This window comes from Mauremys mutica, chromosome 2, assembly GCF_020497125.1.
Source record: "Mauremys mutica isolate MM-2020 ecotype Southern chromosome 2, ASM2049712v1, whole genome shotgun sequence".
Lineage (NCBI taxonomy): Eukaryota > Metazoa > Chordata > Testudines > Geoemydidae > Mauremys > Mauremys mutica.
In genome coordinates this window covers 208,237,681-208,377,359 of record NC_059073.1, presented here as the reverse complement: position 1 = coordinate 208,377,359, position 139,679 = coordinate 208,237,681, and the positions used below count along the sequence as shown (strand labels likewise).

The window sequence follows — 139,679 nt, the reverse complement described above, 5'->3', positions numbered from 1 at the left end:
CACACACACACAGACACACCCCTCATCCTGGAACACACTAGCAAGAGACATGGGAGCTACTCCATCACTTGATGTCTTCAAATCAAGCCTCCACAGCCTCTGTGTGTTAGCCAAACTCAAGTTATTTGGGCTCAGTACAGGAGTAATGTGTGTGATATACAGGAGGTCAGACTAGATGATTTAATCGTTCCTTCTGGTGTTAAAAAGTCTTTAAATCTCTGGCTCGAGGCAAGAGTTAAAAATGTGCTAGATTGATGCTTCACCGGCCTAACATTAATAGCAAAAACTTTCAACTATATAAATGGTGTTCTTTAAACACCTTCTTACCCACCTATGGCTGACATAGGAGTTAAAAATGGGGGAAGAATTTAGAAAAAATTATTAGGTTGATTGAGCCCCTTAAATTAAATCCCATTCTTTTTTATAACCTCACCCCAAATCTTCTAATCCTGTTTCCCCTCACTCTTCAAACCCTTCTATGTCCACTCCTGAAAACATTATCTTCTTTTTTTTATCCTTCGCACCTAATCTGTTTCACAACGGCTGGCATTACCTACCACGCAGCCATTTGAATTTAAGGACCCACTGATTCTTCTCGTAAAGCATTCTATTTAGAAATCACTGTGTGTGATACTGCATTTTCTTAATTTCTCTTCTCGCATTGTTATTGCTTAGGGACAACTGCGTGAAAATAAAATCTACATTTTAAATTTTAATCATTCCTGATCCACTCCTGTTGCTATAATGCTTTGTTTGTGATATTACAATTGATTGCTGGGGAAATTATTTCAGAACAGGTTTATTACTGCAGACCAGGAATAAGTAACAGGAGCAGATGAACTCCTAAATCAAATATAGCTACCCCATTTGTCTTTATGTACTTTGCTTAAAATATACTACAACTGTCCCTGGATACACAATGCTGCTTTAAAGTTAATCTATTTATTTCCAGCATCTGCTGGGAATTGCCACCTGTCTTCCTGGTGCCCAGAAATCTGGCCTATAGCACTGTACAAATAAAGCTAGGAATGGGGATTCCATAACATGACAATGTTAAAATTAAACTCATCTGCGAAAATACTGGTTACTTGATTTGTATACATGTAGTAGCAGTATTCATGCAAGGCTATTTCACAACTTGCTAGGAGCCCTTGTTATGTCACATTAGGTTTCATGTTTTAACACTAGCACTATAATACAGTCTAAGGCTTGCAGGGAAAATTTGCCAATATTTTTATTACTCTTAGTTCATCATCAACAGTGGGAGTCCTAGTGCAAATACACCACTGGTTGTCACAGACATTTTAAGAATAGTGTCATGTAAGCCTGTTCAGAGCAGATATAACCAATGTGATCCTTAAAACACAAAAACGAGTGCCACCGGACTCCTCGTTGTTTTTTGGACACAGACTAATACGGCTAGACCCTGATCCTTAAAACATAGGCACCTATATTAGGGATGCTAATACTGCTACCACTGGATCTGTGGTAACAACTGTGGGAAATGTTTCCAAACTATCCCTCTTGTAGATAGAACTGCAATTAATATAGCATGGCTCAAAAGAAGCATCTCAAACCATTTTACATAAAATAACCAACAGCCAGAAAATTAACCTTTACTGAAGGCTAAAAAAAAAAAAGACTAAAATAACAAATCTTAACTGAATCCCCCAAATGCACATATTTAAAGTTCAATGAAAGTAAACTCTACAGCTTGATTGCAATTGCTATAAAGCTGAAGAAATGTAATCTGAATGTAGCTGTTTAGTACTCAAGAGGCAAAATCTTAAAACCTGTTCAGTAAGATACCAACAACCTGTATTAAAGTCTCCAAGATTATACATATTGTTCAGATCTGACTTATAGAGGAAGCCATATTAATGTATTGAGTAGATTACATTAAATTTGAAGTTTCTGAATAGATTTTAACACAAATAATGAAAGGAGGAGCATTTAATAATATCATAGACCCAAATAAACACATCTTGCAACAGATTAGCTTAACATTAGAAAATTCATTGTCATCCCGTTATTTATGTCAGAGAAGGATTTCAGTTGAAAATCACAGGTGCTGAGTCCACAGATGCTGAATGAAAAGACAAAACAGATGTGGTTATCTTATGCAGAACAGGGGTAACACAAATTGTAACAAACGCATCAAACCAAATGGAAGCAATAGAAATTGTCAAAATCAAGGTACCAACAAATTCAGGTTATAAATGCTAGATACAATGAATGGAACAATTTCCAAAGGGAAGGAAGTGGGCATGCTGCAGGTACTCTGACCTGAACTAAGAAAGAGTAGTATTGTCCCAGAATAATCCTAATACAATCCTGTAGGTAACAATATTGAGTAAATTAAAAAGATCAAAGAAAAACCAGTAAAAGAAACTACCACTACCATAGCCAGCAATATGACTCGAATTGAGAGGCAAGCTTTTGAAGAATCATTACCACCCAGGGAGTAATAATCATATCATTCTGTACCTCTTGCCAGCACAAACTTGTATTTCAAGTATGCGTTTGAAAAAACCTATACATTCTTTCCTTTTTAAATAGATTTTTAAAATCTAAAATTTTCGATACCAGGATAAAAAGAGTTTATATTACAGAGGGCCAAGGAGGCGATGTTCAGATCTGGATCCAGATACCTGCAGTTGTAGTGTTGGGTTGGACTTCTGTTTTATACTGAACCAGAGCTATAGCTTCTGTCTCAACAGTGCCAAAAGCTCATGAGCTCATAGTCTCCTCAGATTTCAGAACCCACTGGCAGAAATCTTGAGCGATCAACTGTTCTGCATCCTCCTCGCCTCAAATCTTGTCAGCTTGGAGGATGGGAGTTGTTTTTATTCATTCTTCCTAGAGCTAGATTAGCCCCCATGAAACTTGTGGACTCCTAGGAAATCAGAAAAAAAAGCCAAAGAAGTCCTAATGTAGACAGGGCTCCAGCAGCTTCCTGAATCGTTAACTCTATATTTATAAACCTAATAGGGTTGCTACTAGCACTAACACCAATTCAGCTGAACAAGTGGGAATATTTTCGTAATATTCCCCAGTGATGACAATGCTTACAGCTGCCACACCTAGGATCCTGCAAAGCTGCACAAGGCTCCAGAATCGCAGGTTGAATTTCAGTTTAGAGTAATTGTTGCATTTCAACTATTATTATAAGGTGCAGAGAAACTTGTAGTGCTTCTTGCATTCAGCAATGGTGTGTAGCTATACTGTAAAGTTTCTGAACCCACAACTATGACTCTGTCTGCTTCCCTTTTTGTTCTGGAATGGCAAGTCGTTGCATTAGCGATGACATTCACCTGGAATTTTACTTATGGGGAGGAAATACAGAGCACGGTAGTTTGGACAAATTAAGTAATGTTAGCTTCAAGTATCGTCCTCTTAACAAATTGCCTTGTTTCAGTTTTTCAGTCGCTGAGATAATTAATCAATGTCAAATCAGGATAATTAGAAGTTAAAATGTAGTGGTGCTCTTGATCGTAGAAATATTATAAATGGCAACATTTTGATGAGGCTGGAGAATTCTCTCTAATTAAGCTTTTGGAAATGACTAATACATTATTTTAATGAAGCCTCGTCAGAATAAAATGAACAGAAATTGTGACCACTTGACATTCTCTGCTCTTCCAGAATGTGCCTCACATCATGTGGCTTGTGTGTTGTACTGAAACATACTGGTTTAGGACTGCTGTCTCCCTGGGAAACTCACAGAATGAGACATCTCCCTCAGGACAGATATCTCAGTGAACAACATTTTATAATAAAATAATAATAAATTGCATACAATAATATCTTCCATTCAAGGATGTCAATGCTCATTATAAACATTCATTATTTAAGCCACACAACAACCCTGAGGTGCTCGGATACCTCGGTGATGGGTGACTTTAAAAGAAAACTCTAGATAGATAGATATTATCTCGGTTTTACAAACAATAAACTGAAGCATGAAGAGATTAAGTAACTCAGTCAAGGTCACACAGCAAGTCACTGGCAGAATTGGGAATAGAACTCAGGATTTTGACTCTCAATCCCTTTGAGCTATGAGACTCTACTTTGTTCCCAAGAGAAAGATGTAGTCCAATAAACGATGCACAGGCTTGCCACTCAGGAAGCCTTGAGTTCTAATCCTAGCTCTGAGAGAGGCTTCCACAATGATTTGGAACAAGTAGCCCAATTGCTCTGTCTCTGTTTCCCCAGCTTTAAGAAGGGGGAGGGGGAATAATGATACCTACCATCACAGTGCTCTTGGGAGACATCTTCTTAGCATATGCACAACGTGCCTCAGTGTCACGTGACCAGGATTCATTACCAAATGTGGTCCTCTGGTTGGCTCATGAGCTTCCTTGGCTTGGGCCGGGGAGTGCGACATGAACACTGATCCATGCCCCTGTGTTGGGATACTTAATGTTGTCAAAGCATTTGAAGATGAAAAGTGTTACATCAGTGCTTTTATTATATAAATCAAGAAAAACTCTCAGCAGTATTTATTGCCTTTATTTATAGGGCAAGAGTGCACAGGTCCAGGACTCTGGGCAATCATATATGAAAACGTGGTCAGTGGTCCCAGGGAATTTACAACACAACAGTGTTTTCTGGTATCAGAGACACTGATTTTGGATAACATTTTCAAAAGCATTGGTCTAGATTTGTAAAGGTGTGTGAAAATTTTACCTGCTGTGCATTCATCTAATTGCTTTGTTTACTTCATATTCTGATGTAAATTATAAAGGCGCCTTCAGGGAATTCCTTATGGGAGACAATGTTTTTCACTGGTACTAATGGCCATGGAAGTAGAGAATTTACTTGCGAGGAGCACAAAAGTGATGTTGGCAGGATCACAGTTTAAAAAATGACCATTTGTAGTGTGTGCAGGATCCCAGTCTGGAGTTACTGATCGCATGTAGGTTTTCCTGTTATGGATCCAGAGTATGATTTTAAAAAAAATAAAAACAAGAGAAAGAGAGATGGACGGGAAAACATAAATCACCAGACCAGAAATTGCAGTGCAAGAGCTACAGAGCCTTTCATCTCTACGTCATTTAATCTATTGCAGTTCAATACTGATGAAGGGTTCTGACTCCTGCCAGCTGGTGCCTGATGAGGTAGTTAGGTACCAGCAACAGGCCAGAGGGGGAAACACTTTCCTTGTTTCCTGGGCATCTCCTCAGCAGCAGCAGCTTCTTTCTATTACCTCAGCTCTGCCTTGTAGCTGCCATTGTCCTTCCCATCCCCCTGTTACATAATGCGTTCTCACTCACCTCATGCACAGAAGTCAGACATTGTGGGAAATCCAATTCCCTGTCTCCCCCAGAGTAGGCTCCCTAAGGGAAGGAGATGGGGCAGGGAGTTCATTTTTATTTACACAGGCAAGTGGGCTGCGATCCTACTTGCCAACCCTCTGAGGTTGCTCTGATGACTTCTGCCACAGATTGTCATGAGACCAATGCCTCCAGCCACATCTCCAACCAGGAAGTAGAGAAAGGGCTACAAAGTTGCAGATTCAATTTGAGAAACACTCCAACTATTAAAATCATTTTTTATTGTAACAAATACGCCCTGGTTGGGGATTTTCTGTACCTTCTTTAGCAACATTTGAATTTTGTGTTTTGGGGCAAGATCTATTCTCATTAATACTACTTATGTCATATATAGTGTCTTTTATCTGTAGATCTCAAAGCACTTTATAAAAGATGGATAAGCAACGCTATCCTCATTTTCCTCCCCTCTCCTAACTGACCCCTCCTCCCCCCGTCGTCCACTCCCTCCCCCGCAAATCATTTATCACCATCACATTGTTCATTCTCTGTGTTATATGCCTTTCCCCTATCCTTTGTCTTGCCTGCTTATATCACAAGCTGTTTAGGGAAGAGACTATTATTCTGTTTGTATAATGCCTGGCACAAGTAGGGCCTCATTTTTTGTTGGCCCCCTAAGTACTAACATAATAAACATGTTACAATTTTACACATGGGGAAGCTGAGGAACACAGAGATTGTGGGTCTAATTGCCCCTCCCACAGGAAAATCTATGGGCTATGACAAAGGGGGTAGAATTTTCCTGGATGCAAGCCTTGCAGAGTTTTCTCCCAATCATAATAAAAGGCAAGAGCAACACAAAGAGCGAGATTTGCCCCTATAAACATTTAGAGTTTGTTTAGGTTAGAAAAAGAGGTTGAGGTTAGGCCAGGGTTACCTCATACGTGTTAGCTAACCTGGACCTTTACCTTAATGTAGACCCAGATTACTGCTTAGATTCCATATGGACCAGCTAACCCAAGGTAACCTGCACATACACTACAGAAAAGACTGGTTAGGTCAGTGTTTGGTAACCTGGTTTAGTTAACCCCAGCCAAACATGGGCCTCTTTTCCTAATTTAGACAAACCCTTAGGAACCCCTTTGATAAATGTATATTATATTATTTTGTTCTATGTGCTATACGGTGTTATCTAAGAAAATATACTGTAGGCTTTTGCCTTTGTTTCAGCCTCAGGCATGTGAACAGGAAATATGTGGGCTGTTTCGGTTTGAATCCATTACAGTATGGAACATTAGGTTTCATGTCATTGCAGTCTGGAGGAGAAAAGGCTGCTTTTAAAAACAGATCTTCTCTAACAAATTACAATTAGCACAAAGAGATTTTTTTTTTATTGTGTCATTGACATCATCATTCCATAGCCAAAGTAACTTGTATTCAGCTATGTACTTAGGAAGAAATTGGATGTGGAGGGGGCAGGTATTAATTTGCAAATTACATCATATGACAAAGAGAGACAAATCCTCCAATAAAATTACATTGTAGTGATGAATGTGACAGAACCAAAGATATTTGTATTATACTGACCAGGGCCAGAAACCCAGAATTTGCATAAGTGTTATAATATATATTTTTTAAAAGATAACTGGAGTACAATTCTTTTGAGAGGTCATATTAGCAAGAGAGCTTAAGAAGAATCATGTGATGACACAGAATCCTTGAGATGTAACTACATTTTTCATGTTTGCCTTGGCAAAGATTTAAACACACACACGTGAAATTGGACAAATGCTGCCCTCAGTTATACCCTGGGGTACACTATATTTAGAATGTTTCAGATATTTTTATATCTTTTGACCCGTAATGCTGCATCAATAACATCTGATTCATTAAAGAAACCAAATCATTCCAGTATATGGTGAGAGGCAGCACAGCCTGGGGGAAGGTGTTCTGAATTCAGAAGGTATGTCTACACTTATGGCAGGATGTGGAGTACATACTTTGCATGTCCTCCTAGGATGGGTACAAATAGCAGTGTAACTGGTAAGGCACTGCTTAGGCAGGTATAGTACATACACGACAGAACCCTGGGGTGTACACCCTCCTTGGCTCCCTTTGTGCCCAAGCAGTGTAATGTCCTGCTGCCAGAGTCTTTCCCAGCTGCCTTCCCCCCATCAGAGCCTTTCACTGATGCATGTAGCTACACACCACAGTATGGACACAGTCTGCTTTTCACTGTGGTGTGTAGCTACACATACCCTACACGCCTCCACAAGTGTAGACAAGGCCCCAATCAGGAACGGAGTCTATGTTCTATTCCTGGCTCAGGCACTGATCTGTTACATAACCATAGGGCAGTCACTTCTTCGCTCTGTCTCTCCTCATCACCTTCCACACTTTGTCTTGTCTCATTCGACAGTAAGATCTTGGAGGGAAGGACTGTTTCCTGTCATGCGTATCTACAAAGCCTAGCACAATAGGGCCTCACTCTCCATGGGGATTTCTAATAATTATATTATATTACAAAGTTCCCCCAAGTGTTACAAGGAAGATGGAGCCTCACATCCACCAGCAGTTGTTTTTCTACAGGATTCAGATGGCGCTGCCATTCCATAACTGTTAAAGAACACTGCTACAGTGGACTATTAAGGTTGACTATTTATACTATACTGTGATGAATACTGTCGTGGGTTGGGTTAAACCTCATTTGTACTCTTGGGTGTGATGCCAACCCTCATTTCAGGTAGCTGTAGGAGACAGTTAAGCAGCTCCTATCTAAAACAAAGGCATATGTGAGTCCACCTAGGAATTTGGACCAAGTGGGCAAAGTGCTTCTGCTGGGCATTTTTTGGGTAGCCTTGTGTGCGTGAGTGAGAAGCAGGAGAGAAAGAGAAGCAGACAGAAAGCCAAGCAGACAGTAATAGCAGGGCTGGTAACACAGCTTTGAGAAAGTTAAGGAAAGCTCTTTTTGGCATTGAGTGCTAACTTGTAAGTCAGGTTTGGAACAGCAAGCAAAGATGCTGTTTCCTACTATTTAATTCCTACTGTGTTCAGGGAAACAGGACTTTAAGTATAATATTTGTAAATAAACAAGCAAATACCTCACTGTATAATTAATTTCTCCTCCTAACTGGAACAACCCACAACACTCCAAACTTTGCTAAATGTTCATGTCCAAATACTTAATAAGGGACAAGCCATACTATCAGTGTGTTTTTTTCAAAATGAGATGACCCAGTTTTACCAACTCTCACATATCTATCACGAGTCTTGTGATATTTGGTGCTTTTCTTGACGTCTCAGCTCCTGGAGTCCTGTGATTACATGAGAATCTCAGGTTTCAGAGTAGCAGCCGTGTTAGTCTGCATCCGCAAAAAGAACAGAAGTACTTGTGGCACCTTAGAGACTAACAAATTTATTTGAGCATAAGTTTTCGTGGGCTAAAACCCACTTCATCAGATGCATGCAGTGGAAAATACAGTAGGAAGATATATATATACACAGAGAACATGAAACAATGGGTGTTACCATACACACTCTAACGAGAGTGATCAGTTAAGGTGAGCTATTACCAGCAGGAGAGAAAAAAAACTTTTGGTAGTGGCAATCAAAATGGCTCATTTCCAGCAGTTGACAAGAAGGTGTGAAGAACAGTATGGGGGGAAATAGTCAAACCGGACAGTCTCTGTGTAAAAGAATAAATGGACACAAATCAGATGTCAAGAATTAAAACATTAAAAAACCAGTTGGAGAACACTTCAATCTCCCTGGCCACTCGATTACAGACCTAAAAGTCACAATGTTACAACAAAAAAACTTCAAAAACAGAGACTGCTGAATTGGAATTAATTTGCAAACTGGACACCATTAAATTAGGCTTGAATAAAGACTGAGAGTGGATGGGTCATTACGCAAAGTAAAACTATTTCCCCATGTTTATTTTACAAATATCTTGCCACTTCCTTTTTCTTGATAGTACTAACGCTTCCTTTTGCTTCTGTCGCTGATCTAGTGTGTTTACAATTTTATATTATTTATAGGCAGATTTTTTTAAACTCTTTGTGTGTTAACCTCTCTACTCACCAATCTTTTCACTCTTGATCTTGCACAGCACGAGTACTGGGTTGCACACAACAGCACAAGGTGAAAAGTGGTGAGGAAATAGGGCCTGATGCAAAGCCCATGGAAATCAGTGGGAATCTTTCCATTGACTCCAGTGAGTTTGGATCAGGTCCACAGAGCAGAGCGGGCCCTGGAGTAATGAAAGCACTGCTGTATGGCTGCCAAGTTACTCCCATCAAGCTGAAGGAGGAAAGCCTAAGAGGACAGCATGTAGCTAAGTGCTTTATTAGTTTGCTTTAACAGGTGGCTCCTCAAATATTCCTATTTATCTGTTCATGCTAGGCCCCATTTTTACCCCATGTGATTGCAAGTAAAAGAACTCGTACACTTAGGTAGGGTTGGGTGGGAGGGAGTCTGGGGACTTTGACAAATATGACTTTCAATGGGAAGAAGTATGCTTCGAATGTAACCATGCTTGTGCCTACTTGTGTCCTCCACAAACATCACAGTGGAGCATGCAAGGTCAAACGCTTGTTATTTTGTTTCCTCCTCCTCCTGTTCCTGCATCTCACCAGTGCAGGTTTGTTCTCCGAAGTATATTCTCCAGAGCTCTGTCTAGTCTAATTTTAAGGGCCTAATTTTCAAGTTTAGGCACAAACTCACATGCCTAATTTATGTGAACACTTTCAAGGGTGAATTAACTATTCTCCTGCAGTGGATGTGCAATTTCCCTGCACATGATCTTTATTCATGCTTCTTTCCTACACTGTCAGCCTTTTAATCTGCTCTTGGGCATTCCAGAGGCCCATAGGCACTAGACCCAGGATTTGGTCAAGAACTGTGCTCAGTTACCCCTCTGTGAAATGGGGATAATAATACTTACTGTCTTCATATGTTAAGCGGTGAGCCTTGCCTTGACATGTATAAAGTTCTTCAATATCCTTAGATGCCAATACTTGATACTTCGTCACGCCTTGCATTACAAACCTGTGCTTTTATTGCTATGGTTTCACTGGCCTCCAGAGGGCTACAACCTTTTGCTTCTGATATTTGTCCCACTTTCCTGTACCCCTCTGTTTCCTCCATCAATAGAACCAGTCAACCAGCCAAGACTAGACTTGACACTCCTACAGTTTAAAAAACTTCATCCCTTATAAAAGTTCAGATCTTCTCTTTAAATCATAGAGGAGCAGTAAAAGGGCACAATTCAAGGTGTGTCTTTTAAATCCACTGTAGGTCACCTTAAATAATTCCATTGACCTCTACCTTATGCAAAGGAACCAAAAGACACTGCGCCAGATCTTTGGCTAGAGTTGATTGGCCTTGCTCCACTGATATTTGCTTTGAAAAATGTACTCACTTTTCAGGGCAACTCTCACCAAAGTTTCAGATCACTTCATATTTTTCCTGCGTAACAAAGCAACGATTTCCACTCTCTGACAGGGAGAGGAGGGGACCTCTTGAATAAGGACACATTAGTGAAACTGTGAAAAAAAATATTTCGCCAAACTGATTAAGCAAACAGCATCTAATCCCTCTTCACTTGTTAGGAATAGGCCCACCGCAGTGTATTTGCCTTTAGACTGAGAGCCTGGGGACTATGTTTTGCTACCCAGGCAACTTATCTGCATCATCAGAAAAGAAGTAAGGATAGCCCCGGAGACCTAATCTGAATGAAAAATACTGAGTCAGTTCCTTCAAGTCATGTCATGTGGTATTTATCTTACTATAACAGAATGTGAATGTGAATGTGAATACAGTCTGTATTTGACATTTAAATAAAAGGGGAGGGGGGAGGTTTAAAATGAAAGAAGAGTGACTGAACACATTACTGCCTGTAACTAACTTTATAGAAATCACAGTTGGAAAAAACATGATTAGATCAGTCAGTGCTGGGTTGTCTCCTACAGAATATTTTGGAAAACTCCAAGGCAAGGGGTTCCCATCATTTTCCCTGGAAACTTTAAAGAGAGCTGCTTCACTTATTTCACTCTCCACAGCACTCTCACCATGGGGTGAATGTGAGCTTTACTTGAAAATCATGTTTGGAGCTAAAATTGGCTTTTCTGATAACTTGCCATTCGTGAGAGCAGCACTATGGGAATCAGAGCTCACACATCAATTTCCAGCCTGCTGTTTGAAGAGTCAACAAAAACAAATGGTTTAAAATATCTTGAAGTCAAATTTCTCTGGAGCAACATGCAGAACACCCTAACTGTAAGGGCTTTCTCAATATTTAGAGAGAAACTTCCAGCCTCTGTAGTTCCCTTATACCGTATGTCTAAGTCTGTGTACACTCCATTAGGCATAAGGCTTTGAAATTATTACTACTCTGAGTTCCTTTTGGTTTTCAATAAGTGCTTTTATGGAGGACAATATAGAGAGATTTTGCTGCTGCAAATTACTAAAGGCTTCCAGTAAGAAAAGAGCTTTATCCTGATTGGACTGCCATCTGAGCTTGGGCATTCCTAGCCCCAGTTTTAGGGCAAGAATTAGAAAAAAAAATCATAATGGCTTATTTAAAAGACAGTGAGTGGCTGCATATATAGTCAGTCTTTTTATGGCATCAGGGTTAAATACAAGAATCCAGGTATGTTGTGGATGAGTGCACTCTAATTGTAACCCTCTTTAAACTACCCTCTACACACTTTCAAAGTGACACTGCATAAATCCAAAAGGAAATAAGTAGCGTAAATGCTTTAACAAACAAAGTAGTAACACAGCTCTTTCAGCTCTAGGTTCCATCGGAGTGGCTGAATCCCTACCATGTGTCTTCTTTGAATGGAAAATATGAGAAAAGCTGGCTCAAGGCTACAAGGAATCACTTATTCGCTTTTAATCATCAGACTGATATCAGGAAATCAACCCAGGCAGCTAAATTCAACAATGCTGACATCAGACAATGCACACAGAGACTAAATGAGCCCAGCTAGGGAGTAAACCATGACCAATGAGCAATTTAGCAAGACCAAGCAATCCTACCACAATGGCATCACTACCTAGGTCATGACTTGTAACCCCACCTTGCAGGAAATATTAATAAGCCAAAAAGCGGTCCAGGCTCTGACCTACTAAAGGCAACAATGTTTTATTTACTTTCCTCCACTGAGATTTGGGGAGGGTGGGCTAAATAGCATGAAACTTAAGCCAATAATTTACTTAATGTATTAATCTGCTCCTTCACTCTGGCAGTGAAGTGTGTCAGACTCTGACTAACACTTTTCTGCAGCTTGGTTTGATGTAGCAGAGCACATGTCTTTCCACCCTTTAAAAAGAGCCCGAGACCTTCTGTCTTTGCTTAGAAAACTGTTTTCACTCAAGGGTCTTCAGCCTGTCAATCAGTTAAGACTCAAATGTGGGGTAGAAAGTAGGTCAGAGATCCCCAAAGAGGAATTAAAAAAAAAAATTTACATCGGAAGCCTAAGAGTATATAGGGTCATTTTCCTTTTAGCATAAATGCTTTTGTCATAAGAACTCTGTTTTATGAGTCAGCATTCAGGACACAAATAATTTACAATAATAAAAAGCGAGATAAAGCCCAGCACTTTATAGAACATGTTTTAGTTACAGCTACCTCTTTTCACAGTGAAGAGAAATGGGCATAGAGAGGTGAGATGATTTGCCCTTGGTCACAAAACCAATCAATGATAGAACAAGGAATAGAACCCAAGTTTCCTGACTCCTGATCAGAGTCCTAGCTAGTGGATCACACTACCTTTCTGTAGCATCATGTTTGTGTGCTGAAGATACATGTGGATCCAAACTGAACAATGCTCCCCATGAAGAGAGACAGCTAAGAGGTATATAATTCAAGTAACACATACAACTATGAGAGACCCCGCACCCCACCCCACTCTTTCCACCTAAAGAAATAAGCACTTCTTAGAATGTCCCAAAGGAAGAAACAGGCTCGTTGGCCCAAATTTCTCAACAGCATAAGCATGCGCATTTTCACTAAAGTCAACAGAGTTGAGGTTTGCAGTATCCAGGGAACCTTTTTCAGATCCCTGACCAAGACTTTGGGACAACCAAAGAAAAGAATGCTTCCAGAAAATCCATCTCAGGGTTTATACAACAACCAGTACGTGCTGGGCTGGGACTTAAGAGCCAAATTCTGTTCTTCTTTGCCCTGCTTTTATGCTATATAACTCCATTGATTTCCTTTGCTTTTACACTAGTGAGAGCTCAGAACCTAAGCTAGGAATATTATATGGTGTGTGTGTTTGTGTGGCTCATAGCATCTGAGTCTCAGTGTTTTAATTTAAGGGTTTCCCAAAAGACTGGAACATGAACAACTGTGTTATATCAGTAGTGAATTCGGCCCCAAGTCTTTAAAATAGTAGCTCGTTGTGAAGGAAGTGTGGAAAATTATTTAATCTGCACTGCAATAAATTATCAGAGACATTTTTTCTCCCTGAAGGCAAGTGCTGAGGGAGAGAATCATCATTTTAGACATGCACCCACTCAGTTTCATTTTAGATTGAAAAGTTAAATAATAGCCTGATCTGAACTGTGCTCTGTGCAGATGTGAATAGTATGTGTATTTTCCATCTGTTGGTGAATCTCCCACTGAAAACTAGGCCCCAGTCTCCCCCTATCCTGATGAAGGAATTTCTATACTTTCATTTTCAGGATTACTTTAAAGTAGGGCTATCGATTAATCACAGTTAACTTGCATGATTAACTCAAAAAAATTAATAGCAATTAATTTCAGTTTTAATTGCACAGTTAATATAATACCAGTTGAAATGTATTAAATATTTTGGATGTTTTTCTACATTTTCATATATATTGCATTCTGTGTTGTAACTGAAATCAAAGTATCTATAATTTTTATTACAAATATATACATTGTAAAAATTATAAACAAAAGAAATAGTATTTTTCAATTCACCTCATACAAGTACTGTAGTGCAATCTCTGTTGCGAAAGTGCAACTTACAGATGTAGATTTTGTTACATAACTGCACTCAAAAACAAAACAATGTAAAACTTCAGAGCCTACAAGTCCACTCAGTCCTACTTCTTGTTCAGCCAATCGCTAAGACAAACAAGTTTGTTAACATTTACAGAAGATAATGCTGCCCTTTTCTTGTTTACAATGTCACCTGAAAATGAGAACAGGTATTTGCATGGCACTTTTGTAGCCAGCATTACAAGGTATTTATATGCCAGATATGTTAAACATTTGTATGCCCCTTCATGCTTTGGCCCCCATTCCAGAGGATATGCTTTCATGCTGATGATGCTCATTAAAAAAAATGCATTAATTAAATTTGTGACTGAACTCCTTGGAGGAGAATTGTATGCCCCCTTCTCTGTTTTGCCCGCGTTCTGCCATATATTTCATGTTATAGCAGTCTCGGATGATGACCCAGCACATGATCATTTTAAGAACACTTTCACTGCAGATTTGACAAAACACAAAGAAGGTATCAATGCGAGATTTCTAAAGATAGCTACAGCACTCGACCCAAGGTTTAAGAATCTGAAGTGCCTTTCAAAATCTGAGAGGGACAAGACGTAGAGCATGCTTTCAGAAGTCTTAAAAGAGCAACACTACAGAATCTGAACCACCAAAAAGAAAACGAACCTTCTGCTGGTGGCATCTGACTCAGATAATAAAAATGAACATGTGTCAATCCACACTGCTTTGGATCGTTATCGAGCAGAACCCATCATCAGCATGATGTATGACCCCGGAATGGTGGTTGAAGCAGGAAGGGACATATGAATCTTTAGCGCATCTGGCACGTATATATCTTGTGACGCCAGCTACAACGGTGCCATGCGAACGCCTGTTCTCACTTTCTGGTGACATTGTAAACAAGACGTGGGCAACCATTATCTCCTGCAAAAGTAAACAAACTTGTTTGTCTGAGCAATTGGCTGAACAAGAAGTGGGACTGAGTGGACTTGCAGGCTCTAAAATTTTACATTGTTTTATTTTTGAATGCAGTTTTTTTTACATAATCATACATTTGTAAGTTCAACTTTCATGATAAAGAGATTGCACTACAGTACTTGTGTTAAGAGATTTGAAAAATACTATTTTGTTTTTTTACAGTGCAAATACTTGTAATATAAAGTAAATATAAAGTGAGCACTGTATACTTTGTATTCTGCGTTGTAATTGAAATCAATATTTGAAAATGTAGAAAACATCCAAAAATATTTATATAAATGGTATTCTATTACCGGTATAACAGCGCGCTTAATCGTGCAAGTAATTTTTTTAATAGCATGACTAATTGCAATATTTTTTAATTGCACAACTAATCACAATTAATAGTTTGACAATCCTACTTTAAAGCCTTCATTTGTAATAAAATGGGCAAGTGATCTACTCACAAACTGGAAATGAAACTGCTTCTGCCAGAGAAGTCTAACTAAGGAGTATAAAGATTAATTGAAGTTAAGAACAGGGAGCCAATTTGAGTGTGAGCAATTGCACATGTGGAATGTAATATAGTAGTTAGAGCACATACAATAGGGCCTTGGGCACTATTCCTTGGTTTGCCATTGAGTAGCCCTGTGTGATCCTAAAACATATCACAATCTTTCTGTTCCGGAGTTTCTCCATCTATAAATTGGGGATAATCAACACCTTCCCACTTTTAGTTGGCTTATGTTTGCAGAACACTTTGAGACCCATGGAGAAAAGCCTCATGTAAGTATGGAGTGTTACATTTCCCTTCTAGATGTGGTTGGACTTAAACTCACTCTTTTATTGACTAATATATCATAAACCCTCCCTTGCAGCCGAAGCCATGAACGAAGAGAAGTTATGAGCTATACATTCCAACTCATCCACCCACCCACCCCCACCTCTCCTCCATCTGTTGTAGACAGAGGTTTTATTTCCTGCAAAAATGTTGTCTGGCTAAAAATGAGAGTGCTCTTTACAGGAGGATCCCACACCCTCCTCCTCACACACCCACTTTCCAAGCGCCTAATTTTAATCATGACATCGCATTTGCTTCTTGCTTAATACACGTGTCAGAAAAAGGGGCCTACCGTAGATTCTGTTGGATGACGAGTAAGGTCTGCTGGAAAATCCAGATGGCATTCATTATCATTCATCCTCCTTCCTTAGAGAGATGGAGAAGAGCAGGGGACAGCCCATAGCTCAGAATTTTTTTTCTCCTCTTTTCCCCACCTCTTACAAGTACTCCAGAATAGACAGGCTCAATGTTGCCAAATTTCGAGGTTTAATCACAAGTGACCTAAGTGTAACCCTAAAGACTCAAACAAGAAGGCAAACAAAAAGAACCTAACACTTGGGTTTTTTTTTTTAAACTCATGATTTTGAATCCAAGGTCATAATTTTGGGGGCCCTCGCTAACTCATGATTTTTGAACCCTTAGGTTGAAATGACTAGGCCTGGGGAAACTTGCAGTCATTGAGGCAGTTTGCCCACCAGAAATAACTAAAACAGAATCCCAAGAGTCTGACTCCAAACACTGTTCAGATGCCAATATGAAGCTTATGTTTCAGGCCTGGTCTACACTAGGACTTTAATTCGAATTTAGCAGCGTTAATTCGAACTAACCGCTCAACCGTCCACACCAGGAAGCCATTTAATTCGAACTAGAGGGCTCTTTAGTTCGAATTTGGTACTCCACCCCGACAGGTGGAGTAACGCTAAATTCGACATGGCTAGTTCGAATTAGGCTAGGTGTGGATGGAAATCGAACTTAGTAGCTCCGGGAGCTATCCCACAGTGCACCACTCTGTTGACGCTCTGGACAGCAGTCCGAGCTTCGATACTCTGACCAGCCACACAGGAAACGACCCGGGAAAATTTGAATTCCTTTTCCTTTCTGGACAGTTAGAATCTCATTTTGTGGTTGGACATCGGGGCGAGCTCAGCAGCACCGGCAGCAATGCAGAGCTCTCCAGCAGAGGAGTTCATGTAATCTCTGAATAGAAAGAGGGACCCGGCATAGACTGACCGGGAACTCTTCGATCTGATCGGTGTGGGGGGCGAGTAGTCTGTGCTTTCGGAGCTGCGCTCCAACAAACGGAATGCAAAGACCTACGAGAAGGTCTCCAAAGCCATGATACAGACAGAGGATACAGCCGTCATGCAACGCAGTGCCGCGTGAAAATCAAGGACCCCAAACAAGCCTACCAAAAAATCAAAGCGGCCAACGGATGCTACGGAGCCTGCCACCACTGCCCCACCAGTGACCATGGACTCTGATGATGGGACAGTGTCGACGGACAGTTCCTCGACGATGTTCACGGACGGGGAAGATGAGGAAGGGTTTGTGTAGGACGAGGCAGGCGACAGCGCTTACAACGCTGGTGTCCCCGACAGCCAGGATCTCTTCATCACCGTCACAGAGATCCCCTACCAACCCTCCCCGGCCATGAACCCGGATCCTGAATCGGGGGTAGGAGCAGTCGGTAAGTGCTTTAACCATGTTAACTTTTATTCTTAATATAACAGGAATCTGAAGTGTGTGAAAAGGAGGTCTCTGTATATATGGTGATAGAACAGAAATCCTCCTGGGAGATCTCCACGAAGCTCTCCTGCCGTTAATCGATAAGCATCAGCAGGAGGTTCCTGGGGAGAGCTGCCTTATTGGGTGCTCCGTGATAGCACACTTTTCCGCGCGAGGCTTTCATGTGGTATTCAGGGAGCACTGCCTCCCAGAGCACGGCTGCATAGGTCCATGGTTCGTGCTAGATTTCACGCAGCATGCGCTCTCTATCTCCTTCAGTGCCCGTCCTCACGGTTATCTCGCTCGGAGACTCCTGCATCTAAGTAGGGGAATTACTGTAATGTTACGCCTGGTCCAAAGTATTTTTAAAAAATCTCCGGACAGACGGCATAGCACAGACTCAGCACGCAGCTGCGTGACGAGCGTAACGGAAAGCCAAAGAATCAAATGGACGCTCATGGAGGGAGGGGGGAACGAGGACGCAAGGTATCCCACAGTTCCTGCTGTCTCCGAAAAGCATTTGCATTCTTGGCTGATCTCCAAATGCTTCTAGGGTCAAACACAGTGTCCGCGGTGGGTCGGGGCATAGCTCGGCAATTTACGCACCCCCCCGACCCCCAGAAGTTAAAGGGAAAACAATCCTCTGTTGACTCTTTTACATGTCACCGTATCTGTACTGAATGCTGCAGATAGACGCGCTGCTGCAGCACTCAACAACAACATCCTTCCTCCCACCCCGCCATGGGTGGCTGATGGTACAATAGGACTGCTACCCGTCCTCATCATCAGCCTATTGGCACATGGGGCAGTGCAAAAGGACTGGTAACCATACCAACTTGCTTGGGACAGGTCGATCAAGGTCGCCTGGTCCTAATTTTTCATGGTAGATGGTGCAGTATGGCTGGTAACCGTCCTCATCATTGCAACAGGGGGCTGAGCTCCATCAGCACCCACCCTTCATTGTAAAGAAAAGATTCAATTGCCCCTGGACTAGCAGAGGGACGATGGGCTCCCTCCTCCACACCCCTTAATGTCATCTCTGGACTATCATTGCAGCTGGAGGCTTCCTTCCACTCATTTCTCACAAATGACTACCTGTGTCTTATTCATGCATTCTATATTACTTCATCACACAAGTGGGGGGACAATGGTATTGGAACCCAGGAAGGCTGGGGGAAGAACGGAATGAACAGCTGGGGTTGTTTCAGGAGCACACCCTGTGAATAGCATTCAGCTCAAAATTTATGCATGATTGGCCAGAGAGCAGCTGTGCTCTCTGGTTCTATGATACAGTGGTTCTCTAGTACAGTTGCCCATATTCTAGGCAGGACTGATTCTATTTTTAGATACCCAAAAAGGAGAGATTGACTCAGGGAGTCATTCCCAAATTTTGCTTTTGCGCCCCTGGCTGATCGGCCAGGGGCACTTATGACAGCACCAAATGGCGCAGTGCAAAAGGACAGGTAACCATGACCATCTTATTACTGTCTTCTTACCAGTTCATGGTATGGTAGATGGTGCAGTATGCCTGGTAACCATCGCTGCTGTCATGCAAAAGCAAAAGCATGCTGCTGTGTAGCGCTGCTGGTCCGCCTCTGTCAGCGGCATCTAGTACACATACGGTGACATACACAAAAGGCAAAATAGGGTCCATTGTTGCCACGCTATGGCGTGTGCCAGGGCATTTCATGGAAAACGTGCTCGAAATGATTGTCTGCCGTTGCTTTCCCGGAGGAAGGAATGACTGGCGACATTTACCCAGAATCCACCGCGCAAATGATTTGTGCAACAGCAGGCACAGGGGTCTCAACAAAAAATTCACAGAGACAGCCTAGACTCAGTTAATTGTTCGCAAAAAAGTATCTTTGCAAGGAATTCACCAACTGTTTCCCATCTCACAGCTTCCACTGTCTCCAGACCTTCCACAGCATCCCCCTCGCAGAGGCTGGCGAAGATTAGGCGGCGAAAGAAAAAGACAAGGGACACGATTTTCGATGAATGTGTGGGCTGCTACCTAGCCGAGGCGGACCAGCAGAGGCAGTGGAGGGAGAAAGTCTCTCTGTACCAGCGCTCACACAGCGAATGGGAGGAGAGCTGGCGTGAGGAACACAAGCAGGCGACTCAAGCAATGCTTGTACTAGTGAGGGAGCAAACGGACACGCTCCGGCGACTTGTGTATGTTCTGCAGGACCGCTGCAGGACAGAGCCCCCGGCAGTATCTCTGCAACCGCCCTCCCCTGCCACAAAGTCACATACCCCCCTCACCCTAAATAACCAGGAGGATGCCCGCCTTGGGCCGTGAATACTGTCACTGCACCCCAGCAGAGTGCTCAAGTAACCAAAAGCTCTCATACCCTACGTTTGCATAAGTCCTTCCCTTCCGGACTCAAACAAGTCCCAATCCCAGTCCCATCCCATAACTGTGTACTTAAGTAATAAAAATACTTTGCTGTTAAGTACTGTTTCCGTCATGTTTTTTCACTGAAGACTGTGTTTGAATGGGGTGCGTGGGGAAGTGCGTTGCTAATTGCATAGGACAGGCACCTTTCCCAGGGTACAGACACGGGGGCCGGATCAGCAGCGGGTCACACACACAGTGCAGTCAGTAGGCACCGTGGTCGGTATGGGAGGTGGTTTCCAGGTTCTGTGTGGGCGGTGGGGATGTGACTTTTTAGCGGGGGAGGGCGGTTACAGATCTTATACAGCGGTCCTTGTCCTGGACCGCTGAGTCACGCAGCAGAGGAATCTGTATCCGTCCTCCTCCGCCACAAGGCCACATAGCCCCCCGCACACAGAATCCCAAAAAGGAGGGATGGCAGGCTCCGTTGAAACAAGCAGTCCGGCAATGCGGACCGCTGTAGGAGCAGGAGCCTGTCATTCCTTGATTTTAGAGGCGGTCTTTACATCAGCGCACACCCTACCCACCACAGTCTGCGTTCCAGTTTCAACCCTTTAACGAAAAGTCATGAATAAAGAAACCTCTCCTCAGTAACAGTGTGACATGTATTTTATTTTTACATGTGTCTTGGAAGTGGGGGAAACGGGGAGAACGGGGTATTTAACCGAAGAGGAGAGTCAACAGTCAGTGGGTAAAGAAACAGGGGCAGGTTCAGCTTCTCTGTAAAGAAACTGAACAGTCACAGGTCACGCTGCTCGCTGGTATTTTAAGAGTTCCTTGTCGCTGTCCCAGGCGCCTGTATAGGGCTTTCATGAGCAAGTGCATTAGCGGGCAGGCTGGGTCCCCAAGGATGACTTTAGGAATCTGCTCATCCACAACAGTTATTTCGTGGTCCGGGAAGAAACTACCTTCCTGCAGGCGTCTGAGCAGTTCCTGAAAACACACGCATCATGAACCTTGCCCGGCCACCCGACGTTGATGTTTGCAAAACGTCCCCTATGGTCCCCCAGTGCTTGCAGCACCATTGAAAAGTAGCCCGATTTCTCATCAGCTGACTGTGGAAGAGGTGGACGATAAAGTGTGAGGAGGAGAAAACGGCGATGATCGCAGCGGGCTCCATGCTTGCAGTGCTGTGGCGTCCGCGCTGTCACTGACCAGAAAAGTGCACGAACAGATTGTCCGATGGCGCTTTCAAGGAGGGAGGGAGGGAGGTTGTGATTGACGGTTCAATGACGACACTTACCCAAAACCACCCTCGACACATTTCTCCCCCCCAGCAGGCATTGGGGGCTCTACCCAGCATTCCAATGGGCAGCGGGGACTGCAGGAACTGTGGGATAGCTTCCCACAGTGCACCGCTTCCAAAGTCGACGCTGGCCCCGTGAATGTGGACTCAGAAATTCGAATTAGTGTATTTAGTATGGATACACAAATTCGACTTCATAAGGTCGAATCCACAAATTCGAACTAAGTTGATTCGAAATAGTCTTGTAGTGTAGACAAGGCCTCAGAATCATCTTCAAAGGGAAAGGGAAGGCACAAAGCTAGTCAGAATAAAAGGAGAGACAAGATGAAGGAGCAACTACTGCTGAAAAAACGTCTAACTTCTCCCTCCTATCTTGAATGGAGAGACCTTCCAAAACACTGGAGTTTTGTAAAATTTGGAGTTGTATCAATTTGACTAGTCCCTCAGTCACTAGTCCTTCTTAGCTCCCACAGTGGCTGTATTTATAATGCAGCCAAGACTCATGTTAGAAGAAACATTAATTAATAACAGGTCTTTACCTAGAGAATTGCATTTTATTGGTTTATGTAGGAAGAAAAAAGTGGGAAACAAAACTCTAGCTCTGATTAATGGACAAGGGAAGTGGTGTTTTTCCCCCCAGGAAAACTGTTGTTTGTTATTGTTAACTCGTATTTAATTCAAACTCTTTGACAAACAACTGGGAGAATGTACTCCCCGGACTGACCTCTCTTCAACCTAGATTAAATGGGCTCTGCTTGTCTCTCTGCTGTCGTGCCAGGACTGTGGGGATTCGCATTCCTTTTCCTCCACCAGTCAGAAGGTACAACTTATGTTATATACCGGGGTCAGCAACCTTTCAGAAGTGGGGTGCCGAGTCTTCATTTATTCACCCTAATTTAAGGTTTCATGTGCCAGTCATACATTTTAACATTTTTAGAAGGTCTCTTTCTATAAGTCTATAATATATAACTAAACTATTGTTGTATGTAAATTAAATAAGGTTTTAAAAATGTTTAAGAAGCTTCGTTTAAAATTAAATTAAAATGCAGAGCTCCCCGGACCAGTGGCCAGGACCCGGGCAGTGTGAGTGCCACTGAAAATCAGCTTGCGTGCCACCTTCGGCATACATGCCTACCCCTGTTATATATCAAAAGCTTACTACTAGTAGTAAGCTTACTTACTACTATGCTTTACAGCTTTGGAAGTATTTTCTCTTGGGTGAGTGGAAGGACAACTCTGGAGCTAGGGTCACATCTGAGCTGGCTCTGATATTTGTACAGCGAGAGGCACAATCCAAATAGTCTGTATGGGGGGGCAAATGTCAGGATGCAGAAAAGCCCTTTTTGTTAAAGAATAAACTTCCACTCTTTCAAACTGAGGGCTAAGAATTCCCAACCCATGTTTCTGGGTTCTCCAAGGGGGCACCCGTGAAAAACAGGAAAGAGTTACTATCTCTAAGCTAAAACACACACAACACCTCTCCTCATCCCCAAAAAAGAACTTACAAAAAATAAAAAGCAACTTTTGACAAAAGCAGCCAATGGGGGTGGGCACAAAAAAATCTTTTTTTTATCCTCTTCGTATCCCCTTCAAGAACATTTAACTGTTTTTAGTTCCCAAAGCTAAGAATATCTCACATAAAGAACATACAATATCTTCTTCCCCATTACAGCAAGACTCCTACAGAACACATCTTATGAATTGCTGCTACAAATTCCCTGGGTTTGTGGGGATGATGCCTGTTATGTAACCTTGTCACCCACTCCACACTTTTATTCTGGTTTTTAAATGTAAAGCACTTACTGTATGCAAGCTAGCAACAAGGTGCCAGCAATGTGGGGACCCAGAATATTGGGAAATTCCTTCCTATTATCCTGTATTTAATCTTGTGGCTATCATCTTGAACAGCAGAGACAGATCCAGAGTGACAGGGTCAAAATAAACTAATAAGATTTGCCCAGGGAAGTTATTTACAGAAACAGGCCGAGTGGCTGAAAGGTTAAGTCTTTTTCTTCACTTATGAATTCACTTCTGCTTTGTTCCCTCAGTTCCTTATGCAGGCTTCCAGCCAAGGGATTCTGGTAATTACTCAGAGTGGATCTTTCTGAAACGTCACTATGTTTTATCTTGGAACCGTGGAAAACAGATTCCGTCCTGAATGAATCACTAACACCAGCCGTTAAATGTTTTGCCTTTGCATGGTAAACACAATACAAGTCAATACAACCTTGCAGCTAACATACCATGTTGATTTGTGCACAAATGCTTTAGTTTTCACTTGCATGGCACCAACCATCCTGGAATTTCAACGTCTTCATAAAAATTGAGTTTCACCCTCTCCTCTGAAGTCAGTATTCATATCTTCCTTTTATGGAAAGGAAGAGAAAGCTACAGGCAGGAGAGGTAGCAAGACCGAGTAGCTAGAGCCCTGGACTGGGAGTTAGTAGAGTTGGGTTCTATTCTGGCTCTACCAGTACCTTGTTAGCAAATAGCTTCCCCTCCTCCATGGCTCTTGCACTGACTTTCTTGTCTATTTAGATTGTAAACTCTTTGGGACAATATGTGTTTGGGCAGGTACCTGACACAATGGGGGATCTGACACTGGCTGGGCCTTCTAGGCACTATTATTAATATGTTACCTAAACTGACAAAGTGAATGAGGAACAAAACTCCCCCTCTTCCTCTGAAGTCCTGCTGCCTAGACCCTAGCTCTAATCACATGACCACAATCCCACCCACTTAAAAGCATTGAGATGTGTTAGAGTCTAACAATATTTAAACAGGGCTGCCCAGAGGATTCAGGGGTGGAGTCTTCGGCGGCAGGGGTCCAGCCGCTCTGGGTCTTCGGGGCATTTCGGCGGCAAGTCCCGGAGCGAGCGAAGGACCCGCCGCCCAAGACCTGGAGCGGAAGAAGCTCCGGGTCTTTGGCAGTGGGTCCTTCACTCATTCTGGGTGCGTTCGGCAGCACTGAAGGACCTGCTGCCGAAGACCCGCTGAAAACTCTCATAGGGGCCCCTGCAGGGCCCGGGCCTGGGGCAAATTGCCCCACTTGCCCCCCCCCGCTCCAGGCAGCCCTGTATTTAGAACTACGTTTCTCAAATGCAGCCACCAGGGGCTTTTCGTGCAGCCGTGACAGGGTCCTGGGAAGTCATGGGGGGGGGTGGCTCTTAGATGCACCACCCTGCATTGCCTCTGGAGAGAGGTGGGGCACAACGCTGCAGGAGCAAGGTGAGTTCTTGACCCATCTTAGGGGTTTGGGTGGCAGGCTGTCAGGAGGGATCATGTGCCCCGCCCCAGCTCCAACTAGGGTTGCCAACTTGTTAATCTCACAAAACCGAACACCCTAACCCCACCCCCTCCCTGAGGCCCCACCCTCCACTCACTACATTCCCCCTCCCTTGGTGGCTCGCTCTCTCCCACTCTCACTCACTTTCACGGGGCTGTGGCAGGGGTTTGGGGTGCAGGAGGGGGTGAAGGCTCTAACTGGGGGTGCAGGCTCTGGGGTGGGGCCAGAAATGAGGGGGGGTCCAGGTTTGGGGAGGGGGGCTTGGGGCTGGCGCAGGGGGTTGGGGCACGGGCTTATCTTGGGCAGCTCCCGGTCAGTGACGCAGCAGGACTAAGGCAGGCTGCCTGCCTGTCTCAGCATCGCACTGTGCCCCAGAAGCAGTCAGCAGCTCCGGCACCTAGGCGGGGGGCCAGGAGGCTCTGCAAGCTGCTCTCACCTGAAGGCACAGGGCCCCCCCCCTGCTCCCATTGGCCAGGAACTGGCCAATGGGAGTGCGAAGCCAGTGCTCAGGGAAGCGCACGGAGCCTCCTGGCCCCCCGCTTAGGTGCCAGAGCTGCTGGCCTCTTCTGGGGTGCAGCACCATACCAGGCCAGGTAGGGACTAGCCTGCCTTAGCCCTGCAACACTTCCGACCGGACTTTTAATGGCCCGGTCAGTGATGCTGACCAGAGCTGCTAGGGTCCCTTTTCAAGCAGGTGTTCCGGTCAGCCAGACACCTGCTCACCCTTGCTCCGACCACATGGCCCTGCCTCCAGCTTCAGCCTTCAGCCCCTGGTTCCAGCTGTGTGGTAGCAGGCGCTGGCCCCCAACTCCAGTCCTGAGCTCCGGCTGCACAGTGGCAGGCGCTGGCCCAAGGTGCCAATGACCCCCAGCCACATGGCAACAGGCTGTAACCGCAGGGCAGCAGATGCTGACCCCCAGCTCCAGTCTCCAGTCGGCCTTGGCCCCCAGTTCTAGCCATGTGGTGGTGGGCACTGGCCCAAATTCCTGGCACTGATCCCTTACCCCAGCTGTATGGCATCAGGCACCAACCCACAGCTATGATCCCAGGCTCTGGTCACGTGGTGGCAGGAGCTGGCCCCAGGTGCCAATCCCTGGCCACGCAGCAGTGAGCGCTGACTCCTGGCTCCGGCACCCAGGTCCAGGCCCTGGCCATGCAGTGGCAGGCACCGACCTACAGCTCCCTGCTGCGCAGCAGTAGGCTCCAATTCCTGGCTCCGGCCATGCAGTTCCTGTCCCCAGCTCCAGGCTCTGGCTGCAGGCACCAAGTCCTGGCCCTGGCAGCAGACACCAGGCCCTTGCCACGCGACAGTGGGACTCATCACCCAGCCCCATCACCACTGACCCCCTGCTGCCTCCCCCAACGCTGCATCCCTCCCCCGCTCACCTGCTGTCTCCCCTTTTGCCCACCTCCCCTCCCTGCCCCAACTAGAGCTTAATGGGTCTTGGGGCTTGCTGAGAAAAGTGATATTAAACATGTAAGTATCACTTTTCACAGCAGACTTACTAGCTATCTGCAAAAAGTGATATTTGTATGTTTGTTAATATCACTTTTCATAGCCTCCCACCTAGCTACTAAGTGTGCTGTGTTATTAATATGCAAATATCACTCCCGAAGGAGGCAGCATTATTTTTTATTATTGAGTTTGCCAAAAAACCCTACAAATATAAAAGTTACAATGAGTTGGGTGTGTATCTGTGCATATTTAATTGTTTTTCCTAAAGTAAATTAAGTACTTTAGGAAAGAGTGTCAGTGCGACCACCAGTAAGAAAGGCCCTCTGAGGCTACCAAAAAATTAGCTGTGAGAATCCCTGATTTAAAAGGCAATTTCAAAGACATCTTAATGTGGTTTCTTTGAGTACCACAGACTCACTATCTGAAGTAGAAGAAAAAAGGATTTTGATTAATGACTTTTGAATTGCCTACAGAATAGAACAGAATCTTGTTGAGCAGAAGAAATGTTACCCTGTTACATTATAGGTGTGCATTTCAGAGGGATTTTCTTTCATAGTTCTCTTCCTCTCTATTTTTAGGAAAGTAGCCAAATTTTAAATGGCTTGATATTTTGTATGCATGTTCACATTCCATCTCAATCTGACTTTCTTTGACAGTGAAAAAATATACCTAGCATTGACTTTCAGAAAAAGATCACCAACACAGGACAAGTGAAGGTTACTATTACCAATTCGTGAAGATGCCAAGATGAGCATCCATGTCACAACCTCAGGAGAGACCTATTTATCAATGATATAAAGGGAATTATATGAATTTACTTTTTGAAGTTTTAATAAAAGCTAGTCATTGATACTAATTAACCTTTTATTTTCTTGTGTCATAGTCTTGGGGCTAATCCAGTTCCTTTTAAGGGTTTGGTTTAGAAATTGTCTGTAGACAGTCAGGTACATTAGTGCACAAACAGATTGAGGCCTGGTATATACTAAAAAGTTACATCAACCCAGCTGTGTAGCTCAGGCACATGAAAAATCCACACAGGGCTGGCCCACAATATTTTGGTACCTGAGGCGGGGAGCTCAAATGACGCCCCCATGTCCCCTCGCTTGGGTCAAAACTTTGAAAAGTCTCAATTCTGCCTTCTTCCTGTTCTACTCCTTTTATGGTACTGCTCTGCTACCTACCCCAATAAAGGAGAACTAACAACTTAAAATGCCTTGTTCAAAAATTTTAAGTAACACTTTACTATGCAGATAAGAACAGTTAAATTTGCTGTTCAGGCATTTGAAAGTAAACACGGGCATTTTTATCTGTTTGAATGATCAAGGTCGTGTTTTCTGTGCCTTCTTGGCTGCAAAGATTTTAACTGCTTCCTGAAGGGCCACAGTCTGAGCCAGCACACGCTCTACTGAGATGGCTGCAAGGCCAACCAGCCTCTCCTGTGTCATTGTGGAGCGTAGATGTGTTTTTATTAACTTGATCTTGAGGAAGCTGCGTTCTCCACTGGCAACTGTTACAGGAAGTGTTAGAAGTATGCGCAGAGCAACAAAAGCATTTGGAAAGAGGGTGGTCATCTTATTTGTGCACATATATTCCAGAACAGCCTTTGGAGTTGATCCAGCCGAAATGCATCTTGAAAGGGCTCTCAGTTCATCACTTAAATCACTCGCATCAGTTTCACGCATGTCATCATGTGTCAACACTGTCTCTAGTGCCCTGCATTGCTGGTGTAGGTCTTCTTCAGGTATAGTGAGGAGTTTTGGAATATCATACAACATCCCAAATATACTGTTGTGTTCTCTGAGCTACATGAAATGTTCGACTGACTGTATTGCACAATCTAGCACATGGTTACAGAATATAACTTTGAATTGTTGTTTGGGGTCTCTTATGGGATTATCCCGTGCCTCATAATCAAAATGTTGTCTTCTTCGGTGACTCTTGTATTCTTGAATGGGTGGGAAAATAGCTTCAGTGTGAAGTTCCTCTGCCAACTTCTGTGCACTCTTCAGAATGTTTTGAAATCCCTCATCTGACCGGTAAGACTGTAGGTATGTCTTTGCTTTGTCCAGTTGTTCCATTCTTCCAGATATATCAAGGTCAACACCTTGGAGTCTCTTGCTTACAACATTTATTTCAAACATTATGTCATGCCACAACACTAAGCCACACAGAAATTTGAAGTTATGTATGTTTCTGGTGATTCCATTTCCCTCTGCCACTGTTCTCCCACAAACAGTTCCTGTCATAGCATTATCCTCCATAATGGCAACTATGGCATCATCTATCTTCCCAATTTGGTGTTTGATAGGCTTTATTGCCTCCACTTGACTTTCCCATCGTGTGGCACTCAGTGTTTTCAGTGTCAGAGGGGATGTTCCCAGTGGATGAGGAGATGTTGCTTCAAAATTTGCCATCTATGAGTTGATGCAGAGAAAAATACATAGATGCTTTAAATTGCATTAAAAAATTCATCAGCCTCACTAGAAGCTGATGCTGCATCACTGACCACTAAGTTCAACAAATGAGAACTGCATGGGACAATAAAGCTCTAGGGTTTAACTCTCGGATCTGTGTCTGCACTCCTCTGTTCTTTCCTCTCTTGTTGGCACCATTATCATAGCCCTGATCTCTCATGTCAGCTATCGCAATTTCCCTATCTTCCAGCTTTTTAAGAAGCATATTTGTCATACCAGCTTCTGTAGTATCATCAATGTCAATAAATTCTAGAAAATGCTCTCTGACAGTCACCACTGCAGGGACATTTTCACTAGGTTCTATTGTTGTTACAAAACGCAACATTAAAGTCATTTGTTCTGTATGGCTGATGTCAGGTGTGCAGTCCAGAATAACAGAGTAATATCTTGCTGATTTCGGATCTGCCACAATCTTCTGTTTGACTTTTGTTGCCAGTAACTGTATGATCTCATTTTGAATGGTTTTTCCAAGGTAATGGTCTGTGCACATTTCTTGGGTGGTGACTCTTCTTAGATGCTCCTGGAGTACAGCATCAAACTCAGCCATCAGCTCCACAATTTTAAGGAAGTTTCCATTGTTTGGCACATACAGCTGATCTGAAGTGCCACGCAGTGCTAGGTTTTGGGTAGTTTCTCACAATGGCAATGAGTCTTTTCAGAACATTTTGCCAGTGAAGAGACTGATGCAATCGTCTCTTGATGCTGATCATCTATGGTGGCCTTTAACCTTAGTCTCATTTCAAGCTCTTTCCACCTATGGAATGCTCTCTGGTGATTTGCTGCCTTCTCATGGCATGCCAGATTTCTAGCCAGATTTTTCCAGTCCTTTGTTCCTGTAGAACCCAACGTGGCTGGAACATTAGACTGGAAGAGTTTGCAACAAAAACGTTATGCAGCATTCTGGGTTTTTGAGTACATAAGCCATGGCCCCTCCACTTTGTCATCATTGGGGATTTAACGCCAGTAATGTGTTGGATGGAAACTTCTATTTTCATTGTCTTTGGGGAACATGAAGTTTTTCACTTGCTGTGGCCCATGCAGTACAAGGAAGTCCCTCAGGCTACTGCTCAAGTGGGTCCATAGTCCTGGATCATCTAGACTTAAGGAACTAAACTCAGTAGCAGCTGTTTCTTGCGCCTCCACCACACTCTTCTCTGATCTACACTTTTCTTCAGGAATGTGCATGGTTACATCCCTTTGAGATGGAGATATGGATGCTGCAGTAGCTGCCAGGTCACCTGCACTCTGACTAACTGGAAGATCAGGCATCTCCTCACCACTCACATCCTCACTGGGGCCGGAAGGCTCACCGTGAACATTTGTGTTTATGTATCTCATGAGAGCTCTTCCTGCTTAGATAGAAAGAAAGCAAAGGAAGCTTTTCTTTTTTTGAATGCTGCCCCAGATGGGCGTTTTCTTCTTTCACTCATGACTGCTGTTCTGTGCCAGCAATAGTGGCTCTCAACACTCAATTGAAGGGGACAAATAAGCAGGCTGGTAGCAGAGCCTGAGTGAGGGAAGATATCAGCGTCTTAAGAGCCTAACTGGCTCTTACTACTTCAGTTGACTGCCTGTTCTCTTCAAGTGGGTTCAGAGAAGCAGCAGGAAACAGGAAGCTCCCTGAGAAGCTGGTGTTAATCAATCCAGGCTCCTGAGGGTACTAGAGAGGTAAATAAGAGGCTCCTCCTCCTCTCTCTCCCTGCAGCTCTTGCTGCTTTCTGTTATTCCCCCTCAGCTTTCCTCCTGCCTGCCTGTTACGTCTGTGGTGCCCTCCTTCCTCCAGCACAGCACTCCACCATCTCTGTGCATCTAGAGCAGAGAGAATATGTGCGCACCAGCAGCAGACAATTTTCTACACTTTGGGTCCTAGTGGCCGCCTCAGTTCACCTCATGGTAAGGCCAGACCTAAATCCACACTCCTGAATGATGTCATTAAGCAGACCTAACCCCCAGTGTAGACAACACTAGGACAATGGAAGAATTTGTCCATTGACCTAGCTACCACCTCTTGTGAAGGTGGATTACCGGCACTGACAGGTGAACCTCTCCTATGGGCGTAAAGAGTGTCTACACTGCCATGCTACAGCGATGCATCTGTAGTGTTCTGAGATAAACAAGCCCTTAGTTAACTCAGTGCAACTGTGTGGATATTCTTAAATCAGTTTCAGGGGATCTTAAATTGGTTTAGCTTAAGTTGACTACAAACCAAATTAAGGGGAACGATGGATCGGCACTGATGATGCGTCCCCATAAGTACCCAGCTGGAGCTTGTCTGTGGCCTAGAGAAACAGGCAATCCAACTAGCAGATCAAATTCAAGGATCACCATGAATTTCAGCCAACCGAACAAACAGGTCCCGGAAGATGACTTTTTAGTTATAGGTCCAGCTCTTAAGGTCCTTTAGCTAAGGGGGTCTCAAACTGGGGGTCATGACCCCTTAAGAGGTCATGGGGTTATTATGGGAGGGTGACGAACTGTCAACCTCCATCCCAAACTCCACTTCTCCTCCAGCATTTATGATAGTGTTAAATATTTAAAAAAGTTTATTTTGAATTTATAAGGGGGGGGGAATGGTGGCACTCAGAGACTTGCTGTGTGAAAGGGGTCACCAATACAAAAGTTTGAGAAAAAACAGTTACCTTTTCCGTAACTGATGTTCTTCGAGATGTGTTACTTATGTCTATTCCACAGTAGGTGTGTGTGCTCGCCCTGTGCACCAGTGCCAGAAGTTTTTACTCTAGCAGTACCCGGGGGGGGGGGAGGGGCGGGAGTACCCCCTGCAACCCCTGGAGTGGCGCCTGCCTGGCGCAGTATAAGGGGAGCTGTGTGTTCCCCCCACCCTCAGTTCCTTCTTGCCAGACAACTCCGACCGAGGGGAGGAGGGTGGGATGTGGAATAGACATGAGCAACATCTCGAAGAACACCAGTTATGGAAAAGGTAACTGTCTTTTCTTCTTTGAGTGATTGCTCATGTGCATTCCACAGTAGGTGATTCCAAGGTATATCTGTTGGAGGTGGGTAAGAGTTCACAAGTTCCCAGGACGGCGCACAACCCTGCCGAACCCGGCGTCATCCCTGGTTTGGGAGATGATCGCATAATGCGAGGTGAATGTGAACTGAAGACCACATGGCAGCCCTACGAGTGTCCTGGATGGGGACATGGGCCACCAAGGCAGCCAATGAGGCCTGCGCCCGGGTCGAGTGTGTCCTCACAACGGAAGGCGGGGGAATGCCCACCAGCTCATAACAGGACTGGATGCACGAAGTGATCCAATTGGAAAGCCTCTGGGTGGAGATCGGCTGGCCCTTCGCACACTCAACTGAGGCGACAAACAGTTGCGAGGACTTTCTGAATGGCTTAGTCCGCTCGAGATAGAAAGCCAAAGCCCATCTCACATCCAGGGTGCGGAAGCGGCGTTCCTCACTGGATGCGTGAGGCTTGGGGCAGAGGACCGGTAGAAAAATGTCCTGACTCATGTGGTATGCAGAGACCACCTTTGGGAGGAACGTGAAGTGTGGGCGGAGCTGGACCTTGTCATTGTGAAAAACCGTGTACTGGGGTTCAGCAGTCAGGGCTCTGAGTTCCGAGACTCATCTAGCCGACGTGATAGCAACCAGAAACGCCACCTTCCACAAAAGGTGAGACCAGGAGCATGTGGCCAACGGCTCAAATGGGGGCTCCATGAGATAAGTTAAGACCAGGTTTAAGTCCTACTGTGGAACTAGGAGTTTAGAGTACAGGAAGAGGTGTTCCAGACCTTTAAGGAACTGGCCAGTCATAGCGTGAGAGAACACTGTGTGTCCTTGGATTGGCAGATGGAAGGCCGATATGGCCGCCAGGTGCACCTTGACCAATGAGGGCGCCAGGCCCTGGGCCCTCAGGTGGAGGAGGTAATCAAGGACAAGCTGGATAGGGGTGGACACTGGGGAGACACCCTGGTCCGTCGCCCACTTAGAGAATTGTGACCACTTAGCCAAATAAGCGCGGCGAGTGGAGGGCCATCTACTTTCAGAGGATGCACTGAACCTGTTCTGAGCACACCCTCTCTTCTCCCCCTAACCACTGAGCAGCCATGCCGTGAGATGGAGTGCTGCCAGGTTGGGGTGGAGGAGGCGGCCCTGATCCTGTGAGAGCAGGTCTGGGCGGAGCGGTAACCACCACGGCAGAGCTACCGCCAGGCTCATGACGGTCTTGTGCCAGTACTGCCTGGGCCACGCCGGGGCAATTAGGAGGACCCGGGCCATGTCCAACTTTATCTTTTCCAGGACCCTGCTGATTAGAGGGAATGGGGGAAAGGCGTAGAGGAGCCTGCCTGACGAGGACACGAGAAGGCATCGGAGATAGCGCCCGTCCCCACGCCACCCCTGCGCAGAACCAGGGGCATTGCCAGTTCTGTTGAGACGTGAACAGATCCACCTGGCAGGGTGGACCCAAATCCCCCTATCCCTGGCTCCGCACTCAGGGCTGGATGAGTGCTAACCCTTAGGCCAGAAGACCTGAACCACTGACTGTTGATTTGCTCAGCTACACCTGAGCTACAGATGGTTAATCTGCTCAGTTGCACAGCCGCAAGCCAGAACTGCTGAGAGACTAACCAGCCATAAGCACTGATTCTCCACCGCTGAAGGGGACACACTGGGCCCTGAGAGGCAAGAACATTACACTAAATCATCAAATAAACCGGGAGAGATTTGGATGAACTGTAACTTCATTGCATTAATCATACATTAGGATAGGGTTCATGAACAGAGGGCTTTTTATTCAAAGAGAATGGCCCGGGGGAGGGCAAGAATTTATGTACGCCAAAAAGAGGCTCAAGCCAAGCACCGAGATTTGATCTTCAGACCCAGATTTCCTGTCTCTATTTGAGTAGAGCCAAACTCTGGATCCAGACACTCCTGAATTTGAAGGGGTGGGGGTTGGAAATCTGAATGTGAACTTCAGAGACTTTAGGGAGCTGTTTGAATTCGGCTCATTGCTGAGACAGGTTCCATCCAGCAACTCTAATCCAAAACTGGAGTCAGACTTTTTGTATGGATTCATTTGCACTTTCCTTTGCATAGATGGATCCACACAAGGAATCTAAAGTCCCTGTACAAGTGTACTATGATTTGGCTTTTAAGCTTAAGTTTTTGCTTTTGTTATATCTGTTTCAACTTTTTGGTCTGTTACAGTAATTTCATTTGTTTTTTAAATGCTTTTTATGGGAAAACACACCTAAATGTCTGACTTTTTCACTAAAGTGAAGGCCAGTATATATATATATATATATATAATAACTTAAATATAAATGTGAAGGGCTTTTCAAATATGAAATGTAATTAAAATACAAAAACTGTTTCCCTAACAATAAAGTCCAGAATTTAAACACTCAAGTCAGGAAACTCAACAGTTAAGTTCTTGGAGTAATGTTTGCATGACCCTCCTGTATATTTATAGCTTACAATTAACAACAAAACCCAAAATCTTAAGATACACATTTTTTAAAAATTAACTGACTGAAATTTCAACATGCAATATGTGCAAGATAGCCAAGAAAGTTAGAGAATCTTACCTTTTTATTCTTTGACTCAAGATTATTTAAACACTTGACTTTAATATTACAGGAATATAGGCTTTAAAATGTTAATCCCCTGTTTGTTTGGCAGGGATGGGGGAGCTAAGAAGAAAACAACACACACCTTTTAAGGTTACTAGCTGTGAACGTGCCCTAGATATACAGCCCTGGAAGCTAAAGAAAGAGCACACAGAGTATGGGCAACGACAGATAGGTTTTCTCCCAACTCCACCGCTACGGCACCTTCACCCCAGCCTGGATGTACCACGCTTGGAACAGAGCGAGTAGATCAGTTTTCATGACCATTCCCAAGTTGCCAACTGTGATCGTGTCTGATGGGATGTGGACACCACCTCGAGAAAAATCAAACTGAGACCGATCCACTCATTTCATAGAGCACATTGAAAATGGAATTGCATAATACATTTTTCTTCTTGTGATGGTTGGGTGGTTGGTACTTGATAGATGGCTATTATTGCTGCCCATATTGCACAGGTCCACGCTGATGTTTTGCTTTTATCAGTGCAATGCATCCAATTTCCAAAGCAATGGGCCCAGGGGCCCAGAGGAAAATGCTTAGGTAGCTACCAGGGTGGGTGATGGGAAAAATAGAGGGACAACTGTACCAGAGCCCCTGAGGTCAGTACCCACCCCCCAAAAAAGTCTAATGTCTATGTAAACAAAGTGAAATGGGAGACGGTTCACGAACACTATGTATCAGGGCCCCAAATTTCTCTTGACGTGTCTGGTAACTACTAAAACAATTTGATATGTGAAAACAAAATAGCGACCTTTTCAAAACTAAATATCCCAGCCACACAGGAACACGTCATCATTAAAAATACAAAAAACATCTGAAGAATAGATAATAAGAGATGTGAACTGCCAGAAATCGCAGTGCTGGTGAGCATCATTACACATCCTATACTTTGTCCCAAATCCCGCAGCTCTTTTGCATGTGAGCAGTCCTATATGGCCCCCACAGCAATTAAAAAAAACGACAACATCAGGCTACAATATCAATCTTGTTGGCTTTATAAAATGTACTACATGTAAAGATTTTTTTTTGGCAAGTCAAATCTATAAAATAAGTAAAATGTATAAACAATCTTTAACTTTAAAGAATCATCAGATTTTTTGATATGTACAGAGCATAATCAAATCAAGAACAAATAGGAAAAAAAGACTTCTTATCCATATCTAACTAGAGCTGTATTCAATGGTGATAGAACACGCATACGAATGTGTTTAGAACTCTCTGTACTCACCATTCCTGACTCTGGAATTAATAGAAGAGATATTGCAAGTTCCCCCAAGGAGATTTAAGTTCCTCCAAACATGGGAGCGCTCAGTAGCTGGCTAGCTCACAATGGCTATTTGAAACTCTGTCCTCCAGGGACAAGCTGTCTTTGACAGTCCAAAAAAGATATTAAAATCCTCCAAGAAAAAAAAAATCAGAAATCATCTTCCTCCCCATGAGTGTTCCAGCTCAGCAGGATGGCAAAGATGCAAATTAAAAGCAGGAAAAGGAATAGGTGGGGAAACACCCCTGAGTAGAGGCAGAAAAGTGCTATTCTTTCCACTGGCTCATTTCAAATTAGTAAGGCTATGTCTACACTAGCACTTTTGCCGGTATAACTTATGTCACTCAGAAATGTGGAAAACAAAACAGAACACCCCTCTGAGCAACGTAAGTTACACTGACAGAAACGCCAGTGTGGACAGCTGTACGTCGGTGGGAGACGCTCTCCCACCCACATAGCTACTGCCGCTCTTTGGAGGTGGTTTAATTATGCTGACAGGAGAGCTCTCACCCTCGGCACAGAGTGGCTACATGAGCGATTTTACAGCTGCATTGGTGCCACTGTGAGCTTGCTAGTGTAGACATGACCTAAGTTACATGCTGGCATTTGTCACTTCTGAGTTGCCCATTTGGTTCTGCCTGAAGTTTGTCCTGTCACAGTTTAATTTTTAAAATACATAAATTTATAAATAACTACAAGCAGGTAGGTCACTGTTCCCCGACAATAAATGATTAAAAACAATCAAAAGTAAAAAATCTTTGCTGGTATTTTTCACATTTTCCCCCTTGCTGTCCCTATCCCCTTATATTTTTTCTCTTAAAGCCTTTAACAGTTTTATTCCTAAATTACAGAGGTACAGGGTGGGATAGCCATCTGCATATTTTTCAAATTATTATTTTCTACGTTTTCCTTTTTTTCTTGAAGACTTTTTAGGGATTAATTCTTCAAAGGCTGCCATTTCATCCTCTTCTTCATTTTCAAAGTCTTTGTCATCTGCAAAATCTATTTAAAAAAAACAACAAATTGTTCAAAAGGGTATAAGATTGAAACTTTCTTTTCCTAAACGCACGACCAAACACATGCTATGGTCATTTCCTATTCAGGCCCCAATTCAACAAGGCACTTAAGCACAAGGCGGTATGGAACTTGTGCGTAAGACCAACTGACTTCAAGAAGACTTAAGCATGTGCTAAAGTGTGTTGCTGAATAAGGATGAATTGGTGAACCAATGAACCAATCTTATGTAATACAAAATTTTACAACCAAATAAATAAAATCAAGTTTAATGAAATACCACTATTAAAGCTAAATATTGGGGGAGAGGCAAAGATTCTCTGAAAGCTTTCCTAGCAGCAATAGTTTCTTAGCAGGTTCCTCTTGCATATTTACATTTTATGATAGCAAAATTAAGAACAAAGGCATCTTAAACCTAAGTGTTAAAATAATTACCTTTCTTGAGTAGACTCATTAGCTTCAAACAATGAACAAGTCATTTTTTTTGTATGAACATTAGTCTCTGTTGCTTTGATATACCTCATGCCAGGGCCGGTGCAAGGAAGTTTCGCGCCCTAGGCGAAACTTCCACCTTGCGCCCCCACCCCCACTAACCCCGCCCCCCGCAGCAGCTAACCGAGCCCCCTACCCGGGGAGCCCGCCACCCCGGGGAGCCCGCCCCTGCAGCAGCTACCCCCCCCTGCAGCTAGCCTCACCCGGGGAGACACCGCACCCCCCACCCCCCGCGGCAGCTAACCCTGCCTGGGGAGCCCGCCCCAGCTCACCTCGGCTCCGCTTAGTACACTGGCGTCGCTCTAATTCTCCTCCCCTCCCAGGCTTGCAGCACCAATTGGAGGAGACTTAGAGCGGGGGCTGTGTGCTCAGCGGAGGAGGCAGAGTGGAGGTGAACTGGGGCGAGGAGTGGTTTCCCCTGTGCGCCCCCCCCCCCGTTACTGTGGGCGGCCCTCCCCGCACCCCCCGCCCCAGCTCACCTACACTCCACCTCCTTGCCTGAGTGGGCTTTTAGGCGCCCCCAACCACTAGGCGCCCTAGGCATCCGCCTAGTTTGCCTAAATGGTTGCACCGGCCCTGCCTCTTGCATTGAAGACGTAATTTTATTCATGATCATGACTTCTTTTTAATAAAGTATTTTTCCTCTATTAAGTTTTGATGTGAACAGAAGAGCATGTCTTAATGGCTAATCTGTGTGTCAAAGTACTTATTTTTCCCTTGGATTCCTCCTGCTAATGGTGGACAGACACTCAGGATCTGATTCTGCTACCACTGGAGTCAGTAAGCAGTTCCCCATTGACTTCAAAAGAGAACAGGAATAAAGCTTTAATGCTGTTTGTAGAACTAAGAGCTCACTCATACTATGTTTTAATGATCTCTTTCTTTGTATTGTCAGAGGATATGTAATGGTGATCAAAATCACTGGTCTAAAACCACAGCTTTAGATTAGAAAAACATGACATTCCCTCCTTTCTCAACATACAGTAATTATTATTGCCCTAATCCAACTCTTAGGTACATGCTTAATTTTAAGCACCAAAATACTCCCAAGAAAGTTAGTAGAACTACTCCCATGCTTAACATTAAGCTTATGCTTAAGTATTGTGATGGATTAAGGTACATATGCAAATGACTATGTCTTATAGAAAGAGTATTTTACATGTAGGGATCTTTTTGTTTCCCTTTGACTTGTCTTTCTTCTGTCCTGTACCCAGATGAAAAGAGAACATGTAAGAACAATCACTCCTATTAGAAACCACTGACCTAAGAACTTGGGGTTATATAGATACCAGTCCAAAAACGTACTGATGCTGTACAGTTCTGAGAAACAAATTCCCTAGTGTTTGGTGAAGAAGGTTCCATTTCCCCCCTTTTAATAGTTATTTGTTCTATTCTCAACAGCGCACCTGACCCACCGCTACCTGCATACACAGCCTACTCAGTCCACTTTGGCTATGCAATAATGGTAGGGGCCTTGATAAAACCTAGAAGGCGAGTATCTCCAAATTAAAATAGAACCACATAATTTCTGTGGATATGGAGACTTGCATAATTTGACGACATACCTTCCTCCTTTACCATATGTGACTCGGTGTTCTTCAGCCACTTACGAGCATCACCAAGATAAACAGATAAACTGTTAACAGGCTTGGCCATTATTTCTTCAGCTGAAATAGATAAATTGTTAAACATACTAAGATCGTGCTTATTATCTGAGGGCTGGATAGTGACTTAGAGAGACAGCCCACACTAAAGGAAAGGTGTTATAGGACCATGCTGCACTGAAAACTCTAGGAAGGATTTTGTCTGAATCAACAAGAATTCTTCCTGGGGGCTTCCAGAAGTACATGCTGTGGGGGAGAGATACCACCATGGAACAGGATAGAGCATGCACTCCTCTCCGCATCAATCAACTTTGCCAGACAGGGGGGGAGGATCACAGCCACACCCTCACCCTGTCCCTTTAAGCAAGGCCATGCACAGCCTGAACTCCCCATCAACATTATGGCTAGCTCTGTGCAGGGCGCAAATGAGAAAATTCCTTGAATTCTCTCCTCAATCCCCTTAAACTCTACAGGTTCATGCACAATACACTACAAATGTATTGTTGCATTTGTATAATGAACTGTAATATTACAGACTTAACAAAAACACTTTCAAAGAAAAAAACAAAACAACTTCAGAAGCAAAATATAAAAACTTGTACGTAACGTTCCCTCCAGGATGGAAAAACAAAGATAACAGGTACTGAGATCTTGCAGCTAAATCTACCATTAACAAATTAGGTATGTGAATAATTAGAATTACAATAATAATCAGAATTTGTATTGAACAGAAGTACTCTAGCTGGCAAGATGACTTCTTAGACAAATAATCGATAATAGGTTTGCTACAGTTCCCAAAGAAACAGCTGTGTTGACTTCAGTGGAGCTATGCTGACTTACGCTAGCTGACGATGTGGCCTACTACTTAATTATGTTAAAACAGAAGTCAAAACATGTCAGGGTCTGTTAACTAACCAAGATTTTTGTACTTGAAATAAAGGACTCTCAAATTAAAGTGAAATCTTCAGCTTTCCCGCGGTTCTGTATGATGCTTTCCCGCAGGGGAAAAATGCTTTGACATCTGTCAGCCAAAATCTGCAGCAGTGAGAGATGTTTGTATTTCCAGTGCACACAGCAATACATCTCTCTGCTACTGCTAAGACTGTGTATATTAATTTTATTTTATATTTATTTTAATATCTAGTAAGTGTAAAAAAAACTTAAACCGTGCAATGTGAATATGGTTTGTTCTAGATAAAAATCAGCAACTTTCACCAATATAAGGTCACAGATAGGCAAGCCTACAGCATGTGTAATAAACTGACTTTATGCACTTTACATCTTTGTCTGTATATAGAAATTTTCCAAATAGTGTAACATTCCCATGAGAGGAGTAACATAAGACTTATGTAACACACTGGTGAACACAGGCTTATGAATGACAGTCTTGCAAAATTCTATTCATCACAAGAAGTAGGGTTTTTTTGGATGGGTGAATGAAATATCGTTAGTTTTGTCATTATAAGTCACCTTAGACAAGTGGATGTTATGCCACAGTTGATAAACTGCCATGACACTTTTGAAGGCTGGTCTAGAGTTAATTGCAGGGTTTTGGTTTAAGGTGCTAGTGTTTTTCTAGGAGCAGTTGGTCCATTCTATTCTGTTCCTAGATCATCCACCCACTCATTACTATTTAATTTTTCCTTGCCAGAGACAGTGCAAAACATCAAATATATGGTAAACAAATATGAAATAATATTTGTATCAACATATTTATTTCCTAAGATATAAAATTTAATACAACTCCTGTTCAGTCACTGTTAGCATTGCTTTTTTGCCTTGTCCGCACTGAGGATCTTTAGTAATGCTCCCACCATCGGTCTAGCATCAGTGTAGCTAGCACAGTGCTAGCAGTGTTGGGGGTACAAGTGTAGACTAACTGCAGGTGTTCTTACTCACTGCACAGTCTAATCTTGACCCTACCCTAACACCAGTGCTTCCATCTTGCTAGCACTAGTGGAGCTGCCATACCAAGAACTGAAAAATTCCTAAAACTTCTTAGTGTAGACATAACGTTAGAGGTGTTTCTAGAAGTACACTTCAGACAAGTTAGAAACTGCCACAGAAGCATGACAGCAGCACCTAATCATGTATCTAAAATACTAAAAAAACGACTTTAACAAAGAGCTGAACTTGAGACCCTATTAGAAATACTCATTCTATCTGCTGATTGTATTATTTAAATACTCTTCTGTGTGTTCATTAAATATAAAATTTATATAAATAAAATATGACTGTCAGTAGCATCCTTAATTTTAACTCGTTTCATTTGGCAAAAACTGAGAGGCAGTGTAGATCTTTCTTTACAAGCAGACTTTAACAATAGGGGCCTGATTCTCCATTCACTTGCACTAGGATAAATCAGGAGTACTTCCACTGAAAATCAGAATAAGTAAAAGGAGAAATCAGGGCCTATATTATTACCGCTGCACAAAAATATTTAGAGACAGTCCCATACTTATCTCATATCATTGAGAAACACATTTTCCTCAGTGATCTGTCACAACATTCTAGTGTTGGAGGAACCTAAAATACAAGGCCATACAAGCTATAAGCAATGATGAGATGGCAACACAACAAAAAAAAAATTCTTACCATCAGCCCAAGCCTTTCTCTTATAGATGTCCTCTACTATATCAGAAATCTTCTTAATGTTCTCTTGAATTTTTTTTTGCACCACATTGGAATGTTCTTTAAATATCAAGTGTCTTGTGAGCCAGGTATTTTGTTCAATTGTGTCCACTACATCTAACCCGTCACGTAATTTTGGATCCACATTTCTTTTGAAAAATTCAAAATAATTCTGGTAGGCAGTGTATTTATTTCTATGCTCATCCAGGTATATGTGCTTCACATAAGTCTCACTCGCCACAACAGTTTCACTCCTTTTCATGCTCTCCTTTTCTCCCTGATCAGTCTCTCTTGGTGTCACAGCTTCAGAAGTTTCTCTCTCAAAGTCTTCTGTCTGGTTAAAGTAGTTTTCAGGACCCTGGATAAATTTGACTCCACAGAGGTCACATTGCGTTCGGTCAGTATCTGCTTTTTTAAAGATTCCTGATACCAATTCTTTCATTTCCATCCCACTGGGATCTGCTTTTGAACACGAGTTCCTCTTCCATTTTATGCAATAATAGGCTAAAAGAAACAAACGCCACAATTTCCGCTTAGCATGAGCTTTCTGCTGTTGTTTCTGCTGCTTTATGGATGCTATGGCTGTTAGGGGATCCTCTCTCTCTTCTACATAGAGATCCCTTTCGAGTTCTGTTTCTGGTTCCTCAAAATATTCCAAAGGATCCAAATATGACTCAAATCTGTCTAGGTTTACTTGCTCATAAAAGATGCCCCGTATACTTGCTCCTTTGGCATACATAGTGTCCCACTTCCAGTGGCAGTCCGCTAAGTACTCCTCATCTCGTTCAATCAGCAGCTCCTGCAGGCCTTCTGCTATTTTCCTCACATTTACGGCATCATTCACTCGTTCCACAATTTTAACCAATCTTTCTGGCACTTTGGATGGATAATCTTTTTTCATATTCATCAACTTTGCCTTGATTTCAGGAAAGTGTTCATATAAAAGGGATTTACATCTAGGACTATGCACTTGATTTGCATTCACTAACATCACTAAGCATAGCACCATTGTACGCTCTGCTTCCCCTGACGTAATGCAATCGGTGTCCCCGAAAGCATCAAGAAGAACATTGAAATTACTGTTTTTAGCGCCGCACAAAACTTTTGCAACATAAAGGAGATGAAATTTGAACTCCTTCAGAGCCTCATTTGTGTCCTTTGGTTTGTACTCCTGTATAATGGAAAAGATGTCTCTAATCTCTTTCTTCTGGTCTTTTTTTCTGAACAAAAACTCCCAGTAATGAAAGAGAGCGATGTAACTTTTCGGAAGACACAGAGTAATGTTCTTGCAGAGGCGCATCAGGACGGCACAACAGAGAATATACTGGAATTCCAGCAACATCACTGTATTTCCTATGCTAGGAATCAGAGGTTCAATGCATTTCTTCACCAAGACATTCATAAAACGGAAAAACATCCACTTACAGTCTTCTGGGTTTCTGTAAACATAGAGCCGCTCTAGCGAATTTTCAAGAAGTCGAATGAAACACAAGTGTGTGTTTTCTGCATTTCCAGAATACTTATCAGGTATCAACATGCCATATCTGCCATCTATCCCTTTGGGTCTTCCTCCTCTGCCTCTATCCTCCTTTTCATATTTTTTAGCTTCTAATAACGTCAGTTCTTTGTTATAATCATCTTCCTCCTTAACAAGGAGCCTCTCAAATTCTTCAGGATAACTGGAAGACAAGATGAAAACTTGCATTGCCCTGAGCCACAAGTCAGTTGATTCTCTTCTATTTATGGCATTTTCACTTTTAAACTGAACTATGATGTACTCCTTCAGCACCATCCTACAGGGTTTAGAAAACTGATTGAGTCCCAAGATATCTTTGCATGCCTTTGGGTTTTCAGACACCACTCTCAGATGAAAATGTTTAGGGAAAACAAAATCTAATAGGGATTTGCATAATGCATACTTATCCGCAGTCAAAATTTCATCAATGTCATTAAATTCATGCAACAGCTCTTTTGGGAATACTCTCTTGGCCTGTGTAACAATAGTCCATTTATTGCTGCCAGATGTATTTTACACTGAAGTATAGATTTTGCCTCATGGCGCAACAAAGGTCTATGGAAATCTTTACAGGTTTTATCCTCACACTTCAAGCCAGCAATGAACTTCATGCAAATATCAGGGTAACTCTGCTCAAGTATACTGCATGTAATTGAACACAGCCTGCTTAAAAAGTGCTTATTCAGTGCAGACTTTACCTCTTCCATGCCTACAAAGAAGTGATCTTTAGCTTTCTTCTCTTTCAGACTAGGATTATCGGGCAAGAATTGGAGAATATGTCCAGCTTCATTTTGAGACACCTGGCAAACATTGCCATCTATTGGCAAAATCCCAAAATAATCAAAACATGACCTGACCATTTCTTTCTCAGCATTGGTGGTTGCTTTTTGGAGAGCTCTGACCAGATTTAGAAGGGCCTCTAAACCACAAGGTGCCAGAACAAAGATGTCCTGGCTTTTTGGTTCGCAGTGGGTTGATTCAAAGAGCGCTTCCACCACACCAGCATAATGATTCAAAGGCGAGAATTTGTAGAAGGCCTCTTCGAGCTTTCTAAAATCTTTCTTTAGAACTCCCTGCAGAAAAGTTGCCTCAGCAATGCTGGATTTTTGATTTGTTTGCTTACAAAGCTCTAAGGCTTCTTCCAGGATGGTGTCTCTGTTTTCCAATTCTGAACAGCCAGTTACGCTAAAACGGATCGCAGCAAGCAGACATGATGCTCGAAATTCCTTTCTGGTAGTGAGCTTGGCTGCTTCCAACACAAACCCATGCTGTTTCATCAGCATAGCAGCCTCTTCCTCTCGACCCTCCCTCTTCAACAGGTCTGCTGCTTGGGCCAAGCATTTGCGTGATTTCAAGAATACAAGCTGGTCCTCAGTGTCAAGTCTGGAGAGGACTGCCATCATTTCCTTGGTTTTGTTTTCACGCAAGTATTTTGCAGCTGCTTCCAAATAAAACTGGTTTGCAGAGTATGAGAGTTTGGAAACTGGTTGTCTTTTCATCCTTAGTATCTCTTCATATCTGGAATAAAGATACATCCATGTCACGTTACTACCATATATGAATAAAACAGACACAATCTAGCATTTTTTAAAAGATCACACAATCTCCAGCAAGGTAATAACTCTGTGCTAGTCAGGTCTTCTCCCAACGCACTTTAAATGTTGTGCATAATGATGAGAGGTCTCAGAGATATGAAAAATTATCCCAGTATTTTAAAAGATCTACAAATCATTTCATTACAATTTAAAGCTGTCTGAATTAAAACCACTAAAATTTCAATCAGGAATCAGATTAGAAGCTCAGAACATCAGTGGGTCTTGCTACAAACTGCTTTAAAATGATGATGAAAGTGAAATTAAAGTCATTAAAAACACAGCGGTATGAACTCCTATTAAGATACATGATACTTATGAATCTGCTACATGAACAGTCAGAATTTTGAGACTAAGGCCCTCACATTATCAAATATCATTCTTCAGGGTCAAACTTGGTAAATCCAAACAAAAGCTTACATCAATCCCTGATCACTTTATGATTAACAGAATACATGTGCACCATAGTACTGTATATAATATAAATCTTTCTCCCATTTGTTGCTTCTGAGTGGTAGATCAAGATACCTTTTTCAACATTAGTTCTGACATTCAGCTAATGGTTAATTACTGTTATATGATGTCAATAAATTAGTAAACTTGTTTCATAGCCAAACTTCAACCTTGCAATAGTCTTCTCGCCCACTCACCGAGGGCAAAGTAATGTTTTTTGACAGGTGAGTAAGTCATCATTAGCTTTTCATTATCATTTTTTTCATGGTAAGAGTGAAGGAGTAGATTTTGTGCCTGGGATGATACATTTGCATAAATGATTTTGCAAGGTTGATTTAAAATAACACATTAGATGTTAAAGATAATTTTAAGACTTCCAATTTTGAATCAAACTATTTCTATACATTTGGTAAATGCTATTCTTTTAAAAAAAAAACCCAAAAACTTCCCAAGTACAGTGGTAATAAGTGTTATTTTCCAAATTACCACATTATATACCATAAGATTTCATGCTATGTCATACAGAATATGAACATTAACTATGCTGTTTGAGGAACATACATACTTTACGGTGAAGTTTTAAATTGTTGAATTAAAACTGTGGAAGCTCCCTCACTGGAGGATTTCAAAAGGAGGCTGGATAGCAATCTATTTTGGATGATTTAGACACAACAAATTTTGCATCTTGGTAGGGGGCTAAACTAGATGGCCCTTAAAGTCCCTTCTAACCCTATGGTTCTAGGTGGGGCAGGCAGCACTGCGTATTATTAAGGTCCATCACTAGCACTTTTTAGATGGGATGTTTTTCTAAAAGATATGCTCCACTAACTATTTTGGAGGAATTCCATGGCCTGTGTTATACAGGAGATCAGACTAAGTAATCTCGATAGTACCTTCCGGCCTTGCTATCTATGTATCCATGAAGGTTGCCCAATACTTCCCATCGTAAGACCCTGTTTTCAGTTGCTCATAATTCCGCCAAACTTTAATCATTTGGGCCGAAACTTTTCATGCTGGGTATCTGATTCAGGTAGAATTGTATTTGAAAATTTCAGCCAAAAAGGTTCAATCATTTCCAAGAGCAAAGCTGGAGAAAAATAATGTGTTTTGTCTATGTTAAAACATCCCGGAAAACATTTTTTTTTTTAAAAAAAGGTCTAGTATCCCCACCATCAGTGTTCCCTCTAATTTTTTACATCCATGTGCAGAATGAATTTTGTTATGTGCACCAATATGGAGGTGATGTGTGGCGGGGGTGGGGCCGAGGGGTTCGGAGTGTGGGAGGAGGCTCAGGGCTGGATCAGAGAGTTAGGGTGTGGGGGCTCCAGCTGGGGTTGAAGGCTCTGGGGTGGGGCTGGGGATGGGTGCGGGTGGGGGTGAGGGCTCTGGGGTACAGGCTGCCACGGGGCTGCAGCAGGGAGAGAGGACTCCCCCCAGTCCTCTTTCACCACAGCACCTCGAGGCCGGGGCAGAGGCATCTCTCCCAGGCCACAGCAGCTCCGGCAGGTCTGGGCTGGTGCCTCTCCCCGGCTGCAGCAGCTCTGGCTGGGCCGGGCTGGGGGGGGAAGGGCACCTCTCCCTGGCTGCAGCAGGTCTGGCCTGGGCCAACCTGGGGGAGGGGTGCCTCTCCCCAGGCATGGCAGCTCCAGCTGGGCGGGGCACCTCTCCAGCTGGGCGGGGCACCCTTGATAGCCCACTGTGCAGCCATGCAGCTTAGAGGGAATTTAGCCATATTTTTGAGCAATGACTTAAAATTTGGCAGGGATGAGACTTTTGCTGTCCCTGTGAAAATCTGTTAAATTTGGCCAAGATATGAACATGTCATGAAAAGTTATAAACCAAGTTATGAAAAATTGCAGTTCACACACGCATAGACGATTTCTTCAAGTTTAGCTGCTAAATTCCCCAAAAATTCTGTCCATGTTGGGCATGCTCCTGCCCAGGGATGAGCAGGACTTTCCCTGCAATTGCAGCCCTCGGCTGTGTCAGGCTGGGACTGGGTGCCTGAACTGACAGCAGATAACCTGTCTTCCCTGAGCTCTCAATAACTCCTCCTGCTGGGTTCAGGCAACACAGAAGAGAAAACTGTCTTATCCAGATGCACAAGGAATAAGAGCAAGACCTGCTGAGGAGAGGGTGGTAGGGACAAGGACCCTGGTAAAGGGGAGAGACTGGTCTAGAGGTTGGGAGGTGAGGGGAGAATAATCATAGAAGATTAGGGTTGGAAGGGACCTCAGAAGGTCATCTAGTCCAACCCCTTGCTCAAAGCAGGATCAATCCCCAGACAGATTTTTACCCCAGTTCCCTAAATGGCCCCCTCAAGGATTGAACTCACAACCCTGGGTTTAGCAGGCCAATGCTCAAACCACTGAGCTATCCCTCCCCACTGTGAGTCATGATGTATGAGGTGGAGGGAGGGGCTGTGACAGGTTAGGCAAAGAGACTGGGACTGGGAAGAGAAATGGTAAAAAGGACTGGGAGGCAGCAGGTGTGTGGGGGGGGGGGGGGAAAGAGACTGAAATCAAATAAGGAGCCCAGGGGGGAGTGAGGGAGAACACTGGGACTGGCTGAGGAAAGAGACTGGGATTGAGAACCAGTGGGGTGAGGAGAGGTGAAGGGACTCAGATCTGTTGAGGAGCCGGGGAAAGAGGCGGGATCCTGAGATAAAAACAAGGAGATCACGGAGAGAATTTGGGAGTGGGAGCCAGTGGGGATGGGTAACTAGAGGCCAAGGTGGTGGAGAGAGACAGACTGGATGAAAAGGGAGAACTGGGACTGGATGGGCAAGGAGACTGGGAATTGGGGGAGGCTGGGACTGGTAATATGAAGGGGTGAGACCAAAACTTGCTCGGCAAGGAGACAGGGACTGCGATGAGAAGCCTGAGTGGCGGCGACTGGGCATGGCTAAATGAGAAGAATGAGACTGGGACGACAGGCAGGGGTGGGGAAAAGAAAGGACTGTGACAAGGACAGGTTAGAGGAATGGGATGGAAAGGTCTGTGCCAAGTAGAGCACACTCCCCTCCAGAGCCTTCATGCATCTCACCATTCCTCTGCTATCCGCAAATACCTGTGAAACCCATCAGCAAAGTGCTCCATTTCTCTCTGTCATCCTCTATAAAGACAAATCTCCTGTTGCTATCAGTTACTCCATTAGCTCAACTGACAGAAGTCTGTGTGGTGGATCTAAAGCTTCTATGTGGTATCAATATGATACCACACGATGGAATTTGTTTTTTCTGTTTGCTTTAAAAAAAACCTAGAAAACTGCACACAAAAACCTATGTTAAAATAATGTCATCAATGTTGCAAAGTCAAGCACTAAAAGTTAGGAAAAGCAAGAATTAAGGTTGCCTGTGCAAGCTTAATTTGGTGCCTCCTTATGCATATGCAGTCTTTAATAACATGACTGTATACTATGTTTTCCACAAGATCCCTATGTCATTCAGTGCACAGTCCTGCTCTGGGAATGAATCAGGGTAGTATAGTGGAGGAGGCTGCTGTCTTCAGGACCCCTGATTCATATCTTGCAAAGCTGGAATGTGTGTAGTGAATGATGCAAGAGACTGCAGGAAGAGAAAGGATGATCCCACGGTTGAATGCTACCCTGGAGAATTGGATTTTTTCCCTGCCTCAGCTAAACTGTTTCTACATGATGCTAGCAAATCACTTAAACCAAACTTCAGAGGTGGTAGCTAGTTGTGTGTTCCTCATTTTCTGGGTGCCTGACTTGTGACCCTGGGGTCTGACTTGCAGAAGTGCTGAAGAGAACTCACAGCTGCAACTGAAGTCTTTGGGAGTTGAGCTTTGAACATATGAAGTGCTATAAAATGATAAATACTCTGAAAAATAAAGGTTTCAATCATCTCAGATTTGGAACTCAATATGAATGGGATGCTTTTGACCTTAAGCTCTGTGCCTCAGTTTTCCATCTGTAAAATGGGGAAAATACCACTTCCTGATCTCACGGGAATGTTGTGAAGCTAAATTCCATAATATTTCTGAAGCATTCAGACACTTAAAGAGATGAGTGGCATAAAAAAAATCCCATGAAGAAATTAATAATTCTGTCTTCAGAGCAGAGTTTGAATTGTGTGCAGCAAAAAAGACCTGAACATTGAGGAGAAAACAAAATATTGAATTTTCTCATTAAGACTATGTCTACACGGGGATAAAAAACCTGCAGCTGGCCTGATCAGCTGACTTGGGCTCACAGGGCTCGCTCTCGCTGGGGCTGAAAATTTGCCGTGTAGACATTCAAGCTCAGGCTGCAGCCGAAATTCTGGGACCCTGCGAGGGTGGAGGTCTTTTATCCCTGTGTAAACATACCCTTTGTGAGCAATCATAGACACATATCCATAAGGAGGCCAAATTAAGGGTAATGAATCTGTTATTATCTTGAATCTTTCTGTGATATCTACCTTAAGGATCTAGTTGAGGAGACCAGTCCAGACAGAGAACCGAAGATTTGACATGGCTGACATGAAATAAATCCTGGGGAAAAAATCAAGTTCTCTATCACAGTTCAAGCTTGCGTGAGTTCTCAGAAACCAAATGAATTTGATCTTGGTGCAAAAGTAATGTCACCAACTAAAACCCTTGTCAAAATCTGTGGAGAACCTACTTTAAATATGCTCAAGCAGCACAAGGAAGAAAAGAGATTTTTTTCCTCTGCAGCATCCTCTTTATGAACATACCTTTCCACTAAAATAGCTGCTTCCTCATACAGTTCCTCATGGCAACACATCTTAAGCGCAAGATCAAACTCCTGGATTCGTTCATAACATCTGGATGCATCTCGGTAGCACTGGCTTCTTTTATAGAAATACGCAGCATCTTTTATCTGCACCATAATAACTCTTATTAATATTGCAATCTTCTAAATATTTGAAGAATACCAACAGAAAAACTATATTTTTATCCATATAATGGAGAGAGAAATGGATGCAGCCAGTTCCTATGACCTTCTATTGATAACCATTCCCATCCAGATAATATTGTTAAAATAGATTTATGTTTGTAAAGATAAATGTATTAATCAAAAATAATCATTAGAATGGTGAATTGTTTTAAAAACTGAAACATTTTAAAGTCAAGAAATTGGAAATTAAGGTAAAAAATATATACTAGGATTGGATTTTCAAAAGTGCTTTGCATTGGCTGAACTCTGTGGTGCGCAACCTGCGGCCCATCAGGGTAATCTGATTACAGGCTGCGAGACATTTTGCTGATGTTGCCCGTCTGCAGGCATGGTCCCCAGCAGCTCCCAGTGGCCGTAGTTTGCTGTTCCCAGCCAATGAAAGCTGCGGGTGGCTGTACCTGCAGACGGTCAATGTCAGCAAAACATTTCACAGCTCGCAATCAGATTACCCTGATGGGCTGCAGGTTGCCCACAACTGGCCTAACTGCCCCTACAGAATTTTCTCATTGACTGCAATGGGAGCAAAGTTAGGCTAATGCTGAGTGTGTTTGAAAACTCTTATTTTGAACTACAATGTTTTTTTTTTTTTTTAATTACTGAGATATCAGAGATGCAACCTGGGTTTTTTGGGGGGGTGCATTATTCCATCACACAATTTCAGTTGTTTCTGCACTTTTTCAGCGAATGGATGATAGAGTTCACAGGCAATGGTTTAAACTGAAAAATTATAGTAATTTGTATAACTCTACATTATTAACAGATTGTTATTCATGTTAGACCAGTTCAGGCACAAATTGTCTACGTGGCACATAAATTGCTGAAGCCAGCAACACCTGAATGGTTATATCAAGTAATAATTTCAGTCTTAGTCAACTATCAAACAAAAATAATTTTTCCTTCCCCCCCGCCCACTTGACTGTATGGAGATAAAGGTTTCCAAGTTAGAAACACCAACAAAGCAAAAGCAAGAATGACAACTCTTTGGCATTGTGGGGAATGGTAAAGAAACCTAATCTATTAATGCAAAGTCCCTGCTATTGCCTCTTCCCTCCTCTTATTTCTGTTCTGTGATGTATGTTGCTTTTGGACATATGATCCACCTGAAAAAACACTGTATTTTACTTATGACTCTACCAGTATGCCGTGGAAGAACATTTATCTAATCTCACCAATACTAATATGAGATAACAAATACAAATTTTAAAGCATCCTGTCTAGGACCATGATGTTTAAAATCCTTAAATAGATCTAAAAATCCCATAATAAGACACACTCCATTAAACACTGGGTGGGGGAGGGGGAAGATGATTTTAGTACCTTGCCTAATTTTTCACATAGTGCTGCACAAAGCTGAAATTCTTTTGCGTAAATCAGACATTTCAGGGATAGCTTTGGTTCTCCACATTCCAAATAGGTCTTAGCCAGGTACATATAGTCCATCTGTTTTTCCCTATTTAAAACAAAAAACAAAAAAGATCACATATGCACAACCAATCCAATTTAACATTATTTTTTACAAGTCTGGTATACCAGCAGTTCCATCAACAAGAACATGTTGTTCCCTGTATTTTCCAAGAAACACTACTAATAAATTCAGTTATATTTCAGCACTTACTTGGGGCTGCTTTTCTTTGATTGCACATTAAGTACAGCATCATGCGCTAAGGCCAGTTTTTCCTTCTCAATTGCTCCTCCTTTTTGGTAACATTTGGCTGCCACCTGAAATTAGATAAATGATATGCACATATGCATTCCTTCATGTGTCCCTTAAAACTTATCACACATTCATACAATTTTCTTGGTAGAACAACCTGTTTGCCTAAAAAATTGTTACATGTCATTTTATGGTGACATCAAAGGAAACATTAACACCAGCAAAGCACCTGGAGGAAGGGGAAGGACAGCATTTGGGTACATTTTTAATATGAAGACAAGCTTCAAAATAAGTTCACACACAATTTTAACTAAGAATTTTTTACAATTAACCTGAAAGCAGGGAAAGCTGCATTTCGGGTGGATTGGCAACACAAACAATACATTCCTACTATATTAGACTCTAAAGGGTTAATTGATATGTCAGAGGGAACTAGTCCCATCAGCGGAAGTCAGTAAACCCTTCCTTGCATATTTCCCTGCATCATCGTGGGCCCTGGGCTAAACTCAGATGTTCAGTATTCACAACCATATAGTTAAAAAATATTCGACACATGCAGTAGTGGACTTTTCAAAACATACATGGGCAATATGCACTACCTGAGATTAGAAGCTGGTTCTCCAACATTTAAACTATGCACAAAGCAATTCACAGAAAGTTAGGGAGGTGTTGCCTAAAAAGCACTTATTCCAGTTAGATCACTATAGGATGAAAAAAAGATCTGTTCAACGTAGAGTAAAATCACAGAACATGGACTATTTGTTTACAAATAAGGTTAATATACCAACAGGGGAGTTTGAGAGGGAGATCCCCTGCTGAAGGAGGAGTGAACACTAATTCTTGGCATGAGTGGGCAAACTTGTCTATCTGGTTTTTGTTTCAGTTTGCTTAAAATTTACAGTAGTGGTCTGTCAGTGACTGTGTGAGAGTGTGGGCCAGAGGCCTGCTAGCTGAGTGGTCACTAGCAAGGCTCTAGCCTTCTGTCCTTTGAGCCTTGATCATCCTTGTGATCACCATTCCCATTTGTTAACGAGGGGGAAAGGCTGACTTAGGAGAGAAGAACTTAAAAGCCAGATGCTAAGTGACCACAGGAAGCTAGCCAACAGAGGGCAGCAAACAGAAGAGTCTGAGAGGGAGCCTGTAGGAGTGAGAAAGAATCAAATCAGCATGGCTCGGAAAGGCTGCATCGCCAATGCTTCTGGCTCCTCCACCTGCACCTGTGTCCAGGCAGAGAACCCAACCATGGATTTCTACCCAGGTCTTGGTATGGATTTGCAGAGACCTTGACCTGCATTTCCCCTCACAGAAAGCCAGGCTGGGAAGCCCATCCAGTGTGAAAGGTGTCTACTGGTAGAATCTCCCAGGAAGCACATGGGAGAGCTACAAGGAGGAGGTGGCTAGGCTGAGGAGCATGTGTGCACAGGAGAAAGACCTCCAAGGTGAAGGAAGCAACTGGCTGGAGAGGACTGCAGTACTATCAGGAAAGGAGGAACCTGGCTGCTGGTTACTTCTGGCAGCAGGCAGTGCTCCACTCCTGCTCCCAACCTACTGTCCATAGAGATTTTAAAAAATGGTACGCTGCCCTGGCAGCAAGGGATCCGGAATCTCCCCCCGGCCATTGGGGGAGTAGGAGAAGCCATGTATTTCCAAGGCTGGGAGCATCATGACCACCACTCCCAAAAGGAAACAGAGGGTGGTGGTGGCTGGTGATTCCCTTCTAAGGAGGACGGAGGCATCAGACTACCTGTACCTGTCAATAATGGGGGGACAGAGTGAGGGCAGCGGTTTCAGCAGATGTTACTGAGCATGCTCACTACAAGCCAACTGGGGGGGGGGGGGAGAGTGACCCTGCATGCCCCTCCACGCATCACCTCTAGGAGGCATCCACCTGTTGGCCTGACCTGGCATCCTGGGAGGTGTACTGTCCACAGAGTGCCTCAGCTGGAGATGCTTCTCAAAATGGGGAAGAAGATTATAAAAAGTAAAAGGTAATCAACCCAAGACACCCCACCTCCTCACTCTCTCTCTGTCCATCAATTCGCTGCATTACAGGGAACAAAGGAAGCAGACATTCAACAGAAGAAGTTTGGCCAGTGAGACTGTTGACAGCATGGGGTGAGAAAAAACAAACTACGTTAAATTCAGTGTAAAGTTAGGCATTAGTTCCGTTTTATCTTCATTTTTCTTGTAACTATTTCTGACTTTTATGTCTCAATACTTGTAGTCACTTAAAATCCCTCTCTTTGTAGTTAATAATCCTGTTTTGTTGTTTTATCTAATTCAGTTTGTTTGAATTGAAGTGTTTGGGAAACTCCATTTGGCATAACAAGGTTTGGTGCATATCATTTCTATTAATTAAATGATGGACTTTATGTAAGCTTGAATTGCCCAGGAGAGGGCTGGGCATTACAGGAAATACCTTTCTGAGAGGAAATCTGTGACTAGGAGTGTGTTGGGGTCACCCCGCAGTATAATTGAGGCTGATAAGAACTTAGGTGTGACTGGCAGGCTGCAGGTGCACACAGACATAGCTGGGAGTGATTTGCATGCAGGAGGCTGTTTTGGAGCAGTCCAAACTGGAAGCCACAGCAGCAAAGCAGTGTAAAGAGCACCCGAGGTTAAAGGGCAGCGGTGACAGCTACTCACTAGTCTGGACTCTACTCTGGGTATGTCACAGTGATATAGCTCAACTTTTGTAAGGCTTTTGATACAGTCTTGCATGACCTTCTCAAACAACCTAGAAAAACATGGCCTAGATGAACCTACTAAAAAGTGGGTGCACAACTGGTTGGAAAAGTGTACTCAGAATGTAGTTATCAGTGGTTCACAACTGAGCTGGAAGGGTGTATTTAGTGGGGTCCCACAGGAATCTGTCCTGGGGCCAGTTCTATTCAATATGTTCATAAATGATTTGGATAACGGCATAGAGAGTTCACTTATGAGGATGATACCAAGCTGGGAGGGGTAGCAAGTGCTTTGGAGGATAGGATTAGAATTCAAAATGATCTTGACAATCTGGAGAAATGGCCTGAAATAAATAGGATGAAATTCAATAAAGATAAATGGAAAGCACTACACTTAGGAAGGAATAATCAACTGCACAAATACCAAATGGGAATACTGCAGAATAGGACCTGGAGGGTTACAGTGGACCACAAACCAAATGAGTCAACAACGTAATACTGCTGCAAAAAAGTAAACATCATTGGGGGGATGTATTAGCAGGAGTGTTGTGAGCAAGACAGGAGAAGTAATTCCTCCACTCTACTAGGCACTGATAAGTAAGGCTTTGATTCTCTCATGGGTATTTTTAGTAAAAACCACAAACAGGTCATAGGCAATAAACAAAAATTCATGGAAGCCCACAACCTGTCCATGACTTTTACTAAAAATACCCAGGGGCTAGGGGAGACACACATTGCCAGGGCCAAGGCTTGCAGCTGCTCCAGCCCCACCGCTGCTCCTGAAGGGGCTGACTATTGCTACGCCAGGCCCAGGGGGCTGACCCAACCCCAGCTGCTGCTCCCGCCCTGGGAACATGACTGGCAGCCCCCAGGCTGGCTTCCAGTCAGCTATTCTGCGGCCCCTGGGCTGGCGGCTGGTCAGCTGTTTTTACAGCCACTGCTCCAGTAGCCCCTGGGCTGAGAGCTGCTCCAGCCCTGTCCCAGATGTAGTCACGGAGGTCCCAGAAAGTCAGGGAATCAGTGACTTCCGTGATAGAATTGTAGCCTTACTGATAAGGCCTCAACTAGAGTTACTGTGTCCAGTTCTGGGCACCACTTCAAGAAGGATATGGAAAAAGTCCAGAGGAGAGCAATACAAATTATAAAAAATAAAAAATATAAATTTTTTAAAAAAAAAAACCTGTTTGTTTAGTCTGGAGAAAGAAAACTGGGGAGACATGATAAAGGTCTAAGTTCATAAAAGTCTGTTATAAAGAGGAGGGTGACAAATTGTTCTCCTTAACCACGAAGGACAGAACAAGAAGCAATGGGCTTAAATTGCAGCAAGGATGATAGGAAGTTTTTCCTAATATCTAACCTAACTGTAAGGGCAGTTGAGCACTGGAATAAATTACCTAGGGAGGCTGTGGAATCTCCGTCATTGGAGGTGTTTAAGAACAGGTTAGACAGACAAACACCTGTCCGGCATGGTCTAGAGATAATACCTAGTCCTGACTCAGTGCCGGCAACTGGACAAGATGACCTATTGAGTCCCTTCCAGGCCTACATTTCTATGATTCTATCATACTGTAGCGTCAGAGCGACAGAGAAAAAACATGCTTTGCCAGCACTTTAGTGAGTTTTACTTTATAGTCACTCTGCAATAGCATGTCTGTCTTATTCCACCAATACATTTTTTTTGTTTGTCATGTTCCATTTTGAGATGCAACATCACTTATAGCACAAAGCAAACCACTTTTGGCATTCAAAAATCCTTTAAAAAATGTTTTTTATAACAACAATAAGCAGAGAACAGGCTTATAAAGAAAGAAGTATAACAGCTAAAATCACATGGGTACATGCTTGTAGTGTTTTGTTATAGGTTACAAAACTACATATTACTGATCCAAATACTTCTCAAATATGCACTATACTAAAACATGCATTTCTTTTTTTTTTTCCAGTAGTTTACTGTAGATTAAAAAAAAAATTCAATGCCCAAAGATTCATGAGACACACACGTTAAGAGTGGGGCCAGAATATGAAGGGAGTATGGTGTATTAAAAAATTGTTTCATGTTCAAAAATTGAATTAGATTTCTGTTTTTCTTGCGAGAGGGAAAGGCAGAGTTGAAGACATTTTCTGTTAGTTAATCCTAGTTACTATTTGGATAAGTCCTACACATCACTGTAGGAGCTCCAAGGATCTCTGTAATGCGGTGGGCACCCATGTCTCCCGGGTGCCTCCTTTCTGGCAGGGTGTGAGCCTGCTTTTCTCTCTGTTCTGACAATAGGGGGGCATTCACTTCTTGTAGGTGCCACTCCCTTCCCCCCAGCCAACGGTTGTTCATCGGGTCTTCAGTGACTCCACCCTCTGGCTGAGTGTCACACACTCTCCCAACATCCAGGATATACAGTCTAGTTCTTTCTCATGGCCCTGGTATGGAGCTGTAGCACCAAGGCTTCCTTCCCGGAGGCACTGCCTTCTTTAACAGTCCAATAGGGGCCCACCTCAGTACCTTCAGTTGGCATCCTTTTTGGCAGCCCTCCCTGGGCTCTGTCTTCAACCAGACCCAGCAGGGCCCATCACGGGTACCCTCACCTGGTCTGGCTAGGTCCTGAGCTCAGCCTTCCCTGCAGTGAGCTGTCCACAGTCCTGCTACTCTTTCAGCTGGCCAGGCACCCAGTATTTGGCAGCCTTCTCTGAACTCAACTCTTCCTGCAGTGAGCTGTCCATGGTCCTGTTGCTTTTCTATCTAGCCAGGCACCGGTCCCCCCTCTTCAAGCTCCAGGCAGCAACTGACTGCTCTGCATGTGCTGCTTCCTTTTATATGGCTCTTCTGGCCCCTGATTGGTCACTCCAGCAAGTCCTCGAATTGGCTGCTCCCCTTCAGCCACTCTAGGCTGCCTGGAGGACTTCTCTGCTCTTTTCTGGGGCAGGGCGAGGCAGGGCTGTGAGGCCTCCAGCAGGGGACCTCCAGACCTAGTCCACCCCCATCACAATCTCCCACATTTTCCTTTGCTTTAAGTTAATCCCCTTTCTTACAGTCAACCATTGTAGCCAGAGATATGGAAGGATCTTCTGCTAACTTCCTCACTGGTCTAAGGAATCAGTATTGGATATAGATAATCCCATTCCTTCCAGAACACTCAGTCTTTATCAGATTAGGAAGCTTTTGGGGGGGGGAGGGGGCTGTATAGCAGGAGTACTGAAAACACAGTTTGTGCTTCCACAGAATTTTTTTTTTTTTTTTTTTAAACAAGAGCTCTATATGCTGCTGTCTTCAGGAAATGTAATGTACCATTCTGATACCCACCACAGAAACTTAGCCTTATAGTTATTTACTTGAGAAATAGTCAGAACATTTCCACACTATCAACTGACCAGACAGACCCAATTTGGACGATATTAGCTAACAATCTAGCAAATAATAAACTTTAAAAGTCAAGAGTTCTAACAGGCCTTTTTAATAATACAGTGCACACTTTAAAATGATGGTTTCATTTTTTATTATTCAATATTTTATATGGACTTTTGTATTGCAGCAAAATCCTTTGGTTCTCAGATATTACTGCTAGAAAGAGATTAATTAGATACAGACATAAACCACACTGTGACCTTAAAAGGCTCTGGGCTCATCACCCAGATCATTATGTTTCCAAGAAATTGAGTGTCTTGCCTACAACACTGTTTACTGAAATAAAATTTTAAATGGTTCAAAGTCACAACTTCCAACTGACTCATTTTTGTTACTGTAAAACAACCAAACGATTCTAAAGTGACTTTTACGGGTACAAAGAGAACAGGGTCTCAAAACTGAGATAACATAACTTATCTCAGACAAACATATGACTTTACCTTCCAACACTGATGCTTAGCATAGTATTCTCCTTGTGCAATCCATTCTTCTGGGGTTGAAGTTTTAACAAACATGCTATCATCAAAATCTGGGTAGTGGAGAAGAGGGAAGAGTTATTCTATGTTAGTGATATGGTATAAGAGAAGACACTTAATATATGTCAAAACTAAGGATTATCATCATTTTACAGTTTTCCATGATTTACGCTTAAATCAGCTGATCACATGAAGGGGTAAATTAGATTTTTCCTATTTTTTTAACTTACATTTAAACAATTCAAGTTTTATTTTAAAAGGCCTCTAGACATTTTAAATATTACGCAGGTAACAAAGATTAGTCACCTTACTGTCCCTTAACAATAAATAGGTTCTTTCATTTGCTAATAAGTAGTTTGATTTAACTGAGAGTTTTTCATAATCAATACTCAGTGTTTATGGGTTGGTTGCATACCTTCCTCACTTGTACAGGAAAGATAACAATGAGATGTCTCACAAACACTGCAGATATTTTAGACCTGAGTTAAAGCAAGCAAAATTCTCACTAAAGTCAAATGGAATTTGCTTGAGCAAGGAGCAAGTAAAAAGTATAGTATTTTATTCTTAAATGTACATTAGAGGCAAACAAAAACACACACACACACACCATTCATCATATTATGATAATTCAAAAGCTAGAAATATTGGCTAAGAACACGGGAATTTTAACTGGTTTAATACAAACAACAAACATTTAGTGGATTATCTTGTTTTCAGAGTTTTATAGGAAGTTTTGATGTAGCTTTTACCTTTGTTTTCATCTATTTTGACAACTTGAACAAATTCCCTTTTGATGAAATATTTAAAAGCCGGAGCCCGCTTGTCACTGTTTTCATCAAAGATCCAAAGATTGACTCTGGCTCTTGTAATGGCAGTATACAGCTGCTTCAGCTCTCCATTGAGCATCTAGGATACATTGATTAAAAAGACAAATGACATGATATGTGCAGGAAATTATATGAGTGCATAGTAAAAGGAATGCTATGAGTACATACTTTATTTTAAATAGTTAATTCTGTATCTTAAAATAAACCACATTAAATATTAAGGGCCTGATTTTGAATTATGCCTGCAAAAATGCATGTGCAATTTTGCATCTAATTTGTGTGCAATTACTTGTACTGCAAGTTAGACAGTTCCATACACAAAGAGCCAGTTTTGTGTCTAAAAAACATTTACAGATGAAGTCATTTATTTTTGCACACAATTATGGACACTTCAAGTACAAATTAAACAAATAATAATAATAGGAGATATACCTATCTCCTAGAACTGGAAGGGAACTTGAAAGGTCATTGAGTCCAGCCCCCTGCCTTCACTAGCAGGACCAAGTACTGATTTTTGCCCCAGATCCCTAAGTGGCTCCTTCAAGAATTGAACTCACAACCCTGGGTTTAGCAGGCCAATGCTCAAACCACGGAGCTATCCCTCCCCCCAAATTTCTCTCACAATTTTGAAAAATCTGGTATTAAGAGTCTGGTTCACTACTGCATCCCTCATGTAACTTCATTGCTTTAACAGTACAAGACTAGAATAACATAGAGGTCAATTAGTCCCTAACTCTTAATTTGTTTTTGAACCATAACTACTACAACTAAGAGTTAACTATAAAAGATCTTTGCCTTCCCACCTGCTATATGTCCAAAAAACTTCTAAATCCGCCCAAGAAAATCATGTGTTCGGTAAAGCCAGAAAAAAGAAAATGGATGGATCTGGAATTAATTAATTACAATATGTAATATTACTATATTACTGGAAGAACTGTTATAGATGAAAATGCCAAATAAGATTTATTAGGAGTCTTTCTTGAATTTTGAGATTTTTCTTAGTTTGTTGTGTGCTTGCTATCTCCAAACAATGTGTTATAAAAAAAACCCATAGTGTATCACCTTGTACATTTCTGGATTAAGCACCAGAGATCTGCTTTGAGTAGCAATATTTTTCTCTAAAGGTGTTTCGATCACCAGCTTGCTTTCTCCTAGCGAATCAGAGGAAGGGGTAAAAGAAGAAATGATCTTCCACTCTTTGTAAGCCTACAATTTGAGAAACATACAAAGATTTCAGGTTAGCTGAATCTACTGCATACCCATGCCTACGTATACGTACACATATGTAATATATATTTTAAAAACACATGCACACACCCAAGATTTTGCATGCAGCAATCTACCTATATCCTAAAAGTTGTGGATTGGGGCCTTAATTTGTAGAAATACCATACATAATTCTCAACTAAAATCTTTACTAAATATCTTTTCTGCTGCTTTTAAATCATTGCATCTTTTCTTTATTAAATGAAACACTGTTTCAATAATTTCAAATTTGTGGTACAAACCTGAAAAAGTCAAGAAAACCAAAGTTAAGCTTGATATACAGTCACGAACTCATGCTTCTGTTGCAATCACAACCTTAAGTAATCAAATTAAGAAGTCTTTATGAAAAAAAAGCTAGGTATTATTGACTCTCTTGCTAATTGTAATTTAAGTCAAAATCATTTTATGTTCCCTGAGTGCAAAAAACAAACTTCTAAGTTTCTTTTATATTCATACCTCAAAACATGATGCTTACATGGCAAAGGCAGCTAACAAAATAGTTTTTCACTCTGGAGACCTGTATCCAAAGTCTGCCTCATTAAAGAGGACTCATCCTAACATTTGACTAGACTTCTGTGAACTGTGCAAAACCACCATACAGATGGCTCTCTCTTTAAGAGAAACCAGAGATTTGACTTATGGATGCTAAAGATTATGGGGCAGATTCTCCTCTCACTTATGCTGTTTTAACTGTTGAAGTCAATGGCATTACTCCTGAGTCACAACCAGGGCCGGCTCCAGGGTTTTTGCCACCCCAAGCAGCGGGAAAAGGAAAAAAAAAAGCCACGATTGCGATCGGCGGCAGCTCCACCGCGCCGCTTTCTTCTTCAGCGGCAATTCGGCGGCAGGTCCTTCCCTCCGAGAGGGACCAAGGGACCCGCCGCCGAATTGTTCGCCGAAGAGCCCAACGTGCCGCCCCTTTCCCTTGGCTGCCCCAAGCACCTCCTTGCTAAGCTGGTGCCTGGAGCCGGCCCTGTTCGCAACAGTGGAAAAATGACAGGAGGATCATTCTTCGGGACTGATGTATGTATATGAGCAGAGCTATGTTAAAAAGCTCAAGAAGTCCACAGTATACCTAGCTCTAGCCCAATGGCTCTTAACCTTTTCCAGACTACTGTATCCCTTTCCGTACCCCAAGCTACATCTCACTTAAAAAGTGCTCGCTTAAAAATCAGACAAATGCAACACAAAAGTGTCACAGCACACTATTACTGACAAATTGTCTATTTTCTCATTTTTACCATACAACTATAAAATAAATAAAGTTGGATACAAATATTTTATTTACATTTCAGTGTATAGTCTATAAAGAAGTATAAACAAGGCATTGTCTGTACGAAATTTTCATTTGTACTGACTTGGCTAGTGCTTTTTATGTAGCCTATTGTAAAACTAGGCAAATCTTTAGATGAGTTGATGTACCCCCTGGAAGACCTCTTTGTACCCCCCCAGGGTACATGTACTCCTGGTTGAGAGCCACTGCTCTAGCCTATACTGCTGGTCCGTCGCTTCCCTGAACCCAGCTCATACCACAGAAAACTTTCTAAATGAGAAAAATAAATACCCGAAATAAGCCAGTGCAACAGAAGATGCAGCAACCTATGTAGGGATGAGCGAGCAGCAGCTCAATTTGCTTTCCAATGAGCCCTGAGTCCTATTCTGTAGTAGAACTGACTGTCTCTAGAGAGAACTGTATATATTTCCTCAGCTAGGACAGTTAGACCAACTTTAGACCAACAGGAAGAAGTGCAATTAATTAAATACCTCAGAATCTGTGAAAAAGTTGTAAAGGAGGACGTCATCAAATTCTAAGCCCTTTGCTTCATAAATTGTTAGCACAAGTGCTAAACTAAGTTCCTCTGGAATCTTATCCTTCACCATTTCATTCGCTACCAATATCACCTGTCAAAACATAAAATGCATTAGTAACACATGAATTAAAAAGACAACATATTTCATTTAGAGGGTGGAAAATGAGCAATTAGTTATGGCAATGCAAAGTTATCTAAGAAGTAGACTACAGTAGGTATCAATGTAGTATTAAAACTATGTTAATTCCATGGATACTTCAGCACGTTCCAGAAAAGGGGCTGCTAAGCTGCTTTCTGGCTGCCAGAACAGTGACACACTACCTCTTATTCTGAGACAGATGGAGAATTAGTGGAAGAGAAAAATCTGAATGAAAAGTGGAGCAGGACTGAGCAGAAATTACAATGAGAGAAAGTCAAATATACCTGTTTTTAAAAAGGTTCTGAGGCAGAAATGAGAAAGCTAAGTCCTGAATTTGTAAGTTATAATTTATCAGGGAGCAATATGGACACCAAAAGAATGTTGCAAGCAATCAGGGGATTGGTCCTTAAGAAAAGTGGATTGTGCTATTACATTTGGCTACAAACCAAAAAAAAAAAAAAAATCTATATAAAACATCATAAACGAAAAGTAAAGCCAACCTGATGTGCTCCAAATTCAATTGGCTGTGTTTTTCTTTTGTTGCCTCTCAGTAAAATTGCCAGGTCACTAACACTGCAAGACTCTAAGACAGTAGGTTTAGGTCCGTCAAAGAGGCCAGAATCCCTAGGAAGACGATCAAAAGATTCTGGGAAATAGTACTGAAGTAAATCAACCACCCCAGAGGCCAGATGTAGAATTCCTGTGATGATCAAAAATACATATTACAAACGTAATATATACCTCACATAAACATAACTATAACGAAAATGAACCTTGTTCAGATTGCACAGCATCTGGAAATGCCAGATTAAGATTGTGACTAGGAGGAGACAGCAGCTGTAGGATACACTTTGAGCACCTCTGATTTGCAGGGCCACCACAAATCAGAACATAGGCTACGAGACTAAGCAAAGGTTAGAAACGTGGGGGAAAAAAAAACATCAAGAGCAGAAGTAGACCACTTGTCCTCAAAATTGTGAATTTTGGGGGGTGTGGAAGCAGCAATTTAAGACAAAAACATTTTTAAAAAACCCATCCTAAATGGGTCAAATACCCCGAACAAAACATTCAGTGAGGGAAAGACTTTCAAGAGTGACTGATGATTTTAGGAGGCTCCATTTTTGGGTGCCCAACTCAGGATACCTTAAAGGGATCAGATTTTCCAAAAGCGCTGAGCACCTGCTGTCTGAAAATCAGTTCCCTTTAAAAGTATCTCATGTTGAGCACCCAAATATTGAGACATTCACAATCACTACTGCCTTTTGAAGATCTTGTCCCCAAAACATAATATGGCAATTTCTTTACCTGAATGAGATCTGTAGTTTTGATATAGCTGATATATCCTTTTAGGTTTTCTAACAACATATTGTTTTTTGTCAACTGAGTTCTTGCTGGCGTAGTGAAATAGTGACCTCAGATCACTAAAACGAAAAGCAACTCCCTTCATTATGCTTTGTGCAGTGTCACCAGTAAGGAACATTGCATTAGGGTCATTGATGCACTTCATTAGCAGTGCAAGCTCAGCTTGAGTGAAGTCTTGAATCTCATCACCATAAAGCTCATGGATGGACCATGGTAGCTCCTCAAGCTTAGAGAGTCTTTGAGATAAATTGTATAGGACATCTTCCTCATCAAAGTAACCTCTTTGTGACCTTATTTGCTGATAAAGACAAAAGAGACGATAGATTTCACTCCGGTCTTCCTTGAAGTTTGGTGATCTCTTCCGCCCTAGTTTTTTGTACTCTTCTTCTGTAAGTTTACCCTGAGGACAACTTAGTGCTTCAAAAGACCCTTTCAAAAAAGATTTTATTTCTTTCCAAACCAATGCAGGGTTATAGGAGTTTTTGCCTTTCATCATTTTTGGCCACATTTCATTAGCAAACACATCATAAGTCACAAAAACTCGAGGGTCATTTTCTCTTGAGTGAGCTTCTGCAGCCTTTTCATCCTCACCATATTCTACTTCAGCGTTACCTTCTTCCTCCTCATCTTGCCAATTTGGAATTACCAAATCTTCTTGAGTGGACCAACCAACAATGGTTCTTTTAAGACTTCCATCTTCATTCCTAAGAAAAAATGGATCAGGCATGGATGCATCGAGTAATAGTAACAACTGTTTTGAGGTGACATACAATGGGAAATTTTCATCTTTAACTTCTTGTAGCTTGTAAACATTAGGCTCAAGTGGCTGGAAATGACTTGTTGACTTAGAAGACTTACTAAGCTCAATAAAATTCCTCTGAACCTCTTGGCACAGAACGTGATTTTTAGTAACAAAGATCTGATGCAAGTGTTCCAATTTGTCAGATTCTACTGCGCTAGAGTCTTCCTCCTCTTCACAGTCACCTGATAAATTCAATTCAGCGTCATCTGCACTTGAATATTGTTCACCATCATCTTGTTCATCATCTATGCTTTCCAACTCAATTGACTCACTGGAATCATTGCTGCCTTGCTTTTCATCCTCCTCCTCCTCCCCTGTGCTTTCTTTTTCAGATTCAATTTCAAACTTTCTTCTCTGCCACATTTGTCTAACCAGCAAAGGGGCTTCTGCCAACTGTGCTTTCTCCCAGTAAGAATGGAATTTCTTCCATAGTCTATATAAGCAACAAGTAGTCTTTCCTGTTCCACTCCGTCCAATTAAGATTATTGGCTCCATGGGCTTGGGACTGAGGTCAATCACTGCATACTCTAACTCACCAACTCTGAAGGGGTATTCAACAGTAGAATTCATATCATTTATGATGTTAAGTGCCATGTTAGTACTGAAGCTGTGAAATTTCATTATATTATATTCCGTTTCCACTGCGCTGGCTGGAGGGAAGTATTCAGGTATGATGTGTTCTTTTGTTTTTTCTGCCTCTGTGTCTTCAACATAACAACGAGGAATGCGCTTTTGCATTTTCAAGTTAGAAGACTGCTTGATTTTACTTATACCCTTCAGTTTTTTCCTCAAGATGCAGGACAAGCCACGGTTGTATGCAGTACATATAGTGCCGATAGCACGGTCAAGTTTGCAATGATCAAGAACAATGTCCCATATTCTAATGATTTCAGTGTAAACTCTCCCAGACTTCTCTAGAGGATGTATAGACTGTTCTGTCTCTATAATCTTTTCTGCAGCCTCACTACAACGGGGAGAAAAGTCTATTGCAAGCTCCCATAACATCCTTGCTCCTTTGTCCAGCTTAGCTTCGTATAGCTGAATATCGGCTTTCAAATGTTTTAGCCGCTTTTGGAGGCTCTGGGTCCATTCTCCATTTCCAAGATGCTGAATTGCCAGTATAATTTTCTTTTTCATATAATGAGGTACAGCTTTGCTGCCTAGCTTCTTTAGCATTTCAGAAGTGCACTCTATTTCCCATGTCATGTTATCAAAGTCCTGAATATATGCCTCAATGTCCTGAATCTGCCCACTAACTTCCATTGTTTCTTCACCTACACCATTAGGCATGGGCATGTCAGATTCACCACACTCCTTCTCAGTATCCTCCACTTTCTCAGGGTCAGCATCCTCTCCTTTACTGTGAGCCAAACTCTCATATCCACAGGTTTGCTGGGGCTCACTCTTTTTACCTTCAACGCTCGTTGGTGCTGAAGATGGGTTTGGTACCTGAGAATTATCCTCTATCGGGTTGTCACCCAATTGAAGACACTGGATTAAATCTGTGATTGCTTTCAGTAGGCTTTCCCGCAGAGTCAAGGGCTTATTTACTTCTCCAGTTTCTTGCTTTGTCAGCTGAGCAACGTCTGCTTCTTCCCAGTTATCAGGAACTGGATCTGTATTTTGGATATTAGCAGGTGCTGAGTTGCCAGATGATGCTCTCCAGACAGATGCAGATGATGAATGAGCTGTGCTTTTTGGCTGTGATGTGTTACAGACTGGAATGGATTTAGGCAGCTTAACTAGCTGCCCTACTGTATCTTGCCGGTGCTTCCTCTTCTCTGACACAGCTGTATTCCAGTTGAGTAGCCGAGGGTCATTTTTTTTTATTCTGTGCCTCACATCTTTTCCTAATTTATTTTTCAAGTTAAAGTTAATGTCAAACTTTGCTAACGAATCCATTATTTTCTTAACCTGCTTTGACTGTGCTTTCTGAAATATAATATGCATCACTGTATTTCCATTCTTATCTTGGCTGTTTGGATTAAGGTGTGGGAAAGTGGATGGGTTTGAACCAAAGAGATCCAGTAGATAGTTCAGAAAGCGTAAACCAATGTCATCTGAAAGAAATATAACAACAAATCACTAACTTAAATATACTTTCTCCTGAGAACAAGAAAATGTATATTACTAATCTCTTTACTGCTATTAACTGAAAATAAATGTACTTCACAATAATAAAGTGAATTTAGTGCTTCTAACACATCTCATTTTGATAGCCCTAAAAACTGAGGTTTTCTATTTATTCAGAAAAACAGGCACAACAGCAGCAATGGCAACAGAAGATTTGACACATTCCCCCCACCACTGCGCTGAATTTTTCTTTTAACCTTCTTGGGTGAGAGGCTTGTTTAGTCTCCATGTCTGCTCAATTAACAGCTTCTCCTCATGCAATTGCCAACAAAAGTGCCAGCTTTTTTGATTTTTCTGAGGTTGGACATTTGTCAGCTTGGTAGTGAACTATGTTGGGTGACCTATTGAAACGAACAACATCTGATGTTGGTAGCATTTGGTCACTGTAAACCTAGTCCAACTTCAAACCATTTTCCCAAAGCTGAAGTTTCCTGAGCCACCTATATGCCCTACAGAAGATTAGAGATATCAGATATTCTACAGTCATGTGGCAATTTGAGTACACATGAAAAAACAATTTCTAAATTGTAAACCCTGAATATAGCATGATGGCCAAAATTATTACTAAAAATTTTCATCTTAAAAAAATGTATACAATTGTAAGAAAAACTTCAATAAAGACACTGCTTTAATCTTTTGGATTTACAAAACCATTTTTATACAAAACCTGAATTTTGAACCTAACTTGACAGTTTATCAGAACACAAGAAGGGCCATACTGGGTCAGAACAATGGTCCATCTAGCCCAGTACGCTGTCTTCCAACAATGGCCAATGCCAAATGCTTCAGAGGGAATTAACAGAACAGGGCAATTTATTGAGTGATCCATCCCTGGTCATCCAGTCCCATCTTCTGGTAGTCAAAGATTTAGGGACGCCTAGAACATAGTGTTGTGCCCTAAGCATCTTGGCTAATCGCCACTGATGGACTTATCCTCCATGAACTTATCTAGTTCTTTTCTGAACCCTGTTACAGTTTCAGACCATCCCCTGACAATGAGTTCCACTGTGTGTGTCAAGTAATATTTCCTTTTGTTCATTTTAAACCTGCTGCCTATTAATTTCAGTGACCCCTGGTTCTTGCATTATGTGAAGGAGTAAATAAACACTTCCTTATTCACTTTCTCCATACCAACCAAGATTTTATAGACCTCTATCATATCCTCTCTTAGTTGTCTCTTTTCCAAGCTGAAAAGTCCCAGTCTTTTTAATTTCTCCTCACTGGAAACTGTTCCATACCCCTAATCATTTTTATTGCCCTTCTCGGTACCTTTTCCCAATCCTAATACATCTTTATAGAGATGGGGTGACCAGAACTGCACGCAGTATTCAAGGTGTGGGCGCATGGATTTATACAGTGACATTATGATATTTTCTGTCTTATTATCTATTCTTTTCCTAAAGATTCCTAACACTCAGCTGGGCTTTTTTTTTTTTTTTTGCTTTCTTTTTGGACAGCCGCTGCACACTGATCAGAAGTTTTCAGAGAACTATCTACAATGACTCCAAGATCTCTTTCTTGAGTAGCAGCAAATTTAGACACCATCATTTTGTATGTATAGTTGGGATATTTTCTAATGCGCATTACTTTGCATTTTCATCTGCCATTTTGTTGCCCAGTCACCCAGTTTTGTGAGATCCCTTTGTAACTTTTCACAGTCTGATTTGGACTTAACCATCTTCAGTAACTTTGCATCATCTGCAAATTTTGCCACGCACTGTTTACCCCTTTTTCCCATATCAATTATGAATATTTTGATCAGCACTGTTCCCGGTACAGATCTTTGGGGAACACCATGATTTACCTCTTTCCATTTGAAAATGACCAGTCAATCCTACCCTGTTTTCTGTCTTTTAACCAGCCACTGATCCATGAGAGGACCTTCCCTCTTATCCACTGTCAGTTTACTGTGCTTAAAAGCCTTTGGTGAGGAACCTTTTCAAAGACTTTCTGAAAATTTATAACAAAATGTAAAATAATCTGTATTATTTAAATTTATACTAATTTCTTTTGGACGAAGCTCTAAAGTGTTTTACTCAGTTTTTATTCTGTTCTTATTGAGGCAAAGCTCCCATTGAAGTCAATGAATGCTTAGCTTCGTGAGGACCGAATGAAAATAGAGTAAAGAACTTAAGGAAATTATGGGGCAAATTCTGGAGACTCAATAGCTGTAACTCAGTTTTCAACATTTCTCTTCCTTTTCTTACCCTTCACATTTTTTTGGTCCTATACAATATTAATCATTATGCAGGTGTAGAAGTAGAAATAATAAATCTTCCTTCCTAAAATAATCAGAATAAATTAACATTTAGGTGGAACTGTGCACCAAAACAAAGACTTACCTCTTTTATCTAAGCAGATGGAGACTGCAGCATGCAAAGGAGTATCGCCTTCGACAAGGGAAACACTCCGAGGATCTGCTCCACTGCTCAGCAGCAAATAAGCCAATTCAAAATCATTATTTTTCAAACACATCTGCAATGGTTTTTCAGGGATGGCTCCAGTCCCCTCAGGTGAAGCTAGTGAAATAGATTGGAATATTTAAGATTAAATTTGATACACTAGATCTGTAAACTCAAAAAGAGCATCAAATGTAAGACATCAGCTTCAGTTGTTGAGAGAGTAGATGTTAAAAAAGAATATATGCATTGTTTAACCAGCTGATCACATTTATACATTTAACAGACTATTAAGGAAATTCAAATATTAAGCCAACCTCATATGAACTCTCCCAAAACTGAGCTAAGTTAAAAACAACTTCTCTCTTCAAATATAAAGGCCAGGATTTCCCTCAACATACCTGTTTCAGTAAATCAGTGTAGAAGTCAAATACTTGAAGTGAATTCTTCTGGCTTCAGACATATACAGAACTATAGCGCTGCTTGTACACATTAGTGGTACACACTAAGACTACTTCCTCCCTCCCCTTTTAAAAATATTAATTTATCCCCACTGCTTCGGTCGAGGGGGGTTGGGGGGAACATGTCAGAGTAATCCTGATTTCCAAACCTAGCAGAAGAAAAGGACTAAAACAGAACAGATCCCAGAGTGTCACAACCAGTAACTGCTCCTCTTCTCCAAAAGCCCTCATATCTGGTGAGCCACAATGGCCATTTCATCTCTTTTCTCTCTCTTTAAAGCTTCAGCTACTTGCACTGAACACTCTTTGGAGAATGGAACTTGTCTTCATGCCTACCTTAAAACACCTAGAATACTGTATAGGAAGGTGGGGTGCGGGGGGAGAGAGAGAGAGAGAGAGAGAGAGAGAGAGAGAGTGTGCGCGCGCGCGCATTTTGCCATGAAAAACCTTAAGGAAAATAATATGGGGGTCCAAGGTGAGGTTAACTGTGCCTATTTACATTCAGAACAAAGAACACAAGCTCTTTACAGTTCTCCTCACCCAAAGTGAGGAAAAACTCATTTCCCATTCAGATTTAAAGTGGAAACTTAAAAATGGATAAGTGTGGTAGTGTCTGCATGAAGAGCCTCCCAAGAAGTGAATAGCTAAAGCAACTGTGACACACAAAGGCAAAAATGTCAGTTCTGCTCTTTTAAGCAGGAAGAAATAGAGGAAAGGGAATGAGGAAGTAAAATAAATAAATAAAATACAATAAAAAAAATCAAGCAAAGCTTAAGGCAAAAAATAATGCTTGACCATTTCCCCGCCAAATACAATCCTATATCCATTTCAGATCAGATTCTGCCACACTTACTCAAGCTGAGTAGTAGCTTACTCCACAATCAATAGAGGGGATAGAATCAAGCCTTTAATAAAACAGCTACTGCATTTACATTGGGCCAGAAGAGGCAGGTTGTGATATTTCTAAAATAATCTGTTTCAGTCAGCAAACAGAAGTTTCAAATCTTCTAGGACATTTTAATATCTGTGAGTTTTCACCTCCTCTTTCTAGCAAGCATCTTACGAGATGCACCCGTCGCTTATCCAATCTGTCCACCTGTTTGATAACACTGCCAATGTTGAGATCCGGAAGACTGCAGTTTCTGATGAGTCCACCACATGATGGCATTTCCCCGTTGGCTTTCCGTGTTAGCAATAGCAAAACTTCATGCCACATTTGCTTCTCCAACAAAAGCTTTATGAAACTGCTAGCACAGGTATCATAAATGTCACAAACCATTTCTTCAGGAATTTCTGCAAGGAAGCAAAGCAAAAGATAATTAAATAGAAGCAGGGTAGCAATAAAATAATGACCAATGCAAACTGATTCCAGAATCACTGACTGGAAAAAAAAATACAAAACCCCATTAAAATACAGTATATGTAACTGGCAGTCTTGCATTAATACTCTATATCCAGCACCATGAGGGGAAAAACAAAAACAAAATCAATGCTACCTTAGGCAAGCAAAAAGGTTCTTTTCTGAGATCAGCTTAGGAGGCTTAAAAAAATCTAAGTAACCTTAATTTAAATAATGGAGTTTCTTAGATTCATAGATTTTAAGGCCAGAAGGGACTATTATGAACATCTGGTTTGAGATCCTGATAACAAAGGCCACCCTTAGAAGGCCATCAACTACATGATAAAGCTGCAGTTTGACCATATTTTTTCAAGACAGAAGATTTAGGACTTCATAAAGGACTTCACAAACTAGTGGTAAATGAGTTACTACTTTAGTACCTCAAGGAAACAAGAAATCACTGGATAACTCAAAACTACCAATCAGACAATTCCCATTCCTGGAAAACGGCAAAGCAGTAACTCAGGTTGTTATTCCCTGAATGGGAGGTGAGTTGTAAACCACAATGATGCTCCAGATACCTCAAACCTTCTCACAAAGCATGAGAGAACTGACTGGACGTGGTACAGATAGAGAATGCAAAATCAGAGAGCAACTCCATCTAATTGTCCCAATAGTGCAAGTTCTTGACACTTGAAGAGAAGACCTTCAGTTTCAGAACAACTATCGGTGTCAGGAAAGGAATCTTCATCAGGCACCAAATATGCACCTGTGGAATCTTGACTATTAAAGATTAGTTAATGCAGGAGCCTTTGGAGGAGAACCAAAGGGTTACAAGTAAAGCACCTTTGCTATTAAACCGTCTCAATCTAAATACAAGGGTACTGAATACAGAGGGGGCTTCCTATACTGAAATCAGATAGCAGGTAAAGCCAGATAGAATTGGACCAATTAGATTGGATTTAAATAACCCTCCAAAATGGAAGGGAGACCTGAACACTGATCAATACAAAAAATCAAGAAAAACTAAACACAAAGTGAAGGCAGACACAGACTCATTGTTTCCAAGTCAGAACAGTGTTATTACCGCTTTACAAAAAGAATTCTACTTTGCTTAACAACATGTATCACCAGAAGCTGCTTGGCTCCCTGTGAGAAGTGAGTTGGTCTCCATCCATGTCTTAATGGACAGGAGTGTGCACATGACAAAATATATCGCCACAACTGTCACTAACTCACAACCAGTAGAGTCCACGGATTCATAAAGACATGAAGAGTGAACTACACTTTTAGTCCTAAAGGTGATGGTCTCCTGGAAAGGGCTGAGGCACTTTGGTGAGGCAGTATTGAGAAGTCTGCAGTGCTGCTGCCTCTGCTATATCTGTTAAAGGACCTTTGTCTCTGAGGCTCTCAGTCTGGCACTTTTATCAAAAGGACTAAATTCATGGGAATAAAAGAGCTTTTATTCTCCTGCTCTCATCCCTCGATTTTCTGAAACAAACCTCAACAGCTGCACTCTTCTGGACCCTTTTCATCCTGAGGACACCATTTATCTTACTGGCTTCTAAGCTTCCCCCAGCAGAAAGTGTGACTATGCTAATGAACTTCAACTTTTCTTAGGGCAGGCTCATCGCAGCTGTGGCCAGAGGGACTACCCTTTGTCTCTAACAGAGAGATCAATTTACCAGACATAGACACTTAGGGCAAAACCCAGCTCCCTTAGCAATGGAACTGGGGTGGTTCTGCACCACTCAAACTCCCTGTGCAGCAGTGAGAAAGAAAAGGGCACAGGTGAGTCAGGAAGCAAGGCTGCTGCAGCAAACACATTCCTGTCCTCTCCATTCCCATTGGGGCCAGGCAGACTACTTCATCCCCCTCTTCCATACATCTGCTTAGTCCAGGACCCAGGCTCTGGATTTGGATCTTAACACAGTTCTATTCTGAAGAGTGACTCTAAACAAAATAGCAACATGGGATTCCGTGTTTGCCATCCACCAATTATTTCCAGATCAAATTTGCCGAGTTTATACAAGTACATACATGAGTCTTCTGACTGCCAGCTCAGAAAGATCTGAATAAAAGATTCCGCAGACTAAATTCTGCTCTCAGTTTCAACTGTGCAACTCAGTTGTCTACAAGTTCTTTAATTGGATTGCTCTGGTGTAACTGCGGGCAAAAATTTTCTCTACGGCAGAAACTAATTTAAATAGTTCTGCTGTAAGCCAGAACAAAAACACAGTTTCTTTTTGCTCGGTTGGCTTGACAATTCTAACACTTATTTTTGTCACTAAAGGCAGTATACACAACTTTGACACAGGGTGCAGCTCTGTTGAATAAGAAAATGCCATCATTTTTATGCTCTCTCTTTTCTGAGAAAAATTTTACTGTAACGTTCACAAATCTCGAAAGTCTTTGACTCTTTTTGGAATTTAAAAAAAAAGGGGGGGGGGAATTTAGAAAGAACCTACTCAGAAGGAGACTAGGCACAATGGAAAGATTCTATAAAAATGAAAGAGTTAGTATCCTGAAAATCTGGGTGAAGAAGAAGAGTAGAGTAGAAACTCAGTGGCACGGTCATGAGTGAAGCATGAAAAGCTAGACAGCTAAAGAGTAGACCAGGGATTACTCACCTTTTTCTGATTACAACTGATAACCTTTAAATGCCCTTTTAATCGCAACTCCCTTACAGGCTTTCATATTTACAACAATACATTTCAAAACATGCTGGGGGTTACCCAGTTAGAGTAGCAGAGCCTTTGTAGCATTCCCATCACCAAATTCCCTTTCTGGTCTGACTGACTGCTTGCCAAGCAGCGTTCCCTCACACACACACCCAGCACACAGCCATAGTATGTGCACAGCTTTCTAAGATCAAGATAGAAAATGGTTCGATTAAATGTTAAGTTTCTAGCTTTTGTAAAGATGAAAAATTTCCCATTTTTAAATCCCATTATCCTTATACTGAAAAACTACCATGATCCACCACCTCTCACCCCTATAGTATCCCAGCATATCACCTCCCCAGCACTGAGTTCCAAAGTTTGCGAAATGCTGCAGAAGGGAAGAAAAATTAAAAATGCTTTTATCTTTTAGAAAGCAGCTGTTAGCCAGGTGTTGAGCTTTAGGGGGACATGTGATATTCCTGGGAGGGCTAACAGTTCTATATTTTGCTTTGCCCCCTGGGGAAATTCAGAGACAGGTGGCAAGATGCTATTCGCAGCATCAGAAATAAACTTGGTAGGTACCATCTTAGAGCTGGGCTAGAAGGCACCTCCATGCCTGCCATAAAGCTATCACTTTGGGGACCTGTAAAACAGGGATCTGTCAAGGATATCTCAGGGAACCTGGGGCAGTTTGTGAACCCAACCTCTGCCAGGATGGACATACCTGATGCAGAGGCATCGCGGTGAAGATGGCATGTGGAGACCAGCACTCCTTGCAAGCCCAGCACTATGTGGGCTGAGCCACCAGCCATGGTCAGTCTGACTCTTGAGCCACGCCTCAGGATTGTTCTGATCTGGTAGCCATGACCTGGCAGAGGACGGAGGCCTGGCAGGCTGTGAACTCCCCACATCCAGGGATCAGCAGACAGCAAGGTCGTGAGAAACTCAAGTTCAACTAGAACATCTGTCTGCCTGTGAGCGGAAGTGCTGGCTCCCCATAGCAGCTGTGGTGGGAGGGGACTGAAGAGAAAAGTCCCTCAGAGCACGCACCTCCACTCATCCCTTCTAGACCCAGCATGTGGTTTAGAGCAACCTACGTGGCCTGGAGAGGGCCAACAGGAGCGCGAGAGCTCAAAGGAAGCATGACATCATTCAGACAACAACACTGTTCGATAAGCAGGTGACACAGCCAACACCCCTTTCTATTCAAAGCAGGAGCCCAGCCAGAACTCTCTAGCCTGAAGGATCCAGATTTCTAAAAGCAGAATCCAGGATATTTCTCTTAAGTGTCACCGGGAAGGAAAGGTGAGGTAGGGGAGCACCTGAGAGTGAGTCAGCAGCTTCTGAGGACAGGGTTGTTGGTACTGAGGAAAGTCCGGCAATTGCACGTATGGTGGGGTAGGGCTTACATAACTGGGGCAGGTGGACAAGGGAGAACATATGGAATGGGTGCCTTGCTGTCCCCACCCCCACAAAAAAAGACAGAAGATGGGGGAGGTGCACTGAGCCAGCAGGGGAGAAGAGCAGCTCTATATTCCCTGCCACGAGGATAGTGACAGCTGCGCTCCTACAAGTGTGCACAACCTTACAGTGGAAGCACCATCTCCTGTCAATCCTCACCAACTTTTTCCATCCTCCCTGGCATCTTTGGCCCTCTCTGCTATGGCTAAGCAGGTGGAGGTGAGCAGAAAGTGGCTTCCTAGCACCATGACACCTTTCCCCCCCTTAAGCCTTTAAATTGCATCCTAGGTTCACTCTCCTCCTGCCTGAAATGTGTCTTCTCTATTCCACTGCTTTATTCTCAAGAGTCCCACCTACTCTCCTTAAATCCTAGTCATTTAGGGCTTGATCCAAAGTCCACTGAAATCAATGGGAGTCTTTCCATTGACTTCAATGTGTTTTGGGTCAGGTACTTAGAGAAAGGGAGTCAATGCAACTCCCCTTCCGTTCCAGACATAATCAACAGGGCTTGGCGACCGCTCCCATAGCCATTGTTTTTTGTGTTTCAGTGGGAAAATACTCAAGCTCTGAGTTCAGTCTTCACTGTGGTAATGCCAAAAAGCATACACATTTCACCTGTAGGTTGGTTTCAATATGTATGTAAAATACTTTCTGTGGGTAAATGATTGTTGGGTTTACAACTCTGAGACTTCATCTGCACACCAGATAAACAAAAGCAAGTTCATTTAAAACAGACTGATAATATGTACCTCACTCAAACATCCATGGGAAAAGCTTTTACCATTCTTCAGGGGAGGGTGTTTAGACAGGCTTCCCTCCACAAAGAGCTTCTCTTTCTTTACCCTAAACGAAGTTACAAACAGTTTTCTCAAGAAAGGAAGCACCCTGAAAATATGGTAACTTGTATTCAAAATGATGTACGAATCCTAACTTTTTTTCAGTTCTTCTCTCTGCTCGAGAAATCCCTTTTACAACAATGGCTAGCCATATAAAATGACCGTTGACCTGTATCTGAACTGGTAGAAAAGATTCTGTAATACTATCAAACCCGCTTTCCAGGATCAGGCATTGCAGTGGAGTTATTTCTCCTTAGAGGCTGCTACTTCTAATGCTCACATGAAACGTTCGCAGAGTATAAATCTACACTTTGAGCTGCGGGGGTGTAAATCCCCGCTCAAGGAGACATACCCATGACCACTCTGATCAAGCTGTCATACCCCAAGTACATGTATGTACTAGGCACATACTTCGGCAGCTAGCCCCTCCTGCCGTGGCTACCCTACTATTTTTAGCGCACTAGTTCGATCAGAGCCCTTGTGGGTATGCCTCCTTGAGCTGGTAATTGCACATCCAGCTCAAAGTGTGGACATTCTCAGTGTCACAACAAAATGGCAACGGCGCACACTTCTTCCTTGTTGAGGTTGATACATTTATACATTTTTAAAGAAAAAAATGAGATGTGCATCTTAAACAGGGTTCATACCAGAGCGTCTAACATTAAGCAAGTTTAGTTAACCACAGAAAATACTGGAGATGCTACCAACCATCAGCTCACCTGTCCTATGTAATTTTTTCTTGCCAGAACCTGCCATAAAAAGCAGAATATATGCATAAGTCTTTCTGCAGTTCTGAATACAAAGATCTGCCCCTCTCCAAAGTCAGTATATTGGAATTAGAATAAAATTAAATCTTCCAGCAAACACCCTGGAATAGGTACTAACGGGTCATTAAAAGCACAATGTTTAATAGGCAGAAAATGGAATGCTAACGCACCTCCAGTTTATTCAGTATGATTGAAAAAACTGTCAAATGAAGCTTTGATTAAGGTAATTTACATTGATGACAAAGTGGTGGAAAATATACTAATACTTATTGCACATAGATGCATTAATGCAGTTATGATGTAACATGGCACAGACATGATATAATTATTAAAACAACACCTTTTAGATTATATTTGGAACTAGTATACACAGAATCATGCATTGGCCCTTTCCCCATGTCAAAATTAAAAAAAAAAAAACCACACACAACAAACACCACAGTAGTTAAAATCATAAAAGAACAGACCTGGTATGTTTACATTCTTTTGCCATGGCATTAATAATGACTGTATAAATTTAAGTATCTTTTCAGTGTACTGAGGTTTTTTTTTTGTTTCTGTAGTCTTCAAAAAGTTTAAATTAAAAAAGGCAAAACCCTCCAACAAGAATAGGAAGTAATATTTTTTCTGCAATTATTTCTCTGTTACAGATACTCGTGGAAAGCACTCTGTGTGTTAACATCAAATATATTTTTCACATCTATTAAGTTTGTGAAGGGGAGAGATGGGAATTCACTTTACCTTTTACAGTAGACAAAAGCTTCAGAAACCTCTGAACCGTCTCATGCTTCAACAAATTTTTATGCTGTGCTTGGTTTTCAGGACTGCAAAACATCAAGAACTGCTCAAAAGCATCCAGAAGAGAGTTGATTTCATTAACCAAGGCTTTGCTTTCACTCCTCCCTGAAAAAATATCACTGAAATTGGTAATCCTGTTACTTATTTGTTGCGGGGGGGGGGGGGGGGGAAATATAATTATACAATACATTTTATTGGCAGCTTCTGGAGTGCTAACATGGATAAAAAAAACACATTTTTTAAAATAAAAACATAGTAATGTAATACCTCCCAATTTATCCCATGCTCAGGATAATGGACAATCACTGCGTGGTTTACATTAGCTAACAAATGTCCTAAAAACAAAAGTCCAGACTCAGCATGAGTTTGCCAGCAGCTTTGCGGAATGTACGTTTGTCCACATGACAGACCATATAAGAATGACAGCTAGGGACAGCCCGGGAAAGCTAGTCATCTTCCAGGAGATCCAGAAGGGAGGTCAGACAGTTTGTCACAAAGCAGCAACTAAGGCGCAGCTCGCCTACTCCTGCACTAAGCCCAGAAAACCCTGCCATTCAGAACCACGCCCTTCAGAAAGGGAATGAGGTGTAAAAGTGCCAAGGCAAATGGAAAAGAAATTTTTGAGTGGAACAGGCAACCCTGGACCAAACAGTGGATCATATAGGACCTCAGCTCAATAAACTTATGCCCATTGTTACTACAACCCAGGCTGGAGGAATTAAGTTGATCTTTTCATTCTGAAGCCACCAGCATAGGGCCAGGGAAGACAATAATAGAGAGAGAGAAATGTAGGGACCACTTTTCCAGGAACTAGAGATAGAGGAGACGCATGTGAAAGTAAAACCCAGGGCACTACATTAGATCTATATACACAGGCTTTGAGGTAGGCTCAAGCCATGACTGACTCTGCCCAGGTCAGAGCTGAGACATGTCTCCTCTATTTCTGAATTGTGATTAAAAACATTTTAAAAATGCATTTCAAAGTTCGAGCATGGTGACAAGTGCTTTGTGCTGTGCAAACTTAATTCTAGCTCCACCACTTTGGTGTAGACAATAGTTTTATTGTGATACTAAACTTTGCTATTCTTTTTTGTGTTACTGAATGCAGTAGTTAAGAATTTCAGAGCAATGCAAGGGAGTTAGCCATACATCATCCATTAAAATCAGAGCTGGTCAAAATTTTTGAAACAAAGTAGGGCTGTCAAGTGATTTAAAAAATTAATTGTGATTAACAAACAAAAGAATACCATTTATCTAAATATTCTGGATGTTTTCTACATTTTCAAATATACTGATTTAAATTACACCACAGAATATAAAGTGAGCACTATATACTTCGTATTTATTTTTTATTACAAATATTTGCACTGTAAAAACCAAAATAGGTATTTTTCAATTCACCAAGTCTTGTAGTGCAATCTCTTTATCATGACAGTTGAACTTACAAATGTAGAATTATGTACTCCCAAAAAATCTGCATTCAGAAATAAAACGTAAAACTTTAGAGCCTACAAGTCCATTGAGTCCTACTTCTTGTTCAGCCAAATCGCTCAAACAAGTTTGTTTACATTTGCAGGAGATAATGCTGCGCGCTTCTGGCTTACGTCACCTGAAACTGAAAACAGGCATTCACGTGGCGCTGTCGTAGCCAGCGTCGCAAAATATTTATGTGCCAGATGTCCTATTCGTATGTCCCTTCATGCTTCAGCCACCATTCCAGAAGATATGCGTCCATGTAGATGATGGGTTCTGCTAGATAATGATGCAAAGCAGTGCAGGCCGGTGCATGTTCATTTTCATCATCTGAGTCAGATGACACCAGCAAAAGGTTGGTTTTCTTTTTCGGCAGTTTGGGTTCTGTAGTTTCTGCATCCAAGTGTTGGCTCTTTTAAGACTTCAGAAAGCATGTTCCACACCTCATCCCTCTCAGATTTTGGAAGGCATTTCAGATTATTAAACCTTGAGTTAAGTGTTGTAGTTATCTTTAGAAATCTCACATTGGTACCATCCTGGCTTTTTGTCAAATCTGCAGTGAAAGTGTTCTTAAAAACAAACATGTGCTGGGTCATCATCCAAGACTGCCATAACATGAACTATATGGCAGAATGCAGATAAAACAGAGCAGGGGACATACAATTCTCCTCCAAGGAGTTCACTCACAACTTTAATTAACGCATGTCCTCTGGAATGGTGGAAGAAGTATGAAGGGGCATACGAAGGTTTAGCATTACTGGCACAAATACTTTGCAATGCCAACTACAAAAAAGTGTCATGTGAACACCTGTTCTCACTTTCAGGTGACGTTGTAAATAGAAAGCGAGCAGCATTATCTCCCGTAAATGTAAACAAACTTGTCTATCTTAGCTAGTTAATCGTGTGAGTTAACTGTGATTAATCAACAGCCCTAAAACAAAGTGTTTTCATCAAAAACAAAACACAAAACCAACTTTTTTGTTTTTCTGGAAAAATGTAAATTGTCCCCCACCTTTATTCCTAATTTTTTTTGCCAACTTTTGTTTAGCAAAACCATTATCAATACACTTTAGTGAGGACGACCACCATCCTTCTCTTCTTCCAGCCTATATAGGAAAACATCCTGACCAACAGCATTGGGTCCCCACCTATCAGCAAGTAAGCTGACTAAAAAAGGACTGCTTGACATTGCTTGTATAAATAGCTCAACTCTACTTCCAAAACTGATACAGATCATATACTTGGGATGGTGGGAGGAGGAGGAAGGTAAGGAAAGAAATACAATAAATAATTACCAGCAGGTAATAATTCCTTATCATGTGTCTCTTCTTCCCCCAAGAATTGGGGAAGTGGTCATTTAAAAGAAATGCTTCAGAGAGTTTTGAAGTGTTTTATTGGAACTACTGTTTGTATTTTAAGCCTCTCAAGTCAGGTTCTGTACTTAGCACGGGTCTGATTCACGGGTCTGAGCCGCTCAGCCCGCTGCCAGCCTGGGGTTCCGTCCGCCAGCCCTGCTCAGTCCGTTGCCGGTCTGGGGTCCCGGCCACCGGCCCCGCTCAGCCAGCTGCCAGTCTGGGGTTCCAGACGCCAGCCCCTTGCCAGCTGAGGTCCCGGCCGCGCTCAGCCCGCTGCCAGCCTGAGATACAAGCCGCCGGCCCCACTCAGCCCGCTGCCAGTCTGAGGTTCCATCTGCCAGCCCTACTCAGCCCCCTGCCAGCTGGGGTCCTGGCCGCGCTCAGCCTGCTGCCGGCCTGGGATACCAGCTGCCGGCCCTGCTCAGCCCGCTGCCAGTCTGGGGTTCCGGCCGCCGGTCCTCTACCAGCCAGGGTCCCGGCCACTGGCCACACACAGCCCACTGCCGGCCTGGGGTACCAGCCACTGGCCCAGGGCTCTGCTCCTGGCTTTGGCCCGGGGCTCTTCAGCCGCCCCCAGCTGAGGCCCACTGGCCCCAGCCTGGGGCAGTGAGGGTTGCAGACAGGGGCACAAGGGGGCACAGCTCAGCACCTCCACCTTAAAAATTGTTTCAGGCCACTGGGATATTTTTAAGTCCTGGTTTGCTGCTTATATCAGACCACATGGAACTGCGTACTGCATCTGACCCTGTGCATGGCCTCTGTCGCCATTTTTTTCCCCCACTGTACGTTGAGGGGTACATTTGACAAAATGTCAGCTCCTAAGAAAGAAAAGTTAGATGTCCGTTCATTTCAGCCTTCTTGGACAGACACATTTGGATTTATTCAAAAGAAGGACCGTGCTGTTCATGCTCTCTGTTATGGAAGTGTTGTCACACATCAAGTGTTCGACAACATTTTCAAAACAAAGCACGAGAAAACCTTTCTTGACAAAGCAGACGACTGAATCGATCAAAAAGGCAGTAGCAGGATCAGAGAAGCAAAGCAGTGTTTTTAAATGCTTATGTATAGGCAAATATCAAGCTACAGAAGAAAGTTACAAGATTGCACAGTGCACTGCAAAAAACGGAAAGCCGTTTACAGATGGGGAATATATAAAAAGTTTTTCTGAGCAGTTTGGAGGTTTTGTTCAATGATTTGCCAAAGATACAATCATATCTAGAGTAAAAGAACTGCCCATCTCTGCCAGAACAGTTGAGAGATGCATAAGTGAAATGGCAGAAAACATTAACGAAAAGCAGATGACTGCATTAAAAGACACAGCAGTGTTTAGCGTTGCAGCTGATGAAAGCGTGGATATAAATGACGTTCCACGTTTGGCAGCTGTTGCAAAATATTGTGCTTCCGATGAAATCCAAGAGGAACTTTGTTGCCTAAAACCCCTGCATGGCACAGCAAAAGGGGAAAGATATACTGGAAAGTTTTGTAAACCATTTTGAAGAACGAGGAGTTGACATCAGAAAAATAATTTTGTGTGACAACAGATGGTGCTCCTGCCATGGTTGGAAAACAGAAGGGATTTGTAAAGTTACTTGAAGATCAAACTGGCCGCCCGACAGTCAAATTTCACTGTATCATCCATCAAGAAAACCTGTGTGCTAAAATTTCTAATTCAGAGCTTAATAATGTGATGAATACAATGGTACGAATTGTCAATTTCCTTGTTGCTCAATCTGCTTTGACTCTCAGACAATTTCAAGCACTGCTAGAAGAGATGGACAATGCTTATAATGACATCCCACTTCACAGCAACATTCGGTGGCTAAGTCGGGGCAAGGTTTTGGTGTGCTTTGTAAACTGTTTTGATGCAATCAAGGCCTTTTTGTCAGAAAAAGGACAAAACTACCCCGAACTGGATGATGACAGATGGCTGTGTAAGCTCATGTTTCTAACTGATATAACCGCTCACCTAAACAAACTCAACCTCTATCTCCAGGGTGCACAGGGCAAATGGTTCTGGATCTTTATGAAGCCTGGAAAGCATTTGTTGTGAAACTTTTCTTGGGATATTCAAACTTCTACTTTCCGCTACTTCCAACACACAAAAGAGCTACTGACACGTTGCGCTGTCAGTGTCGATGAGATTGGAATGTACATGCAAGAACTGGAATCAGAATTTTCTGACAGATTTCCAGCGATTTGGCCCAAGCTTTCTTTTCTAATTAAACCTGAAAAGTTCAACGAAAGCGACTTGGATTTGTTTGTTTTTCAGTGAATGGGTGTTGAAGATTTCGAAATGCAGCTCATTCAGTTAAAAAGCTCAGAATTGCAGACATCAAAGTTTGTGGATCTGCGGAGAGCACTTGAAGCTACCAAGAGAGATCATGGGGCCTCTATTCTGACCTGCTGGACATCCCTGCCAGTGAAATTTAACTGTTTGAAGGAAACTGCATTTGCAATGCTTCAGTATTTGGATCCACATACCTGTGTGAACAAGTATTTTCACACATGAAAGCTGTCTTCTGTCCCCTTCGGAGCTGGTTAACAAATGATCACTCAGAAGCCTGTGTGCAGCTTAAAGTATCCAAATACAAGCTAGACATTGGAAAACTCAGCAAGGATCACACTAAACTGATGAGATCTGCATTTTAATTTTATTTTAAATGAAGCTTCTTAAACATTTTAAAAACCTTATTTACTTTACATACAATAATAGTTTAGTTACATAATATAGATGTAGAGAGAGACCTTCTAAAAACATTAAAATGTATTACTGGTACACGAAACCTTAAATTACAGTGAATAAATGAAGACTTGGCACACCACTTCTGAAAGGTTGCCGACCCCTGCTGTAGATTAATCCCATTACTTCTTGTTCTACCTTCGGTGGACATGGAAAATAATTGATCACCATCTTCTTTATAACAGCCCTTAACATATTGGAAGACTTATCAGGTCACCCTCAGTCTTCTTTTCTCAAAACTAAACATGCCCAGGTTTTTCATCCTTTCCTCCTCGGTCAGGTTTTCTAAATCTTTTATTGTTTTTGTTGCTCTCCTCTGCACTCTCTTCAATTTGTCCACATTCTTCCTAATGGAGCTAGTTCCTCAAATGTCTCCAATCCAATTAATCTGTAATGAGTTTCAACTGAATTTATTTTCTCTCTCATTATCATTTCTCTCTCTTCCTCTTCCAGCTGGAACATGTACGTGAAAAAGGAAAGGATGAGAAGAGTACAAAAAGATTAGAAGAGGAAGTGTGTGGGTTAGGCTATGAATACCAGCAGCAGAATTCATCGTCCTTCTTGCTCCCTGGTAGATGGAGGTAACAGGTCAGGATGTTTTCCTTTATTGAAAGGAGAATAGTCAAAAAGATCCAGTTTTCTTTCCAGTTGCTAACGTTATGGAATGGTAAGGTACTGCTCTAGAGTGTTAGCTCTTAATCAGATACAATATAAAATTAGTAAAATAAAAATCGTAATTATGTGTGTCTTCTTCAACCAAACATCTAAGTGAATTTAATTTGGCAGTTCCCAACAGCATTTGAGCCTGTTCACTGATGACAGGTCTTACTGATTTCCAATCTTGGAAAAATCAGCTACAAAACTGGCTAACAGAGGCACAATAGCTGCATTTACACATAACAGGGAACAAGAACGAGTCTCTAGTCTTAGCCTCAGCTTCACAAAACCATCACATAATAACTGGCACAAATGATAAGCCATTGTATCTCATTCCATCGCAATTTTAGGACTATAAAAAATTGAAGGTTATCATTTCTACAGCACCCAGAAGCACAGTGGACACTTTATAATAAATAGGAAGACATGACCCAAAAGAGTTTTTACAACTATTTAAGCATATATGTAACTTTAAGCAGATGAATAGTCTCACTGATGCTTAAAGCTAAGCACATAAGTAAGCGTTTCTCAGGACTGGGAACTGTTTTTTGCATAGGAGGCAATGAGAGGGGCTGACTAACATTAGAGAGGGGAAAGAACGTGAAATGAACAACAGTTGCAGCAATAATTCAGTTTGGACGTGAACAACTTAAAAAAAAATTCAATAAAAACAATGATGTTAGGATTCATCACGGAAGCAGCAAGACTTAAGGAGGAATCTGTACAAGGCCAAAGCAATAATTCAGCAGGTCAAGGCTAACAGGGCATTCTGTGCATCAAAGGCAGTTGAAAAAAAAAAACAAAACCACAGAGGTGGCTGTGGGAGAAGCAGACAACAGGGCATCAAAAAGGCATCACCGGCAGAGCAGAGAGACTTCAGGACGGTGCAGTAAGGAGTTGGAAATGTCAGCAGGGGCCTTTGTAGACATGGACAAGATGTCTAACTTGATGCAGAGGACAAAAGGGAGGCAGGGTGGCAAAATTAGCACACTTTGATAAACTTCCACCAGAGAAGAACCCTATAAAAACTTACCTATTACAACCTATGAGAAGTGTAACATTTCTGTACATGAAGAATGTCATTTAAAATGGGGAAAGCAATCAGTACCTGGTGATTCCTTAGAGGAAGCAGCATGTCTTGCTAAGTGACTGTTGATTATATCTACTGCCTTGAAGTTTTTGTTTTTTTTCAAGATATCTGCGGCACACTTTGCTTGTGAGTCTGGAATAGTGGGGTCCACCCCAGCATTTAGGAGCATCTGCACATTATCTATCTGACCTGAAACATAAAATAAATACAGTAGAGAGTTAGCACTATCCTCTTGTCCAGAATGAAAGAAAAATCACTGCCATGGTTTCAAATGTTTTTAACCAAAGAAAGGACAGCTCAATTTTATAGAAGCTGTTATACTTGGAGTTGGTCCTTAGAGAAAACAATGCATTTTATCAATTTGTTTTGGGGATTTGGGGGGGATGTATTTTTGATGTTGGGTTTTATGTTTTGGGGTTTTTTTGGCTTGGTGGGTTGGTTGGTGAAAGAGGAAAGCATGTTCAAAAGTATCTAAGGTACTTAGCATGAAACCATAGCTAGTCACTAGGGTTTTTTCGGTATCAGGAGTGGCATAAAAATATGATTACCTAATAACAAGCCTTGTCGCATACATTATCTCCATTTTGATAAATATGAAAGTACTACCATTCTCTTCAATGGAAGCTAGTATCCTAATATAACTGCCTCTAAAACACTGCAGAACAAACACAATTGGCCAAACCCCAAAATATAAACTCTGATTCGATGCTTGACACAATATCTTTAATATACCACAAGGCTCTATACGCCTGTCTCATTTTGTCACATTCCCTTATGATGGGCATTGTGCTACCCTGATAGAAGGAGATGTACTCTCTTTGCCTCAAACAGCTGAACACGTGCTATAAATCATAGTCAAAGAACAGTGAGGAGGAGCATCGGAGAATCAAAGGACCAGCCAGGCAAGTGAAAGGAGCATAAAATGATTGCTAGGAAAGCTGCATCAGATTATTTCCACTTTCCTCAGACACAACAGCAAGTTTAACAACTTGAATCGCTGTATGTGTCCTGCTTGCTAGAATACCAGGCAAAACTTGGAGAAGAAAAGGATGGGAAGAAGTGAGACACCTTTGCACACTCAACACAGTTCTCTTGCTTTTATACATGTGTGCCTTGCCATTCATGTTATTTTAACTGAGTTTTGTCAGCAAAATGGCTCTGAAATGTCTTCCATTATCTGCTTTGCAAGAACTGTGCTCGCTGTGCAACAGATGGAATAGCTGTGACAGAAGAAATGTGACTCCTCTACAGCAAAACTAAATTAAATAGTATGAATGTGACTCACACAGGGAGGCCCCAGAATGTCATTGTGTTTAATGAACAAAAAGCCTAGGGTAACTTCAGGACTGACGCTTACTTCCTGTTTCCACCCAGTGGATTTATTAAGAAATGCAAATAAAAAGCAAACTGGGTTTCTATAGTTATAAGATAAAAGCATCCAAAGAGATGGCAGGGCTATTTGACCCCCACAAGAATGCTAAACAAAAGCAGCTCTAAGTTTACATGTCTAAGCCAAGACACACTGCTACTGACATCAAGGGAAGTTTTTATTTGGTTATCCTCTGCAAGTGAGAAAAAACTCAGACTAGTCCGAGGCCTAATTTTCTTTTAATTTCTGAGAGCATCAATACATAAATGGACCAAGAAAAATATAAATACATTGCAGCAAGTTGTGGCTAAATCTTAATCCACCAACCAAAATAAAAGACCTTATACAGAATAACTATGCAAAATGACAAAGAAATAGTCCACCAAAGCAGTGCCCTATAATATTTTAAGTTCTGCTATATTTGCTATATTTATAAATGCACATTGAGCCTGCAAGTCTTTTGTCATTCTCCTTCTTTGCATGAAATAAAGAATATCAATGTTTGGAGTTTTTTTCTTTCGCCATAAAAAACAAAAGTGCATGCTGATGAAAAAGTCCATTTTGAATTACATACGTTTCATAGGATATCCACTGGAATGAGAGGCCGCAACATGCAAGACTGTGCAACCATCCTGGTCTTGCTGGTTGATACTAATCTTCAAGTCTGGTATCTCATCCAGTAGCCATGTGAAAAGATGGTTCCCTTCTGAAATGATTATAAATTAAAACCACATGTTATTAAACAGCACACTTTGTCCTGTTAGGACAGGATAGGGGGAAGTATTATTGCTCCCGCGCACCCCTGCCAAAGGTGGGCAGACAAGCTATCAAAGACTTTCTCTTTAAAAGTTAAGGGTGACAGAGAGGAAAGCATAGTGTAAAATACCAAGCAACAAATGGTGTCAAGTGCCAGCTGCATTGTTGGAAATAAACAACCAAATTTTGCCCTAACACGTGCAGCTCTGAATTTGGCCCACAAACATTAAACATGTACCCTGATCCCCAGACAGGTTTTTCAGGGTCGGAGATGGTCACATCACTTACACTTCAGGGTTGAATCAAAGAAGAGAGGTCATTATTAGGCTCACAGGACTCCCGGGTACACATGAACTGGACACAGAGTTCAAGTAATTACTCTTTAAAAAAAAAAAATGACTAAAGCTATGGAAGATTATATATATTTTGGATCTGAGTTTACTTTAGATTGTTAAATATGAGCTTTATCTGCTAATTCTCTGTAGGCTGACTACAGTTGCTTTTGTTTTATACTGACATGGGATGTCACTCACTTGCTTTGATACAGAGGTTGATGATTGCATGAAGTGGGTACGCTCCAATGCTCCCAACATTTGCTCCAATGGTGATCAGCCACTCCACCAACTCTGGTACCCTTTCCATTCTCTCATAATGGCCGAACAGGACATATTTCTGATAACAAAGAAAGAGAGAGAGAGATTATTTTACATATGTGAAAGAAATCATCTTTTTAGTCCTGTTACCTTTTCAGCCCAGGCAAAGTTTTGACTACTTGGGAATTCAGTGTTACAAAGGCAAAGCAAATGAATAAATATTGGCCACTTGCCTTATCCAATATTAAATTGAATTACACATATTTGTATTACAGCAGCAACTAGAGCCCCAGACCAGGTTCAGGGATCTGTTCTGCTCCAACCCTGCCACAAAGAGCTCTCAAGCCAAAGGTGTTTTTTATTTTTATATATTATACATACACAACACACACACACACACACACACACACACAGAGTATATTGTGTATTATGTATCTCTATTTATTCTTTTTTATATTTATTTCCCATTTTTGGTTTTTAAATAGTGGCCTCCACACACATTGCAGACATCTGCAACATTTATGTTTAAGAATTCTGATTTGCAAGAGTTACTGTTTGTGCAAAATCCAAAGTGAAAATACTATATACACCTGGAAAAACAAAAGCAGCACTGAAAACTCCAGCAGAAAAAGGCACTTTTTCCTCTTATTTCCTCCAAAGGAAAACAACATTTGGGAATTTTCCATCTTGATTTTTTTATACTCTTCCACATATACCAAAATTCCATGGGAAAATTTCAGGAGCAAAAATTGGTAGTATTAGGATTAGATTAAACTTAACACTGGGTACTTTCAGTCCTCTGGTGTCCATGTCTTGTCATGGTGGAACAGCTTGCGTGCTCTTAGTCCCCAGGGGCTTTTTGCTCTTAGTAGGTTCAACCATGCCAGATTGGTCTGTGGGGAAGGGGCCAAACAAAACAGATACCCTGATTCTCCAGGTTGGGAATTAGGCACAGAGCTAACAATCCTGTCCCGTAAAACACAAAATACATTACGGAAAAAGCGATGGAGAACTGTATGTGATGGCCTTCAGGAGCCAATGAACCGTATGACTGCCAGTGGTGAAAGCCGAAAGGAAGCCACTGGCATGAAGACTGAAGCGCTCAACACCAAGACAAAAACCAAACTTGGTTTTTGGAACGTACAGACAACGTACGAAGCAGGGGATCTAGCTCAGGTCACAGCAGAGATGAGATGCTACAGCTTACACATCCTGGGTGTCAGCGAGAGTAGATGGATGAGATCAGGAAGATTAACAGCAGCCTCAGAAGAAACTCTGCTGTTTTCAGGACGGGATGATGGAAACACCATGAAGGTGTTGCCATCCTTTTGAAGAAGGGAGAGGAGCATTCCCTGCTTGAATGGAAATCCATCAGCAGCAGACTTATTATGTTTCCCTTTCAGTCTAGCTCTCATAATATCACCCTGATTCAGTGTTATAACAGTGATGAAGAAATAAAGGACAAATTCTACCTTACACAACAGGCGGAGTTGGAGAGTATCACGCCATGACCTAACTATTGTCATCGGAGACCTGAATGCCAAGGTCGGTAAGGACAACACAAACAACGAAAGAGCAATGGGAATACATGGGTGTGGCACTATGAATGAAAACGGAGAAAGGCTTGTTGATTTCTGTAATATGAATGACCTAGTCATCGGCGGAACCCTATTTGAACATCGTGAAATTCACAAGCTGACACTGTGTTCTCAAATGGCAGAGATAAGAACCAGATTGACCATATCATGATCAATGGCAAATGGCGATACTCACTGACAGATGTGAAAGTGAGAAGGGGTGCAGCTGTTGGCAGTGACCAGCACCTTGTGACAGCCTCCATCAAGCTAAAACTGAGAAGTGTGGGTCCACCAAACAAGGGACATAGATCTTATGATATTGACAAGCTAAAGTTCCTTGAAATACAGAAAGCCTTCGTTCTGCAGTTAAAGAACAGGTTTCAAGCACTTGCAGACCTTGATGAAGAGAAGGGGAATGCAGATGGGGAGATCAACAAGACAATTGCTTGGGACAAAGTAACAGCAATTTATAAACAGAGCGGTGAAGACTGTCTAGGCTACAGGCAGAAGAGAAGGAATGAAGGAGTGGATTACACCCAATACATGGAATGCTACAGAAACCAGACAAGCCCTGAAGAAAAAAGTTTTAGACACAAAATCCCAGAAGCTAAAGGACAAATACCAATGGCAGTATAGCAAGGCACACCGGAAGGTCAAATGCCTTGTGAGAGCAGACAAACAGCATTATATTGATAATCTGGCAACACAAACAGAGGATGCAGCTGCTTGTGGTGAACAAGGAACCGTCTACAAAATGACACAGCTTATCAGTGGTAAATGGCAGGCACCAACAAACACTCTCATCAGGAATAAACAAGGACACCTACTAACAACCAAAAAAGATCAAGAAATGCACTGAGAAACCAAAAAAGAACAAGAAATGGACAGAGCATTTCAAAGAATTGCTGAACAGGAGCCACCTAAAGAGGAAGGAAAGCCTTCCAGGAGGCAGAAGAAGATCTTGATATCAACACAGACACCCCAACTAAGGAAGAGATCATTCGAGCCATCAAATCCTTAAAAAACGGGAAAGTTCCTAGCAAGGATAAACTTGAATGCAGAATTGTTCAAGGTAAATCCTAAATTAGCAGCATCTATCCTGGCACCTCTATTTACATCAGTCTGGAAAAGGGAAAAAGTGCCAGATGAGTGGATCAATGGAGCTACAGTGAAGATACCGAAGAAAAACTCTCAGTGTCTGTAATAACTGGCGTGGTATCACACTTTTATCTGTGCCAAGCAAAGTATTGTGCAAGATTATAGTCCAAGATATATATCAGAGGCAGTTGATACCATTCTCAGAAAAGAGCAAGCTGGTTTTCGGAAAGGGCATGGATGCACAGACCAGATCTTCACTCTACGAAGCATAATAGAACAGTGCTTAGAATGGCAACGGCAACTCTACATACGTTTCATAGACTTTGAGAAGGCTTTTGATAGCATTCACAGGACCAGCCTATGGTGCATTCTGTGGGCACATGGAATTCCTTTCTGTATAACCAACGTCATCAAAAGCTTCTATTTCAACTTTACATGCAGTGCTGATCACAGTGAGCTCAGTTTTGAAGTCAAAACAGGAGTACGTCAGGGGTGTGTCATGTCTGCAATCCTCTTCAACACTGCCATCAACTGGGTAATGCACCACACAACAGAAGACATGCCAAGAGGCATTAAATGGACACTCTTCTCATCCCCTGAAGACCTGGACTTCGCAGATGATGTCGCTCTCCTATCACATACCCAACACCATATACAAGAAAAAACAACTTGACTCAACGCATTCAGACAGCAAATTGGGACTGAAAATCAACAGCAATAAGACAGATATCATGACCTTTAATATTGCCTCACCAGCACCAGTACGGATAGAGGATTATGTTCTCACCAATGTAGAAACATTCACATACTTTGGCAGCACCATCAGCCAGGACAGTGGAACAAGTCAGGACATCCGGAACAAAAATCAGTAAACCCAGGAACACCTTCAGGAGCTTAAACACAGTCTGGAAATCATCAAACTACAACACCAAAACCAAACTCAAGATTTATCAGAGCTGCATACTTTCAACACTACTTTATAGTGCAGAATGCTGGGGAATGAGAAAGTATGACGTGTCTAATTCCATATAACCTGCCTCAGAAAAATCCTCCGTATCTTTTGGCCCAGAACAATCTCAAACCAAGATCTGTTGACACAGTGCAGCCAAGAAGATCTGAGCACCATCATTGCCAGGGGATGGATTAGTCATGTGCTTCGGATAGAAACCGATTCCATCACCAGAGTAGCAATAAGATGGGCATCTGAAGGCAGGCGAAAACGAGGCTGCCCGAAAACAGCATAGTGAATTGCTGTGGAAGCCGCGCTGAAAAACCTAGGGCACAGCTGGGGAACCATTGAAAGACTTGCCAGAAACAGACAGGAGTGGAGGTGCTTCGTTGCTGCCCTAAACACCAGAGGCGTAATAGGAACATGATGATGATGTGTATTATTTCATAATGACGATCGTGCTAGTAAGGAACACAGCCTTATAAGGTTTACCAGCATCTCTCTATCTGTTGGCTTCAGTTCGTCCATCTGAGAAGTATGGCTCCTAGATCATGGGCCTTTTATAAAAGTCCTCTAATCCATTCACATTAATTAAACATAGACAAGTTTTTTCTGTGGCAACTAAAAGCTACGATTAGCCAATGTGGTTAAACATCTTTACATTTAGTTTTGCCTTCCTTTCCTCCTCAAGGCTTCTCCTCTTCCCTGCACCATCCATGGAACAGCTTTCCACTAATGTGAGTAAAAAACAGCCCCAGTTTCAAAGATGTACAGTAAAAATACTAACTGTGCTGTTGAATTACAGGATATGTGGCAAACTGTCACATTCCATCAGATATACCCTACTACGGGGTTAAACTTTTAGCCAGTAAATGTAGCTGTACAGAGCTTACTTTATAGTCCCCTAATTTATATATTTTCTTATACTTTTCAATATCTGATTTCAAACCACTGACGATGAGGCATTTAACAGCAGTACAAAGAGAACCTTAAGCATAAGCTCACTGTAAAAACTCACATCAACAGCAGGTTCAGTACAATTCCACAGCAGGTTTTTAATCCTCTCTTTTAACACCATATTGCACAATTTGCACACAACAGCTAGATGAGACATAAGTGATCTGATTTAGGTTTTAAAAAAAACCAAAACAAAGCAAAAAACAAAACAGAAAACCTATGGATGGCTAGTTTCATAATTCAAAACAGATTCTGTAGCCCCTGCTTTGCCTTTGCAATTGCAACTCATTGATTAGTACCTGTCATATGACAGGGGATGTTAAATTATGCCCTCTTGTGGTTTCTTTGAAACTGAGATAACCTATGGACAGCGTCTGATCCTGCTCTGCTGAAGAAAATGGGAACGTGATTATTAAAGTCAACAAAAACAGGATCAGGACTGCAGAGTTTATGTAGATAGAGATCCTCCCTGCTGCGATAAAGCTTTGAAAGACCTCAAATGCAGCAGAATCTGTGAGATTTCACAAGGAAGGGAACAGCAAGTCTATGGAGATGTCATCTGAGGGTAAAGGCAGCTGCCACACTCTCACAACTGATTTAGCAACTTGATTGTATAGTGCTGGTTACCAAAGCTGATACAAACAAGACTCTTATTTTTTGTTACAGAATTAGTGTATTATACAGCTCATTGAAAAATTTTTTAACATTTTTGACAAAAAAGGGGACAATTTCAGACAAAATGTTTTGACCAGCACTAATGACATATTTTTACAAACTGTTTGTTTAATCTGTGCTCACTCTTATTCACGGAATATTAAGTCATTTAGTAAAACGACTGTGAAAAAAAGAAAAGACAGTCATCTTGTTAAATAAAATACATGCAACAGCACTGTACCTCAAAAAGATCCTTCAGTGATAAATGAGTGACTCTCAGATTTCTCGGCAACTTGCCTCTCTCAGCTGCCACCAACATCAAGGACTAGGAAAAACAAATATTTATGAGCCTACAAGCATTCAGGAACTAATTTTAATGTTTGTTGATGCATTTAAACAAACTTTAAAGGGAAAAATCTGACGAGTGCTCTCTACAAATATAATTTTTTATTACTATCGTTTGTGATGACCTATCAGATTCTCAAAACACTAAAGCTTCCTTTTTCTTCTCATTCATTAAATCCTTTGCCAAATTAAACACTTTTCCCCACCTGAGCTTCTCATCAGGCACAAGTCACTACAGGCTGCAGCATTTGCCATTGTGTTTATGCTCCAGCATCTTCAGTGACAAAAGCATCTCTCTGGCAACATGTGTTTGCTTAAGATTCAGCTGGTACTCTGAAGCAGGAAACAGTGCTATTCAGACCTCAGTGCAGTGTTTCTCAAACTGGGGTCGCCACTTGCATAGGGAAATCCCATGGCGGACCAGGCCGGTTTGTTTACCTGCCCCGTCCACAGGTCCGGCCGATCGCGGCTCCCACTGGCTGTGGTTCACCACTGAAAGCCAATGGGGGCTGCTGGAAGCGGTGACCAGTAAGTCCGTCGGCCCACGCCGCTTCCAGCAGCTCCCATTGGCCTGGAGCAGCGAACCACAGCCAGTGGGAGCCGTGATCAGCCGGACCTGCGGACAGGGCAGGTAAACAAACCGGCCCAGCCCGCCAGGGGCTTTCCCTACACAAGTGGTGACCCCAGTTTGAGAAAACACTGCCTCAGTGGTTCAGAAGCCAAATTAGAGATCAACATTACCCAAAAGAGCCACGGTAGTGTGACTTCATTGTTTCATTTACTATAGTGCTATATATTCATATTTAAGCAGTATGACAGGGGAAATATTTAGTTTATGTATATCATTCTCACAGCAAAATGACTGACCAAGTATTATTCTTGTATCAACTACAATTGGTTAACAACAAAGCAAAAGCATCCTGACTGGTTAATAATTAAATCACACAGTGTTTTAATATCATGCTGCCAAGAGACACAGAACACACACATTAAAGAGCCACTTGCAGCTCACACGCCTCAGTCAGAGTATCACTGCATCACATGATCTGTCTAGATGGTTAGTACATCATTCAGAATTTAAAGTACCACCATCAACTTCAAATCTGGTCAGTTAACAAAAGTGAGAATTAAATTAATTTCAGACACTACACACCCGCTAGTGAATTTTCTAACTAGTTTTTGTGGTTTAGCAATCATATATTCCTATTTTTGTTCGCCACTTCTCTGTTGCTGGGTTAAAGACCCATACAGATCAGAAGACTGAAACAGTAAAACAGACCATAAATGCAAACTAAGATAAATATTTTTTTCTCTAATTTCTTTCAATTACGGTCATTTGAAGTGTCTTGTAACCACAATAAACAAAAAGAAACAAATAAGTGTTTGAAGTTGACTGTGTCCCTTTCAAAAGGGAAAGAGAATTTTAGAAAACTATTTTCTACTCAGTTTCTATTTTTTCTAATTCTAAAAATCAAGACATTTGCACAGGGGAACAATAATTTCAGATTTAAAAAGCAATTTAAGAAAATTCAAAGCTTATTATTGAAAAAATATGAAAAAATAAGCAGATTAACTAATATTCCTGACACAGCAATAAACTTACCTGCCACATTCCTTTCTTGGCTAATTTTTCTATTACCACCTGCCAAACTAATGCATCAAATCTTTGATTCAAAATGTTCTTGAAAATGGAAAGAAAATATGGTGCTATATATTTTTCACCTAAGAAAATAAAAAAAGAAGCTTAAGAAAAGTGGTTAGCATATGCAACTTTTACAAGCTGAGCTCTCCAAGTACAGCAATTCATTTCATATGGTCAATTCTTCAATAGTGATGAATACATTGAAACATTTTAAATTAGAAGATACAATTCACATAACTAATACTAGTAAGATGTCTACTCAATAATTAGTAAGGGTGCATTATTTTAAGATGCCACAGATTTCATGAACAATGTGAAATTAACCATTTGCTTTTGAAAAATCTCTGAAGCCCAAGAAAATCTAAAACCTTCCACCAGTTTTTCTACTTATGTGTATGAACAGAGAAGTTGATGTAAGTGACTGACTTACTGACTAAAACAGGAATGAGAGTGCACGAAGCAAGTGAGAGAGAGGCATTGCTGGAAACCAGATGGCATACCCTTGGGATCTCTCAGGCAAAGCTTGTAAACCAGACCACTGAGCAACAGTGGAGGAGGGAATGTAGGATCTTGGGAGAGAGGGGTCTGACTCTGCCACAGAAATAAGTAGTTAGTGGGATGGGAAAAGCCAAGTATCCTTTCGCATGTGTTTTTTTCCCCTCTTCCCACTGCTGCCATCACAGGCGTTTCTATAATTTGCTCTGGGAGACTATTCCACAACTTAATACATCTCACTGTAAGTTTTTCCTGATGTTAAGCCAAAAATTCTCTCTTTCTTCATTACTTCGAGCTATTCCTTGATCTGCCTCATTGACAAGGAAAGCTGTGTGGGCTGGAAGAAACCAGTACATCATTATGATTCATCCGGTCTTAAGTTCTAGTCTTGGCTCTTCCCTGACTCTCTGTGGCCTTAGGCAAGACACTTCACCTTTCTGTCTCACCTTCCCCATCTGCAAAATGCTGGGGGGAGAGGGGAGAGGAATGTTGTATAAATTAATCAGTTAATGTATGGTGCTTTGAAAATACAATAAAAATGCTAAGTATTATTAAATGATTACTCTGCTTCCCTGGTGCTTACATCATTCATATATGTGGAGAATTTATATCCCCACAAGTCTTGCTTGACCAAGATATACATGGTCAGTCCTTTTTATTGTTCTGCTTATACCTCCATATCACCTCCGCTCCATAATCATTTGTAATGTTCATTTATAAATTCTCTTCAGTTTGTCACAATTTGTGTGTGTGTGTCACACCAGTATGGTAGAGGACTATTCTCCGGCTCTGTGGCATGACTTGGAGTATGCAGCTCAAAATGGAACAGGTGCTTTGCTACCAGATAAGATTGCAAACGCAAGTCTAATTGGCTGCTCACTGCCACTGCAGGTCTCTTAGTATTAATGCTTCCCACTGAGTGAGCATTTCTAATTATTTTTCCCGGGACGTGCTGGCTTACATGTACTATAGATTAATCTCATTTTGAGATTTTCTGCTCATATTTATTTTACTCTCCAGGTCCACTTTTTCTGTCCTGTGTTTGCAACCCAGCCCATTTTTGTAGCAACTGCACATTTCACTGACATGCTGCCATTCCTTCCCCCAGTCACTAATAGAGATGTTAGCTAAGACTGTACCACACTACAATCCACGTTACAACTGTTGAGCATCCATAACTCCAGCTGACGTCAGTGGGAGCTGTGGTTGCTCAGAATCTCAGAAAAATTAGGCCCTAAATCTCCAGACTACACTTAGTTAAATTCATTGCATATATTGTTAAGCTATAAGGCTCATTAAATTAATGGAAAGATTCCCTTTCAATGGACTTTGGAGCTAAGTCTTTTGGTCAGTTTTTAATACAAATGACAGTATTCGTTCCAAGCCATTCTGAATTAAACTTACTGCATTCTTTACATCCACCAATTTTGTAATTCTGTCCAAAAAGGCAAGCAAGTTTGTCTGGGAAGATACATACTGCTCTCGGTTGTGTTTCCCTTTTAAACATTTTGTGATTGTTCCTCTTAATATCTGTTCTATTATTTTACTAGGGATGGCAGTTAAAGTTAAAAAGTGACAATTGCCAGGATCAATCTTCTTTCTTTTATTGCAAAATCAGTTCTACATTTGCTTTTTCTCCAGACTTGTGCTGCCTCCCAGGTTATCCATGTTTTCTGAGACCCAACCAAACAATATTATAATTAGAGCTGGCTAAAAATCACTATCACTTCTCCTCCTTTACCCTCCCACTAAAATAATGGGAATTCCCAAACATTTGAAAACATTTTCCTTCCAATAGTGTTGTAAATGGACTGATTTTTTTTTTAAAAAAATCTGCAGAATTATTTTCAGCAAACAGATTTAAAAAAAAATGGAAAAATCAACTTTTTTAAAAAAGAAATTTTTATATTTTGAATAAATCCTTCAACGTGGCTGAGGTGACCAATCAAAATCGGCAACAAACTAAAAAAAATTTGACTAAACTTGGCAAAGGAACAAACTGAACTGTTTTTGTGTACATTTTCTGTCAAATTTTTTCAATTAGCGGGAATTTAAAAAAAAAATTTTACATGGTTTCATGAAGTTTTTTTTCTTCCACACAACTTTTCATTTTTTAATGAAAAAATTCAACCAGTTCTAACTGTAACACAACTGGGGCACCTGTGTGTGACAACTCATTCATCTACGTGGCAGAGGTGGTGTTTTGGGAATGTCGATATTCCTCATCTATAAACAGGATTAAGATGATCCGTCCCATTGACAGTGGCCACCGTACAGCTATCAGATGTTGTTAATTTTCAAATCCGATCCTGGTCGGTAGACACCAAATTCACTATTCCAGGAAGAATGGCTCAAAATCCCATACACAAGCCCCTCAACTGCCCTGTCCCTATTAAATGAGTCTAAATAAAATACAAGTCTCAATCCAATTTACCGTTAACACTTGTGAAGATTCCAACTATAAAATCAGCAATTTGAGATTGATCCATAGAACCACACAGAAGATTCAAACCACGAGAAAATGTAATAACTGCATCATGAGTTCTCGACAACTGCAGCAGCGAATAGCCAGATCTATAGTAGCCCTAGTGGGAAAAACACAACAACAACAAAATTGTCATCAAATCTTGTTACTTCTAATTTTAGGAGATTAGGAGCCCATTTCTGAAAGCCCTATGGAAAACTATCAGCAACTTTACAATGGGACTTTTTCCCTGAATAAGACTTGCAGGATCTGGTCTAACTACATACAAAGTTATCAACATTTTAAATAGTTGAGAGAATTACTCACATATCTACAGAGCAAAGCTGTAAAATATTGTGGGCATCTGAATATGATGTTTTAGTCTCCTGAAGGCCCAATATCTTTTGGAAATTAAATTAAATAATTTTGTAAACAAAAATATTTAGAGATTCTCATTATAAAGCTAAACATCATTTTCTAGTCCCAAATTACTTATCATGCCCCAAAATGTACCTCATGTGTGGTTTGTAATACTACTCTCTCAGCTCATTACACTCAAAGAATTCTGTAAGAATAAATATGACGTTGGCACTCATTGGTAGAGCCCCGAGAAAAATCACAGATTTTTTTTTTAAATAAAATTCACAGCAGTGTCACAGGCCAAGTAGTGAATTTCACAAAATATGCATGGGATTCAGTCAGCGAAAGCAACGAGGCGTCCGGTGGCACCTTAAAGACTAACATATTTATTTGGGCATAAGCTTTCGTGGGGGTAAAAAGCCCACTTCTTCAGATGCAATGAAAGGTCGCTGTTGCATTCCTTCGCATAAAAATCAACTGCCGAGTTCCCCCCAGACTGCTGAGATTTTTTCCAACAGCAGAGAGGCAGAGGTGGGCATCCGTGCATGCTGGTCTCGTGCCCAATGCAATTTGCAGCATGTGTTCCAAGGGGCAGTGTAACTGGCTACTGGGCCTTGCATAAAATCGGCCACAAGCCACACCAAACATGAGACTGTTGCACGCAGCTATCTGCTATTGCCTCCGCCTCCCCGCTGAGGCTGCAGCTACTTGGTTCCAAGCAGCAGTGGTGCTGGCTACCATGCCTTGCGTAAAACCGCCCACCAAGTCCCTGTCAAACTACTACTCTGATATGATGCTGCTGCAGGCTATGAGTCACACCAAGCACAAGACTGTTTGGGGCGGGGGGGAAAGAGAGGAGGCAGGGAGGAAGAGAGACTAAACACAGTTTAAAGCTCATTTCACAAAATCACAATTTTCTCAGGACCTGACTCATTGGAAATGCTCACCCCTGTATTTCACATATTATCAATGTCATTAAAGTGTCTAGAAAGAAAGCAGGGAATTCTCAATCAAGACTTTGAAAAATAACCAAAGAACAAGCTATCAAATATATTTCAACCTTCTCACAGTGGAGCAAAACTCTTGAACATGTGCTTATGTCAAAAAGCTAGTACAGGTCTGTCGCATCTTACGCGCATTTAACATGCGCGATTTCAGCTTTGCACGGTCGGGAGAAAGAAAAAACAAAAACAAAAAAACGGGCAATTCCACCACCGCGAGATGCGGATCTGCTGTTCCCACTAAAATATTTTTTGACAGCAACAGCATGTCTTTAGGCCTGTGATAAGGGTCTCCTCTATAGTAACCCTGGAGGGTTGACAAAAAAAAAAAAAGTTTAAATAGTGTGTCTGCCCCGGAGTGAGTGTGAGATGGGAGAAGCGAATCTGCTGTTCCCATTACAGTACTCAGTCCCCCCTATGCCTCTCATACCCTGCGCATCTCGCCGCGCTGAGTGAGATTCTGCTGTGCCTGTACTGTTTAAAAAGACAGTACATATTTTTCGTACTGTATAACATGGCCCCTAAACGCAAGGCACCTACTTCATCTGGTGCTCAACTGAAGAAACAGTGATGTGTTCCAACGCTGGAGGAAAAACTGGCCATGTTGGACTTATTGAGAGACGGTATGTCCATCGCCAACGTGGCGCGTAAATACGGCCGCAACGAATCTAGCATCCGTGCCATCAAGATTCAAGACACAGAAATTCGTCAAGCCGTGGCATCAAGCGCTCCAGTAACTGCTAAGGTGACGAGCCAAGTGCATGATAAGACTTTAGTGAAGACTGAAAAGGCATCAAACTTATGGCTGGAAGACATGAACCGTAAACGTGTGTCTATCGATGGCAACATGTTGCGAGAAAAGGCTCTTAGCATCTATGCGCTGTTCCAACTTCCCACCGAAGAGGGACAGCCTTCTGATAAGAAGGAATTCAAAGCCAGCCAAGGTTGGCTTAACAGTTTTAGGAACCGCTTCAACCTCAAAAACGTGCAGACTACTGGTGAAGCTGCATCTGCCAATGAGGACGCAGCAAAAGCCTACCCCGAACAATTAAAGAAAATCAGAGAGGAAAGGGGCTATCTTCCAGAACAAGTTTTTAATGCTGACGAGACTGGGCTCTTCTGGAAAAAAATGCCCACCCGCACATACATTTCTAAATCAGCAAGACAAGCCCCCTGGCTTCAAAGCAGCTAAAGACCGTGTGACTGTGTTGCTTTGTGGCAATGCGGCTGGGCATTTAATAAAGCCGGGCTTGCTCTACAGGGCTGCAAATCCCCGTGCACTAAAAGGCAAGAACAAAAATCTCCTGCCTGTGTTCTGGCAATCAAATAAAAAGGCTCGGGTGACGGCAGCATTATTTCTGGATTGGTTCCACAAGTGTTTCATTCTGGAGGTCAAGCAGTACCTTGAAGGAAAAGGACTTGACTTTAAAGTGTTGATGATTGTAGACAATGCTCCTGGCCATCCTGCGGCACTCCGGTTTGCGCATAACGATGTTGAAGTCGTCTTTCTCCCCCCCAATACCACCTCCATCCTCCAACCACTCGACCAAGGCGTCATTAGCTGTTTCAAGGCCACGTATACGAGGCTTACATTCTCACGGATCCTTACCGCTATGGATGCTGATCCCAATGTTAATGTGATGGAGTGTTGGAAGTTCTTCAACATTGCTGATTGCATCATTTATATTAAACAGGCAATGGATGCAATCAAGACTGAAACAGTCAATGCATGTTGGCGAAACCTACGGGAAGACTGTGTGAGTGATTTTAAGGGTTTCCCGACCATTGATAAAGAAGTGCAACTCATTGTTCAGGTGGCCAGGCAAGTGGGTGGTGATGGCTTCGTCGACATCCTCGAGGAAGAAATTGAGGAATTAATTGAGGGCCATAGAGAAACATTGACTAACGAAGAGTTAGAGGAACTGATATCTTCGTCTTCTGTAGACGATTTTGATGACGAACAGGAAGAACCAGAAACTTGGAATCTTCATAAATTTTCTGAAGTCTTCCAAGCAGCGAAACACTTGAATGATTTAATTTCTGAATATGATCCCTCTATGGCACGAAGCCTCAAAATCACACGTAGTATTACAGATGATTTGAGACCGTACCAAGAAATGTTTGAGGAGCTCAAGAGACAACAGCGACAGTTGCCAATCATCATGTTTTTAAAGAAAAAACAACCAGCAGCAGCAGAGTCTACACAATCAACTTCTCGAACTGAACCAGAGCCAACCACTTCGTCTACGACTCGCTCTCCATCACCCAAGCCTGGCCCATCGTCTCCTGGATCGACATCAAGCCCTGACGACTCAATAATAGTGTTGTCAGGGGAAGAGGAAGACTAATCATTGGAGTGTGTACAGTACAAGACTGGTGACTGTTCAGGTTTACAATACTGCACTGTACTGTTTTCATTTTTTATTCTTTCATTCTTCTGTCTGTTATGTTATTAAAAATACTGTAAAATTATATTTTGCATATGTAGTCTTTATTATATACTGTACTGTACATTGCCATATACAATACATAGTACTTTATGGGTGATTTAAGGGATTTTCAAGGGTCATTTTGACTATACGCGGTTTTCGCTTTACGTGCTGACCGCGGAACGTAACCCCAGCGTAAGCTGCGACAGACCTGTACCAATTTTCAGTATCTGTTGAAGTATTTAAATGGCTTAGACATAGGGCTTTAAGCATACATTTAATTGCTTCACTGAATTGGGGTCATAGTAAAATCATTTTTCACAAAACAGCTTACTGTATTGGAATTTGCATAGTGCAATGAAACAACACGGGAATTTCATTCTACAACACTTAATTATGGTTTCATTATACCTGGGTTCACGGTAAGCTAGTTCCATGTCATTCAAAATACAACTGAAATTGTAATTTTTTTTAATGTCAAAATATATATTTGGCTACTGACTAGAGACCCTGACGTTACTATTCTTGTCTTCTTCTTACAAGATATTGTATTTGTGTACTGATCTTTTTAAAACTAATTTTGAATCTTGTTTAGAATAATAAGGCTGGCAAGGTTTTCTGGTCTGTTGGATTAAACATGCCGTACCTTAACATATGACAAATCCCACTGGAGACTCTCCTTGGCACAGTGATATGCTTCTTCCCACTTACCAAGGCTGTAAAAGGCATTTGATTTGTTGCACAATAACACAGCCACGTCTCTATGAGAAACCCTACGAAAATTAACGATATTAATGTTTAAGCAATTTTTTAAAAAGAGATAAATGGTACTTTATAGTGAACAAAAATTTGACAAAACTCTTCAATTTATTCCACCAAACAGAATTATGGTACAAAAAGATATCCTCTAGAAAGATAATAAAGATCCTGCAAATTCAGTTAACACAATTCCATCACTTATAGCAATATTCCATAGGGAAAAAAACTACTTTAAACAACATTAAGGTAACAAGGTGAAGTAAAGAAATACAGTTATGATCATGCATGCCACCTTAACTCTATCCCACTCTTTCCAGGATATGCATGAAATACAGTCTATTTTATGACTGCATTATATTTTTTTCATTTAATCTCTGAAGGAAAATATTGAAAGTACATTGGTTCAATTAAGCAATTTGGATAGGTTCATGATCAGGTCCAAGGCCTGAATGGAACACTGGGGCTGTGACCTGCAGGTGGTAAGGAGAGCAAGTGTGCTTCAGCAACCAAGAACACTAACTAAAAATACAGGGCTAAATCCTTGGCTGATGTGAGCTGGCATAACTTCAGGGAAGCCAAATTTATACCAGCCGAGGATCTGGAAGAACATTAATTTAATTCTTACTTGGTTTTTGAATATTGATCATTTGAATGGTGGGGATCTGACCCAAACCAGTGGACCCAAGACAGTATCTAGGAAAAATTTATACTAAAGACCCTGAACCTAGACACCAAGGCATTGGACTGGGTCTGAGGAGGAGCTGAGATACAATCCTGGCTTTGTCACAAAATCTCCATGCCTCCATTCTTTACTTCAGAGGGATAGTGTGATGATAAATCCATTAGTTTGTGTGAGGGGCTGAGATACTACAGCATTTGGGCTCTGGGATGAGCATAAGTACAGCACATAGACTCGAAGACTTTAAGACCAGATGGAACCATCATGATCATCTAGTCTGACCTCCTGCACATTGCAAGCCACAGAACCTCGCCCAACCACTCCTATAGTAACTTCTGGCTGAGTTACTGAAGTCCTTAAATCTTGATTTAAAGCAGGAGTTCCCAAAGTGGGTCGCGACCCCATTACAATGGGGTCACCAGGACTGATGTTAGACTTGCTTGGGCACGGGGCTGGGGCTGAAGCCCAAGCCCAACTGCCCGGTGATGAAGCCAAAGCCCGAGGGCTCAGGTTCCAGGCCCCCTACTGGGGGGTGAAGCCCTTGGGCTTTGGCCATCCTGTCCGGGGCGGCAGGTCTCAGGTGGGCTCAGGCTTCAGTCCCCCCTCCTAGAGTAGTGTAGTAATTCTTATCAGAAGGGGGTCACGGTGTAATGAAGTTCGAGAACTGCTGGTCTAGCCCAATGCCAGTAGAACGAGTCAGAGTGAAAGAAAAAAAGAAAAACAAGTCAATCATAGTAAATAGTTTAATTCAAGCTTGAATTACGCTTATTTTAATTTACAATAATTCTCAATATTTATTTTGGGCTTGTTCAGGTAATTTGATTAGTATCATGCCCATTTTACAGATGGGGAAAAACAATGAATCAAGGATGTTAAGTGGCTTGTCAAAAAACAAAGATGAGTCAATATCAGGGCTTGAAAATAGAATTCAAGAGTTCCTGATTCCTGCTATCCTTGGATAGCTGGATCACTTATCTTTAAAATTCTCTTATAATTTACTCTGTCATACATTAGCTGAATACTTACATCCCCCACTGGAATAACTGAAAGAGCACACGTATGGCTTCATCGTAGTTTCTGATGGCCAAGAAATAATTTCCATTTTTAAAGTTCTCATTTCCAGCTTTTTTCATAAACTCTGCATAATCCATAGGATCCATGCTAGTTGAAAGGGAAAAAACAAAACAAACAAATGAAAGCTCTATGCTATGGTGCTCCTCCGTCCCCCAAAATCACAAGAATTTGCCTGTTTCCATCATAAAGGACCTAATCCTGAGAGGTGATAACCAGTTTGTAAGGACTTCAGTGAAAATTATGGATGTTCTTGGGATCAGACCCAAAATTCTCTCTTGCAACAACAATTCACTTTGGTTCTGAAGCCAATTTAATCTTCATCTCAAATTTTAAGTAGCAACTTCTCCTCCCACCAGTCATTAGGAGCAGGACAGATAAAAAACATCTTTCCTATCCCAACAACTGAAGATAGTGAGGTGAACTTGGACCACAGAACTGACTTGAAATTTACCCTCTCAATTTTTGTCTCAACCTTTGGCTAGCAGATTTAGTCCTTTGGCTGGTAGGTGCTTGGTACAGTTCTCAAATCTTGTTGGAATCTTATTTTTAAAAATGGTATTTAAACTAATTTATTTAAATGGACACACACATATAGATACACTGGAAAAAAACATGAGACAACTACAGAATTGGTTAAAAAATTCAAATTAAAAGTTTAATCTTAGGCTTTGGCTACACTTGCACTTCAAAGCGCTGCCGCGGCAGCGCTTTGAAGCGCTAAGTGTAGTCAAAGCACCAGCGCTGGGAGAAAGCTCTCCCAGCGCTGTCCGTACTCTACCTCCCTGTGGGGAATAACGTACAGCGCTGGGAGCCGCGCTCCCAGCGCTGGGGCTTTGACCACACTGGCGCTTTGCAGCCAGAGGGGAGGGTGTGTTTTCACACCCTGCTGCAGCGCTGCAAATTTGTAAGTGTAGCCAAGCCCTTAGTTGGTTGAAAAAACAGGAAACATTTCTGGGGGAGGAAAAAAAAAATCTATTAATTCTCCTGGGGTTTGACCAACTTTTCTGGTTATACAGTTAGGCAGACAATTACACTGCAAGACTGCATAACAATCTGATTACTGCCTGAAAACATTATCATATAAACACAAGAGAGATACCCAGCCCAGAAGAGATCAAAATCTAATTTAAGACAAGATACAAGAAAAGGGTGTAACAAACACTCCGAAGGAACATAAAGGGGACAATGACAGGAACCAGTATCATTTTTGCAATTTAAATTGCAAAACAAAATTACTTACACAGAGAAATTAAAACAGTCACAACATCCAACATGTTTGGGGAGAAGGGATTCAAATACATTAAAACCAAAAACATTTACTTTGAGAAATGTTACTTCCAAAAAAAAAAAAAATTGCAAAAGTGAAAGAGAAAAGCAAGTTTTGAAGCTTCAACTAAAATCCTTTTCCAAGAATGAACTACCAATTAACAAGTATTGCTAAGCATTCCCATCAGTTTGGAAATCTTGCAACAAGAAAAAGCAGAAAGCCTACAAGGAGTGGAAGATGGGAGGGATCAGCAAGGAAAGCTACCTTATTGAGGTCAGAACACGTAGGGATAAAGTGAGAAAGGCCAAAAGCCATGTAGAGTTTTCCCTTGCAAAGGGAATTAAAACCAATAGTAAAAGATTCTATAGCCATATAAATAAGAAGAAAACAAAGAAACAAGAAGTGGGACCGCTAAACATGGAGGATGGAGTGGAGGTTAAAGATAATCTAGGCGTGGCCCAATATCTAAACAAATACTTTGCCTCAGTCTTTAATGAGGAGTTTAGGGATAATGGCAGGATGACAAATGGGAATGAGGATATGGACGTAGATATTACCACACCCAAGGTAGAAGCCAAACTCGAACACCTTAATGGGACTAAACTGGGGAGTCCGGATAATCTTCATCCAAGAATATTAAAGGAACTGGCATATGAAATTGCAAGCCCATTAGCAAGAATTTTTAATGAATCTGTAAACTCAGGGGTTGTACCATATGACTGGAGAATTGCTAACACAGTTCCTATTTTTAAGAAAGGAAAAAAAAGTGATCTGGATAACTACAGGCCTGTTAGTTTGACATCTGTAGTATGCAAATCTTGGGAAAAAAATTGAAGGAGAAAGTAGTTAAGGACATTGAGGTCAATGGTAACTGGGACAAAATACAACAAAAGGTAGATCATGCCAAACCAACCTGATCTCCTTCTTTGAGAAGGTAACAGATTTTTTAGACAAAGGAAACAGTGGATAGGACCTAACTAAGTTTCTAGGATTATGCTAAAGCCTCAGACACAAATCAGGGAGATAGATGCATTCATAGCGAAGATGGAACCTTCGTTTCATTTCCCAAGCTGCAAAACAATATTTTAAAAAGTAATAAACTGTGTAAATAATAAAAATTAGTAATATTTTAAAAAACAAAATTCTTACCTATGTTACAAAAAATCCTTAGACTTTTTCAATTCTTTCAGTTTTAATCTATGATTTTTAATCCATATGTATCTCTTTAACATCAGGAGCAAGTAAAAAATGATCACAGGAAGAAAAAAATATCCTGAAACGGGTTCAGCTACCGAGATGTTTTCTTAATATGCATTGTGCATGTGTGTTTGGTTCTGTGTTGATCAGAGTACATATAACCCTTGATATAGCTCATCTTATCAAGGGTGGACTTTGACTGTTGTTGTTTTTTCAAGAATTAAGGTGGAGAATGTAGTGAGGGTAGGGTCTCTGGTTTTTGCCCAGAACTAAATTTGTTTATTGTAATATTAAGTATTTATTTTGGGTCCATTTAAAATAAAAATCAACAATACAACAAAGTTTCACAGACATGTTATGGAACAATATAGTGAAAGATCTTTGGTTACAACATTTGTTTGCCTTTTGTTACTGATTTTTCTAATAAAATACAAATAGAAAGAAAGGGGGTAAAGGGGGCGAGGGGAGAAACAACCAAACGTGAGTAGAATGGTTACAGCATTTATCCCAAGAAAGATCAAATTTAGAAACCACCAGAAATTTTAATCTCTTTTCACAAGACAAGAAAATGAAAGAGAAAGTATGCTGGTCTGTAGGACTCGATTCTGATCTTACTTGCACCATTTTACACTAGTGTAAATTACTCCTGATTTACCCCAGCATAAGTGAAATCAGATAAGCTCATGTCTTCCCCCAGAAAGAAAACCAGTAAATGTAAAGAATGGGAGACTGACCAGTTAAAGTCAAGAGGCTGAGAGGAACACAACTATCCTTTCTGTGCAAAAAGCAAATGGAGACTTCACTCTCACCAGCCCAGCAGGAGAAGGGGGAGATGTGGAGATCAGAGCTCTTCCTCTGGTGTCAATCTACTCAGTAGAGCTGACCCAAAATGTATTCCACAACATTAACCAAACCTTTTTTGGCATTTGCAATAATTTTACCAATTTCCTCTGGCTATTTTTTAATTTTTGTGGTCTCCTGCATTTCTTCATTCTGTCCAGAAGAGTTTCTTCATGCAATTCTCCAGCACAACTGAACTAAAAATCTTGTGGTAAAGCCTATTCTTTTGACCTTGCCAGCCGAGAGCCTAAAACAGATACTAATAAAATCAATGGGATGATTGCTGTTGACTTCATTGGGAGCAAGGCTGGGCACAAGAGCCAAGAGGTTTGGATAGCAAAATCTGACAGCTGAGTGCTTATCGCAACAAAACCACTGAACTAACTGCCAATTGCTACATAAAACATATTGCTCCAACTTCTTCCTGAAGCTTAATTCTCTCTCAAAGAAAGCTAAACATCTCTCCATTCATAGGAGTTTACAACAAGGATGTAATCTATTATTCTGCCTTGAATGAGCATAATTATTTATTTCATGCAACATAAATGGGCAAAATCAGAACCATAAGAACATACAACCATAAGTAACCAAAGGCCTTGGCTTTCCTGCTGGGGAAATACCAAGTCCCTCACCACGTGGAAATCTTCCTTCAGTCACAGAAATACAGAGGTCTGGGGGCAGGGAATCCACAAAGACTTCTCCATGCTTTCAGAATAACTGAATGCAAATAACTACATCAATGTAATATCAAGACCCTGATCCTGAAAATAATTAAGAATGGGCTTAACTTTTCTACTGCGAAGAGTCCCACTGAAGTCAATGGGACTGACTACTCATTATAGCAAAATTAAGCATGGAGATATCTCAGTGGTTTGAGCATTGGCCTGCTAAACCCTGCATTGTGAATTCAATCCTTGAGGGGGGCCACTTAAGGATCTGGGGCAAAATCAGTACTTGGTCCTGTTAGTGAAGGCAGGGGGCTGGACTTGATGACCCTTCGGGGTCCCTTCCAGTTCTAGGAGCTAGGTATATCTCCATTAATTTGTGGGGAGGGATAGCTCAGTGGTTTGAGCATTGGCCTGCTAAACCCAGCATTATGAGCTCAATCCTTGAGGGGGCCATTTAGGGAACTGTGATAAAAATCTGTCTGGGGATTGATCCTGCCTTGAGCAGAGGGTTGGACTAGATGACCTCCTGAGGACCCTTTCAACCCTGATATTCTATGTGTGTAAGTGTTTACAGAATCTGGACCTAAGTATTTTATACAACAGTAAAATCATTAAGGTCTGACCCTATTCCTACTGAATCAAAGGGCAAAGCTCCCATTGACTTCACTGTTGCCAAGTCTTTGGATTCTGTTGAGACTCTCGTGATATTTGGTGTTTCACCAGTTCCTGGAGACGTGATTACATGAAAGTCCCAATCTTCTCTCTCTTTTTTGGGGGGGGAGGGGGGAAGAGGTGTGGAGGGAGAGTGTTGTGGTTGTAGAGAAAAGCTTGAAATTGTGATCAGAGTGAATCCTAAAGGCTCAATTGTTTTTTAAATAACATGATCGTTAAGCCAATCATCATTTTTTTGGAGGCCTGACTTGGGATTTTTGAACATTTGGGGTTGGCAATACTGAGAACTGGATCCCATAATCAGGAAATGTGAAAGTTAAAAGCCCAGACACATTGTTCAGCCTGCATGTTCTGGGGGTTATACATTTTGTAAGACAATATTGTAGGGATATTAAAGAAGGTTTATATTAAACATGGTTTATATGAGAAATAATTTGATTTATTGTTAATTGATACTTTATAACTTAAAGTTTATGTTAGAAGTAAATTTGTGATTCCCAACATTTAGCCTCTAACCTGCAAGCCACCAGCTGCGTCTGTGTGAAGCCTGCTCAAAGAAATACTTTGTATAAAACTTGTTAAACATTAATTAACTCTAAGTAAGCCAAAACAGTAGCTGTTATAGTGTATAGATAGAGACCCCTACCCTCTAAGTTTTCATCTCACTTTATCTTTGCTTGTTAAAAGACAGGGAGTCTCACATAAATTGGTAACACCCCAAAAGGTAAAGAGACAGTGAAATAGATGTGATTAAGATAGAGAATGTATGTGAATGAATGGTTAGGGAGGTACCAGCCCGAAGAATTCAGTGTCGGCTGAGGAAGGTGTCAAGTGGAATCAACCAGATGACCCCCGGATGGCAAACTGGAATCCACCCACCACACCTCAAAGGAAGAAAAACAAAGCATCTAACAACATGGAGCCAGCCACCTGCTGATTGATTTAGCAACAGCAAAATGAAGCAACTCTCATGAACTGACATAGGAATAAATTCCTATAAAAGTGGACTCTAAAGACTAAGGACTTTGAGTCTATGGTTCTGCTGCCAGCCTCCAGGAGCATCAGATGCATCTGACACAGACTCGGCTCCATCCTCATGACCAAGATACCTGGCCAGTAACTTGGCATGAGCAACATCTAGGCTGGTAACTATAACATCTATACAGAACCTGAATGAATGATTGTGTGAATGAATATGTGTATCTGTGTGTGTGTGTGTGTGTGTGTGTGTAAGGAATAAGTAGTGATAGAAATTAGTAAAACGTTGTTTGCTTTTGTCTTTTGCTGTCTTTTGTTTTGTTATGGTATTTACAATAAATGTGGCATCTTTGCCTTATCCCTCTTAATAAGATCCTGCTGGTTTTTATTATATTGGTATAACAATATGTTACTTATTTAATGAGAAAAACTAGAATTGTAATCTACATTATGTAATGTGGTTAACTTAATGCTGTTATTGCAAGTTCATCTAGAAGTTTCACCTTATAGCAACAGCTTCTATGGAAAAAGGCCTTTTCTCCCTAAGGCACGTCACTTCCTCCAAAACCCAAGCAGCAGGGCTAAAAGTATTTTTTTTTTAATGAAAGATGTTTGGGGGGGGCACGTTATTTACATCTGGATGATAACGTTATCAGCAATGGTGGGAAATGAGAAGCCTCTCTCCCAGGCTGAGGAAATTCATCCTCCGGAAGTCTTTGTGGTCACCCTTCCTGTCATGCAAAAAGAATGCAACTTCTTACCCCTGTCCTCAAAGACAGACATCACCACGTCAGCAGAAAATACAAACGACCAAACTGTAGAAGAGTGACTGCCAACACCTTCAACAGCATTCATAGAAAAAGAAAATAAACCCATTCCAACAGGCAACATGAACATTTGCGAAAGAATCAGCCTCTCTTATTTCCGAAAGCAAACACTGCAGCTGTCAGGCAGAAAGATGGAGTCTTCTCCAGCCTCTAACCACCACAGACAGATGGAATTCACTAACATCAGGCCAATCGAATGTTACCGTTGCACTGAAAGGTCCCAAAAGCCACCCAAAGGAGGCTACAGCCCTTTACACTTTGTTCCCTGGATGCTGCACAAAGAAGTTTTCAGCCTGCATTGAAATAGTTGTTGTGTGCAAAGAGTAGGAAAACAAAATAGAACTTTTTAAAAAATATAATTTGGCTCCGCATTAAATGGTAAAGATGGCACAAAAATCTTTAAAATTGCAGAATGTACTGTTATTTTTGGACCTGCGATATTCCAACATTCTGGCTCATAATGCTGGCACTTAGTCGTGGTCTACACTTAAAAATTAAACCGCCCCTAGCTATGTCGCTCAGGGTTGTGAAAACTTCCATGCTCTGAGTGCCATGGTTAGGTTGCCCTTACCCCAAGGGTAAACACAGCAAGATCAACAGAAGAATTCTTCAGGTGACCCAGCTACTGCCCTTCAGAGAGATGCATTAACTACATCGATAAAGGAAGTGTCTACACTGCAGCAGCATAGCTGCAACGCTGTGGCTATGCCATTGTGGTGCCTGTAACATTTAATGTAGACATAGACTATCTAGTTGTGACTCAAACAAATGAAAATTTCAGGCACAAGAAAAATATAGACTTGTCGAAGTTTGGACAGGGCCTTCTCTCCTGTTTAGGCTAGCCAAAAGTGTTAGGGAGCACACTTTAATTGCTATTTAAAATACCTTTTAAAACGTGTTAGCTGGTGTTTATCAGCCCAAAACTCACCCATAATCTAGACAAGGTCTAAATTTTGTGAGATTCTGTGCAAAGTAACATGCAGAGCGCGCATGGGTGGCTCCTGGCAGTCCATGACTATTCTTTGACTGGGTTTGTCCACCCTCCCACTTCCACATCACACAATACAGTAGAACCTCAGAGTTATAAACACCAGAGGTCAACCACATACCTCATTTGGAACCGGAAGTATGCAGTCAGGCAACAGCAGAAACAAAAAAATAAATAAAGCAAATACAATACAGTGTTGTCTCAAATGTAAACTACTAAAAAAATAAAGGGGAAAGTTTTAATAAAAAGATTTGACAAGGTAAGGAAACTCTCTGTGCTTGTTTCATTTAAATTAAGACATTTAAAAGCAGCATTTTCTTCTACATAGTAAAGTTTCAAAGCTGTACTAAGTCAATGTTCAATTGTAAACTTCTGAAAGAACCATAATGTTTTGTTCAGTTACGAATCACCTCCATTCCCAAGGTGTTTGTAACTCTGAGGTGATACTGTAATTCAAAAATCACGCAAGCTAAAAAGTAAAGAAATATCAAGACACGGGGGTAGGAGGAAAGCATGTGCCGGTAGGAAAATTGTGTTATCCCACACGTGTGTTGACAGAGCTATCCACCTGAAAAAAGTGCTGGGCCACAGGCAGTCCAATCCCAAATACATAGTCCCTGATCCTGTGCATGACAGCGAGTGGGGCTTTGCACATGCATGACAGTCCACACTCACACTATTACCTGCAGTGTCAGTTTGTACATTAGTGCTCATTTTCAAGAGGATGTACAGACACTGCAATTTAAGGGCCAAGTATTATTTTTCCTCTATCTAGAGATGACCATGACTTTAGGATCCTACAACAATAACTAAGCTAACTTTTTTTGCCCTGAAAAGGACGCAACAATTCTAGTTCTTTCACAGCTAAATTAATTATCCACATCCAACTCGGCATTGGGTTGCATTCTTTAAGGTAACTTGCAAAGATTCTATTAAAAATTAGGCTTGTGCTCTTTTGTTTTATCATGTACAAAGTGCATGACCCAAAAGATACTAGTCTCTCCAACTCTAAATGTACCTCTCCTCCCAGCCAAAATAATAATAATAAAGTTAATTTCTGCTTGTTTATTACCTTAGAAATATCAAGATTATCTAGTTTGATCTTCCCCAGTATTGTGGAAAGAACTGCTGTTGCTGAGATTTTTTAAAATAAAAATAAAAACTAAAAGTTAAGGCTATTGATTAATCGCAGTTAACTCATGCGATTAACTAAAAAAAAGTAACTGTGATTTAAAAAATTAATCGCGATTAATCACACTGTTAAACAATAGAATACCAATCAAAATTTATTAAATATTTTTGGATGTTTTTCTACATTTTCAAATATATTGATTTATATTACAACACAGAATACAAAGTATACAGTGCTCACTTTATATTATTTTTATTACAAATATTTACACTGTAAAAATGATAAAAGAAATCGTATATTTCAATGCACTACAGTACTTTATCGTGAAAGTGTAGATTTTTTTTGGTTACATAACTGCACTCAAAAACAAAACAATGTAAAACATCAGAGCAAGGGTCGACAACTTTTGGTGTGCAGCTCGCCAGGGTAAGTACCCTGGCGGGCCGGGCCGGTTTGTTTACTTGCCGTGTCTGCAGGTTCGGCCGATCGCAGCTCCCACTGGCTGCGGTTTGCCATTCGAGGCCAATGGATGTGCTGGTATTCTATCATTGTTTAACAGTGAGATTAATTGCATGATTAATCACGATTAATTTTTTTAAGCACTTGACAGCCCTACTAAAAATCCTGCAATATCATTTTACTAGTTCTCCAGTCACTACAGACTCTTCCAAATCAGACAAAACTTGAATTCCTAATGTAAAAAACAATCAGAAATTTTTTAAAAAGCACAGCAAAAGCCTGCCTTCTGTCTACAACATAGAACAAGAAAAACAGTAGCATAACCATAGGTACTGGAACTAGGGGTGCTGCTGCACCCCCTGGCTTGAAGTGGATTCCAGCATATACAGGGTTTACAGTTTGGTTCAATGGCTCTCAGCACCCCCACTACACAAATGGTTCCAGCGCCCCTGAGCATAACCCTACTTTTTGCCCCGCCCACTTTCTTTGCAGCTCAGCTTTAAACAAAGATTCACCTGGAAAGAGGTACATCATTTGGACATTTCTCATACCACAATACAACCTATGAACTGTCCTTGCGGCCTGCTGCTTCCCGCAGCTCCCATTGGCTGGGAACGGCGAACTGCGGCCACTGGGAGCTGCCGGGGGGGGGGAGAGAAGGGGGCTGTGCCTACGGGTGGTCAACATCAGCAAAATGCCCACCACTGTCCTAGGTGTTATCTGGGAAATTAACAATGGGAGGGATGGTTGGGGTCACGGAAATCAGAGCGATAGGTGGTGTAAGGGATTTTGAGATGAAAAACAGCCTGGAGGTTGAGGCAGTGGACTGGGACTCAAGAATATCTGGGCTCAATGTCCAGTGTTGGCACAGCCATCCTGTGTGACCCTGGGCAAATCACTTAGTCTCTCTTTCCCATCTGTACAACTGGGATAAGAATCTTCCTTTCTCCCACCTTTTATCTGTTGTGTCTGTTTAGACTGTCAGTTCTTCAGGGCAGGTCACGTCTCTTACGCTGTGTATTTACCGTACTTAGTGCAACAGGACCTCAATCTCTGCCAAGGCTCCAGGCACAACTAAAATGCAAAAAAAATAAATACTAGATAGATATTTAGTTGATTTTCAGGCAGGGAACACGAGAGATGGGAAAGTAAAACAATAAGGAAAGATGAAAGCAAAAACAGTTAGTGGCAGACAAATGCCTGCAGATCCTCTGTTAAACCACACATAATCTTTGTTACTAGTTCTTAAAGGAGAGGAAGGATGGTTTAGTGATTAGGGCTCTAGCATAGAATTTGGGAGGCCCAGATTAAATTCCCTGTTCTGCCACTGACTTTCTGTGTGAGCTTGGGCAAATCACTCTCTGTCTCAATTCCCCATCTGGAATATAGGAATAATAGCACTTCCCAGTCTCACAGGGGTTTTGGGAATTGCTGAGATCTACTGATGAAAAACTAGCTTGTGATATCTCTACATATGCTAAATAGCACCTGTGTCTGATTTGGAGCTGCTCTGCAGTAAATTATGAATACTGTGTGTTGACCCGCTTATTGGGATGTTTACTGCATAAATACCAGTTTAGTTTAAGAGGGGTACGGGAAGGAAAACAAGCAGGAAGGAATCAAAATGGCTGAATATAAACCACTTCTCAGCAAACACTTAAGAGCTGTTAAAAGATAATGCCCGAACTATTAATTTTGACAATTCAACCTCCTGACTCCAGCCAATTTACAAAACTGGTTTTAATGAGTAGAGCCATGGTCTGGGAACCTGAAGATCAAAAAGCACTATAACAGCGGAAAAATGGACTCCCTCTTGAGGGAGACTACTATTCAGGAAAAATCAGAGTACCCCCTGGGGGACCTGCTGGGGTGTCTGCAGAAGGGAGGGATAGCTCAGTGGTTTGAGCATTGGTCTGGTAAACCCAGGGTTGTGAGTTCAATTCTTGAGGGGGCCATTTGGGGAACTGGGGTAAAAATCTGGGGATTGGTCCTGCTTTGAGCAGAGGATTGGACTAGATGACCTCCTGAGGTCCCTTCCAACCCTGATATTCTATGATTCTATGATACCATGTGGGGTATGTAGACTATTTCAAAAGTCTTCCTTGCTAAACGCTTTGTTCCTACTGTTAAACAACAATTTGATTTTAAGAGTGCTGTCTGACCACTACACACATACACTCCTGAAGAGAACTGCAGGTGCTGGACCTGTCATACCTGCTGTGTAAGCACAGTCAATACACAGGGTACTGTAGCTCAGAGCCTGGTGCAGAAATGGGAAAAACTTGGAATTCCACCCCATGATAGACAAGTAAAGGCTTGACACTTGCAGGGCTGCACTCAGAGAGACAGCAAAGGAACAGAGGTGCAGGTAGCACTGAAACCATGCCAGGACCTTACATCATCTAAGAACCTGTGAAAAATCACAGATTTATTTTTTAAATTCACAGGCAGCAGCACAAGTAAAGTATCCATTTTCACAGAATATGCACAGCCACCAAGTCCCTCCTGAACTGCTATGATTTTTCCAACAGCAGGGAAGTGGGAGTGGGCATCCATGCACATCGATCTTATGCTGGGTACAGCTTGTAGTGCACAGTAGCACTAGTTGGAACAGTAGTTCGGGGTGGGGGGGGGGGGGGAGAAGAACTGGGAGCTGGTTTTATGCGAGGCACAGTAGCCAGTGGCGCAGCTGCCGCTTGGAACGCAAGCTACAAGCTGCACGGAGCTTGAGACCAGTGAGCACAGATGCCTGCTTCCACCTCCCATAATTTTGCCAACAGCACATTTTAGGCTAAGTTCACTATTTCCACCCAGTCCGTGAAATTGTGATTTTTCACAGGGCTCTAACCATGAAATCAAGGAAACTAGTCACAGAGTAAGATACTACTCAGTATGAGTGAAGATACCACATCTGTCCCTTTGAGGTCACTGGATGAATGGAGCTTTAGATGTGGGAAACCCTGATCTACCACAGATCAGTTACAACTCTGTGCCCCTACCCTGTCTTTTAATTATTTAAGTTGTATTAATCCCATTTAGACTGTAAACTCCACAGGCCAAGTATCTGTCTAATAACACATCTCGTGAAGCCATGAAAACTTATAACACTTTACAAGTAAAAGATAATACCTAGTAAAATGCACAGTATTGCAGCTCCACCACTTAAAGACAAGAATTAAATGTGAAACTGATTAATTTAATGGTGTAGTTCTTTGTCACAGAACAAGCCAAAAGCCATTGTGGGTTTATTTAAAAAGATACATCTATGCTTGACATTCTTCCTCCTCCTCTCCCAAGCCAAATTTACCACTAGCATGTGTGGCATGGATCTCTCATAAATTAATAATTACTCTGTTTACACCTGTCATGAATTTGGTCCTAGGTATTATGCAAAGTAGTGTTATCCTATCATTGTAACAGAATAGGATTTTTTCTTTTAATTTCCAAGTTATCCCCTCTTCCTCCATGTAACAAGGTCAACAGCATGTCTTATCTCCAGGAGGATGTCTGTATACATAAACCAGAGTTACACTCTAATAAGCAACATTGTATTTATCTAGCATTCCCAGTCTCCATTAGGGAAATATTACATGTTGTTAACTCTGGTTTACAACCATGAAGGGGGAGGGAGGGGAGACAGCAACTTTGAGAATCTTAGTGCAGATCAGCCAACAGTTCCCATCACACTTTAAGCACCACAAGATGTGATCCAGCCCAGAAAAGATCTAGTCAACAGGGTACCTGAAACTCAGGTAGCTGTTTATACAAGGTTTCCCAGTACTGCTGGTGGAGCTGAACTAGTATAAGTGATAGTGAGAAATCTCTGCAAGATTTCCCTGGTGTAGACAAGACCTGTGAGTCAATCAGAACTGGGAATACAACTCTACAAATCCTGGCTCCCTTGCCTATGTTTAGACTATATTCAGCTCTGAAGAGTCCAATGTATCTATTTTCACAGATTTATGGGGAAACCACTGGACTCCCACTAACATATTTTCCAGGAGATCTGGAAACCTTTTACCACTTGCAATAAACCTCAATTATCTATTTTTGCAATATTGCAAAACTGCTGGTTTGTTTTGGAACAGCCAAGAAAAGGATTAAAAGAAAAACAAACATTACAAGGATAAGCTATTACCAAAGTGCAGAGACCATTCACTCTACTTTTTAAACAAAAAACTTTGCAGTTTGCACAGAGATCATAAAGCAGCTTAGTGGTGCAACAATACAAGACTTAATCCCAACGGGGAATGGGGTCCAACTCCATTAGAAAACGTGCTCGTTTCCAGACTGCCCTAAATGAATCTCCCCACTTTTAAACACAGATCAACACAACCAGTCCCTCTTTTTTAAGTACTCTGTACATGAGGGCACCACAAACCACACACAGTCCGCCCCCCAGGTGAAAGGGCAAAGACGGCCTCATAATTCACCCCACATGCAGGCAAGCCTCTAAAATATTTATAACTACACCCATTATTTTGCACATGCAGAATATAACACCCCTTCCCTTAAAAACAATATGGACCCTCTCCTGCATTCCTTGAGCACCCCCACTAGCTTCATGGAAGTTTTGGGTGCCCAGGGAAGGTGGGATTGGAGGCCCCTAAAGAAACACATCCTTCAATGCAACGCAGCTCTGCCGAAGGCGGGAGTTGCAGTAGGAGTGGCTCTGGTAAGGTGGTCCATGGGCTCTCTCTCTACCTTTTAGTCTACGGGAATAAGTGGGGGGGAGGCGGTGGGTTCGTGCATGAGCCCTGAGTGCACCCTGCCTAAAGCAAAGGCGCAGGCTGCTTTCTTCTGTAGGAAGTTCCCTGGCTTGCTGCACCTCCTATGGCTACAATGGCGACATGCACCCACCTACCTGAATCCTGAAGGGGCGGCAGGAAGCCAGCACACAGAGGCATTTGCCGCTGCAGCTGCTCTTTGCTCCTCCATAGCGCGCAGCTCTGCACAGCGGCCTGGCGCTGCTCAGCTGCTGGCCGTAAACAAAACCCATCCTAGCGGGCGCGCGGCGCTCGCGGCACACCCAGGCCCGGGCGGGCCACGTTCTAACCACGCCCTCTCATCGACGTCACTTCGGGGAAACGGGCGGCTCGCGCCGGGGATAGAACGCTGAGCCGCTGAAACTTCGAAAATCGAAACCAGCTTGTTCTAAGCAGCCCCCGGCCGGAGCGCGGGGGGCGGGGGGGCGAGCAGGACTTGTCCCCAGACCACGCCTCTTGCACGTTGGGAGCCGTCCCCTGTACCTCGCACTAGGGATTTCGCTTCCAGTGTTAACCTACCTGTAAGGTGCTTCGTGAGCTCTTTGTTAGGTACTAGAAAGGGCAACATGAGGCCCGACAGCCCAAGCCCTGGATCTTGATGACCAAACTGAACACCCCCCCCCCCAACTTTGAAATCTAAATCCTAGGGGTGGTTTTTGACCATTAAGCTGCTTATAGGAAAGCTGAAACGTTTACATGGTGATTTCAAACTTCTCCTAACTTTGGGTCTTGTGTTTTAGTCTTTCTGGAAACCTTTGGGTGTAAAAGGGATTTTGCTGTATGTTTCCCTGAAACATTTACATTTCAATCATCATTTTAAAAGCAGCAAAGAATCCTGTGGCACCTTATAGACTAACAGACGTTTTGCAGCATGAGCTTTCGTGGGTGAATACCCACTTCTTCGGATGCAAGCAGTGGAAATTTCCAGGGGCAGGTGTGTATATATAAGCAAGCAAGAAGCAAGCTAGAGATAACGAGGTTAGATCAATCAGGGAGGATGAGGCCCTGTTCCAGCAGCTGAGGTGTGAAAACCAAGGGAGGAGAAACTGGTTCTATAATTGGCAAGCCATTCACAGTCTTTGTTTAGTCCTAAGCTGATCATTTTAAAGTGCATGATTCAAAATTATGCTTCTGAATAATACATTATTGCTAATTATTGGGAGACAGCATGGGATCAATGAATAAAGCAACAGACTGGAACAGCAGAGATTCTTCGAGTGATTGCTCATGTGTATTCCACAATAGGTGTCCGTGCTCACCAGGTCCACGGGTGTCAGAAGTTCTTCCCCTAGCAGTACCAATAGGGGAGCACCCCTATCGACCCTTGGAGTGGCGCCTCCATGACGTGGTATAAGGGCCACTGCGCGCTCCCCCCACCCTCAGTTCCTTCTTGCTGTCAGTGAAGGTGCTTCGGAACTGCTCTGCTCCATCTTTGCTGCAGCTCTTCCCCAGAACTCTTGCTCATTCAGTGTATAATACCTGTTGTAAGTAGTTTTATTAGTTTAGTTTAGTTAGTGGGCCCGGGCCAGGGTATGCCCCGCGCCCTGGGTTTTAAGTCATACAACACTTGTAGGCGACCAATGCCACGGAGTGATCTGCACACGGACTGTTTTTTACGCTGTTTGGGTGAAACCCATCTCAGCGATCGCTGCAAGATTTGCAAGTTGTTCAAGCCTCGGACCAAGTGAGACATTAGGCTCCAGGCCATCCTGATGGAGTTGGCGTTGACCCCGACTCCAGCACGCTGCTCCGAGTCGGCACCAGGTACCAGGATGTCGGTTTGCAGCAACCCCTGCCACCATCTACCAGTCGACCTCACTCCCCATCCGTGGGGCACATCAAGAAGGCTAAGAAGTGGCCTTCTCCAGCGCGGCACCAGAGCAAGACTGAGGGAGAGGCTAGACCCATGTTGGACAGTCCTCGGTCCCCATCGGCCTCTAGGCCTCTGACTCAGGTCCAGCGGAGTAGCCCAGCCCATTCAGAGCACGCTTCCCCAGGTGTCCGGATGCCCTCCACACCAGAGGCCCTGCAAGCAGCCCAGGACATTATGTCCATGCTGGTACCAAGAGCACCGCCAATGTTGGCCCCACACTCCAGGGACAAGCCGCCACTAGGATCTCCACAGTTGCCCCCAACTCAGTACCGATCACAGTTGAGGGAATGTTCCCGACGCCATTCACCACTCAGCAACCATCCCGTGCATAGTCCACACAGGTCACCATCAACCCCCACCAGGTTGTCTGGCTGGGTTCCGACGAACAGAGACTCCAGGCACCGCTCCGCCTCGAGGAGCTGACCCCGATGGGACCAAGGCAGACGATGCCAAAGGTCCTCGTTTCAGAGGGGCTATCGTAGCCAGTTGCGACACAAACGTCAATGCCATTCCCGTTCGTTGTCTCACTCCAGGATCCCGCCACGGCACTGCTCCTGCAGCCCCGGGCGTCAATCACCGGCACCTCACCAGCGCGGATCCACCCGCCAGAGCCAATCGCGGAGCAGCTGCTACTGGCAGTACCGTTCCTCCGCGTCTGGATCACGGTCTCATGATCGGCACCGCTCCCAGCGCCACCGCTGCTCCTGGTCCAGGGACAGCGGCAGGTCATATGTCAGCCCAGCCTCCCTTCGTAGTCGTCCATTGATGGGTCATGCCATCCAGGCCAAACAGCCTGGTCTGCCGGTGCCACAGCAGGTGCAGTGGCACCAGGCCCTGTGACCGGCACAGTGGTACCAGTGGGCACTGTGGCCCCTGATGCATCCCCCAGTGGGGGCTTTCTCCATGGCTGGAGCCTTGGAACAGCTGACGGCCTCCCTCTCCCAGCCTCCGAGGAAGAAGTTAATGGGACGTGCATCTTCAGCACCGTGCCTGGAGAGTGACCAGGTGGTGGATCCTCCAGTGCCAGTGGACATCCAAAGTACCGCGCCTGCCTCCTCGCCCTCTCCTGGTGAGACAATTATGGCCCCTCCTCCCTCCGTCCCGCAGGAGGACTCTAAAGCCCACCAGGAACTATTGGAAAGGGTGTCGTCAAACCTCAACCTTCAGGCAGAGGAGGTGGAGGAGCCCTCGGACTCCCTTTTTAACATCCTGTCCACCTTGGTGCTGGGCAGGGTGGCCTTGCCACTCCACAAAGGGGTGGCAAAAATTTCAAATGCCTTGTGGCAAACCCCGGCCTTATTGTCCCCCATCACTAAGAGAGTGCAAAGCAAGTATTTTGTGCCCGCCAAGGTAAATGAATACCTATACACCCATCCTGCTCTAACTCTCTGGTGGTCGAATCAGTCAACCACAGAGAGCAGCAGGGCCAACCAGCCCCCACTCCGAAAAATAAAGGCTCAAGGAGGCTGGATTCATTTGGGGAAAAAATGTATTCATCCTCGAACTTCCAGTTACAGGTGGTGAACCATCAGGCTCTCCTGGCCCGGTCTGAGTTCAATCTGTGGGGCTTTCTGCCCAAGTTCAAGGACTCCCTCCAGGAGTGTGACAGGTGTGATGGGTTGGATCACAGAAACACCCTTGGGAACTGCCAACTGATGTGCCAAGACTACTTCTGCCCCTGCTTTCCCTGACAGCCTGGAACTTCAGCACCCTGTCTTGTTGAGCCAGACATGCCAGTCTGCTCCAACACAGACCCAGGGTCTGAACCACGTGCCTCAGAGCTGCAGACTTAACTGAAAGCAACTTACAGAAGTGTTCCTGTCTTTTACATTCAGATGCCCAACTCCCAATGGGTCTAAACCCCAAATAAATCTGTTTTACCCTATATAAAGCTTATGCAGGGTAAACTCATAAATTGTTCACCCTCTATTACACTGATGGAGAGATATGCACAGCTGTTTTCTGCCCCCCCCCCCGGTATTAATACATACTCTGGGTTAATTAATAAGTAAAAAGTGATTTTATTAAATACAGAAAGTAGGATTTAAGTGGTTCCAAGTAATAGCAGACAAAACAAAGTGAATTGCCAGCAAAATAAAATAGAACACACAAGTCTATGTCTAAGAAAACTGAATACAGATAAAAACCTCACCCAGTAAGCTTCCTTTTACAGACTAGTCTCCTTCTAGTCTGGGTCCAGCAATCACTCACATCCTCTGTAGTTACTGTCCTTTGTTCCAGCTTCTTTCAGGTATCCCTGGGGGGGTGGAGAGCCAGCAGAAGACAAAATGGAGAGGTCTCCCATGGATTTAAGTAGACTGTCTCTTGTGGGTGGAGACCCCTCCTCTGTCCTATGCAAAGTCCAGCTCCAATATGGGGGTTTGGAGTCACATGGGCAAATCACATTCCATGCATGACTGAGTTCCTAAGTTTAAGCCGCAGCAGGCTCCCACTCAGGCTACCCACTCTAAATACGAGCCCCCTTATAAAAAGTTGTGGGACTATTAGAAATGCCCTCAGAGGCAGTTTCGGTCTGACCCCCAGCCTGGGTCCTCCAAGGGCAAACAGGCAGGGAAATGGCAGTTTTGACAGGATGCCTGGGGGTGACCTACCAGTTCACGTCAGGGATCCACCCACAATAAAGCTTCCCTTCTCCAACCGGTTGTGTGCTTTTCTCCTGGAGTGATCGCGGCTGACCTCAGACTGATGGGTCCTCAACACCATCTCCTGGGGTTACAACCTCCAGTTTACCTCTACCTTGCCCAACCACCCTCCGCTCCCGTCCCTCCTGGGGGAACCCTCTCACGAGGGCTTGCTTGAGCAGGAGGTGGGACGGCTCCTTGGCCTAGGAGTGGTGGAAGTGGTGCCAGTGGAGTTCAAACACAAGGGGTACTACTCCTGCTATTTCCTTATCCCGAAGGCCAAAGGGGGGCTCAGGCCCATCCTGGACCCATGGTGAAGCTTAAGTTCCACATGGTCTCCCTGGCTCCATCATCCCCTCCCTGGCAGGGACTGGTACGCTGCCCTCGATCTGCAGGACACTAACTTCCACATCCATATATGCGAGGGGCACAAGCGCTTCCTCCGTTTCACGGTTGGACAGGAAGACTACCAATTTATGGTCCTCCCATTTGGCCTGTCCACTGCCCCCAGGGTATTTAGAAAGTGTATGTCGGTGGTGGTGGCCTACCTCAGGCGCAGTGGGGTCCAGATCTTCCCCTCTCTGGATAACTGGCTGGTCAAGGGCAGCTCCCGGTTGCAGATGCGGGATCACGTGGCGCTCCTCCTGTCCATGTGTGCCACTCAGGGCCTGTTAGTAAACGACACCAAGTCCACATTAGTCCCAGTACAATGCATAGAGTTTATCGGGACAGTCCTGGATGCCACGTCGACCAGAGCCTCCCTCCCACTGGACAGGTTTGAGACCCTGAAAGGGCTCATTGACACACTCATGAGGTTTCCAGTGACAACATCCAGAGTGTGTCTCCAGCTTCTGGGTCACATGTCGGCATGCACATATGTGGTTCGCCACGCCAGACTCAGGATGAGGCCCCTCCAGTTCTGGTTGGCCTCGGTGTTCTCCCAGGCCAGAGACAGGATGAACAAGGTCCTCACTGTGCCCGAACCTGTGATCTCCTCCCTATGATGGTGGTCTTCCCTGGGAAACATGCTCTGCGGGGTCCCATTCAGAGGCAGGCCCCCGTTGCTGGAACTGGTGTCCGACGCATTGGACCTGGGGTGGGGAGCCTGGCTGGTGTGCGTGGCCTTCTGCTCGCACCTGGACAGCAGAGTGGTCAGGGTTCTCACGGACAACACGGCCTCGGTGTTTTACATCAACAGGCAAGGCTGGGCCCAATTCTCCACCCTCTGCCTGGGAGCCCTCAAGCTGTGGGACTTCTGTATAGCCCACGACATTTGCCTACATGCCTACCACCTACCGGGCACACAGAACTCAAGGACGGATCACTTGAGCAGGGACTTCTCCTCTCAGCACGAGTGCTCTCTTCACTCAGAGGTGGTTCACAGACTTTTCAAGAGTGGGGAACTCCCCAGGTGGACCTGTTCGCAACTTGACAGAACCGTCACTGTCCCCGTTCTGCTCTGGTCGGGGAGCTGGGATGGGGCGCTATCTCTGATGCCTTCCTCCTATCCTGGTCAGGCCAATTTCTCTATTCCTTCCCCCCATTCCCACTGATTGGCAAGGTCCTGGAAAAAATAAAGATGGACAGGTCCTGGGTCCTCCTGATTGCCCCAGCATGGCCCAGGCAGCATTGGTATGGGACCCTCACGAGCCTAGCAGTCGCCCCACCATGGCTGTTGCCATCCTGCCCGGACCTGCTCTCCCAGGACCAGGGCTGCCTCCTCCACCCCAACCTAGCAGCACTCCACCTCACAGCGTGGCTGCTCAATGGTTAGGCCGGGAGGAAAGGACGTGCTTGGAAGGGGTTCAGCGCATCCTCTTGGAAAGCAGGTGGCCCTCCATGCACCGAGCCTACTTTGGCAAAGTGTTCCCAGTTTTCCCGATGGGTGGCTGAGTGGGGCGTTTCCCCTGTGGCTGCCCTGATCCAGCTCATTTTGGACTACCTCCTTCACCTTAGAGCCCAAGGCCTGGCGCCCTTGTCCGTCAAGGTGCACTTGGCAGCCATATCAGCTTTCCACCCGCCAGTGCAGGGGCACACTGTATTCTCCCATGCTATGACTGGTCGATTGCTTAAGGGATTGGATCGTCTCTTCCCGTACATTAGGCCCCCAGTGAGACCTGAACTTGGTGCTGGCCTGCCTGATGGGTCCCCCATTTGAGCCGCTAGCTACTTGCTCCTGGTTGCATCTCTTATGGAAGGTGGCCTTCCTGGTAGCGATTATGTCAGCTAGGTGGGTCTTGGAACTCAGGACTCTGACCTCTGAGCCCCCATACACGGTGTTTCATAAGGATAAGGTCCAGCTCCGTCCACATCCTTCGTTCCTCCCAAAGGTGGTCTCCGCCTTCCACATGGGTCAGGACATTTTCCTGCCAGTCCTCTGCCCAAGTCCCATGCATCCAGTGAGGAGCGCCACCTCCACACGCTGGATGTGAGACGGGCTCTGGCCTTTTACCTGGAATGGACTAAGCTGTTCAGGAAGTCTTCACAGCTGTTCATCTCCTCGGCTGAACACATGAGGGGCCAGCTGATCTTCACTCAGCGGCTTTCCAACTGGATCACCTCATGCATTCATACCTGTTATGACCTGGCAGGAATCCCTCCGCTGTCAATTGTGAGGGCACACTCGAATAGGGCACAAGCCTCATCGGCTGCCTTTTTAGCCCTTGTCCCCATTCAGAACATTTGCTGGGCTGCCACATGGTCTTCAGTTCACACATTCACCTCACTTTATATGATTGTCTCCCAGATCAGGGAAGACGCTGGGTTCGGCAGGGCTGTGCTCCGTCCCAAGAGTTTGTGAACTCTTACCCACCTCCAACAGATATAGCTTGGAATCACCTATTGTGGAATACATGAGCAATCACTCGAAGAAGAAGAAAAGACAGTTACCGTATTTTCCGGCGTATAAGAAGACTTTTTATACTAAAAAACAACCCCCAAAAATCAGGGGTCATCTTATACGCCGGGTATAAACATACTGTAGCTTCGGCTACATACAGAACGTCCCTGTGCTGATTTAAAAGGCTCTGGGCTCCCCGCCGCAGCGGGCAGCCCAGAGCCCTCTGATTCCTGGCCGCGGCTGGGATTTAAAAGGCTCTGTGCTCCCTGCCGCAGCGGGCAGCCCAGAGCCCTCTGACTCCCCGCCACGGCTGGGATTTAAAAGGCTCTGTGCTCCCCGCCGCAGCGGGCAGCCCAGAGCCCTCTGACTACCCGCCGCGGCTGGGATTTAAAAGGCTCTGGGCTTCCCGCTGCAGTGGGCAGCCCAGAGCCCTCTGATTCCCGGCCGCGGCTGGGATTTAAAAGGCTCTGGGCTCCCCGCCGCAGCGGGCAGCCCAGAGCCCTCTGACTCCCTGTAAGTACCGGTAAGTCAAAACCATTTTAATTAAAATTATTTAAATCAAATCTGATGTTATTAAATGGTGTTGCCTCGGAAGGGGGGGGTAGTCTTATACGGCGAGTATAGGCCAAAACCTATGTTTTAACTGGAAAATTAGGGGGTCGTCTTATACGCCCAGTCGCCTTATACGCTGGAAAATACGGTACCTTTTCCGTAACTGGTGTTCTTCCAGACATGAGCAACACATCTATTCCACATCCCACCCTCCTTCCCCTCTGTCGGAGTTGTCTGGCAAGAAGGAACTGAGGGTGAGAGGAGCATGCAGCACTTCTTATACCGTGCCATGTTGGTGCCACTCCAGGGGTCACTAGGGGCGCTCCCCTAGAGGTTCTGCTAGGGGAAAAACTTCCGACACCTGTGCACATGGTGAGCACACACACCTATTGTGGATTAGACATGAGTAACACATTTCGAAGAACATCAGTTATGGAAAAGGTAACTGTCTTTTCTATCTTAGCAGGACCATTAACTTGCTGTGTGACCTTGTGCAAGTCTCTTAAGGCCTAGTTTCAGTGGTAGGTGTGAATGGTCAACGTGTATGGAAATCATGCTTTCTGTTTTCCCGTCTATAAAATAGGGATGATATTATGTAGCCCATCTTCAGAAAGTACTGTAGGATTCTTGGGTAATATCTTCTAGAAGTACAAATTATTATTAGTAGTACTTTGCAAAGTATTATTTATTGGAGGATTTTAAAAAAAGGTGTGATATTTTAAATGCCTCAATGACTTACTTAACATATCAGTATGTAGTGTATTCATGTATATTAAAAGCAGCAAAGAATCCTGTGGCACCTTATAGACTAACAGACGTTTTGCAGCATGAGCTTTCGTGGGTGAATACCCACTTCTTCGGATGCAAGGGACTTGCATCCGAAGAAGTGGGTATTCACCCACGAAAGCTCATGCTGCAAAACGTCTGTTAGTCTATAAGGTGCCACAGGATTCTTTGCTGCTTTTACAGATCCAGACTAACACGGCTACCCCTCTGATACATGTATATTAAGTTTCAGTAACATCTTTTATCACAAAGCACTTTACAATAATTAATTAATGATGGCTCACAACACCTCAGTGAGGTACGTAATTATTTCTGTACTCATTTTAGTGTGAGACAACCCTGTGTGTATAAGGAAACTTCACATTTTTAAGCAATTTGAATCTTTCACATGCCACTTTCTACTTTTTTTTTAATTAAAGAAAGCAAACTGCCTACAGCAAAGATGAATAACTTGCAAATGTATCTTTTGTAATTGTTTTTGTTATACACAAAGCTTTTAAAATAAGGCATTTCAAAATAGAGTGAGAGCTGTTACAATCAACTGATCTCTTAATAGACACAAGGTTTTCGAGGCCATGTCTTCTACACAGAGCATTTTCAAAATTTCTTCTGCTGTAGCACAACATGTGGGGTACTAGCAACTTTGCTGTCACTGGAGATTTTTACCACCACATCATTTAACTCTGATCAGAGAAAGTCTAGACAACACATTGGCAAAAACACCTTGTGCAGGGCCGGTTCCAGGGTTTTTGCCGCCCCAAGTGGCAAAAAAATAAAAAAAGCTGCAGTCGCGATTGGCGGCAGCTCCACCGCACCGCTTTCTTATTCAGCAGCAATTCGGCGGCAGGTCCTTCCGTCCGAGAGGGACTGAGGGACCCGCTGCTGAATTGCCACCGAAGAGCCCAACGTGCTGCCCCAAGCCCCTGCTTGCTCAGCTGGTGCCTGGAGCCGGCCCTGACCTTGTGCATGGTCTACACTAGTGCTCCTGCAATTGCTAGGATCCATGGAGCTGTATCAGTGCTAGAACAACAGAGGAGAACTTTAGAAACTATTTGGTGTAAATTTATTTATATATATATTAAGTGAGCTGAAGAAGACAAAGTTCCTGGATGAGATGCAGCAGTATTTACTTAGGCAAAACTCGCTCTAACTGGATAAAATGTATATAAGCCTGTTTCCGGGTGGCTGAGTAATAGAAGGCTGGCTCATAGAGGTGAAGGCCAGTTCACTTGGAGTTTGGTGCAAACTAGAAACTAGACATCCATTCTCTCGGTCATCACACTTAAATGCAGGCACATAGTTTCACTTTACCCATCCCACATTAATTCTGATAAAACTTCTTGCAAAATTCTGCTACAGAATTCAGCAGGAACTATGACCTGAAACATCCTCACAACACACATGCATTACGGTAAGAGAACAGTCATACATTTGAAATAAGTCACATGATAGCAAATGAAACTTAGTTTGTTTCTTTTTCTTCCACACCCAGCTTTACAAATGAAACTTGGCAGGATGCAGAATGATAGCCTATGTGAAGTCTTCCCCTCCCATTGAAAGTGAAAGAAACAATTCCAAATGCTGCTGCCCTGCTCCATACAAGTATGCAAGGCTTCTGCGAACTGCTGAGTTTCACCTTTAAAGTTGAGTGTGGAATGAATAGAAATTGAATTGAGATGGACCCTTTTATGGAGGCAGTACTGAGTGTCCAGAGGCACAGCATGCTTGCTAGCAAGAATCATAGATTATTAGGCTCAGAAGGAACCTCAGGAGATCATCTAGTCCAACCCCCTGCTCAAAGCAGGACCAGTCCCCAACTCTCTAAATAACCCCCTCAAGGATTGAACTCACAACCCTGGGTTTAGCAGGCCAATGTTCAAACCACTGAACTATCCCTCCCTGCCCTGGTGGTAGTGGCAACATTTTGTCAGTATAGTTTATTCCAGCTTCCCTGGTCAAAATGAACTATACCAACAAAAGCAAAATTTCGCCAATCAAACTGTCTGCACACTAGGGGTTTTTGCCAGTACCGCTATGTCAGTAACAGATTATACCTCGTCATACCCCTAACCAACATAGTTATGTCAGCAAAAATTTGTCATGTAAACCTGGCCTATAAGGCACCTAAATACCCATATAAATGCATCCACAATAGAGGTTATACCAGCATAACTATTTCAATAAAAAAAGTTTTTTTAATACACTACCACACAATTTGTTATCTTATTATTACTGGTTAAACAAGACTAAATAGGTGGCCATTGCTGTCCTTACCATTACAGGTGGGATAGAACTAACTCATCAAAATGAATGTCTTAGCACTGTTCCTGTTTCTATTCTAGTATCTACCCTGATACTTCCACCACACCTTGTCCTGTCAAACATTTATGTTTCCAGATTTGTTAGGGAAGCGAAAAGGGGAGTATCAAGTATAAACCACTATGAAATGGAATAAGCTGCGATTGGCAACAAGGACTGTCCCTCCTAATTTCACCAAGTCTTATAAAGCAGCCCCCCAAATATCCCTCCCCTACAACATAATATGGATGTGTATGGGAAAGGCAGTCTTCTCAGTCCTTGCAAAGTAAAGGTATAGGTAACAAAACTGTAAGCACCTGGCTTCATGAGAAACTTGCACCGTTTAACTAACGGCATAATTTTAAACTAGTTTAAGTTTTAAACTTAAGCCAGTGCAAAAGCCTGTGTGGATGTGCTTATTTCAGTTTAAACCAACTTTATTTCAGTTTAGCATAAATCAGCTGGGAATAGGTTTAATCTAAACCAAAATAAGCCACTTTTAAACTGAACTAAGGCTGTTTCTGCACTAGAAACACCACAGCTGTGCCGCTGTAGCATAGACACTTACTACAGCAACAGAAAGAGTTCTTCCATTGTTGTAATAAATCCACCTCTTCAAGGGCAGGTGATTAGGTCCATGGAAGAATTCTTCCATAAACCTAGTGGCGTCTACAGCGGGCCTTAGGTCAGCTTAACTACATCACGTGGCATGAAATTTTTCACAGCCTGAGCAATGTAATTAAGTCAGCCTAACTTTTAACATAGACCAACCTTAAATGTGCACACAGGGCTTTGCAGTCAGTTAACTAAATAGATTTTTAAAACAATTTAAGTTAAACTAGCAATTTCTTAGGCAGACAAGACCTAATTGTCTAGGTATAAGGACTTACCTACATGGGGAATTTTTGCACTGGGGTAGCTACACTGGAGGAAACCTCTAGTGCAGCCACACTGCACTTACATAAAAAGTGATACCAGTGCATCTTACCAAGTGTCAATGTGGAGTAAGTTGTATGGGTGCAAGTCACATTTTACACTGATGCAACACGTTTACAGTAGGGGCTTGCACCAGTTCAGCTCACCTCAATGTGGCTATGTAAGTATCCCTAGGGGCTTATCTACAGTGGGGTTTTGTTGTTGTTTTTGCTTTGATGCAGCCTGTGACAGTGCACAACTCACTGCTGCGGCGCCTCCTGCTGGTCATCTCAGGGAATTAGCTCTTTTCCAGCCTGGGCACCCTCTGCAGGCTGGTGTCCCACTGTTGCTGCCCTGTGTCCCTCCCAGACCCAGTGCCCCTTGGCAATACCCCCACCAGTCTCTATGGGTCTCCCCTCTCTTGGAAACCACCAACACTCTAATCCCCGCCTTGCCTCAGTCTGGGCTACTGCCAGTCATCACCAAGCCCCCACTCCCTGGGGCAGACTGCAGCGTAAAAGCCACTCATCATAGGCAAGGGGGTTTGGACCTGCTACCTTCCTCTGCCTCCCAGTACCTCTGTGGGCCTTAGACCAGGTCCTGCAGCTCCCCTGGCTCTCCCCAACCCTGCTTCACTCCCCGTACCCTTTCTGCAAGTAACCAGGTCCTGCTCTCTCCCAGCCTACAGAAAGATTTCTGGGCCTCTGGCTCACAGCCTTTTTATACTGGCCAGCTGTGGCCTGACTGGGGCATGGCCCAGTTGTAAGCAGCCCAGCTTAGCAGCTCTCAGCCACAACCTTCTCCCAGGGCTGACTTTAACCCTTTTTCTGCTGGAGTGGGGGGAGCTGCCCCACTGCACTTTGGGCATTTACACCTATGTAAAGTGCTACCAGATCAGAATGGTAGCATTGCACACCCACTTTACAGAAGTATAACTGACTGCACAAGATACAAAGTAGCGGAGAATTGGGCCCATAGTTATATATTTTAATAGTATTCTCATCTCCCTCTCTTATCTGAATACCAACTTTCACATTCCTGACTTGGAACCTGATCCAAAGCCCTGTGAAGTCTATAGAAAGACTCCTACTGATTGCAGTGGGCCTTTGTCCCAGGAACCACATATAGATGGGAATAAAGGAAGAACACCCACCTAATGTAGACCAACACTTTCAGTGGCCAAAGTTAAAGTCATTCACAAACTCAACAGTATTATACCCTCAAACAGAGTTTTACAAATAATGTCCAGATGGGGCAATCTGGTTTTTTTGGGCTGCCATGTCCTGAAATTCTTAGTCAGTTTTTAGTATCCCTGGCTCAAGATGATCTGAGGTAGAGTGACCTTAATCTGAATATAGGACACCTGGTAAAATTACTCATATTCAAGCAAGATCAATGACAATCTGAACTATGCAGGACAAATGTTCAAATTAACATCAAGTTGACTGAGCCAGTTAAAAAGAATACTGCATAGTTGGATTCTTTTTATTTACCTTCTTATCTTTAAAGTTTTAGGGTTCACACAGGGAGAGTGACACACACACCCCTACCCCACACACTCACCTCTCCCCCTGTATGTGTAACACACACACATTCCCATACACCTCTCTTACATGGGGGGCGGGGGGCAGGACCAACCCAACCCACCCTGCCCAGCTCTCTGTGCCCTCCATACCTGGCTGGGCCCCTGCAGGACCGGCTCTACAGTTTTCACCACCCCAAGCAGTGCACCGAATTGCCGCCGCAGATGGCGGGGGCAGTCCGTGTGCCCTTAGGGCAGCAGGCGCGTTTCCGCGGCGGCGGAAATTCGGCGGCAGCTTCTATGTTTAGCTGAAGCCGCCGCGGACAGCTAAACATAGAAGCTGCTGCTGAATTGCCGCCATCGCAGAAACGCGTGTGCTGCCCTAACGGCACACGGACTGCCCCCACCATCTGCGGCGGCAATTCGGTGCACTGCTTGGGGGCAAAACAACAGGGACTGCCGCCCCTTGCAGATTGCCACCCCAAGCACCAGCTGGGGCCCCTGGGATGGACCCATCTCTCCTGGTACCTGACGCCATGTCTTCCCGAGGCAACCTGGGTGGGGGGGTCATGCAGGGTCACATGCCCTCCCCCCCCAGATTTCTGCTAGAGTTCACACCAGAATGTGACTAGCAGCAGCCTTTCAGCATTGTGCAGGAGGGAAGGGAGGGAGCTACTTCCAGCCACAGGGGAGGAGGGGGGGGACTTGGCCCGTGTCTTTACAGAGCTCATCCCTTCCTCGCCTCTCCCCACCCCAAAAAAAAGCTGGAAGCAGCTTGTCCCTTCCTGTCTGCACAGTGTTGAAAGGCAGCTAACACCTCCAGGCTGCTGCTGGCCACCAACATAACCCAGACGCCTCCTGTCCCCCCTGGCTACAGCGCAGGCAGGAAGGAGTTAAGCCCTAAGGATGAATTGTGCACCAGGGCCCAGGGAACCTGACTTCAGGAGTTTCAGCCAACCTGGTGAGAGAGGTGGCTCAGCAGGAGAAAGTGACTAGGGGACAGAGCAGCCCCGTGCTCCCTGGGGGCAGGACCCAGGGCTGTGTGTGTGTGAAGAAAGTGCTACGCCCTTGCCCCAGGGGCTGCTGTGGAGCGTGCAGATTTGGGGCATGAGCAGGTTGGAAATCGCTCCCTCCCACCCCCACTCCAGAGCTTAGCTAAGGGGCTGAGAGGCTTCCCCATGCCAGCACTGTGTGGGGCTTTGGCACATGCAGGACTCAGCTCCTCCTTGCCAGCATCTCGGGCCGGAGGGTCTTGGGCTTTCCCAGGGCACCAGCCCAGCCAGGGGAAGTGGGGGAAGGAAGGAGCCTCCCGGCCAGACTGCTGGTGAACGGAGCACTCCGACCAGGGGGTGGTTCTCCACACAGTGTTGGGAGCAGGACATGCACCACCGGAGGGAATACGGAGGAGCAGCGGGGCTAGAGGCGGTGAAGAAGCAAAGCAGGGAGAGGACAGCTAGCGTGGGAGCACGTAAAGGACCAATGGGTGGGCAGCAGAGGCGACACGTAACCGGCCACCACCTGGTGCCTGCCTGCACGGACCAGCCACCGCAGTTTGCAGTGCGCAACGAGTGCCAGCCTGAAACGGGGATGTGGGGGAGGGGTGCGGGCTTGCTGACTGAGAGCCAGCACGCAGAGGGGGCTGTGCTGATGGACCAACAGGGGGAGTGACTGGCCCTGCACACTGCATCTTCGCCCCACCCCCAGCCTTGCACACCCACCCCCATTGTTGGCCACTGGACTCACCCCCCACCCTGACTCACCGCTGGTGGGAGGGCAGCTGGTGAGCAGGTATCTGACCAGTACTGATGTGGGGGAGTCAGAAAATATGGGACAATTTGCCCTTTTTTAAGAAGAAATTGGGACCCCTGCAGGAAGGCTTAAATACAGGACTGTTCCTTTAAAAATGGGACTTCTGGTCACCCTAATCTGAGGGTTTGTCTAAACCAGGAAGTTAGTGTGCAGTGAGTGAATTTAAAGTGCACTAACTACTATGAACCAACACCCCGTGTGAACAGTCTTACAGCACACTAATAGTGCCCTCAGGTGGTTTAGCGTAATACAGTTCCAAGGTGAGTGCACAGTAAGAGTGTCCACATGGGGAGTTTGGGCAGAGAACTAGTGCACAGCAGCTACTGTGGGCTTCTTCCCCTGCAAAGACAAGCCCTGATTGTGTATTTGGATAGAATCCTGTTCAAGATTAATTCAAAGCAGTTTTGGTGTGTGTAGAACCTTCATTTTCATGCACTGTCTGTGTGAGTGACTTGAACTGGGCAGAGTGGTATAAACATGTAGCCCTCTATAACTGGTGTTACTATTTGTGATGTTACACTCCATATGCTAATGATATACTTTATGCAAGATGGCTCATGTAAGATATCATTGGAAAGGTTATGATTTACTGAATGTGATTATCCAATTTGTATGTCTGTATCATTTATGTATCTGAAGTTAGGAATATTTACCACATATCTGTATTTCAAATGTGCTACTTTGGGTGTCACCCACAACTAGCCCTTCAGATACAACAATGAAAAAGCCAGACAGGGCTGATGGCCCATTAGCAAAGACAATGGACTGTGAAAGAGCTTAGTCTTCCTGTGGATTCCCTAGACAGCCTACGAGTAATGGCTGCTACAACCCTGCAGAGACATGGGTCTGAGTCACCTGGTACTGGACCTCCCCCCACCCACCCCCCATTGGGATGCCAGTATTTTTCCACTGGAAGACAAAGGGTTCCTGCCATACAGACAAGCTATATAAGGCAGGGGAGTGACATCATCATGGTTCTCCTCTGTTCCCCCCGCACCCAAAAGAGACACTGAAAAACACCTGGAAGCAAGAACTGAACTAAAGGGACAAGGGTTGAGCCCAGACTGGAAGGACGTCCAGTCTATGAGTGGAAATACCTGAAGTTTCAAGCTGCAGGCCAGTGCTGTTGGCCTTTAAGACTCTCTGTAATCTGCCTGTGACAATATTTAGGTTGAGAAATTACTATTTGTAGCTAATTTCTTTAGTGAATAAAGCTTAGTTTGTGTGTTTTGTTTTATTTGCTTAGTAATCTGCTTTGTTCTGTTTGCTATTCCTTTAACCACTTAAAATCTGCCTTTCATAGTTCATAAGAATTTGTTTTGTGTATTATTAAACCCAGTTTATGCAATTTCTAACTGGGTGGGGGCAAGGAGCTGTGCATATCTCTCTTCACACTGAGGAACAGGGTGAATTTTTGCAGATTTTTCTATACAGTGCAATACAGTATTATTTTGGGTTTATCTCTCAAAAGGGATGTGCACATGAGTGCTGAGTGAGTCATCTCATACAGAGCTGACTTCAGTCTGTGTCTGCAGCTGGGTTTGGCCCTACCTCTGTGTGTGTGTGCTGCAAGGGCCGGAGAGCCTAATTCAGCAAAAATAGGAAGAAGAAATCCAGGCTGGTGGAGCAGGAGAGGCTCAGTGAAACCCCAGTACATCAGGTGGCATCCCAGACGAGGGGGGCGGGATCCAACCCGTCACACTATTGATATGTAATAGGCTTTGAAGATGAACAGAAAGTTAATGATCCTGCATACCAAGTAAAACTGGAAGTGCTAAAAGCAGATATGCCCAAACCCTGCACCAAAGCAGCTGACTGGAGATGAGTTATTGACAATCCTCAGCAGGCAATAGAAGTGGGGAGCAATAGTAAATGCCCCAAATGGAATGGAAGAAGAAAAAGTAAAGTGATGTGTAATTCTATAACTTTCAACCCTCTGGAGACTGGCCAGCCTTACCTGAGGGAGAGAACAAAGAAACCTGGTTGCTATAAGAAACACAGGACAAATCTACATAGGGAAATTTACCAGCCTAATTATACAGGTATAATTTATACCAGTATAATTATAGTGGTATAACTCCTTGTTTGGAAACTCCTATTCCAGAATAAGAATCTTTTTCTGTTGGGAATAGAATGTGAAATGCTGAGATTGTTTAGGCTTCTGGGACGAGCCGATAACGCTGGGAATTGTGTATAAAGGGCTGGCCTTGAGCGGCCAGCTAATTGTAAATAGGATGATAAGTCAAACAGGTGTGTAGGATGTTAATTAGGATGGGGTTACAGCTGCGGCTGTGTATATTTAATTAACCAATTAGCAACTGTCTGATTGCTTGTCATAATGGGATATAAGAGCATGCTGGAAATGAATAAAGAACTCTCTGCTTATGATCACATGGGTTGTCAGACTCTGTCCCTGCTCCTCTGCGATGCAACAAATGGTGACCCCGACGTGATTGATCCTGCTACGGTCCCGTTACCCCCCGATACGCCCGAGCCTATGGAGACAGCCTTGCCGTATGCACCCCCTCCAAAGCCATGCCGTGTCCACGGGGCCTGGGGGTGCCACGATTGCGGGGGGACAGAAGAGGCTCGGGTGGAACATGTGCCATCGAACCCATATCCCGATTTGACTACGTTTCCTCAGTTTACTCAGTCTGATGCCTTCTATAAGGAGATGGAGCGCCAGGGTCGACAGCTGCAGCATATATGTGACAAGTTGGACCAATTGGAAGGTCTTCCACCTGGATCATCGCGATCGCATCTTCACAAGTGCTTTCATTCGACTCGCCCCCCCGCCCCGCCTGGCCCCGGGGACCCTCCAACTGGAGACCCTCCGGATCCGGTACAGCGCTGGCATGGAGTTTTAAGAGAAGCCATCCTTGAAGGTCTAACACCTGAGGCCTTTCCGGTGATTACGCCAGACCCTCAACACCCTAATCATAGACGGTGGGCCCCTTTGGACTGGAAGTTGATCCGTGAGGCACAGAAATCGATCATGGCTTATGGACTAGATAATCCGTATGTACAGTCTATCATTGAACAGATATTTGTTGGCCAAGCAATGTGTCCGTACGATGCGATTAAGCTAGCTGACATGCTTCTTACACCTACACAGAAACTGTTGTGGAAAGATGATTGGGCTAAGAGAGTTGACTTGGCTCTTGTCCGCAATTTGGATTTACCGGATGATGATCCTCGGCGCCTGGCCACTGCTGATATGTTTTTGGGAGCCGGTCGCTTTGTTGACCCGCACTTGCAAGCTCGCCTTGAGCCCCGGATCCTGCAGCAATCACAGGAACTAGCTTTGGCTGCCTTTAAAGCGGTGCCCCAGATGGGAAAGCCGGTCCCTCCCTATGCTAAAATTACACAAGGCCCATCGGAACCGTATTCCACCTTTTTGGATCGCCTTCGAGAGGCTATTGATAGATCTCCCAATCTGACGCCAGAAGCCAGAACTGCAGTTGGACTTGATCTTGCCACCCAGAATGCAAATCCCACTTGCCGCCGTATATTAGCCACCTTGCCCAAGACTGCGACCCTGATGGAAATGATTGAGGCATGTGGTAGGGCCGCTATGCTTGAGGAGACGGATAAGGCGGCAATTCATGCTAAGGCACAGGCCTCTGCACTGGCCGTGGCGTTACAACCCCTGCTCGGGGGACAGCGGGGGGCTAGAAGACCGACCCGGCCAGCCGGCCCCTGTTTTGGTTGTGGAAAACCCGGGCATTTCCGGCGGAACTGCCCTATGCAAAATGGGCAGCGGGCCTCTGATGTGTCACCTGAAGCTGCAACTGGCGCTTGCACACGATGTGATAAGTTTGGACATCGCGCCGCCGACTGTTGGGCGCGTTACACGAAGGATGGAACACCGCTGCCGGGAAACGGATCACGGAGCGCCCCTCGGAGGAGCGCGACGACACAAGTGCCTCCACCCGCCAACCCGGCTGCCTGGAACACCTCACCGGAGCAACCCGTGGCAGTGCCGGAGTGGACTTGGCCACAGCGACAGATGTAGTTTTAGACACTGACGAGGTTCAAGTTCTTCCTTCCAACACCGATGGTCCATTAGGATTTGGACTGAGTGCCCTTTTGATTGGCCGTTCGTCGACATCGCAACAAGGTATTTTTGTTTTGCCTGGCCTTATTGATGCCGACTATACGGGGAATATTGGGATAATGGTACGTGCCCTTTGTCCCCCTGTGACTATAACTGCTGGTACACGTCTTGCTCAGTTAATACCTTTCAAGGGATGTGTGCCCCGACCGACCCCGATTGACCGCGGGTCTCGAGGGTTTGGATCCACTGGCCCTCCCCAACCTGCCTTTGCTATGGACAAGCCCACCCGAACTGCTCGGCTTCAGGGATCCGATGGGCGGCAAATCACTCAGGAAGCTTTTATTGGGGATGTAATGCAGAGTGGGGTAACTGAGGCACCTGGGACGACAGAGGTAGAAGATACTGTGTTTACCTTGGAATCAGAGCACACTGAAGCGGTTGCAGCTGAGGCCCCCATGCAGACTGATGTAGGAGATGCGCCATCTAACCTAGTATCAGAATGCCCAGGGGCAGTTGTAAATGGGGCCCCTCTACAGAGCGACATGTGTCCTCAAGAACTGCCTGTGTGTGGAAAGGGAGACGAAGAGGAGCAAGGGAATTTAGCTGTGCAGCTGGCAGATGCTGGCTCACCCATTTTTAGTATTGCAGGCTCTGGGGCTCAAAAAACATTTGTGCCTGTTACAGCTGCAGCAATTGACGCACAAATCATTGCAGAAACTGTAACATCTATGGAAACCTCAGCTGAAATTTTAAAGCCTTTAGAAGCAATGCCTGCAGTATTATTTCCTGAACTAGTCCAAGATATTACCACTGCTCATTCGGGATTTGAGGCTGCAAGCAGTAGCAGTGAAGCAATTGCAACTGTGTTAGTATCAGAGATGTCTGCTGCAGTGGTGGATGGAATGTCTGAAAGAGCCACACGATGTACACAACCTGGGCCCCTGGAGGAAAGTTGCTTGTTTGCTATGCCAGGATTCTTTTTGTTTGATCCTCCCTGAATGATTTAATTGATTGAGATAATTTTTGCTTTGCCTGAATGTATAGGATGATGTCCTGATAATTTCCCCCGTAGAACTTGAACCACGATGGTGGTGGAACAGGAGAAAAAATACTTACATTATTGATATTGCCAATGTCTAGAAATTTCTGACTAAAAAGACATTGAGAATTGACCCTGGTAAAGAAGCAAAGATTTGCACACTGGCAGGGAAAAATTTGGGACTCCTGCTAAAAACTGTGGTATTGATTGGATTTTGGGGTTTATTTTGCAGGCTGCGCCCTGTGTTGTGGAATTTTTTTTTTAGCATGTATTGCCCTCCCTAATTGGATTGTAAATTATATTACCCCTCCCCATTACTAACCCCTGTTTTTTAGAGCCTATTTGTTTTTTGTTTTTAAAGTTTGAGAAAATTCGGCCTAAAGGTTTGTTGAGTATTCTTAAAGCGGGGAGTTGTAGGCATAAATCTAGGAAATTTGGGAGAATGGCTTTGAATTTATGTGACCCAAAATACCTTTATGTAAAGTGCTTTGGATCGGGCCCAGGCAGGCACGCAATAGATAGAGAACTTGAAGAGGAAAACAGGATCGGGCCCAAGCGGACAGGCAACAGATAAGGCTTGGAAAGCTGGCTGAAAAACTCTTGAGGGCGTAGCGAGACTAAAAAGTTAACTCTGTGGTTGCTGGAGGGAATAGCAGTTGAATTTTGTAAAGATGCTAAAGAGAAAAGTTTTTGGTATTTTTGAAATGTTTGTAAATAAATTTAGGCAAAGAATTTAGTTTGCAATTGTTTGGTTATAAATAATTTTGTTGCATTAGTTGAAGATTGTATATTGTGCTATGTAATTGTAATTGTATTAGGCTAAGGGTATATAAGTGGTGATTTTTTTTTTTGGGTTTAAAAGTAGAAGTTAATAGTAAGAACCCTTAAGCTGTGAATAGCTTTGAATTTAGAAGTAAGTCAGGATGCAATTGTATTACTGTAAATGATTTAATTGATGATGTAATTTTTCTTTTTTGCCTGATGGTATTAAGGGTATTTGTATATTGTATGTAATGATTGATTGCCCAGTAGGGGTAGTTTTGTTTTGTTTTTTTAGATATTAAGAAAATTGGTGTTAGCTGCATAGCATTTTATGTACCATGCATTTATTTACAGAGTTAAATTTCTGTTATGTGTTTTTTGTTTTGTGGTGTTTGTTTGTTTTGTTTTTGTTTTTGTTTTTTCTCTCTGGCCAGAATTGTTTTTTGTGTTTTATGTGGTTTATGTTGTGTTTTTTCTAGGACCCCCCCTCCCTCAGTGTCAGTTTGATCGCCTGACATCTGAGGGATGATTTGGTAATAGAAGTTTGCCACAAGTTGGTGTGCTATTGAGTAGGGGGGAATCCTGTAGAATTTACACCATTTATTTGTTGTGCTTTGTTTTTGTTTGGTGTTGTTGGGGTTATGTTAAGAATTGCATGGTTATATAGGTTGGCTTTATAAAGTTTTAATTTTGGTTTGTGATAGATTGTGGTGTTATGTTGTTATAAGTTGGAAATGTTTTGCTAATGTTTTTATCCCTTTTTTTTCCCCCTCCTTTTTGATTTTGGGTGGAGGGGGGAAGTGTTGGGAATAGAATGTGAAATGCTGAGATTGTTTAGGCTTCTGGGACGAGCCGATAACGCTGGGAATTGTGTATAAAGGGCTGGCCTTGAGCGGCCAGCTAATTGTAAATAGGATGATAAGTCAAACAGGTGTGTAGGATGTTAATTAGGATGGGGTTACAGCTGCGGCTGTGTATATTTAATTAACCAATTAGCAACTGTCTGATTGCTTGTCATAATGGGATATAAGAGCATGCTGGAAATGAATAAAGAACTCTCTGCTTATGATCACATGGGTTGTCAGACTCTGTCCCTGCTCCTCTGCGATGCAACATTTTTCCACTTTAGTTTATACCATTTTGGTATCTCTTGGCGTTGGTATAGTTTTGGACTCACCCACATTTAGTCCGTTAGTGTCTTGAGCTAGTTAAAATTTCCCTGAATGCTTTGTAGTCATGCTAAGCTTTATTGTGGAAATTTACTAGCAGTT

The 139,679-nt window shown here is 42.9% G+C and overlaps 1 protein-coding gene across 1 annotated transcript; it reads right to left on the bottom strand.

The window, feature by feature from the left end:
• Positions 1-35,215: 35,215 nt before the first annotated feature.
• TRANK1 (tetratricopeptide repeat and ankyrin repeat containing 1) lies at positions 35,216-117,507 on the bottom strand. Its single transcript, XM_045005003.1, is given in 25 exon segments — positions 35,216-36,509; positions 38,579-38,680; positions 41,213-43,241; positions 43,244-44,282; positions 49,506-49,651; positions 51,047-51,179; positions 51,345-51,448; positions 57,905-57,993; positions 58,690-58,846; positions 59,830-59,973; positions 61,798-61,935; positions 62,484-62,683; positions 63,289-66,207; positions 68,623-68,799; positions 70,179-70,433; positions 76,948-77,109; positions 84,338-84,508; positions 86,263-86,394; positions 86,978-87,116; positions 92,514-92,597; positions 94,221-94,339; positions 97,189-97,339; positions 101,655-101,781; positions 103,473-103,607; positions 117,413-117,507. Coding segments are annotated over 25 exon segments (9,036 nt in total). The 5' UTR covers positions 117,487-117,507; the 3' UTR covers positions 35,216-36,399.
• Between the last annotated feature and the right edge of the window lie 22,172 nt (positions 117,508-139,679).